The sequence below is a fragment of the Lissotriton vulgaris genome, chromosome 10, assembly GCF_964263255.1.
Source record: "Lissotriton vulgaris chromosome 10, aLisVul1.2, whole genome shotgun sequence".
In the NCBI taxonomy this organism is placed as follows: domain Eukaryota; kingdom Metazoa; phylum Chordata; class Amphibia; order Caudata; family Salamandridae; genus Lissotriton; species Lissotriton vulgaris.
In genome coordinates this window covers 416,452,146-416,596,324 of record NC_141698.1, presented here as the reverse complement: position 1 = coordinate 416,596,324, position 144,179 = coordinate 416,452,146, and the positions used below count along the sequence as shown (strand labels likewise).

The following is a 144,179-nucleotide window of genomic DNA, read 5'->3' as shown; positions in this document are numbered from 1 at the left end:
AAATTAATGAGCGTAAGATCTGCAAATTCCGTTGGGACACATTGGACTACAAACTAGGGGAAGTCTACACTTGGGCGGATGTGTACGCCCAACGCCGACGTAATAAACCATATAGTCAGAACACTGACACCTCTTCTTCAGACAGTTCAAATCGTCCACCAAGGAGAACAACAACGGAAGCAACCACCTCTTCAGAATCACGAGGCCCAAAACCAGCACAAGCCTCAACCGACACAAGTTCTACCACCGCTGAGCCTTTTTTAGAAGTAGGCCCAGATGCAACCGACGACCCAGGCGGGGAAAGAGAGCAGGAAAAAGAAGCAGAAGGCATCCAACAATCCACGAAGCCCAAACCGAAAGGGAGGAGGAATCGCTAGTCATTAATATTTTAGACACGCAACTTACTGACCACGAAGTAAGGCTACTTCAAAAGGGGATGTCTTTCATCCCAATAAGCAGAACCAACTTATTGGAGCTGGAAGTGAGTACTTTTAAGCTCACCCGCAAATTACGATTGAGACACTTTTTTGAGAAAGTATTGGAAACTCCCATTGAGACTAAACCTGACCTGTTACTAGGCTTAAGACCATCGAGCACCTACATGCCTCCGTGCAGCCACAAGAGCATAGACACTTTTGAGACGCTGGTAAAGCAAGATATCTCTAAAATCAACTTCACCAAGAAACGCAAACAAAACTTGACCATTAAAGACAAGGATACTCTAAGGAAAATCGTGAATAACAGCTTGATTAAATGTTTGAAAGCAAACAAGGGAGGCGCCTTGGTAATCTTAAACACAGACTTATATGATCAAAGAGTCATGGAACATATCTTGGATCCGGACACCTACATGCCACTAAGTGGGAATCCCACCAGTCAATTCAAAGCTGAACTAACTTTGTTGATCACAAAAGCTTTTGATGATGAAATTATTGATGACAGAACTAAAAGATTCCTGTTAGTGGAACACCCAAGAAGTCCAACCATCACCATGTTGCCTAAGATTCATAAAAATCTAAGGAATCCACCCTTCCACCCGATTGTCTCCACGAGAGGGTCAATACATGAACCGATTGGCAAGTTCATCGATCGGCATCTTCAACCAGTTGTTACCAACCTCAAAAGTCACATTAAGGACACCACTGAATTTCTCACTAAACTCTCTCAAATTTCCATCAATGAAAATGAACAGATCTTACTATGCACAGCTGATGTGAAGAGCCTCTATACCTCCATCCCGCATGGCGATGGGATCGAGGCAGTGGAGAAAGCTTTATTAAATAGTGATATTGCGGACTCACTTCAAACCTTCATTCTGGAATTAATGATTTTCACCCTCTATCACAGCTATTTCGCACACGATCAGAAATGGTACTTACAAATGTCCGGCATGGCTATGGGCAATTGCGCAGCACCGACCTACGCGAACATCTATATGGGTGAATTTGAGTCTAATTACATCTACTCTGACAGAAATTGGACAGACAACCTCAAACTCTATGCTCGATACATAGATGATCTTTTTTTCGTCTGGAAAGACTCACGAGAAAATTTGGAAACCGCTCTGAAAGATTTGAATTCCAAAGACAACCGGATTGAACTTACCTGGAATATAAGTAATCAGGAGATCACTTTCCTTGATGTTCTCATAAGACTGACCAACAAATGTCTACAGACAGACCTTTTCCGAAAAACCACAGATCGCAACAACACCTTGCACTACACCAGCTTTCACCAGAATTCCCTAAAAAGACATCTTCCTTTCAGTCAGATGCTGAGGATTAAACGCATAGTATCTGATCCTGATACCAGTGTTCTCCAAATGGAAATAATGGCCAAAAGGTTCTTGAACAGAGGATACCCCAAAGAGACCATTGATGAGGCCATTAAAAGAGTATCTACCATTCCTCGTTCGGAAGCCCTCAAGGGCACCATCAAGAAAGACAGCAAAAGAACAGTACTTGTCAGCAGGTACTCTACATCCAGCAGAACATACAGGAGTATCATTATGAAACATTGGCGTATCTTATCCTCGGAACCAGACTTTGGTGATCTATTCAAAGAAGCACCTATCTTTGCATACACCCAAGCGGAGAACATAAAAGAAGTTTTATCGAGAACAACCACGGAACAACGAACATACACGGGCACCCGGTCGTGTCACCATTACAACAATTGCAATAACATAATAAAAGGGAACACCATTAACCACCCCATGAGGGGTTTTGAAATCAAACTGAAAGTTGATGCGACGTGCGACTCGTCCAACCTAATTTATCTGTTGAAATGTCCGTGTGGCATGATATATATTGGCAAAACAACCAGGAAGATTAAAATCCGTGTGAATGAACACAAATCAAACATTAGAACTAAGAACGTAAAATCCAATGTTGCCATTCACTTCACTGAAGCTAACCACAACATAGCGCAGCTGAAATTCCTGGTCTTTGAGATTGTACCAACAATGGAAGGAAGAGACATGAATAAGACACTTCTACAGAGAGAAACCTCTTGGATTTACAGACTTCAGGCCATGAAGCCACATGGCCTCAATGATCGTTTAGAATTGAGCTGTTATTTGTAGTACCCTTCGGGTACATGTTATGCACAGTGCTACCTGTAATTGTCTGTTATGCTTGAGTGCATGATATTCCCCACTAACCATCACCACCACAGCACTTTTCATCCAGCCACTTTTGTTTTACTCCACTTTAAGATGGCCAACCCCATCGCGGTCAGTCCTTTTTCTATCTTTTTGTAAATCTACTAGGGGTTTCAGAACTCATTGAGAGCTTTGCTTGACCCTAGCGGAGTTCGCGGACTCCGCATGCACAGCTGACCGCATCGTGAACATCCCGTACACTTGAGCCGCTAGCCGCCTGATAAAGTAAGTTCCTAACCCCTTATCGGACCACTTTGAGAATGCGCCCCGCACGCATCTCGGTTATCTTTTTTAACTTCATGTTATGTTGCTTTCAGGCTCCCTGGCCACGGGAATGAAACCTGAAACGTAAGTCTCGTGTTTACGAGCAGCATGCAAACTTCTAGTTTTTATCGTTTTTTGTGCACGTTGTTTTAGGCACTTTAATCACATACCGAGCACCATCTATTGCTAGGTAACGATTCAACTACGACGATCCACGCCGATAACATCACCAGCCACGACCATATTTTATCAAATCAATCAATGCACCCTGTTGTTTTAAGTAAGCGTGTTTGAAACACATCACCCGGGCATACAATTAAACTTCCAGAAACGCTTGTGGTTACCGATCACTATGAATTTAAGATGATAAGTCACCATATTCCTTTTCCGTTACCCTCTACAGTACCATTTGGAATGCATGCATAATAAGTGCCATTACTGTGTGTAACTATCTTATGACGCGCCTTGATAAGCACGTAATTTTGCATTTTTTACAGCGCTCCTTGACAAAGGGCCTCCCTGGCCCGAAATGCATCGGAGCATTTGCGGTTAACCTTTGGTTCCACCTTGAAAGATGACCTATGAAAATTTTGGATACTATGAACTTTGAGTTACAAGTTAAAAGAATATAAACCAAACTTTGAATCTTTGAATTAAAAGAGACATTTATTGTTTACATCAATTGGAGTCTGTTGTATGTTACAACGAACCACTACAGAGTGCCCAAACGCAGGGATGCGTCTACACTTGGGGTAACGCACTCAACCCTTTAACTATCCAGCTTTCCCCAATATTGCAAAATTACATACTGTACACTCCATGAAAGAGTATGAAGCATGTACTAGGGAGTTTAGACAGGATCATGGGGGACAGTTGTTAAATGGATTGCAGAAACTGTTCAGATAAGTGTAGGCAGCAACGCTAGCTACGTGGGTGCATTGGCTTATAGCTGAAGCAGGTATTGATGTTTCTAAGTTTAGCACACATTCGACTAGGGGAGTTATGGATTCCAAATCTTTTACATTGGGTTCCCATTTGGAAGACATTATGAGGTCTGCTGATTGGTCAACAGAGCCTACTTTCAAAGCTTTCTATTACAAACCTATTGTAATTGTAGCTTCATGGGTAGTAAAATTCTAGTTTACACAACAAGAATTTTCAATTTTATCAAGGACATGGAGGCGAGCATTAACCCACTTGGATTTACTTATGATAAAAAGAATGTACTGATATGCAATGTTATCATGTTAATATATATACAAATGTTGTTGATTTACCCACCCTGTTATGGCAAATGGGGATCATGAACTGGTCATGGTGGGGCAGAGTTTATGCCTTTCAATTTCTGTTCTTCAGGATCAGAAGCGAGGGTAGTGCAAAAATGAACGCAGTGGTCACTGATTGAAGAAAGGAGTCTGAAGGTTCCTGTCCAGCTCTTCTGTGGGTTCGCTATGTTACACAGGATCGGTTTGTGCATCTTTCTGGGCCTGGATGAAGCATGACATGTACATAGTTTGGGGCATGTTGGTTCTTGGATCAAACTCATGACAGTTATGTTATTTCGATGGTTCAGACTGTTTGTGTTGGTTCTATGGAGCAAAGAAAGAGGAATCAAAATGGTGGTTTCAGTACTTAAGAGGCTAGCTTCACAGTGACTAGAGCAGGTGATGGTTGTCATGTACATGATGTCCATGGAATATGTCCTTTTAGGTTTACTGTGATTTATTGGCTGCCGTATGTTTGTGCAGTAAAGATAGAGAAGCCTGGGGGCGTGGCTTAGCAAGCTATCATGGCGGGCGTGTGCTGAGTGAGCTCCGTCCAGCCTGATTTACATCCTGCATTTATCCTGACTCTCCTGACCACTGGCCGATCCTTAAGGCGACTACGCAGCACCAGTAAACCCCCAGAGACGCCCGATGTGATTTTGGGCCGCCCAAGATAACCGGTGGCCATAAGATCGAACCTGGCGTGGGGTGCGGCCTAGCTGCTGGCGGAGGAGCCCGGGTGCTGCGTCCGAAGAACCGAGAGGCGAGCGGAGATCTGGGCCCTGCCAGCAGGTGCTGTGAGCGTTTGGGGTGCCCTGGAGATTTCGCCCACCACCTCGTGGCCCTGCAGCGTGACCAGCGACGAGCCTGGAGGAAGAGACACGAAGGCCGGACCGGACCACGCTGGAGAGGAGCGACGCGGAGAGGAGGGAGCTGCGGCCCGCGGTTGTGTCCCCTGGCCATCGGAACGCTCTCCGGTAGTGGGTGTATCAATGGAAGGGGAGGCTAGCGACGTGAGCGATAGGACTGCTGGCAGAGGTGCCTCCCCCCTGCCTAGGACTGCAGCCGGAGATCGGCGGCACATCCGGGCCGCGTGGGAAGGGGTGGAGTGCTCCGACGGCGGCTTCTCTCCTCTTCCCTCGCATCGGCGGCTGACCAGACCTTGGCCCCACCTGCTGTGAGCTGCCCAGGATACATCGGGGTCGCTGGGGACGGTGACGGCGGCTGGGTGATAGCCAGACTTAGAAGGGGAGGCACGGCAGCAGGAGAGGTGAGGAGAGCAGTTGAAAGGCTGGAGCAGTGGCCCGTGGTTGAGTCTCCTGGTCCTCAGGATGCTCCCCGGTGGTACGCGCTTCGGCGGAGGGGGCGGCCAGAGGCACTTGAATAGCTCATCACAGCGCTTCCCCCCATATCCAGGGCTGCAGTGGGGGATTGGCGGCACACCAGGCCGCGTGGGGAGGGGTAGAGGGACCCATCATCTGTTCCCTTCCGAAGACAAGGCCGCGAAGGCCCACCTGAGAAACCTCAAGGTCCTGTACGCCCTCCTGTTTCCGGCTCGTCTGCGGGTGGTCTACTGTTCCCGCACCCACTTCTTTGACACTCCAGAGGAGGTCTTCAAATGGACAGGTAAGACGGTGCGGGGGAGGGGCCACACACCGCCCGGGAAGGAGTTGGATTCCTCATTGAGTAAGGTGGCCCGAAGGGGTCACTGGGATCAGCAGCAGAGGAGCAATAGACATTCAAGATCCCGGTGGTGATACTTGTCCAGCAGGGCCTCTACATGGGGGCGCCCTACCCCTGGGCGACAGACACTGAAACCCGAACATTTGATGTCCATGTGGTGCTGCAGAGTTTTTGGTCTGGTGCATACACTGATGATTACTTTTCGGGGGAGTCTTAACGTGGGCTGGTTCTCTGCCAGACGCGTGCTGGTTGGGGACATGCCCGGAGGACATGGGTGGTAAGTTGGGGATCCATTGGTTGGGGAGGTCCTCGTCCCCCCATTAGGGATTGATGGCTAGCCCTGCCGCGACAGATACTTCAGTGTTTTTGAGGTATAGGGTGGGGGTTTGTTGTTGGGGGGAGGGGGTTACATAAGGTTGCCAGTCGCACTTTCGTCATGGGTTCACTATACTACATGCAGGCACCTTCACGTCCTATCGTCCACTATACAGGAAGACTCACTCCCTTATGGCTAGCGTGCCCAATAGAGGTCAGGCAACCCTGGGTACCCTCCGCATTATAAGCTGGAATGTGCGCGGGCCCTGGACAAAATCAAACGTGGGGCTATACTCCATCAGGCAAAGAGGGCTAGAGTCGATGTCCTTATGTTGCAGGAAACTCACCTTATGGGTACGAAGGCCCTATGCTTGCAGCGTTATGGGTTCCAGCAGGTCTTTCATGCCGGGTTTACAAGGGGCTCAAGGGGGTAGCGATCCTGGTGCGCCGCAGGGTCCCTTACATGCATGCACAACAGTGGATCGACACGCAGGGGGCGCTACCTATTTATTCATGGCAAGATTGGGGAAGACCCCCTGGTATTGGGCTGTGTATATGCCCCTCCCCCCTACAGTGGACGCTTGTGGAGAGGTTGCTTACCCTTTGGGCTGCTATACCTGATGTGTTATCCATGGTGGACGGGGACTGGAATGATGTTATGGATCTTGCTAGGGATAGGTGTGGAGCTGGGGGTGGACCGAGGAGTGGCCTTCCCACGAAACTGCACTCGTTGGTGACAGGTCTCGACCGGGTCGATGTATGGCGGCGCATCCACAGCAATAGTCAGGAGTTTACATACCTCTCGGCGGTGCATAAGTCCTTCTCCAGTCTTGATTACCTCTTTGTTCCCCGGGCAGTGGTTGGTAGGGTGGCGTCGGCTGAGATTCTGCCCCGTGGCCTCTCGGATCATTCCCCGGTGTCCCTATAGCTCTATATGGGCAGGGGGCACCAACCATTTCGGTGGGGCCTCTCAGTGTGGCACTTACAGAACGACGATTATGGGACGCACATGAGCGAAGCTATCGCTCAGTACCTCACCTCGAATGAGGGGTCCGTCTCCACAGCCAATATTCTATGGGAGGCACTGAAGCCTACCCTGCGGGGAGTAGATATTTCCTGGTATGCGGCGGAACTCAGGAAGCGCAGGGAAGAATTGACTCGGGCAGAGGCGGACATAGAGGCACTTGATTGCCAGAGTCGGGAGATGGGGGGAGGGGGTCAGTTTGTGAGGCAGCTGCTCCTTGCCCAACAGTCCCGCGCTGATCTCCTGATGGACGAGGCCCACCAAGATTGGCTGGCTACGCGCAGCAGGGTATGACAATGGTGGGACAAGTTCGGCAAGATGCTGCATCGACTTTGGCAGGGCACCTTTCACTCCCAGGCCCTTCCGGGTATACTGGACAGGATGGGAACACCGATTACAGACCCAATTGATATAGAAGAGAGTTTCGCTAGCTACTATGCAGATCTTTATGCCCCCCAAGAATGTTTATCGGCGACCACCATAGATAAGTGGAGAAGTGTGGCTCAGTGGTTAGAGGCGGCAGACCCAGAAGCTGAGATCGGCCGTGGACCAGGGTTCGATTCCCCGCCTCGGCGGGTCTCGGGCTCAAAAAAAATTCCACGGAGTCGACAATTCTCGCTCTGGTGCCTACTCGACTCACGGGGTCACACTCTGCGACTCTGGGCAATAGCTTGCTTAATCTCCACTACGGCCCCTCGCGGCGGGATGCCTGGCTTGCACCTTGTGGATACCCGGCCGGGGTATCTAACAGGGGAATACCAGGACGGGTTCCCTAAGCAAGCGCCTTGAGGCCCCTGGGTTAAAGTGCGCTATATAAATCGAAACACACACATAAGTTCATAGTCGATCTGCTGCCCAAAACTGTGTCAGATGAGGTGCGCAATCAGATGGAGCTACCCTTGACGGACGAGGGGTTGGGCACAGCCTTAGGTGAGCTCAATTCCGAAAAGGCGCCTGGACCCAATGGGTTCCAAAGCGAGTTTTTTCGACGCTATAATTTACAGCTGGCCCCGTATTACGGACCGGTAGTAGAGGAGGCCCGGGAAAAGGGCCTCCTCCCCTGGACTGGAGGAATGCGGAGGTGGTGGTGTTCCACAAGCCCGGCTGGCCCCCGGAACATGCCTCATATCGCCCCATCTCTCTCTTAAACGTAGAGGCCAAGATTTTGGCCAAAGCATTGGCCAACCGCCTCTTGCCTCATATCTCAATGCTTATACACCCTGATCAGGCTGGGTTCATGTAGCGGTAGCAGCTACTCGGCAGATGTGGGAACCTCCTCTTGGCTGATATGGACAGGGCGTTTGACTCCCTGAGCTGGGTGTATTCATTTGCATTGCTGCGCAGGCTTAATTTTGGCCCCTGCTTCCTTTCTTATCTAATGCTTCTCTACACAGATCTGACAGCGTTGGTACAGGTGGCAGGAGTGATCTCCTCTACCTTCTCTATTAGACGGGGCACACGGCAGGGATGCCCCCTGTCCCCATATTTATTCGCCCTGGCAATGGAACCCTTGGGGGCTTGGGTGCGTAACGACGCTCAGATCCGGGGCTTCAAGTGGGCTCCGGACCTGTCCGACAGGATCGCACTGTTTGCGGACGATGTCCTCCTTTTCCTTACGGCAATGGACAGGTCAGGCCACGACTCCTGCGGATCATGCAGATATTTGGGGAGACGTCGGGCCTATACATGAATCCCCCGCAAGTCCACACTGTGGGTACTGGGGGATCGGACGAGAGCGGGCACTGGGCATTCGCTGTCCAGGTGAAGGTGGGGGGGCCTGAAATACCTGGGGGTGTTCCTTTCGGATGCACCGGTAACCTCCTGGGAGCAGAATCTTGTCCCAGTATGGAAGCGAGTCAGTGCAGATCTAATGTCCTGGTTGTGCATGCCTCTGACATTGTATGGCAGACCAGCAATATTTAAGATGGTGGGGCTTCCTAGGCTGCTGTACCAGCTTCAGAACCACCTGTACCCGATCCCACCCCAATGGTTCCGGCTGGTGAATTCTGTGCTTGGGCAGTTTCTGTGGGAGAGGGGGGGGAAAGGTGCGTGTGGCTCTCCGAACATGCTTTCTATCCACCTATTGTGGAGGACTTGCATCCTCTGACATTCTCTCGTACTACCAGGCCTCGCATCTCCTGGTCCTTAATGAGTGGTGGTACGATGACAGGGGAGACACAGCATATGCTCTGGAGCGAAGACTCATGGGGCCCCATACGTTACATACAATTCTTTACTCTGCGCCGCTGTGGGGAACAATGCCATCGGCCACGCGGGTGGTATTCCCGATTTGGAGGCAGGCATTACGACGCATGGTTTGGTGGAATACCCTGACTCGGGAGACCCCACTTAGGAAAAATTGGACGCCTGCACCAGTTGACGGCCATGCAGGGCTTCCGGGGATGGGATGATATTGGTATTTCAACTCTGGGGTACGTTATGACGGGCACAACACTCAAGTCTTTCCAGGATCTGCAGAGGGATTTCCTAATGCCACGGTCACAATTCTATCGATACCTTCAATTTCGCCATGCCCTGTCCACCGGTCTGGAATCTCTCCTTGACTTCAGTCCGCTGGAAGCGAAAGTCTTCATGGGGGATCTGGAAACAAAAAAAATCTCCCGGGTCTATCAATCCCTAGTTACTCATTGCTCCCCCACACTCCAGAAGCTGCGGGGAGACTGGGAGGAGGATCTAGGCACACTGGAGGAGGAGGATTGGAGGGAGGCCTTGGCAGCCCCGCGGGGGCAGCCATAGCGATGCGTCTCCACCTCATCCAGTTTAAATACCTGCACAGGGTCTATTACACCTGGGCTCGACTGTGGCGGGCGGGTTAGATTGCCTCCCCGGGGTGTCTACAATGTGGTCGGGTGGAGGGCACGTTCATACATACTATCTAGCTGTGCCTTTCCCTAGATCGTTTTTGGAGAGGAGTATTTTCCTGCCTCTCGGAGGTCTTGGGGTGGGAGCTCCCACGAACGCCGCGGCTGGCCCTGCTTCATGTCATGGAGGGAATAGGGGGTAATGTCTACAAACGACATCTCATGCAGTTGGGTCTTACATTGGCTAAACGAGACATTGCCAAGGCATGGAAGGCGCCGCGGGCCCCCTTAGTGGCCACACGGAAGAATGGGTTGGACTTTTGCATGGGGCTGGAACAGCCTATTTTTATAGCCTGGGGATGCTCATGCAAGCATTACAAAATATGGAAACTATGGGCGGATTACCGGGCTCTGTGGCTAGAGTCACCAGCTGTGGTGGAGAATCACCCATTGGAGTGATTTCTGGTACATGTGGGGTCTATGGAGATTTGGGATGGGGTGGGGATCCGGGGAGGTGTGTGCTATCATGTTAGGATTAATTTGCTCTGTATTAAGGTTGTGGACAAGACCATGCGGACTTTGTGCGACTTTAGGGGGAGGGGCGAGGCAGGGTGGTAGTTGGGGGGAGGTTCTGTATTATTTTTTATGCTTTTGTTATACATTTTGATGTCACTCACAAAAGTCGATTGCTATTGTGGTTATATATGACATGATTCTGCAGATGTCTCTGGTGTGCAGAGCCCTGCATTCTATGTGCTAATTGACAAATGAAATATGTTTTCAAAACAAAAAAAAGATAGAGAAGCCTAATCCTCAACTTTGTGCCCTCAACAGTATTGACAATTCTTGTTGGATAAGCTAGAAAAATTGATATTGATTCCTTGTATGTATGCTGTTTTACAATTTTATTTCAAAAGGAAAAAATGACAGATTTCACCAATGTTGCCATTTATTTAGGTCTTGGCTAGACCGCACATGCGCTGTCTCGAAGAGACAAGTTGTATTCAATCTGTAGTCTTCAGCCCACCCATGGGCTTATCATTTACTTGCTCCATCATCTCTCTCATATTCTATCTCCCCATTTGTCCATGACATTCATGAGTCATGCCTTTTATGTTTAGTGCCTTTGATATTGCAAATAGCTGACAAATATGTTTCTATCTCTTCGTCCACTCTATACATGCCTCTATTTACCTTCTAGACTGTAGCCACTCTGTCACTGCCTCATGTCATGCTAGTTCCGCTTCTATGTCTGTGGTGTACGCTGTGTCTGTCTCTAACTGACCTGGTTGCCATATTCTTGTGTTTAGGCCTCCCAGGGAGCATGGGCCAAGTACTAGTATGCATCCATTGCTTCCGTTTTAGGACTTGTTTTAAGGACTACACACCCTACATGTGACCTCAGTGATGAGCTTCCTCTGCTCTAGAAACCATTACCCTCGCTTCTTTATATATGGCTCTATTTCAGGTAGTTAGTAACTGAGGATGGAGTATATATTTAGTTTTTGCCATTTTTGTTTCTGCCATTTTGTTTAGCATCCCCTGGCCCTTCCCCCACCTCGCTCCCGCCTCCCGGCTGACCCTCCCACGCTCCGCCCCCTCCACTATCCATTAATGCCAGATGTCCCAACGCGCAGCGTCCACGCGCTACGGCCGCGCCAAAGGTAAGCCCGTCCACGCCTGGACCGCGCCCAGCGCCAGACCCCCTGGTCCTCGTAATGCCCACCCCTCCCGCATTACTTACGATGCCACCACCCTCCTAGCCCTTAACCCCGGCCGTTCCCCCAACTGCGTCCAAGCCACTCCAGGACACATCCATGGACCCTTCTCTTGCAACTCCTGCAAGTTTAACGGCACCAAGAACAACTCCTCATCTACGATCACACAACAGATATCCGACCCCAACCACCTACAATGCATCCTGCTCAACACCCGCTCGGTCCACAGGCACGCCATCGACCTCTGGAATCTACTAGACACCATCTCTCCGGACGTCGCCTTCCTAACAGAAACATGGATGAACGCCACATCAGCCCCAGACATCACCATTGCCATCCCGGAAGGCTATAAGATCATTCGCAAGGACCGTACCGGCCAAACAGGAGGAGGCATCGCTATCGTCCATAAGAAATCCATCCGCATCTCAACCAGCTCAGACGTCAATCTCGCCAACACTGAACACCTTCACTTCCAGATCCACATCGACCCCAAGACCACACTCAGAGGCACCCTCCTCTACAGGCCACCAGGACCCCGCGCACAATTTAGTGAAGACATCACGGACTGCATCACTCCACACGCGCTCCCCTCCGAGGATTACATCCTTTTGGGAGACCTCAACTTTCACCTTGAAAAGAACAACGACCGCAACACCACCACCCTTTTGGACAACCTCGCCAAGCTCAGACTTAAACAACTTGTCACTACCCCCACCCACATCGCAGGTCACACACTCGACCCTATCTTCACCTCCAGCAAACATGTCTCCTTCAGCCACACCACAGCTCTCCTTTGGACTGACCACAGCTGCGTTCACTTTACCTACAACAAGTCCACATCCAACAACCATCCCCAACCCACTCTGCGAAGAAACTGGAACAAAATCACCATCGACCAGATCTCCTCATCGCTTCTTCAAAACCCCCCCGCCCACTCCTCAAACCCCGACCAAGCAGCCACTAACCTCACCCAATGGTTATCCAACAGCGCCGACATCCTAGCACCACTGAAAAAACGACAAATCAAACTAGGCAGCAAGAAGGCCTCCTGGTTCAACAATGATCTTAAGAAATCCAAGAAACTCTGTCGCTCCCTTGAGAAGGCCTGGAAAAAAGACCCAAACACCAGCACCAAGGACGCCTTCAAAAACGCCACCCGCATACACCACCAACTGATCCGGAATGCCAAGAAAGCCGCTTTCAAGGACCGACTAGATAGCAACGCCCACAACAGCAAGGAATTATTCAACATCATCAAGGAATTTACCAACCCCTCAGCCAACTCCAACGACATCACCCCCTCTCAAGCCCTCTGCGACTCCCTAGCCTCATTCTTCCACAACAAAATTGCAGACATCCACAACAGCTTCGACATCCGACCCGAAGACCAACCCACCCAACCCTCTGCAGGACCCCCACCCCCCTTGAACATCCTCAATGACTGGAACCCAATCTCCACTGAGGACACCATCCGTCTGATGAACTCTATCCACTCAGGATCCCCCACAGACCCATGCCCTCACCACATCTTTAACAAAGCAGACTCCATTATAGCACCGCACCTCCGAGACGTTATCAACTGCTCCCTCAACTCCGCAACCTTCCCGGAAAGTTGGAAACATGCCGAACTCAGCGCCCTTCTGAAGAAACCCACAGCTGACCCCACCGAACTCAAAAACGACCGCCCTATCTCGCTCCTTCCATTCCCGGCCAAAGTCATCGAGAAAGCGGTCAACAACCAGCTCGCCGCCTTCCTCGAAACCAACAAATCCCTCGACTCCTCACAGTCCGGCTTCCGAGCCAAACACAGCACTGAAACCGCCCTCATCGCAGCAACAGACGACATTCGAACTCTACTGGACAATGGAGACACAGTCGCCCTCATCCTCCTCGACCTCTCCGCAGCCTTCGACACAGTCTGTCATAGCACCCTTTTACAGCGCCTCAGAAACGTCGGAATCCAAGGAAAAGCACTGGAATGGATCACCTCGTTCCTCACCGGAAGAACCCAGAGAGTCCACCTTCCACCATTCAAGTCAGAGGCCACTGAAGTCATCTGCGGCGTACCACAAGGATCTTCACTCAGCCCCACCCTCTTCAACGTATACATGAGCCCCCTCGCGACCATCGCACGCCAACACAACCTCAACATCATCTCCTACGCCGATGACACTCAACTGATTCTATCACTCACCAGAGACCCTAACACTGCCAAAACCAACCTGCATGAAGGAATGAAAGAAGTAGCCGAATGGATGAAGCACAGCCGTCAAACTGAACTCAGACAAAACAGAAGTCCTCATCCTAGGCACCTCCCCCTCCGCCTGGGATGACTCTTGGTGGCCAGAGGCCCTTGGAAAAGCACCCATCCCGACGGACCACGCACGGAACCTGGGCGTCATCCTGGATTCCTCACTCTCGATGAACAGACAAGTCAACGCCGTTTCTTCATCTTGCTTCAACATTCTTCGCATGCTCAAAAAAACATTTCGCTGGATCCCCACCGAAACTAGAAAAACGGTCACCCACGCACTGGTCACGAGCCGCCTGGACTACGGAAACACCCTATACGCCGGTACCACCGCAAAACTCCAGAAAAAACTCCAACGCATCCAGAACGCTTCAGCCAGGCTCATATTAGACATCCCGCGTAAAGAACACATCTCTGGTCACCTGAAAAACCTCCACTGGCTCCCCGTCAATAAGAGGATTACTTTCCGCCTCCTAACCCACGCACACAAAGCACTTTACGAACTTGGACCCGAATGCCTCAACACACGACTGTCCTTCTACACCCCCTCCCGCCAGCTACGATCCTCCAACCAAGCCCTTGCCACTGTACCTCGCATCAACAAAACCACCATGGGAGGTAGATCCTTCTCCTACCTGGCAGCTAAAACCTGGAACTCACTTCCCACTCACCTTCGCCTTACTCAGAACCACCTAGCATTCAGAAAGCAACTTAAAACGTGGATATTCGACAAGTAATTCCGCACCCTTCTTCAAGCGCCTTGAGACCCTCTGGGTATGTAGCGCGCTATATAAATCTCTTGACTTGACTTGACAATGTATGAAAGAGCGATTGTGACACACAATGTATAAAAACTACCCTACCAATTCGAAAATTGAAGAGTTCACCATCAAAACTGATAATAAATTGAGACTCTCAATATGTAAAACAAGCTATGGCATTCAGCCTATTACTTGTGCCTAACCCATTCACGGACCATGCTGTGGAATGGCTATCTTGGAAAAGTTGGATTTAAATGTAATAGGCATCTACACATTAAAGAAGCAAATTGTTTGTAGTGCAATGTGTCTACTTTTAAGCAAAGTTCAACTTTCAGTAAATAATAACATGAATGCACTAACCAAAGCAGAGTCAGATTTCAAGTACGCTCTTTCAGTCTGATTTATGGCCAAGGTGCTATCACATCTAGAATTTCATCTTCCTCTAAGGATTACAAAACTGCACTTTTTGTTGATGAGATTTAAACATGTTGTCACACCGTTTGCAGAAGGCACATTTATAAAATAGGAATGTGCATACCTTTGATATGGCCAATAGCTAACAAATAAGTTTCTATGTTTTCAGTCCTCGCTATACTTTTCTCTACTTATGTTCTAGCCTACCACACCAACCGCTCTGTCACTGCCTCGTGTCATGCTAGCCCCTCTTCTATGTCCGTGATCTACGCTGTGTCTGTATATAACTCACCTGGTTGAGGAAGGAGGTACAAGAGCTCAATTGTAATGTCAAAAACGCGCGCCCCCATCTCTCAGGGTTGACATAACTGCCAATACCAGCTAGGAGACCCTTCTTCTGCCGACAACCCATATGTCAATGTACCAGCCCCAGTGCCATACACAAATGCATTAACATTGACAATGCCTTTAGCACTAGGATTGCAGCAACCTATTGGCTTTATCAATGCTTATTTTACTAGCCTTGCTCTAGAAATACTGGCAGGGACAGTGCATTCCCATCCAGGTGCACACTAAGTGAGATGTAACAGCATTGCAACATTTCAAGTGCCTCCCCTTGCTGACCTTCTTTCGAAACAAGTGCATGTTTTAATTAGAAAAACTGTGTGAACACTATGTGTAACTGGCACTAGCTGGGCAAATCCAGAACTTCTGGCCACCAGAACTCTCACATTTCGTCCTTACATGAAAAGCTTATTGTAGTGTTGTGTAACTTTGTAATGACGGAACCCTTGTGGCTCCTGATCGACACAGAGTAATACGGTTCACCTACCCGCTCCGCTGCATCAGGAAGGATGCAGCGGAGTGGGTAGGTGAACCGTATTTCTCTGAGCGGGAGCAGCAACACTACGTTGAGTGTCCACATTCTCCGCTGCAGTCTGATGAGGCAGCACATGAATCTATAAGAGGTTGGCTGCTTTTCTCCGGGGCAAATTCCTAGAGAGAGAAGAAGTGGTATGTAGCACCACAGCCCACACTGCAGGTAGTTTTTGTTTAGTCACTTGTTCCTGAGGAATCGCCAACTGATCTATTAGAGACAGTTCTAGGCGAGAAACATGTTGACCGCTAAGGGGTAGAGCACAATTTTTGTCAGAATTAAACAAAATAGTCGCCCTCCTTTTTCTTTTACTTTTTAATCAGGTTGAGACCTCTCCAGAATAAAAATAATTATAGAGGATTCCCTTACCTGTTTTAACCCACACACCGCATCTACATCTTACTAGCCCCCTCACACCCATGACACCTATAGGGCAAGGAACAAAAGATCTCCGATAAAGAGCCCCTTTATGGGTGCCCGTCGAAAATTTGCAGCGCCGGCTCGACGAGGAGCAGTTCCATATGATGAAGCATGACACCTAGCTTGCTGGGTGTGTGAGGATCCTAGTTCTGAAAAGAGGTATTCCCCCACCTCCCCACCACTGTGAGTACTCACCAGGGTGGTCAACATACCACCCAGGAACACTGTACCTTCCTTGTCTTCTAGTTTTACCCAGGGCTAGTACGGTGGACCTTTATCAAGTCTATTTGTCCCCCTTTTTTCTTGACTAAGAAAAATAACAGTCTAATGGAAGTCGACCTGACAAAGCACCAAAGTTGTTCAAACGTTGTCCGAAAATCACACTAAAAGAAAATTAATGTTCAATACCTTTCATTATTGATAGTGGAGCATCAATAAATATTATGCCTGAGGAGAAATATAATGAACTGTCTCCATTACCCCAACTTACGCCATCAAAAACTATAGTCAATTTGTGGACTGCATCAATGCTAAAAAGTCAAGGTTCATTTGTAGCAACTATGAAACATAAGAAAACAAATGTATAAGCACCCATTCATATACTTCAAAGTACGGCATCAAGCACCTGTTTACTTAGCTTCAGCATAGCCGCTGATCTGGGACTGATATTGGTAAACTATAACACGATTCTCATCACAAAATAGTAATTGAATTCCCTTAATTGTTTCATGAATTGGGAAAAATCAAGCCTACGAAAGTCCAATTACACATTAATGAGGATGTCTGTCCTATTTCTCTAAGACACAGAAGAATTGTCTTTCACTTACCGGAGGCTGTTGAAAAAAAACTGGAATCCTTACTCAAACACAATATCATTGAGCGTTCCACTGGTCCAACTTCATGTGTTTCACCCATGGTAGTAGTCCCCAAAAAGGAGAGTGAAGGGGATGTACACATTTGCATGGATATACATCAAGTGAACAAGACATTTAAAAGAGAACATCCAAATCTGCACATTGTCGACATGATAACACAATTGAATGGTGCAAAGGTATTCTTTCGTCTTGATCTGAATAAAGGATATCATCAGTTGGAACATCAAAAAGAACTTCAAGTACATTACAACCTTTTCTACACATTGGTCTGTTCCGTACAAAAGACTACGTCTTGGTGTGTTATTGTGTTATTAGCTGCAGGGCTATTTCAAGATGTCATTCAATGTATCATACAGCCTGTCCAGAATACTTTCAATTAGTGATGACATTGGTATTTGGAGCTACACAGGAGCACGAAAAAGCTCACATGCTAGTGTGAACCTTTGGCTCCTGTCAATACGGTGCACAATCTGGGGGTTCTGCTGGATAATAATGTCCAAATGGAGTTGCAGGCAAACAAAACTGCCAGCATGTGTTTCTCCTTGATGCGCATGCTTCGCCAGATACTCCCACTGCTACCAAAGGACTCGCGTTCCCTTGTAGTGAGAAGCACAGTGCTAAGCAGGCTGGGCTACTGCAACTCTCTGTACTTAGGAGCACCTCAATACATCTTCCAGGGGTTGTAGAGAGTCCAGTCGGCAGCAGCAAAGCTGGTGCTAAATAGGCAACGTAGGTCCTTCACTACTGTGGCCTTAGGGGACCTACATTGGCTGCCTATCAGGGAAAGAATCCAGTTTAAATCGCTCTGTATGGTGCACAGAGCTGTACACGATCAGGGGCCTGCTCCATTGCAGGAAATATTTACCTGGTACCTCCCTAAGAGCCAGCTTCGCTCCTCCAGTGCCAATCTGGTGACGATTCCTAGATTTATGCGTTCTAGGAGGAGAGGGGGGGGGCCTTCAGTGTGGCTGCTGCACATTTATGGAACGAACTACCACAGAGTGTCAGACAAATTGACTCTCTGACTGAGTTTAGAAGGAGCCTGAAAACGTGGCTCTTTCCACATGATTGACTCCTCTTTTCCTGATGCTTTGGCCCGTTAGCATGTCAGCTATTTTATGTTTAATCTAAGCACCAGGATACCCGTAGGGTGACAGTTCGCGCTATATAAGCAACCTTACAATTACAATGTAGAGACTGGGTCTGAAAGGACAAGGGATGACCCCCTGACTGCTGCTGTTTCTACATCACCAATGCTGGTTGTAGACACTTCTACTGCCTGTCCCCAGTTTCCGAAGACACAGTCTGGATGCAGGATTAAAGCACACGGAAGACTCACTGAAGAGCTATGATTATATATATATATATATATATATATATATATATATATTTGTAAAACAAAATGTTATTTAACAGAGGGGGAGATCTTATGAGTTTGTGATAGCGGAACGCTTGTGGCTCCTGATGGACTCCATAGAACTGTGACATAAGCATTACAGCTTAGTGAAGTGAATACAGGTTCAGAATGTTGAGCTCGCAGTTACACGCAGAAGAATAAAGACGTGTTAGACCAAGCTCCATATGTGACGTAGTCATTGGTGAGTACCCATTCTGGGGAGGACGCTACACTTATCTAGTCCAGGTTTTCTGTTTCCAATCAGGGACTCGCAGTCCTGATTTAATAATGGGATAAAATTGGACTACAAATCTCAGAATGCAATGCAAAAATCTGTAATAGGTGCAGTGCTCAAGTCCTAAAAAAAGAAGTGGGGTACTCACCACGTTAGGCAGAATGGGTGTGACATCACCGCTTGTGACATCACAGGAAGTGAAATCACTGCATGTGACATCAAGGTGCATGACATCGCATGTGGCATCACAGGATGTGTCATCACAACCCATGACCTTACAGGAAGTGACATCAGATCTTAAGATCTCACATATTTTTTGCAGGTCTATCATAAGTTCGTTTGAGCACTTTACCATATTTAACAAATTATATTTTGCACTGGGGTTCTGCCACAATAGGGACGCAGCCCCAACGCAAAATCTGATCCGCAACTTGTAATTTTTTTTTTTAAACCATGCCACAATGAAATGGGCAACAAGTTGAAACGTGGAAGTAAATCTGTTCTGCTTAATTGGTCGCAATATCTGTATTTTAAAATACCTTATGGAGTCAAGGCACCTGCTGCAGAGATCTTTGTGCGGCAGCTAAATCTCAGGGAATAATAATAATGGTAAGATAACTCTGGAGGATAAAGTATTTGCTGGAGATATCTGTGTTTTCATTAGTCCTAGTTTTGAATCAAAGTAGCATAGAGTTAAAATGCCTTATGCAAATGTCTTCTGCAAATCACATTATGTAACACGCAAATGACAGATTTTTCGATTGAGATTTCGAGACCTCTTGTATATACTTTAGTATATACTTCTCTGTGGCTTACTGCTTTTTATTGATGTGTTTCAGTGTTGTTAAAAAATCATTGCCTGCTAGTGGTCTAGCTTTCCTATTTATCCCTCCTTTTCAATCCACTGAGCAATGCCTCCGTACTTGTACCCTTCCACTTGTCTCATTGTAGCATCTGTTTAGGGACTACTTGTCCCTTTCTTTAAGAGCATGTGGACAAATAAATGTTTCTCTGCTTGTGTTACTGTTTGCCTGTGCTCCAACTTCTGTTTAGGTAAACAGGGCTGTAATTCTTGTTATCTCCTCAAATTTGCTGTGCATTAAAAGACTGAGATGAAATGCCACGCACGAGGTAATTTTCTTTCTCCCACTTTAAAGTGAGAGGATTTTCCTGTCCCCCAAACCCCTACCACTTTGCTGCTTGCGTTTGTTTCCTGTAGGTATTTGTCCAACTCCTCTGAATGGCCAATGCCTTCCCCTTCAACAATCCTTGTGCTCTACTGCAACTTTAACACTGCCCCTTTTCATTTCCTTGTCACCCGTAGCCTGAAAAGACCAACTGTAGTGCTCCGAGCGGAGCGGCCCTGCTGCTTAGTGAGCGCTTTACATGAGCACCACTTACATTAAAAACGTTAATATTAATTTCTTTAGGCATGGGATATTAAAGTTATTTGCACAGAATAGCGCAATGTTAAGCCACCCCCACAGTCATACTGATTAGAACCATTTTATATCTATCTTACGCTGACTCCCTCACTCAGACAGTAGATTTTTGTTGTCGCTTTTTCTTTCTTTTTTTAAAATAAATGATGTATATTTTTTTTAAAAGATTTCTTTTTACAGAGAAACATTACTTACATTAACCTACTACTTTGCATATGTACATCCCCAACTGATCTGCAAGGTTACAAAATTCAAGCAATACAGTGAATTCACCTCACCGTTTCCAACCTGTAAAAAAGTTTAAAGTAGCAATGTGTGGCAAATAAGAAACATTTAATACAATTAAACAAACAGACTTACAGTAATTTTTCCAAGATAATTTTCAGGAAATTAAAGCTGTTCACGAAGTTTAAAAGTATTCTAAGACTGAGCTGACAAAAGGGTCGAATTTACATTTAACTTCAAGATAGCAATTGGTAACACTACAATGTATCCTGAGAGCAACATGGGCACTAAGAATATCCCCTTATATGTTCAACATCAACGCAGTCCAGGAAAGTGTGCTTCTCAGTCAAAATAGTTATGCTTGGCTTTCATTCTGCAGCTGGTAACTCTAAATGTGAAATAAGGTCCAAATCAAAGAAATGGTTCTTCATTGATGCTTCATGTCTTGATGTAAAATCAGGACCCCTTTGTTGTTTCTGAAGGCTGAATCTCTCCTGCTTCAAGTTGTTCTTTATATTTCAAGTAGGCTCTTCTTTTTTCAAAATGCTTAACCCACTGATGCGGACAAATGGTCTCAAAGTAATTTTGTAACGTTTTACACTTGGAGTAATCATTCCTGGTTTCATCTAAGCATTGCCAGTATGTGTCCCGTGCTCCCCAACACGCTTTCCTCTCCTCTGCTGTAGGTGCAGCCATGCTTGTATAAACTGCAGAGCCAGAAGAAGCTTGCTGTCGTTTTTTTTTCTTACACACTTGTTTTCCAGTCACTTAATTATGGTAATTTGAGTAGCCTGTGGTCACGATCTGCAAAATGTTACACCACAGCGACATCTTGTGCTGAAATGAAGAAAGCACACCATGTAGCTACATTACATGCAATTGAACAGTCTGACAAAACAAACTCGGCATACACCGTACAGGGGCTTTAAAGTTACAACAAAAACTACAACAGGGGCAATAAGTAACTTGTAATGCACTTAACTAGTGAGAAAAAGGCAAAGAAAAGAAGCTTTGCCTGAGAAATTAAAATCCAACACTAAATCAGACTTTATCGTACACACCCTTTCCTCATGGCTGTTATTGTCATGTGACAAATCTGCTCAAACCATATCTCCTGAGAGGCCATGTATGCACTCGCCATAACCATGAGGAAAGCAAGCAACTACACAAAACATTGTTAGCTCAAAAATTGGGATCTGTGCAGAAATGTGAAGGCTTAATAAAAATTATAACAAGCATTTGCAATGCAATAGGTCTCGCATTAGGAAAGTTTGAGCTATTGGTCTTGTAAATGATATTTTATATTTATGTGTTGGTTTTGATAATAGCGAAATTAATAGCTTCGTCATTTACAATGCCGATACTTTTAACTTTTGCAAATGTGACACTTATAGCATTTGTAATGCAACATGTTTTGTATTTACGTGACTTAGATGTATTGATATTACAAATAACAATGGATTTTAATTTTTTTAAATAATTAATACTTAAATAAAAGTTATTGTAATTTATAATGGAAATAGCTTAAACTTTTGTAAATACCTTTTGTGAAGATTATGTTCAGGTTATTTTATTGTGACGAAAATCCAATAACAGAAGTGAAATATTAACATCTTTTTGTGACATTTGTAATAAAGCTTGAAACATTGAGAGAATATATTTGAACCAGTTGTTGTTGAATGGTTGCACAGATTGATGCTGTGGTGGCGCGGAGAGAGGTTGTTATGGCGACGAGTGATGCTGTGGTAGCGCATAGTGATGTTGTGGTGCCCCTGAGTGATGCTGTGGTGGTGCGATAGATAGAGTGAGGGCAATAGATAGATGTGTGTGTGTGTGTGTGTGAGTGGTTGTATGCCTGAGTGGTTGTATGCCTGAGTGGTTCTATGTCTGAGTGGTTCTATGTCTGAGTGGTTCTATGTCTGAGTGGTTCTATGTCTGAGTGGTTCTATGTCTGAGTGGTTCTATGTCTGAGTGGTTCTATGTCTGAGTGGTTCTATGTCTGAGTGGTTCTATGTGTGTATGGTTGTGTGTGTGTATGGTTGTGTGGGGTTGTGTGTGCCCCAGCACGCTTCCTTACAAATTAAGCAGTAGAAAAAACACTGCAATTAATATAGTGTACATTTTTAGCTTATATGCTCTTTGTTCTGCTAATTTAAAAAATACACAGTGTAGAGGTGCTGCCTCATAAAAGCACCGGCCCTTTATTTTTTGCAAGTTATGTACTAGGACAGCGGCTGTAGCCGAGTGTTTGTAGGTACACATAAATTGAGTTGGCATTGTAGCTCCACTAAAGGCGATATTTTTGATTGTGAGTATTTAACTAAGTACTGCTATTCCCTCAAAGTAAGAAGCACAAAAAAACTTTTTATTTAAGAAACAAAACTGTAGAGTTACTTGCATGTTTGTAGTAAAATACATATAAAATGTAAAGCAGCTGCCTATTTACAACACCAGCACTTACTTTCTTAAAAGGAATCCTGAAGCTACGTGTTTGCAACTAAACTCAAATTGTTTGGGGGAAAAAGGCCGACCGAAAGTCTACTGGAGTGTGACTTTATGTGTAAATCCCTACACTTGAGAAAGGAAACCAGGCAGGCTAATTAAGGCCGAAGTAGCTGAGTGAGAAAGATTGTAATCTTTCGCCTTCAGCATCTGTGGCATGCAAATCAAGGACTGCAGGACGCTGAGATCGTTAAAGTAACAAAGGGCACCACTAAAGTTAGGGAAAAAAACAAAGTTCGCTCGGAGATTCACTAAATAAAAAAATAATGTACTGTATAAAGACGCAGCATAATCCGAAACACAACATGTTTGGCCTTCAAACACTATCCACTCCCCATTTGTATTAACGTTCGTGATCTTTGGATTAAGCCGATTACACAGAACACACGCTGTGTAAAGTCGCCGCCTTATACGAGCCCCGGCACCTCTTTTAATGTTGCCTTTCGACTATAGTCCCAGTTGCAGTGCTTTTTTAAGCAAAGTAAATATCTTTGTTTAATATTATAGATTTATAAATATCAAGTGTGGGGTAAAAAATGTCTACAAAAATGATTGGGTAAAGCTGTTGCAAGATCAGAGCACGGGCACTTTCCTGTCACAAATTAAGCAGGGATAGCGCAATACTAAATATAAACTAAATCAAAACACAAAATATTTAGCCTTAAAACACCATACCCTCCCCATTTGTCTCAACGTCCGTGAGGTTTGCATTAAGCAGGGTAAATAGAACAAACGCTGTGTAAAGTTGCCGCCTCATAACAGCCACGGCACCTCTTTTAATGACTATAGTCCCAGTTGCAGTGCTTTCTAAAGCAAAGTAAAACTCTGCTTAACCCCTTCGATGCTGATGACGAGCTCAGCTCGTCATCAGCCACGGTGGTCGTGTGCTGATGACGAGCTGAGCTCGTCATGTAACGCGGCTTTTGGAAAAAAGCTGCGTAGCGCAAAAATAACCCCCGCACGCATGTGGTTAATGTTATAGTTTTATAAATAAAAAAAGTGTGGTTTAAAACACGACTATATACATTTTTTACACAGGCTAAACTACAAAAAATTTGGTGTAAAGCTGCAGTAAGGTTAAAAGTCCCAGCACTTTCCAGTCACAAATTAAGCAGGATTAGTGCAATGTTAAATATAAACTGTTGCATTGTGGTGCTCAGCAGCAGCACGTAATAATAAAAATAAAACTACAAATGAAGATGCATTTAATTTATTTTTAACCTATCGGAAGTAGTTACGTAAACAGTGAAAAAGCAGCTACAAACAAACCGATTTTGTAGCGCTTAAATGCAATGTAACAAAAAAAATGTGGGTATAGCTGTGGCAAGATCATAGCCTCAGAATTTTCCCGTAACAAATTAAGCATGGATAGCACAATACTAAAAATAAACTGGTTGACTGTGGCGCTCAGCAGCAGCACGTAATAATAACAAGACCGAGAGGTGGAGTTTAGTGAAGGAGACAGCTCGAGCAAACTTTCCCGGGGAGCGGCAGCGGCTGACTGGCGGATGTGCCACATAAAGGGTAAAGAGGCAATGCTCCATGAAAGAGACAACACAAAGTTGACAAGCTGGGACAAGAATAAGAAGTACGCAAACAAGAGTAACAAAAGCCAACCAAAGGTAAGCAACGGGCGGCTCCAAGTCCCTGTATTTTCTTGTAAACCACAGCATGTCTCACAATAGACAGGACATGCGCTAGCTAATAAACTCGACCTAAAGCACAGTAAGGCGGAATGCAAATTATGTTTATGCCTTAACACCAACATATGGCGGTTTTACAAGTGCTTGTGTTAAAAACAGACTGATAGTATCTCTTGTATAAAGGCTTTTAATTACCACTGGTACATACTCCTATTGACTGTAAGACATAGCCCGCCCACATGTAGATCGTAACCTAGCCCTTCTCGGTATATATTTTGTTTGGGTGATGCGCCTACAGTGAAGTGAAACAGATTGTGGTTGAAAAGGCGTTCCTTTAAGGAAAGGCTGTAACTCTACACCAAGGAGAAACAGATCTTCACCTTTTACATCGTCATTAAGGTTTTAAAAAGAAATATTAATAGCTTACGTAGCCGGTCAAATGTAAAATGCCACAAAACAGAAAAAAGGAAGTAGCAAGTACTATATGACAGATTAAATAGTGAATATTTTTATATAGGAAGCATCTGGTGAGTCAGGGGGCGGGTGAGCGGGAGGCATTCCTTTGTAGTCTGATAGGGGGAGCAGGAGAGGGGGCGGGGGAGCAGGGGATCGAGCGAGTGTGAGGGAACGAGCATATGGGGTGTGAGTGAAAAGTGAGGCCGAGCAGCGGGGGAGCCGCTTGGGAGCGTTCCATTGAAGTCTGGTGCGAGGCTGATGGGTTTGACGTGCACACGCGTCTCACACGAGTGCATCACATGAACTGGACGTAATCCGCAGTTGGTAGAGATTTTGATTTGCCTACTATATACTCGCCTGCGGGATATAATAGGCAAGACCTGAAAATGATGTATGGGGATACTACTGTTGCCAGAGAATATGGTGAATTTGTCTTTAATGGCATCATGTGTTACATAATTAGCTCTTCCTTGAAGCATATTTAAAGCACTTTGAGCCTCACAAGGGGCAGAAGAGCGCTATATGAGGAAACTTCAATACAGTTAATCAGTAAACGCTGTAACATAATTTGGTCCTCCATTATTCCATTGGCCCAGATTATTTATTCGACAATGATTGCATGTTTTATTTTATCGCACAACAGCCAGGATAACATAAAAAATGTCACAGATTTCTGCAGCGCGTGCTGGGCCCACTGAGTCATATTCATGTCAGTGAACTCCATTGCGGACCTCCTCCTGTTCTATGCGTTTTGAAACTACCTGCCATCATCAATTGCGTGGTGTAAATACTTTACTAGAAATATCAACAATGCAATTGATGCTGATGATAATAATAGTTATTATTCCCATCAGTGTTATTATTCTTCTTAATGTAATTAGGTTCAGCACATGACAATGCAAAAGAGTGAGTATTTTTTATGACCAAAAGTAGGTCTCTTTTGGGTCCATGTAACTTTGCATAACTTGTAGTATCGTCATCCACCCGAACTATGCGATTCTGCGCCTTTGGTGTTTTCCGCATGGATATGGATTGGCCTTTTCCCAGTGAGTTTGTAACACGAAAAAATAACAATGCATCATGCAATCGCAAAATGTGCATACCACAAAAAATGCCTTTCTTGCCACATAATTTGACCCTCCCTTGTCACATAATTCCAATGGCCCTGTACATGAATGTAAGTTTAAGTTTAAGTTTAAGTTTAAAGTATTTCTAAAGCGCGACATACACCAAGCGGTTTATTGGCGCTAAGATAGCAAACTACCAGAGGGGGAAGAGTCAACCACTAGGACATAAACTGAAAAGGGTGGGTTTTAAGGCAAAAAGGCCTGGGCAAACAGGAAAGTTTTCAGGGATTTACGGAAAAGGGAGTACTGGGTAAGGGATCTGAGGTGGAAGGGAAGGGAATTCCAAAACACAGGGGCCAGAGTAGCAAATTTAGAGCCACCCTGTTTTTTTTTCTGAATCGTGGGGCTACTAGTAGATGTTGAGCTGAGGACCGGAGGTCTCTGCAGGGAACGTAAGTTTTGATGGCTGAAGATATGAAAAGGGGGGCCAGACCAGACCTGGCCTGAAAGGCCATGCAGCCTAGTTTGAATAAGGCGCGTTCCCGAATAGGAAGCCAGTGAAGGGTCTTCAACAGAGGAGAGGTATGGTGGAATCTGGAGAGACCGAATGCAAGACGGGCCGCCTGGTTCTGAACCAGTTGGAGCTTACGCAAGCTGTATTGTGGGATGCCGTTGAACAGGGCATTCCCGTAGTCCAGGCGGGATAGGACCAGTGCGGACATAATCAGTTTGAGTGCAGGGAAGGAAAAGAAACGAGAGATAGTGCGGATAGTACGGAGAGTAAGAAAGCAAGAAGATACCACGGAGCCTATCTGGGAGTGCATGGTGAGTTTATCGTTGAGCTTGATACCTAAGGTCTTAACTGAGGAAACAGGAGTGGGGGGAGAGCCGAAAGAGGGGGGCCAAAATAACGAGTTCCAGGGACCGGAGCAACCACCCGTAAGCACCAATTCCGTCTTATCGGGGTTGAGCTTCAGGTGGTTGAAGTTCATCCAGTCCCTGATGAAAGACAGAATAGATTGGAAGTTAGATATAGAGTCAGGGGAAGAGGAGAGATTAAAGATGAGCTGGAGGTCATCGGCATAATTATATACCGTGACCTCCAGCCGCTGAAGAGCAAAGATGAGAGGAGAGATGTACAGATTGAATAATAGGGGAGACAGAGAAGAACCCTGAGGCACCCCGCACTGGACCTTACAGGGGGTAGCTGAAAACTCCCCAAGACAAACCGCCTGGGCCCGTTCCCTCAGGAAGGATGAAAGCCAAATGAGGGCCGTTCCTCCGATACCCGCTGCCCTGACACGGGAGAGTAGGATGGAGTGATCCACCGTGTCAAAAGCGGCGGATAAATCAAGGAGGACCAGCGCCTGAGGTTGACCGTTGTCCATGCCCTCCCTGAGGGTATCCAGCACAGACACCACTACTGACTCTGTCGAGTGCCTTGGCCGGAACCCCGCCTGGGAGGGGGCCAGCACCCCATTCTCCTCGACAAAGGAGCTGAGCACAAGGTGACATGTAAGGCAGAAATATTTTTCTGTACAAATTGTTTGATGCCTTGGCATGTCTAATTCTCTAACCTCTGGTATCATGTTGTAATCCAGGTCCAATGCTAATATTTCTCAAATATTTATTCAAATGTTTTGTGTAATGTTTCGGGTTTCAGTTTCACTCCCGAGTAAAGTGATAGAAAGATGTTTTTCGATACATAATTCATCCTGTGAAAGTAGCAATGATTGTGTTCGGACGTCAGAATGCTGATCACATTTTTCTTTCTACTGAAATGTATTGGACATAACATCTAAGGTGGTCACAACAGAAAAATAGCTGTTTTGGATAAAAAATAAGTGTAAAATCAGTGCCCTTCAACTGAGGGTCTGTATAAAGTTATAGGTGTGTACATAGTTTTCATTGGAAATAAATTATTTTGAGCTGAGCCATTATTCCACAAGTAGATTAGGGTCACCATCACAAGATGAGGTAAGTAAGCAAGCAACACGATGCCTCAAAATTATTTTTTCTCAAGTCAGCAGCTCTGGCGACATCCTCTCCCATTTCTCAAGATATATTATTTCACCATCTAATATGTTTCTAAGTGCCCTGACACTGATTCTCCAGGTTGTTAAAAACTCTAGTGATACAGTCCACACAGAATGTTATAGTGATTCCGACTTGCATTGAGGCACTGGCCATTCTATCTGTGCCTTAAAAAAGCGTTAAAATGTGTTCATAAATGTTTCCTGAGGCAAGCATGCATTTCTAAAAGTGTGCAGCAATTGTATAGGTCTTCAATCCCTGGCAGCACAGCACCTGCTATAATGTGCCGCATGTCTAAACACTGATAAGGTCCATAAGGCAAGACCTATTGACTATGCCAATGCTTGTTATTTTCTGTAAGTGGGTTACTACTGTTAAGACAGGGATCCTTTTGTTACTTGCAGTTCATAAATTGTATTTGATTTATTTTGAAAGTTTTCTATAGCGCGAGCATGACCACAGTGTATCAGAGCGCTTTACAGTTAATAGATCAAGAGGGATACAAGAAGTTAAAAGAGAAAAAACAGAGCGAACAATCAGTCATGTAGAGCCAGGCATTCTCGGGAGCCCTGGCAGCTGAGCCAAAAATATGCGACTGTGACCTCAATATCCAACGGAACAGCCTATCTGAGGCAGAAATTTCTTCATCAAGAACACTTCGACTTCCTTTTTGATGAGGACAATGGAAAGATTCACCCTGACTTCGGGGGTAGGGAGCTCCAAATCCTCGGTGCAATACCGGAGAAGGCTCGATTGCAGTTTTTTCTTTTTTTGAATTTTTGTGGTTTGAGTAATAGGGTGCTTGTGCTTCTGGAGGTTTTCGAAGCACAGGAGAGCTCCAGTTTTGGAGCGAGGTATAGTGGGGTATTTAAATGAATGGCTTTGTGTGCCATGCATGCAATCTTTAGCTGTATCCGAGCTTCATATGGAAGCCGTTCAGGGATCTTTCTAATATAGCAGAGTGAGGTATGAAGAACATGAGGCTCCTCCATCCTCACGGTCTTATGTACCACATCCTTTAGGCTGATGTACACACATATGATTTATTGTCAATGCATATCTAGACGGGTGATATATAGTGCTGAACACTCTGCACAGGGATGAGTAGTGGCACTACTCATCCCAACCCGGGGTGTTAGCGCGCTTTCCACACGTACACCAATAATTTAAATACCACTATTTTGTTTTACAGCACTAGTGTAGTTCTAAAGCACAATAAAAGAAATCAAACTAAATAGTGGTATTCAAATTAAATTATTAAAGTAAAATAGTACGTGATAATATTTAAGCCTGTGTTTCCCCTCAATTGTATCTAGGTGTGAAGCTCCTGATAGCTCCAGCCAGGATGCTCCAACAACAAGCATTAGAAATGCAATAGGTCTCGCAGCATTAGAGTTAGTGCTTTTAGAATTGTTTATGGGTTTTTTTGTAAATCTTTAGCATGAGGTTGAGGGTGAGTTAGGGTGAGTGAGGGTGAGGGGTTGAGGGTGAGTGAGGGTGAGGCTGAGGGGTTGAGGGTGAGGGTGAATGAGGGTGAATGAGGGTGAGTGAGGGGTTGAGGGTGAGGGGTTGAGGGTGAGTGAGGGTGAGGGGTTGAGGGTGGGTGAGGGGTTGAGGGTGAGTGAGGGGTTGAGGGTGAGTGAGGGTGAGTGAGGGTGAGTGAGGGTGAGGGTGAGTGAGGGTGGGTGAGTGTGAGTGAGGGTGGGTGAGTGTGAGTGTGGGTGAGTGTGGGTGAGGGTGAGGGATTGAGGGATTGAGGGTGAGGGGTTGAGGGTGAGTGTGGGTGAGTGTGGGTGAGGGTGAGGGGTTGAGGGTGAGTGGGGGTGAGTGAGGGTGAGGGGTTGAGGGTGAGTGAGGGTGAGGGGTTGAGGGTGAGTGAGGATGAGGGGTTGAGGGTGGGTGAGGGTGAGTGAGGGTGAGTGTGAGTGAGGGTGAGTGAGGGTGAGTGTGAGTGAGGGTGAGTGTGAGTGAGGGTGAGTGAGGGTGAGGGTGAGTGAGGGTGAGGGTGAGTGAAGGTGGGTGAGGGTGAGGGGTTGAGGGTGATTGAGGGTGAGGCGTTGAGGGTGAGTGAGGGTGAGGGGTTGAGGGTGAGTGAAGGTGAAGGTGAGGGTGAGTGAGGGTGAGGGGTTGAGGGTGAGTGAGGGTGAGTGAGGGTGAGGGGTTGAGGGTGAGTGAGGATGAGTGAGAGTGAGGGTGAGTGAGGGGTTGAGGGTGAGTGAGAGTGAGGGTGAGGGTGAGTGAGAGTGAGAGTGAGTGAGGGTGAGGGTGAGGTGTTGAGGGTGAGGTGTTGAGGGTGAGGTGTTGAGGGTGAGGTGTTGAGGGTGAGGTGTTGAGGGTGAGGTGTTGAGGGTGAGTGAGAGTGAGAGTGAGGGTGAGGGTGAGGGTGAGTGAGGGTGAGGCGTTGAGGGTGAGGTGTTGAGGGTGAGGTGTTGAGGGTGAGGTGTTGAGGGTGAGGTGTTGAGGGTGAGGTGTTGAGGGTGAGGTGTTGAGGGTGAGGTGTTGAGGGTGAGGTGTTGAGGGTGAGTGAGAGTGAGGGTGAGTGAGAGTGAGGGTGAGTGAGAGTGAGGGTGAGTGAGGGTGAGGCGTTGAGGGTGAGGCGTTGAGGGTGAGGCGTTGAGGGTGAGGCGTTGAGGGTGAGGCGTTGAGGGTGAGGCGTTGAGGGTGAGGCGTTGAGGGTGAGGCGTTGAGGGTGAGGCGTTGAGGGTGAGGCGTTGAGGGTGAGGCGTTGAGGGTGAGGCGTTGAGGGTGAGGCGTTGAGGGTGAGGCGTTGAGGGTGAGGCGTTGAGGGTGAGGCGTTGAGGGTGAGGCGTTGAGGGTGAGGCGTTGAGGGTGAGGCGTTGAGGGTGAGGCGTTGAGGGTGAGGCGTTGAGGGTGAGGCGTTGAGGGTGAGGCGTTGAGGGTGAGGCGTTGAGGGTGAGGTGTTGAGGGTGAGTGAGAGTGAGGGTGAGGGTGTGTGAGAGTGAGAGTGAGGGTGAGGGTGAGGGTGAGGGTGAGTGAGGGTGAGGCGTTGAGGGTGGGCAGAGAGAGCGAGGGGGCGGAGCGGGGGTGTGCTATATGGTTGTGGTGCCTTCATTCTCGCTAAAACACTCCTGTGGTAGCTGATGGGCTTCAGCATTTTTTGACAACCAACTTTTTTTTTTAAGATTCAGGGTGAGGTGTTGAGGGTGAGTGAGAGTGAGGGTGAGGGTGTGTGAGAGTGAGAGTGAGGGTGAGGGTGAGGGTGAGGGTGAGTGAGGGTGAGGCGTTGAGGGTGGGCAGAGAGAGCGAGGGGGCGGAGCGGGGGTGTGCTATATGGTTGTGGTGCCTTCATTCTCGCTAAAACACTCCTGTGGTAGCTGATGGGCTTCAGCATTTTTTGACAACCAACTTTTTTTTTTAAGATTCTAAGACTAGAGCTTGCAGTCAAATAACATGCTTGACTGGCCAATATTGTGAGCATCTGATAAATATATTGTAGATTAATAGTATCATACTTTCTTTTTAAAAAAAGTGTGATAATGAAGTATGATAAATTAAGGCTACTTAAAGCTGCAGAGCTTATCTTTCAAGTAATTGGGGAACCATGCAGTGGTCAGACGTACTGCAATTCAGGTATTCCCCACCCTCGAGTTAAATAAAAAAAATTCTGCAAACAGCACATTTTATTTTAGAAGTTGTATTGGTTATATAATTTACTGTACAATCAGACACATTTTAATTGTTTCATAAGGCATAGAATCCGTATATATTAGGATTTGACACCGTACCCAAAGCATTATTTATATGTACTAGTAAGATTGCGAAAAGTGACATCACTTCTTTGATTCTTAATATTCAGGTGCACGTCAATTACCTCAAGTTATGAGACTAGAAAAATGGCCTGTGTCTGATCCGAAATTAGAACTGTTATCCGAGGCTTGGTTGGAAGAGGCCTTAAGGATAAGTTAAGGTCCAAGTGCAAGTTGTTCCTCTGGGAGTCACCCTCTAATATATAATATGTGCACATGAAGAGACCTAAAACACACGATCTGTGATTTATAATTGGAAAACAGCACCAGCAACTCTCAGAGGCCTTTTTATGAGCAAGAAAGAAGATGGTTTATTTTTTTTATGAGTTCTACTGGGTTTGTAAAAAATTGAATACAATTCTGGGAAGACGAAGTTTTAGGGTGGTTGCCAGTTTGGCAGAATACTGCAAGCATTGTTAGAGTGGCTGTCCAGCATATTTCCATCCTAATGGCCTGGAGCAGACTCTGCAGTCAGGCATTACGTTTCTTCTAGCTCCATGCTGGTCTAGCCCCGGATAACTCTTTTTAATCTGTTCATAAGTCAGGGTGCAGGGTAAATGTTTAACCGAAGTTTGGAAGCAACAGATTTCAGGACACAGGCTACCTTTCACTAACAACACCCAAGAAAAACCTTTTCCGTTAGGCAAAGCCTCATCTGCTGCACTTTTAAGAGGACGGAAGGGAAGGCACGCTTTCCTGAAAATCATGTTTTACTTACTTGACCGTCGGGTTGAATTGTGTGGGAAAGCTCGAATTTCTTACGTGCAGAAAATGAAGAGTTTAACACGCCGACAAAAAAAAAAATACGAATTCCAGGACCTACCTATTGTAGAAATATTCACAGAATTGTGTGTGTGGTACATTTACAATTAACTACCGAACTGCGACTCCCTTGCACAAATTAGTTAACGATTGCAACACAGCTGCCAAGTGGCCCTGTGCCACAGAAGCGAGACCGGTTTTCAGGCAACAGTGTTACCATGCTCGGGACTTGTAGCCGCATGTTCGAGGGGGACAGCCTGAACAAGTCACGGAATGAAGGCACTGAAAACTCTCAAAAGCAGCAGAGGCCTTGTCCTCCTCGTGGGCGGTGTCTGAGGGGTGCTTGGGGGCCCCACTTACCTCTACGTGCCTTAGGTGTTGCTGAATGTGCTGGAGCCGAGAGGCATACATTGAGACGCAGCAGCAGCAGCCGTCTCTCCCCGGACAGGACTGTGCTTGCACGTTAACGATTAGCAAAGCTTCGGCAGTGAGGAGGCTGTTGAACCCTAGGCAGCAGGTTCAATGCTACAAGCGCTGGCAAAGTTCCTTGCCGAAAACGTGCAGGTCAACAGTTTCTGTTTGCCCCTTCACAATGGGGTTCAACTGCTGGTGGGGGGGAGGGGGGCTTTGAGGACAACTGCCACCTGACCCTAAGTCCTCAAAGTGACATTCAAGTAATCCTGGGTTTTTAGCCAGAACATTTTGATTCCGGGGCTTGTAGTTCATATTTACTATTATCTGTATCGGCCTACAACTCAAAGCATGTAAATGGCAATTGGCAAAACAATATAGAGCCTTTCATAGACAGCAGCAGTGGGTTGTTCCCACGTCATTTGGCAGATACCATATGTGTGGAGTTTAAAGATGGATTTAGAGGAGAAAATCAGGTTAAAAGGAAAGGAAAGGAAATTATGTGACATATAGTGAAGAGAGTGAGGCGGGGGAAAGGAGGAAACACGGGGAATCGAGAGGGAAAGAAGAGATGGCGAGGCAGAGGGAAGGGGAGAGAATGAGGTGAAGTAAGAGGGATAGGGAGAGACAAAAGGAAGACAGACTGCAACAAACAAGACGGAGGGCATTGCTGTGGGGAGGGGGGGGAGGAGAAGTGCGACACGGCCGCAGCAGGGGGCGGAGCGGGGAGAGAAATGTAATTGACACGGCCGGCCGGTCGTGAAACTGAAAGCATGGCCGGCCGGCCGTGAAAGCCTTTGACGCGGCAGGGGGAAATGCGAGACGGCGGGAAGGGGGCGGAGCGGGTAAACAAAGACGGACATGCACGCGCCCGTGACTTTTAAGGTCAATGCGCATGCGCATAAGGTTAATGCGCATGCGCATTGACCTTAAAAGTCACGGGCACTGCAAGGAATCGCCACGATTCCTTGCAGTGCAGATAAAGAGTGGATAACTCGCAATACTCTCGCCTTGCTCGATGCGCATGCGCATCGACAGGCGAGACCTAAAAATAGGCCAAATGGCACAGCTGAAATCTTATGACCTGCATCTTGCTGCTCGAACTGTCCTGGTGTCAGAAAATGACACCAGGACGAGCTCAGCATATCAGGAGAAGTAAGACAGAAAAGTGGCCCTCTGCTGAAAGCGGCCAGTTTTGCGGCAGGGTTGACGGCGTCTACCCTGTGAAAATAGTGGGTAGACGACGTCTATACTCGACTCGAGCACAGATTATTTATTTAATGCGATTTTATATAGCGCGAACATTACCCGAAGGTGTCAGAGCGCTTTACATAAGAACCAGTTACTTGAGATTACATGCGTTGCATAAAAGATACAAACAGAAACAAAATTGTAAACGTACAAGTTATAAAGTCACACAAGGAAGAGATACAAACAGAAAAAAATTGAAAGTCATTCAAGGAAGGGATACGAGTGGATATACTCGAAGAGTCACATAGGAATGGTATGGACCTCAGAATCATGAGACCTTTGCTGGTCTCTCTACTTCTCTGCAGTCAGTACCCTCGCACAGCCTCATTCGGCTCTGGGTTACGAGCAATATCTCCGATACAGCTTAATACATACCAGTGTGATCCGCCATTTCCTTAAAAACTTCGAATAAACCGGAACCGACACAGATTTAACTTCCAGGTCACTATGACGTCGCTTTCAACTTCGGTGAGTAAACTAGATGAGCTCCTGACGGTTGTCATGGAAATATCAACGTCCAGCTCGCTGTGGCGAACTGCACCAGTTTGGGGGAGAAAGGGGAAAGCATCCAACCGAAGAGCATCTAGCGGACGTCCGCTGCGTCCCCACACTGACACTTCTAATCAGCGAAAGGCTGGCGGTGTTACTTCCTTCATGGAAATGAAAAGGGGACTGTGTATTCTGTTTGGTCTTAAAGAATCCAACCTTATAATCGTTTTCGGCTTTGTATATGTCCCCGAGCTGGCGCCTGGCGCTTTAATTACCCGCGGAAGTCGATGCATTCACAGGCGTATAAGGAAGGGCACGTGACGTTTTCACATCGTCAGATACGTAGATCGTCCGCCCGACCTTGTCTGTACGTCACCAGCTACATAATGCTACCTAAAATGTTCTAACGTGCCAAGGTCACTTGATCAGGCTGAATCTATCAGTTTGGCTCCTGAGAAATGTTACGTATAATAATCTTATTGATCCGTGCATTAGTGAACAGCAAATGCAGGCCGAAGCTATGCATGTCAGTCCTTTCGACTTTCGTCACACACTCCATTTTTCAGCAGAAAAATACATTGTTTTGATTGTCCCTTTAAAATGTTTTGAGTGCACTGTAAGTTAAAGAGACGATTAACTTCTCCCGATTTTTTTTCTAAAGCTCCATTCCAGGCATTCTCAAATGTTGGCATATACAGAACCCCCATCTTATTGCCTGTATGGAATTTCAATCGCATTTTCAGCAGCCCTCTGTTACATGCGTAAACATGAGCTCCTGCTTGCCAATACATAAAACAAAATAGAAACTTTGTTACTTGAAAAGGAAATCTTCAACTTTTAAGAAGATACAGTAAAGAACATTTAAGAAGATACACTAAAGTTATACGTAAAATGTTACCAATAATGGGAGGGAGTGAATACACGCGTCTACTCTCAAATTCGGACCACATTGCACACAATAGGGGCATTCTAGCATAAAGTTTAAATGTCACACGTATGAAGACCATAGCTGCCAAGGTTTCAGATTGCTCACATGTGACATATTCATAATTTCAGTGTAATTATGAGTGACATTCAACGACTATGAGTGACACTTTCTCGCAAGCAAAATCAAGAATAAAGACGAGGGAAGCATATTAAATAACATCCTTCTTTCTCCTTGTGTGTTTTTCTCTCTCTTACTCTGGGTCAAAGTCATGATGAAGAAAAATAAGTGCTGGCCTCCAAAAATTAGTGTTGGTATGCCCAATCTGCAACCACCAGCTCAAATTAAGCATTGGCTGGGGGTGTTGGAGGAGATATAATGCTGACAGAGTATGTGCTGGAACTGATGGCTAAGTTGTATTGCTTCGCACTCCAATTCTTAAGTAATATGTCAGCTGACATTAACCTATAGTAGAAAGGAAAGTAAGTACCACCGAGAAATGTGTCGCCTACCTGAGGGGAGGCCTTAGCATCACATCTTTAGCTCCTGAGTTTAAAGAGAGGATTAGCGAAGGAGGTCTGAGATTTATTACCACTACACTTGGCAACTACAACAGACACTCACTATCTCACTTCGCCAAACACTTGTCTTGACACACATAATTACTCTAACAAACACATCTGTACACCACCAACTAAATAACATCACACACACAGTCAAAGCATGGAGAAAGCTTGCACTGCTGAATCTGAGTGTGGTGAGCTGAACGCATTCCACCATTTATGTGTGTACTGTGCTGCAGCTGGTGCCGTTATTGAGATCTGTAAACTCTCCATAGAACACAACTCCAGGGTCTCTTCACCAGACTTTGAACTGCCATGATAGTGCCATGCGTGACCAAAACAGCATCTGTTGACTTCCATTTAAATACTGAAAACTCGCACATGACGCTCAGAAACTTTCAAAAACAAAGCGCTGCTTTAACATTACCTTTTTTTCCCTTCTGTATTTGAGCTATTTATTTCTTCTGTGCTCCTTTCATATATATCTATCATCCCTCCACTTCTCCCTTACGGTCCCCAATGCCCTTCTGTCACTTCCCTTCCTTACTTTCTTCCTCATTTTCAATATTTACACATTTTTTTACAATGATATGAAATTTTTTATTAGTGTCACAGTTATGCGCATTTGTTGAAAAACAGTCCTGTGCAACGAGTCCCACGGTTTGTGAATAGCTCTCTGCTGCATGATTTATGTGGCAAATATTTGAAAGGCTCTGCTCTTGCACAGACTCTTTGAGTCAGAGCCGGCCCCGGCTCGGCTCTGCTCTCCCTGTTTTTTTTGGTTGCCTCACTCACCGGGCAAGCTCCACTTGTGCCAAGGAGCCGCCTGAGTTTCACGCTGCCTCTCCACGCCAGCTGAAGTGGCTGTGGGGAGACTGATTAACATACTGAAATAAATCCAGCAGGTTGCCTCACCTCACGCACAAAAACCAAAGAGACCCGGCATCACACAGGCTAAGAGGCATAAAGCAGGGGGGTGCTGCCCACGGGCACTGCTGCCAACGAAGACCAGTTACAGAGTAGGCCACAACGCGTTGTCACTTAGTTTGGACCTGAAGTGCAGGGCACAAGAAACAAGCAGAGAACTGCCGCCTCCAAACCCAATAAACTCCGCTCGTGTCCTGTACACAAGAGCTGTCGAATCAGATGCGCGGCTGATAAACAGCAGCTGCTCTGTCTTCACTTTTATCAGCACCCAGCTTTGCCCGGAATGTACACTTACCTTACCTGAACCCTGTCCGTTTGGCGACCCGTTTGTTGTGACAGCCAAGTCACATCAGGCTGCACCACGGCCGGGATGAGAGAGTGAGACTCACTCGGTTGATGAATGCAGGCCGCCCCCATGTCGCTGCGCGGTGGGTGCCTGCCAACTCGGACTCTGAAAAGATAAATTCGTTTGCAATTCTTCACTAGGTGTGCAGCAGTCAGAGGTCAGACAGCTCACACTTTGTGCACTGCATGCTGCCATCAGCGCACTAGACTCCTGCTGCTTCTCCTAATGGAGCACAGCTTCTACTACCGTGGTAGCACTTCACAGTCAGAGTGCTGAGGCACCACACATATGCGTGACAATGCATTTTAGTGCAGTATGCAGATTACCACACTGAAGTGCGCTAGTGTCACGCCTGATGCGTGACACTTGGCAGGCATGGAAGACCTCACTCTCAAGTCGTTTTCGCTGTCTCCTTTTTACCCTCACATGAACTAATAACAAGCATTGGCATAGCCAATAGGTCTCGCCTTTGGAACCTTATAAGTGTTTAGTTATCCAGCACAATATCCTTGGTGCAGCAACAGGAAGTGTTATTTATTTATTTTTTAAGCTTGTATAGAGTGCAGCTAGGTGTCCCGGCGCTAAGTGTTGCATGGCTAAACACTTATAAGGTCAGTGAGCAGAGTCCAGGAAGTGGTAAGGAGACAGATTAGTGCTGTCTCTTCCCAAGACAAAAAGTTGTTTAAAAAACGATTTTCACTTTCTGTGTTTACTGTCTTTGCCTGTGGTTGTTCCAGTTAAAAATTGTAGTTTTAGACTGCCTGTAATTGCATATTTTATCACCTGTGTTGTGTTTTAAACTTGTGTTTTTCCCTGCCCATGATTGCCTCCATTTAGCGTGTTGAATTGTGGGATTTGCAGTCCAACCTCTGTAGTTTGTCCCTCTCATTCCTTGGTGACAATTCTGTTTTCCCTCCAAATTTCTCCTTTGCTCTGTGCTAAGACCTGTATGTTAAAACAGTGCACTCCCAGCCACCATTTTGTGTTCACAAGCCAGTGAAACCAGCCCCCTGCCTCCCCCCCAGCAACAGGGATTTTCTACATCAGAGGGTGCTTCTGTGAGCTGTTTAAACTGTTTTACTAGGGCCTGTGCACTTTGTTTTTTGGCCAGCAGGGAGAGTAAAGTTTTATTCAAACAGTATTGTTAGATTTCAAGTTAGTGAGGCCCTTACCTGCTGAAGTCCAAAGTGTGGATTGAGCCGGTCTGTCTCCTATGAGATTCTGAACAGGAGCAGCAGCTTCCAACTCCCTGGCCAGCAAACCTTGTATGAGGTCGCTGGGACCTTACATGGTCTGCTAGTGGTTGGTACATGTCTACACTGATTGGTGGTTGTATCTGGTGTTGCTATTGGATTAGGGTGAATGTCCTCATTGGTTGGGTATTTGAGGGTTCTGATTGGTTTCTGGGTATGTGATTCAATCATTGTAGGGTTGGGACTACGGTTAGGATTTCTATTGGAAGTAGGGACTAGGGCTTCCTATGTTATTGGTTGTTGGGAGTAGGGTGGGACTAGGGCTAGGGTTAGACCTTTAATTGGAAGTAGCGATTAGGGCTTCTGGTGTGATTGGTTGCTGGACTAGGTGTGGGACTTAGAGTAGGGTTAGGCTTTCTATTGGAAGTAGGGACTAGGGCTACCTGTGCCACTGGTTGCAGGGACTTATTTTGGGTCTACTGGTAGGGCTAGGGCCTTTATTGGACGTAGAGATCCGGGTTTTTGAACTGATTGGGTGCTTGGACTAGGGCTAAGATTGGCTGTAAGGTCCTGGTCTCCTATTTGTTCTAGATTTTAGGGCTAGTGTTGTAATTGGATAGTGTTAGGGTTCCCATTGCCTGAAGGGGTCACCTGATTACTAGGGCTATAAAAAAGGCCAGGGCTAGGGCGTCTCAGCCCGAGCGTCGAGGCTAAGGGCAGTTGCCTATCTGAGCCTGTTAAGGGCAGAGAGGACAAGGCAAGTTGCCTGTTTGAGCCTGTCAATGGCAGAGAGGACAAGGGCAGTTGCCTGTTTGAGCCTGTTGGAGACTGACCAGGGCCAGAAATGCTGCCCATTTTCCCATTTAGCAATACCCAGCCCACACCATCCACATCCACAAACTTAAGGTACTTATGGATCTATATATTTATCACTTTCTTCTAATTTAGCATTTCCAATGCACTACCCTATTTCCCAGCATATAAATCCATTAATATATCCTCTAGATCCACGTTCATGTATCCCAAACCCCATGCCACTACTATGAACCCCAAAATAACCCTTTCTTGACTCTCTCCTACTCTACCCCTCCTTGTATCATCTGACACCTCTTTCTACTATACCTATCCCCCAAAACAAACCTTTCTAAACTCTTCCCTCTGACTCCTCCCCTCCAAAACTCATTTTTACTCATCCAAAAGCCTCCCCCTACTGCTAAGACCTAAAAAAAATCCTTCACTCTTTTATCCCTCCACTATGCTTTTGAATCAAAATTAACAGACTAACATGTTCACTTCTCAAATTCCATATTCAACTATACTAATGCACCACTAATCTTTTATGGGTTCGGGAGTGGCATGCTTCAACACCCCACCTGGGGTAACAAGTGCTATATGAATGCAAACCTTTCTTCCCCTTTTATCCTTCCACTATCCTTCCCACTCCAAATAACTAATATCGGCCACTGAGATTACTTTCATATTTCACCATACTAATTCACCACTAATCCTTTATGGGCTTCCAGAGTAGCGTGCTTCAACACCCCATCAGGGGTAACAAGCGCTATATAAATACAAACCTTTTTTCCTCCTCTATCCTTCTGCTTTCATTCCAAATCCAAATGACTGACTAACCTATCCACCACTTAAAATGTACTTGCATGTTTCACTATACTAATTCAACACTAATCCTCTATGGGTCCCGGAGTAGCCTGCTACTCGCCGATAAAGCGCTTCAACGCCTTGTCAGGGGTAGTAAGCGCAATATAAATGCAATTACAATACAATACAATATAAAGGCGAGACCTATTGGCTATGCCAATGCTTGTTCTTACCTCCCTGCAAGACTAAATGCTGACGCACATGGAGAGATGTTTAGGGAGAGGAAGTGACCTGGCTATTATCAGTCATTGCCTTCCACCCTCAAAATAGAGAGAGAAAGTTTTTCCTCAACATATTTTTTCCTCCTCCTGCTTGGCTTCAACCTGTGCTCTTCAACTTTCCTGGTTGTCATTATAATCCTTCCTTGTTATAGCTTTCCAGGCTTCTTTGTTTCATGGACTTTCTTATCCAAGATGATTCTCATGTTGGGCGTTATCAAACATTGTGCCAGTTTCACCATTCATGATCCCTCCCAACTATTTGCCTGTTCCTAGTCACATAACAAAGAACCTGCTATTGTGTATACCTACAGGAAATTTCATCCTGAAACTACTGAACACTATCCACAATCATTGACTGATGAATTATCAAACATTGTCTGTCTAATTGTTATAATTCCTTAACTACCCACTTGCTGGGAGGGGAGGGAGAGGAGAGGAGAGGAGAGGGAGAGGTAGGGGTAGAGGAAGAGGAGAGGGAGAGGAGTGGAGAGTCCAGTCGTTAGGTAAATGTAAAATGTAAATTGATACTTGTATAGCGCACTACTCACCCGCAAGGGTCTCAAGGCGCTTGTACGAATACCGCTGTGGAACCCATCCTGGCTTTAACTGTGAGGCGTCCACTCCTGGCACCCCCAAGGTGGAGGCCAGGCCTCCTTAGCGTTGTGGGGGCCGTTGTGGAGATTAAGCAAGCTATTGCCCAGAGTTGCAGAGTGGGACTCCATGATTGGAATAGGCACCGAGGTTAGAATTATCAGGACCGTGGAATTTTGAGCCCAAGACCCACTGAGGCGGGGATTTGAACCCTGGTCCCGGGCTAGACATCTGCATCAGGGTCTGCCGCTCTAATCATTGAGCCATACTTCTAGGTGAGAACGAGATGAATGAGAAGGCAGTAAGCAAATGGGTCAAAATGGAGAAAGGAGTCAGAGATGGTACATAGGAGAAAATGAAATGAGCGAGAGTGACAACTGAAAGGAGGGAATATCTTTAGGGACAACCTAAGCCAGTGGGATGTAGTGAATGAGAAAGCAGGGAGATCCAAGCTTGGTAAAAAAGGGAAAGTGTAAGAGGAAGGAGAATTAGTGAATTGTTGAAGGTTTAGAGTGAAATTCAAATGCAGAAATAGTTACTCATGAGGTCAGAGGTAGGGCCAGTAGTTGTTAGACATCTCTGCTCTCCTTGAGTTACTGGGTCTCCTTGAGTCTCCCCGACTGACTGCAACCTCCTAAACCTCGCAGTCAAGATAGATCTCTCTAAATTTAATAAAGTCCACTCCAAATCATTCTGCGCTTGATACTAATGTTGATCGTGTAATGATCCTCATTGTTTGGAGCATTCTCCATTGACCCGCGTGCATGATGCTGAACACTATCAGTCAGTCTGGTGAAATCTTCAGGAATCTTGGGCTCTCAACCCTCTACGTTACCTCTTCCCCTTCTGCATACTCTGTGCTGCACTTGAGCTGTCAGTGCGGGACAGTCTTGCATCACTGTCTTGGGCTATCAGTCTGATGCTATCTCAAATGGGGATATCCAGGGTCACAGTATAGCCCTCAGTTTTAGGCTGTCAGTCTGGTCAGGCTCCCGTAATTTTGGGGTGTTGGTTTGGTGCAGTATGCCATGGTCTTGCGTGGAGCTTGCTACAGTCTTCCATAGTTTTGCGTTGTCTTTCTGAAACTGTCTCCCAATAGACAGTGACTGCACTTGGACTGCCACTCTGGTATAGGGTGAGGCCTCAAGCCTTTCACCTGCCAGTCTGATACAATTTCCTTACTCTGCCTGTGGACTGGGCCCTTCATTTGCGCTCTTATCTGGTAGAGTCCTGCATAGTCGTGGCCTATCAGTTTGTTACAGTCTTCCCTAGCCTTCGTCTGTCAGTCTGTTACTGTCTCCCATAGTCTTTGTCTGTCAGTCTGTTACAGTCTCCCCTAGAGCGTGCCTGTCAGTCTGTTAGTCTTCGTCTATCAGTCGGTTACTGTTTCCCATAGTCTTTGTCTGTCAGTCTGTTACAGTCTCCCCTAGAGCGTGCCTGTCAGTCTGTTACAGTCTTCCATAGTCTTCGTCTGTCAGTCTGTTACTGTCTCCCATAGTCTTTGTCTGTCAGTCTGTTACAGTCTCCCCTAGAGCTTGCCTGTCAGTCTGTTACAGTCTTCCATAGTCTTCGTCTGTCAGTCTGTTACTGTCTCCCATAGTCTTTATCTGTCAGTCTGCTACAGTCTCCCCTAGAGCTTGCCTGTCAGTCTGTTACAGTCTTCCATAGTCTTTGTCTGTCAGTCTGTTACAGTCTCCCCTAGAGCTTGCCTGTGAGTCTGTTACAGTCTCTCATAGTCTTCGTCTGTCAGTCTTTTACTGTCTCCCATAGTCTTTGTCTGTCAGTCTGTTACAGTCTCCCCTAGAGCTTGCCTGTTAGTCTGTTACAGTCTTCCATAGTCTTCGTCTGTCAGTCTGTTACTGTCTCCCATAGTCTTTGTCTGTCAGTCTGTTATAGTCTCCCCTAGAGCTTGCCTGTCAGTCTGTTACAGTCTTCCATAGTCTTCGTCTGTCAGTCTTTTACTTTCTCCCATAGTCTTTGTCTGTTAGTCTGTTAGTCTGTTACAGTCTCCCATAGAGCTTGCCTGTCAGTCTGTTACAGTCTTCCATAGTCTTCGCCTGTCAGTCTGTTACTGTCTCCCATAGTCTTCGCCTGGCAGTCTGTTACAGTCCCCCCTAGAGCTTGCCTGTCAGTCTGTTAGTCTTCGTCTGTCAGTCGGTTACTGTTTCCCATAGTCTTTGTCTGTCAGTCTGTTACAGTCTCCCCTAGAGCGTGCCTGTCAGTCTGTTACAGTCTTCCATAGTCTTCATCTATCAGTCTGTTACTGTCTCCCATAGTCTTTGTCTGTCAGTCTGTTATAGTCTCTCCTAGAGCTTGCCTGTCAGTCTGTTACAGTCTTCCATGGTCTTTGCCTGTCAGTCTGTTATAGTCTCCCTTAGAGCTTGCCTGTCAGTCTGTTACAGTCTTCCATAGTCTTCGTCTGTCATTCTTTTACTTTCTCCCATAGTCTTTGTCTGTCAGTCTGTTACAGTCTCCCCAAGAGCTTGCCTGTCAGTCTGTTACAGTCTTCCATAGTCTTCGTCTGTCAGTCTTTTACTTTCTCCCATAGTCTTTGTCTGTCTGTCTGTTACAGTCTCCCCAAGAGCTTCCCTGTCAGTCTGTTACAGTCTTCGTCTGTCAGTCGGTTACTGTCCCCCATAGTCTTTGTTTGTCAGTCTGTTACAGTCTCCACTATAGCTTGCCTGTCAGTCTGTTACAGTCTTCCATAGTCTTCATCTGTCAGTCTGTTATTGTCTCCCATAGTCTTTGTCTGTCAGTCTGTTACAGTCTCCCCTAGAGCTTGCCTGTCAGTCTGTTACACTCCTCCATAGTCTTTGTCTGTCAGTCTGTTACAGTCTCCCCCAGAGCTTGCCTGTCAGTCTGTTACAGTCTCTCATAGTCTTCGTCTGTCACTCTGTTACTGTCTCCCATAGTCTTTGTCTGTCAGTCTGCTACAGTCTCCCCTAGAGCTTGCCTGTTAGTCTGTTACAGTCTTCCATAGTCTTCGTCTGTCAGTCTGTTACTGTCCCCCATAGTCTTCGTCTGTCAGTCTGTTATAGTCTCCCCTAGAGCTTGCCTGTCAGTCTGTTACAGTCTTCCATAGTCTTCGTCTGTCAGTCTTTTACTTTCTTCCATAGTCTTTGTCTGTCAGTCTGTTATAGTCTCCCCTAGAGCTTGCCTGTCAGTCTGTTACAGTCTTCCATAGTCTTCGCCTGTCAGTCTCTTACTGTCTCCCATAGTCTTCGCCTGTCCGTCTGTTACAGTCTCCCCTAGAGCGTGCCTGTCAGTCTGTTACAGTCTTCCATAGTCTTCATCTATCAGTCTGTTACTGTCTCCCATAGTCTTTGTCTGTCAGTCTGTTATAGTCTCTCCTAGAGCTTGTCTGTCAGTCTGTTACAGTCTTCCATGGTCTTTGCCTGTCAGTCTGTTACAGTCTCCCCTAGAGCTTCCCTGTCAGTCTGTTACAGTCTTTGTCTGTCAGTCTGTTACTGTCTCCCATAGTCTTTGTCTGTCAGTCTGTTATAGTCTCCCCTAGAGCTTGCCTGTCAGTCTGTTACAGTCTTCCATAGTCTTCGTCTGTCATTCTTTTACTTTCTCCAATAGTCTTTGTCTGTCAGTCTGTTACAGTCTCCCCAAGAGCTTGCCTGTCAGTCTGTTACAGTCTTCCATAGTCTTCGTCTGTCAGTCTTTTACTTTCTCCCATAGTCTTTGTCTGTCAGTCTGTAACAGTCTCCCCAAGAGCTTCCCTGTCAGTCTGTTACAGTCTTCATCTGTCAGTCGGTTACTGTCTCCCATAGTCTTTGTTTGTCAGTCTGTTACAGTCTCCCCTAGAGCTTGCCTGTCAGTCTGTTACTGTCTCCCATAGTCTTTGTCTGTCAGTCTGTTACAGTCTCCCCTAGAGCTTGCCTGTCAGTCTGTTACAGTCTTCCATAGTCTTCATCTGTCAGTCTGTTATTGTCTCCCATAGTCTTTGTCTGTCAGTCTGTTACAGTCTGCACTAGAGCTTGCCTGTCAGTCTGTTACACTCCTCCATAGTCTTTGTCTGTCAGTCTGTTACAGTCTCCCCCAGAGCTTGCCTGTCAGTCTGTTACAGTCTCTCATAGTCTTCGTCTGTCAGTCTGTTACTGTCTCCCATAGTCTTTGTCTGTCAGTCTGTTACAGTCTCCCCTAGAGCTTGCCTGTTAGTCTGTTACAGTCTTCCATAGTCTTCGTCTGTCAGTCTGTTACTGTCCCCCATAGTCTTCGTCTGTCAGTCTGTTATAGTCTCCCCTAGAGCTTGCCTGTCAGTCTGTTACAGTCTTCCATAGTCTTCGTCTGTCAGTCTTTTACTTTCTCCCATAGTCTTTGTCTGTCAGTCTGTTATAGTCTCCCCTAGAGCTTGCCTGTCAGTCTGTTACAGTCTTCCATAGTCTTCGCCTGTCAGTCTCTTACTGTCTCCCATAGTCTTCGCCTGTCCGTCTGTTACAGTCTCCCCTAGAGCTTGCCTGTCAGTCTGTTAGTCTTCCATAGTCTTCGTCTGTCAGTCGGTTACTGTTTCCCATAGTCTTTGTCTGTCAGTCTGTTACAGTCTCCCCTAGAGCGTGCCTGTCAGTCTGTTACAGTCTTCCCTAGTCTTCGTCTATCAGTCTGTTACTGTCTCCCATAGTCTTTGTCTGTCAGTCTGTTATAGTCTCCCCTAGAGCTTGCCTGTCAGTCTGTTACAGTCTTCCATAGTCTTTGCCTGTCAGTCTGTTAAAGTCTCCCCTAGAGCTTCCCTGTCAGTCTGTTACAGTCTTCCATAGTCTTCGTCTGTCAGTCTGTTACTGTCTGCCATAGTCTTTGTCTGTCAGTCTGTTACAGTCTCCCCTAGAGCTTGCCTGTGAGTCTGTTACAGTATCTCATAGTCTTCGTCTGTCAGTCTTTTACTGTCTCCCATAGTCTTTGTCTGTCAGTCTGTTACAGTCTCCCCTAGAGCTTGCCTGTTAGTCTGTTACAGTCTTCCATAGTCTTCGTCTGTCAGTCTGTTACTGTCTCCCATAGTCTTTGTCTGTCAGTCTGTTATAGTCTCCCCTAGAGCTTGCCTGTCAGTCTGTTACAGTCTTCCATAGTCTTCGTCTGTCAGTCTTTTACTTTCTCCCATAGTCTTTGTCTGTCAGTCTGTTAGTCTGTTACAGTCTCCCCTAGAGCTTGCCTGTCAGTCTGTTACAGTCTTCCATAGTCTTCGCCTGTCAGTCTGTTACTGTCTCCCATAGTCTTCGCCTGGCAGTCTGTTACAGTCCCCCCTAGAGCTTGCCTGTCAGTCTGTTAGTCTTCGTCTGTCAGTCGGTTACTGTTTCCCATAGTCTTTGTCTGTCAGTCTGTTACAGTCTCCCCTAGAGCGTGCCTGTCAGTCTGTTACAGTCTTCCATAGTCTTCGTCTATCAGTCTGTTACTGTCCCCCATAGTCTTCGTCTGTCAGTCTGTTATAGTCTCCCCTAGAGCTTGCCTGTCAGTCTGTTACAGTCTTCCATAGTCTTCGCCTGTCAGTCTCTTACTGTCTCCCATAGTCTGCTCCTGTCCGTCTGTTACAGTCTCCCCTAGAGCGTGCCTGTCAGTCTGTTACAGTCTTCCATAGTCTTCATCTATCAGTCTGTTACTGTCTCCCATAGTCTTTGTCTGTCAGTCTGTTATAGTCTCTCCTAGAGCTTGCCTGTCAGTCTGTTACAGTCTTCCATGGTCTTTGCCTGTCAGTCTGTTACAGTCTCCCCTAGAGCTTCCCTGTCAGTCTGTTACAGTCTTTGTCTGTCAGTCTGTTACTGTCTCCCATAGTCTTTGTCTGTCAGTCTGTTATAGTCTCCCCTAGAGCTTGCCTGTCAGTCTGTTACAGTCTTCCATAGTCTTTGTCTGTCATTCTTTTACTTTCTCCCATAGTCTTTGTCTGTCAGTCTGTTACAGTCTCCCCAAGAGCTTGCCTGTCAGTCTGTTACAGTCTTCCATAGTCTTCGTCTGTCAGTCTTTTACTTTCTCCCATAGTCTTTGTCTGTCAGTCTGTTACAGTCTCCCCAAGAGCTTCCCTGTCAGTCTGTTACAGTCTTTGTCTGTCAGTCGGTTACTGTCTCCCATAGTCTTTGTTTGTCAGTCTGTTACAGTCTCCACTATAGCTTGCCTGTCAGTCTGTTACAGTCTTCCATAGTCTTCGTCTATCAGTCTGTTACTGTCTCCCTTAGTCTTTGTCTGTCAGCCTGTTATAGTCTCTCCTAGAGCTTGCCTGTCAGTCTGTTACAGTCTTCCATAGTCTTTGTATGTCAGTCTGTTACAGTCTCCCCTAGAGCTTGCCTGTCAGTCTGTTACTGTCTCCCATAGTCTTTGTCTGTCAGTCTGTTACAGTCTCCCCTAGAGCTTGCCTGTCAGTCTGTTACAGTCTTCCATAGTCTTCATCTGTCAGTCTGTTATTGTCTCCCATAGTCTTTGTCTGTCAGTCTGTTACAGTCTCCCCTAGAGCTTGCCTGTCAGTCTGTTACACTCCTCCATAGTCTTTGTCTGTCAGTCTGTTACAGTCTCCCCTAGAGCTTGCCTGTCAGTCTGTTACAGTCTCTCATAGTCTTCGTCTGTCAGTCTGTTACTGTCTCCCATAGTCTTTGTCTGTCAGTCTGTTACAGTCTCCCCTAGAGCTTGCCTGTTAGTCTGTTACAGTCTTCCATAGTCTTCGTCTGTCAGTCTGTTACTGTCCCCCATAGTCTTCGTCTGTCAGTCTGTTATAGTCTCCCCTAGAGCTTGCCTGTCAGTCTGTTACAGTCTTCCATAGTCTTCGTCTGTCAGTCTTTTACTTTCTCCCATAGTCTTTGTCTGTCAGTCTGTTATAGTCTCCCCTAGAGCTTGCCTGTCAGTCTGTTACAGTCTTCCATTGTCTTCGCCTGTCAGTCTCTTACTGTCTCCCATAGTCTTCGCCTGTCCGTCTGTTACAGTCTCCCCTAGAGCGTGCCTGTCAGTCTGTTACAGTCTTCCATAGTCTTCATCTATCAGTCTGTTACTGTCTCCCATAGTCTTTGTCTGTCAGTCTGTTATAGTCTCTCCTAGAGCTTGCCTGTCAGTCTGTTACAGTCTTCCATGGTCTTTGCCTGTCAGTCTGTTACAGTCTCCCCTAGAGCTTCCCTGTCAGTCTGTTACAGTCTTTGTCTGTCAGTCTGTTACTGTCTCCCATAGTCTTTGTCTGTCAGTCTGTTATAGTCTCCCCTAGAGCTTGCCTGTCAGTCTGTTACAGTCTTCCATAGTCTTCGTCTGTCATTCTTTTACTTTCTCCCATAGTCTTTGTCTGTCAGTCTGTTACAGTCTCCCCAAGAGCTTGCCTGTCAGTCTGTTACAGTCTTCCATAGTCTTCGTCTGTCAGTCTTTTACTTTCTCCCATAGTCTTTGTCTGTCAGTCTGTTACAGTCTCCCCAAGAGCTTCCCTGTCAGTCTGTTACAGTCTTCGTCTGTCAGTCGGTTACTGTCTCCCATAGTCTTTGTTTGTCAGTCTGTTACAGTCTCCACTATAGCTTGCCTGTCAGTCTGTTACAGTCTTCCATAGTCTTCGTCTATCAGTCTGTTACTGTCTCCCTTAGTCTTTGTCTGTCAGTCTGTTATAGTCTCTCCTAGAGCTTGCCTGTCAGTCTGTTACAGTCTTCCATAGTCTTTGTATGTCAGTCTGTTACAGTCTCCCCTAGAGCTTGCCTGTCAGTCTGTTACTGTCTCCCATAATCTTTGTCTGTCAGTCTGTTACAGTCTCCCCTAGAGCTTGCCTGTCAGTCTGTTACAGTCTTCCATAGTCTTCATCTGTCAGTCTGTTATTGTCTCCCATAGTCTTTGTCTGTCAGTCTGTTACAGTCTCTCCTAGAGCTTGCCTGTCAGTCTGTTACACTCCTCCATAGTCTTTGTCTGTCAGTCTGTTACAGTCTCCCCCAGAGCTTGCCTGTCAGTCTGTTACAGTCTCTCATAGTCTTCGTCTGTCAGTCTGTTACTGTCTCCCATAGTCTTTGTCTGTCAGTCTGTTACAGTCTCCCCTAGAGCTTGCCTGTTAGTCTGTTACAGTCTTCCATAGTCTTCGTCTGTCAGTCTGTTACTGTCCCCCATAGTCTTCGTCTGTCAGTCTGTTATAGTCTCCCCTAGAGCTTGCCTGTCAGTCTGTTACAGTCTTCCATAGTCTTCGTCTGTCAGTCTTTTACTTTCTCCCATAGTCTTTGTCTGTCAGTCTGTTATAGTCTCCCCTAGAGCTTGCCTGTCAGTCTGTTACAGTCTTCCATAGTCTTCGCCTGTCAGTCTCTTACTGTCTCCCATAGTCTTCGCCTGTCCGTCTGTTACAGTCTCTCCTAGAGCTTGCCTGTCAGTCTGTTAGTCTTCCATAGTCTTCGTCTGTCAGTCGGTTACTGTTTCCCATAGTCTTTGTCTGTCAGTCTGTTACAGTCTCCCCTAGAGCGTGCCTGTCAGTCTGTTACAGTCTTCCCTAGTCTTTGTCTATCAGTCTGTTACTGTCTCCCATAGTCTTTGTCTGTCAGTCTGTTATAGTCTCTCCTAGAGCTTGCCTGTCAGTCTGTTACAGTCTTCCATAGTCTTTGACTGTCAGTCTGTTAAAGTCTCCCCTAGAGATTCCCTGTCAGTCTGTTACAGTCTTCCATAGTCTTCGTCTGTCAGTCTGTTACTGTCTCCCATAGTCTTTGTCTGTCAGTCTGTTATAGTCTCCCCTAGAGCTTGCCTGTCAGTCTGTTACAGTCTTCCATAGTCTTCGTCTGTCAGTCGGTTACTGTCTCCCATAGTCTTTGTCTGTCAGTCTGTTACAGTCTCCCCTAGAGCGTGCCTGTCAATCTGTTACAGTCTTCCATAGTCTTCGTCTATCAGTTTGTTACTGTCTCCCATAGTCTTTGTCTGTCAGTCTGTTATAGTCTCTCCTAGAGCTTGCCTGTCAGTCTGTTACAGTCTTCCATAGTCTTTGCCTAGCAGTCTGTTACAGTCTGCCCTAGAACTTCCCTGTCAGTCTGTTACAGTTTCTCATAGTCTTCACCTGTCAGTCTGTTACAGTCTCCTACAGTCTTCACCTGGCATTCTGTTACAGTCTACCGTAGTCTTCACCTGTCAGTCTGTTACAGTCTCTGGAATACCGGGTTTTTTTGGACCCGGCGGTGCCATGGAACACACCTGAAAACTCCAAGTCCTTCCTGTTTCAGACTACAGAAACACAGAGTCTTCTAGGCGAAGTCAAAAGATCGTATTTATTGGCTGCAGCCAGTAACAGATATCCTAGAAGTACAACTGCATGTATGTTCTCAGGAGACTGCTCAAATTTACAAAGCCAGCCTTCTCTTTTTATACAAAATAATATGCTTCAGGCAAACATTCCTTATTTTACAGTTGACCCTACGCATATTTTCACTACAAAGAAAAAGCAGAGTCATGATGACAAGCCCACATTTCAGTTCGTCCAGTCCATGACAAATTACCCGGCAAGGTCCAGTATTTTCATCAGATATCGACGGACCACAATAAAATCGGGCACCTCCTCCTCGTAAAGCAAGTCATAAACCAAGAAACAGGGACAGGTGTGTGCAAGATTAGGCATGGTTTGTGTGCGATGAAAGGTTTTATGATATGTTGTGCCTTGATACGAATCTAGCTCGGCCGCTGGGAGAGGACCTGGCCGAACAGGTTTGGCTTCGGGCAGTGGAGTCAGCTTGCCCAGGTCACAGAGGAGTCAGCAAAGGTGTACGTGTCCTTCGGATCGAATTCGGCCTTAGTCTTTTGGCTATGTGAGGGCAATCACAAAATGGCTGCCGCTCACAAAATGGAACCCGAGGGTTCAAAGACGAAAACTTCGATTTAAGGGTGATTTCGTCACTCGAACGCGACGAAAATGCTTATGCATAGTGTTTAGACCATTACCGGTCTGCTAGTACCAACATCGTCATGATACGACGATGTTTATGACACGAGTCCAGAATTTCAGTACCACAGACACCCGGGTCCAGAAATTTCAGTACCACAGACCCTCCTTTTGCCCTTACATAGGCAATAACCTATACTCACGCTAATCTGAGTCCAGGTCTGTATTCATAAAGTCATTGAGATGTTGCTGTAGCATCATCCTATTACTTAGTTTGTCTCCAGATACAGGTTTCCTTACACATGATGTAGCACAGAGGCCACATATTGCAGGAGCACACTGTACACACAGACAGAGCAGGAAAAGAATGGCTAAGACCATCCCAATGACTATCAATATCTTCCAACCCCAGGCGGATATCAGTTCCCATAACCACCCCATCAGTGACCAGTCTCCTTTATCCACGTGAATAGATTCGGAGATTTTATGCAGTTTGGGGATGGCCTGGTATACTGTCGGAGCGTTATCTGGGATAAAAATGCAGCAACTTGATTGGATCACTTTACATACCCCACCTAAGTATGACGTCTAAGGCGACTCTGTTCTGAAGAGTCATAAGGCGGTCCGACTGGAGCTCCGCAGTCAAGTTACTAAGGGCACCGGCAGTTTCAACTATGGCAGATTCAACTACCCTCGTCAAATGGCGAATATTCCTGATGTTCACCATAGGCCCCCAAAACGGCAGAAAACCTTTTACGAAGTCTCCAAATTCTTGTCCCGCAGTGTCGTCTTTACTCACGACACCTCTAACTGTCCTTGTCCTATGGTAATCTGCCGCGGCCGTGTAGGTGGGAGGCACCAGGAACGAAATTAAGCATGTGCCCGAGAAGTCGGGGGTAGCCATGTATACGCTCTATCATGGCAGATGAAGTAGGTGCCCCTAGCTGCTATGAATGAAGGGGAGGTCTGAGACGAAAAGACATACGTTTCAGTACAGACACTCTTCCCTAACTGAGCTCCGGGATTCCTGCCATTACCTTGCAGACATAGGTGACCCTTATGGGGTACAATCCAAATCGGGGAGGGTCTCTTTGCTTGCTCGTTTTCATTCAGAGCAACTCTATATTCGGTTATGTTCCATCTAGTGTATGCTTGCAACTCATCTCCAGGAATGGTCCTATATGAATCAATGTCTCTACTCATATTCATGATTCCTACCACTAATGCCTTGTTGCTCGAGCTACTTCTCGTGGAACGTGGGGGATATGGTTCGATGGAAAATAGGAACATCGTCTGAAACGCCCACAAAGAACCATAGTAGCTGAATGGCAAGACAAAATATGGGATACCTTTATCCGTCGTATGTGGCATAAGGCCGCACACCCAACAATTAGTCGTGTTCATTACTAACTGGTGTTGGTGTTGGTGTAAAAGCTGGATGAATGAGTTATTTTGCAAATTCTGAGGGTGAAAAGAATGTGAGGAAACAGTAGGAGGAGGTATGGGCTGTGTAGTAGGTGCGAATGCCACTTGAAAAGTGAATAAAACATATCCTATAAAAAATGTCATCACACTTAGCAACATACAAATACATAATATCAGAAATCGTGTTCTTGTCATTATTGTACACATTCTGGCTTTAAAGTTCATTGGTTTGGCAGGTCTCTCCATCTCGGAAAACTCCATCCTCTATAATTGCTGCCCGCGGCTGTAGGGTGTTCTATGCTAAGGAATGCTTCTGTTAGTCCAGGGCAACTCCCTTAGACCAACCAGAACCGTCGGCCTAACATCTTCGGCTGCACCCCAAAGACTTTGGCAACCGCGACCCTAGCAGCAGAACCCGGATGGCGGTTTGAAAAACAAAAATAAGCAAGTTTATCAGATGAGAGCGCTGCACTTTCAAAAATAGTCAAAAAGCAATATTTTATTTGTCCATAGTCATAGTTCTCGGCCTCAAATCGTAACGTGTTCTTCCAGGTATTGTCTGGTTTTCGAACAACAGTTCAGGTTCTGTAATGTTCAATCGCATTGACGGTGGCGCAGATCCTTGCAGGATGTCGTCACTCTCGCGTACAGAATTTGTTCCTTTTACCTGTGCATCACTAAAGAGCAGGAAGCGAGGCAAACTTTCAGTCTCAGAATCAGCAATCCCCTCCTGGACCCACCGGTCGTGAGGCAGAGGTAAAGGGACCCTCTTGCAATGGACCCCGTGGATCCAGTATTTCTTTCCTTCCACTCGAACAGCTGATCTTGTGGAGAGAAATACTAGGTGGGGACCGGTCCAGCGGGGCTCATCATTCTTTGTCCGCTGAAAATTCTTTACGAGCACATAGGTTCCATGATCGATAGCTTCAGTAGCTTGAGGTAGAGTATCATGTACCTGTTGGTGTAAAACACGCAATTTAGCCGTCAAGTCGTACAAATAATCAAGTAGTACAGGGTGCTCTAACTCGCTGAATTTGGCTGGCCTTGGCACTCCCCATATGTTGGCCGGACGGCCGAACACTATTTCGTAGGGACTAAGTCCCACCCTCGAGTGTACAGTCATTCTTGTTGATAGGAGTGCCAAGGGCAGAGCGTCAGGCCAAGTAAGACCAGAACTCGCTTGAATTTTGGCCAGTTTTAGTCTTAGCGTACCGTTATAGCACTCTACTAATCCAGCTGATTGGGGGTGATTTGCAGCGTGGAATTTTTGATGAATGCCTAGCCCTTCACACACTTTCTTCATCACTCGACCCACAAATTTACTCCCATTATCACTCCAAACCATTCTCGGCATTCCGAATCTGGGGAAGAATTCTTTGATAAGGGCTTTAGCTGTTGATAAGGCACTATTGTCTTTCAGGGGATATGCTTCTATCCATCATGAAAAGGCACAAACAACAACAAGTACGTATTTCAGATTGTTGCACCTCTCCATGTGGATGAAATCTAGCTGCAAAACCTCGAACGGGTACGTAGGAGGAGCAAAATGACCAGCTGGAGTTGGGGTTCCCCTACCAGGATTGTATTTCAGACACACCATACAGTTCTTGACTATATTCTCTGCATACTTAGGGATTCTGGTGTTCTGCCATACTGGAGCCAGTAACTTGCAAATCCCTTTCACACTGATGTGTGCCATTCCATGCGCCATTGTAACCACTGCAGGCACATAAGCATTGGGTAGCAACCAACGCTGATGCTCCGACAATTCAACCCAACAACCATTCACATCCAATTTACCAGTGCTTTCTCTCCACACCTTCAGTTCTTTCTCTGTAGCTTCAGCTTGGATGGACTTCACACTCTCAATCGTATCTTCACACATACCAACGTCACCCACCCATCGTGCAGGGCCTGCAACATACATTCGACTCATTACATTCTTTGCTGTTTCTTTCGCAACTTCATCCGCAAACGCATTTCCACGACCAACATCATCTGTAATCTTTTTGTGTGCACTGCATTTAACAATCGCCACTTGCAACGGCAAGGTCAGTGACTCAAGAAGCTCATTCACCAACTGACCATGCTGGATCTTAGCTCCATGTGAAGTCAGGAACCCACGTTCACGCCACAAACGCCCAAAACTATGAGCCACACCAAAGGCATACATGCTGTCAGTATATATGGTCACTTTAATTCCTTTCGATAAAACACATGCTCTCGTAAGTGCAATCAATTCTGCTGCTTGCGCTGAGTTATGTGGGATGCGTGCAGTTTCGACAATCATATGCAAAGTCGTAACAGCGTATGCTGCAGTCGTGTCACCATTCGGAAGTTTGAAATATGAACCATCAACCCACAAAGTACCTTCACATTCAGTAAGAGGAGTGTCCCTAAGATCTATTCTCCCTTTCGTTTCTTCTTCTGTCTTAAAGAAACAGTTGTGCTGCTCCTCAGCGTTCTCTGTCTCAACTGGAATTGGCAACAACGTGGCTGGGTTTAATGCATTGCATCTTTTAATGTGGACATGACTTGCTAACAATGTCAGCTCATAACCTGACAATCGAGCACTAGTTAAATGCTGTGTCTTGGTTCTATTTAACAAAGTGTCCACCGCATGCGGGACCATTACAATCAACATGTTATTCATCACTAAACCAGCAGACTGTCGGATAGAAACGGCTGCTGCTGCTGTGGCTCTTAGACAACTCGGCAACGCCCTAGCTACCGGATCCAAAGTCGATGAGAAATACGCGCATGGACGTTGCTTGTCCCCAAAAGACTGTGTCAACACTGATAATGCACTACCTTCCTTCTCATGGACATATAGTGTAAAGGGCTTACCCAACACAGGAGCCGAACACAATGCATCACGCAATTCGGAAAAACTTTTCTGACAATCTTCAGACCATGGGATGGGATTCGGTGTATCTTTACAAGTCAATGCCACCAAAGGTTTGGCCAATAAGGAAAAATTCGGTATCCATTGTCTGCAATATGATGTAATGCCCAAGAAAGCACGCACTTCTCTCTGTGTGGTTGGCACGCTCAATTTTGCAATTGCCTGAATTCTTTCTGGGGTCAGTTTCATTCCCTCCTTGCTAAGAGGTGACCTAAGTAGGTCACTTCTTGTCGACAATATTGCAATTTTGAAAGAGAGACTTTGTGATGCAAATCAGACAAATGACGCAACAACGACAAGGTAGTCTCTTTGCAAATCTCCTCAGTGTCTGCGGCGACTAACAAATCATCGACATACTGAATAAGGGTAGCGCCGTCAGGTAAAACAATCGTATCAAGCTGTGTTTTTAAAGCCTGACTGTATATTGATGGACTTTCACAGTAGCCCTGAGGAGCGCGTTTGAAGCGGAAAATTCGGCCTCCTAAACTGAAGCCAAAAATATCTCTGCTCTCCTCGGCAATTGGGATTCTGAAGAAAGCGTTCTTCAAGTCAATCACTGAGAACCAAGCTGCTGAAGCTGGACTCATAGTCAATAGGGCAGTGATATCAGGGACAACTGGAAACTGTGGCACAACGATCTTATTCACCTCTCTAAGATCGATCACAAACCTATAAACAGGTGGCTGGGAAGGATCAGTACGCTTCAAAACAGGCAGAACGGGACTATTACAAACATTGCCTCTTGTCTCTTCAATCACATCCTTATCAATCAGGTCATAGATGATCGCTAACAATGCCTTTTCACCTTCGCTGGAAATTTTGTACTGGGGAATGCGCGGCATTCTAACATTGGCTTTCAATGTCACAACATATGGTGATATTTCCAAAAGACCCACGTCATTAGGACCAGTAGCCCAAAGAGTATCCGGAAGAGAAGACAATTCTGTCGGGAATTTATCCTTAGATAGATACATTGTGGAAACCACTCTCTTACCTAGTGTGAGTTGTACTCCCGAAGGAGAACAGTACAGAGTCGCATATAGTCTTTTCAACAGATCCAAGCCCAACAAATTTTCGCCACAACCTGTTGTAAGTATAAGTGGTGTTTCGAATTCACAAGGTCCAACAGAAAGAGACATAGGACTAGAAATCGGGTTCCTAACTGTGGCGCCAGAAAAACCTACTGAAACATTCATTTCGCCAGACAAAGGTGCGCCAGGGAGTTTTGAGTGCATAATAGAACTCTTTGTAGCACCAGTATCCAACAGAAAAGGCTCTGACACACCTGATGTAACCTCCTCAACATAAGGTCCACTCTGATCTACTGGAACTGAAACAACTCCCTCTCTTTGTCCATGGCTGTACTAGCAATCATTCCCTACCATATTGTTATTGTCAGGCTCCACGCTGCAGGATCCGGTTGTAGCACATAGAACTCCACCTCCCGACCTCACCAACACACTGTTGCTTAAAACACAGCGTGTTCGAGGGATAGGGCGAGGGAAAATAAACAGAACAAGGAGGGGACGGAAGGGGACTGCAGGGAAGGGATAGCTGAAAGACAAGAAAATGAATACACAGGTTAAAGAAATTCACAACTTAAACCTACACTCATTTCATTCTCACTAAACTGATCATAGGATTCACCTTTGTGAAGGAAGTGTAATCCACCTCTTCCCTGTTGTAACATGTATTGGATATCAGAACCTCTGGTCCCTAAAGAATACAAAAAAGCAGGTTATACTCTTGTAATGTATAGAACACCTATAGGTATTTCTTAGTTCTATCTGTAACGTACCCCGCCTTGTTTTAGTTCATATCCATTTGTCAAATGCGTAGCACACCACAATCCCAAGTGAATCCAAAAAGAACTAATACGTGAAAAGCATAAAGTCTCTCTGAAGATATACTATAAACGTTCCAATATAGACACGGCAAGACGTAGCCTCCTACTACTGTCTTCTGCTCTAAAGAATGGTAATCCACTGGATCCCAGTCGAAGCAAACTCCAAACACGGCAAGGTGTAGATCCCCACTACCTTCCGCTTTGGCACTTAACATACGAGACACTAGTGCCTTTCTTCGGAACGGTAGCGTGTAGATAAGCCTCTCCACTACGCTCCGCTCTCTCTCTGGCCAAGAACAAGAATACTGTACACCGCCGTGCCATTCAAAACATAAGAGACCTGTCTCTTTAAACTCCTTGAAGAGAAAATCAATAGAACACAGGCAGCGCGTTGAACCACGCACTCCCTGTAACTTACAGGGACTTGAAAAAATATCCAAGGTCCGCTCTCTCTCTCTGTAGCCGTTCCTCCACACGATACTCACAGCTTCAACCTGGTACGCTGGAAAAGGTCTCTGCTACAAGACGCCCAGGAACACGACCGCTACCCGGTAGGACCCGAGTCAGCAGTCCGAAAACAAAGGCGCGGCTCCTCCTCACGCCGTTAGCAAACAAAAGAACGACTAGCACTCCCCAAGGAAATAGCAGGGAGAACGCTTTGCATGAAACAAGAGGCTAGACTTCAATTTCACTGTTAGTTACAAAATCACGAACAGTGACGAACGGTCCCGCCCATCCTTAAATCGTACCACTCCCACCTCCAGGACTTCTGGGAGATGTAGTCATTTAATCTTTTAGGCAGGCGCCTTGGTAGTTCCTGACAGTTATCTTCTGGATAGTAGTCATCAGCATAGTACTGAGTCGTCCTACCAGAGGCGTTATTCTGTTGGTCAAAACTGTTCATTGAATTCTGTGGTGGAAACGAGCGTGCGTTTTGTGGGAACGCACTGCGTCCCCTACCTCTAGGCGTTTGTTGAACACCGCGGCCTCGCACACTGGAAGCACCATTCGTGCGTTGTAACAAAACCGGGCAACTATTCTTAAAATGGCCTTCCTCTTTACAATACGCACACTGATTGGGGCCATACGGTAAACGCTGTTGAGAAGACTCGTTTCTCTGCGAGTTTCTCGAATATTGCTGAGGCTGCTGATAATCGCGCTGATTATTAGTGCGGGGTGGATAAGCTTGCTGTAGAAGGACCTTAGTTTTCAATTCCTTAGTCTTTTCATCCGCTTTCTCTAACTCATCTTTGCGCCTATTTTCGTAGTATTGGGCTGTAGCTAAAATCTGTGCTGACGTTGAGACAGCCCAAGCACTCTTGGAATCCTTTAACTTAGCACACAACTCCGGAAGTAAATTATGCACAAATTTGTCGACAAACAATCTCTGGCCACCTTCGGTAGCCATATCCTGACCGCTATGATCTACGAAAGCCTCTTCAAACCGTGTGAAAAAGTCAGACACAGCCTCGTCCGTCTTCTGCTTACATGCAGACAACTTGTCCCAGTTGACACGTAATTTAGGCATTAGAGTCTTCATATAAGCTATTATTCTACCAGGGAGTTCCGCAATTAAGGGTTCGGGTTCAGCACCCCCAATTTGTCTGCTATCCACAGCAGCAATATTAACCCATGTATCGCCTAACTCCTGATCGTTATCGGTGTGGCGAATCTTTCCCCATAAAGGCTGTGGAACCACGTTCCCAAACAACATGTCTATATCGGCTAAATTCATAATGCATGAGCTTACAGTCTGTGATAACTCCTTATAATACCCTGCAGGATTTTTACGGGGGTCAGGCAATATCTGTTTGAGAGCCAAATCTTCAGATCTCTTCCAAGGAACATGCACCCATACACGCTAAAAATGCGGCGGAATGGCTGGATTAGCATTTGCGTCCCCTTCCCTCCAAACCGGGGGAACCTCTCTCATGGGATACTGTCGCGCCTTTTTCCTACCGGATGTGTCACACTCAAATAGTGCTCGAGAAGTGCCCCCTTTATTCCGATACGACAACAATGTCGCAACCGCTCTCTCAACATCGGTGCCTACGATCATGCCCTCTGAGAACTCGAACCGCACACGGCACAATTCAGGCATGTCGTGTTCCGGATCATTTCCCTCCAAATCTTCACAGAGAAATACACACATTTGCTCGAAAACATATCTTTGCTTCGATGCTTCCCATTGACAGAAGACTTCCACGATAGACTGTACATCATATCTCACAGTATCGACAACCCATTTATGTGCTAACCGATTCAGTAATTCTCTCTCTTGATAGTCGGGCAGTTGACTCCGCAACTGTCTTCGCTCTACGCTAGGGGTCGTATTAGGCGACCCAAAGAAAGGGGAGAAAAGACCAGTAACAGTGTTGGCCATTCTCTGTCGAACAGAAGGAGAAACTGACGGAAGGACAGAAACACCAGGAAAGACATGCTGAGGTAGAGCAGAGGTGGAGGCAGTAGCAGAGGTAGTATTAGGATAAACAGTCGGAACAGTAGGCGAAGTCGTAGGGAACACAAATGGAGTAGGTAGCAAAGGCGGCGGCCCTTGAGGGGGCTGCACCGGAGGAGTAGGAACCAGCTGAAGAGGAGCTGGTGATTGAGGTAGAACCTGTTGTTTAACAATGGGCGGTTGCACAACCAAAGGTTGCTGGGGTGCTGTAGCACTCTGCGCATAAGGAGGTGGTGAACTCAGTAAATGAGACATTAAAGGATCTTTATCAAATTTTTCCTTTGATTCTTGTCCTTTACGTGGCAAAACTGGGTAGCACTTATCTACCGCTAACTTCCTACTTCTAAGAATTTGTTCACTCTCTCGCTCTTCCTCATTATCCCGGAACGCAACGGCAGCTTGTACCATAGTCATACCTCTTTTTTTTTTCTTCGCTAATTTATTTTCTTTCTGTTTTGCTTCTTTGCGCCATAGGCGAAAAGAGTCAAACATCGCCGGCCGGGCTTTCTGCTTAAAAAGTTTTACCTCTAGATTATCTAAAATCTCTGTGTCAAAACTACCATATTGGGGCCATTTTAAAACACCATCGTTTCTGGTGTATCGGATCCATACTTCATTATATGTGATGGGGCCTACGCCGTGTTTCACATAGAGCTCATATGTTGGAGTTCCAAACGGAGGAACCGGACACGAGTCCTCCAATCGGGAATCCTTATTACAACCAAGACAAAACAAATTTCCAAGTCTGCTAAGACCAGGCATCTTCGCTCTCTAGTCTAGCTTCAAACTTCGAAGGATTATCGAATACGATAGTCTCGTGAATACACGAGTCCTTCGGTTTTGGCACTTGCAAGTTCCAAACAAAACGGTCCCGAAGGATACCCAAAAACTAAGAACCAAACTAAGGACTGGAGACGCTCCACTTATACTTAACTGAGGTATCGATGACGTCACCAGAAGACTCGTTTATCGTTTCGCTCTACCAATCATCAAGGGTCCAAAACAGGGCGATAGTCAGGGCAGCAGTCCTTCGTAGCCGTCGGGACGCGGGGAACCTCGCAGCAAAGACCTTCGGACCACGTCGACATACAGGGGTCGCTGAAGTGGTTGGCCGTCCTCCGGAATTTTCACACGAAGCTCCTCACGGACCTCTGGCTTGGACCGGTACTGCTGATACCGCCCTACGTTGGGCGCCAACTGGAGTACCGTTTTTTTTTTGACCCGGCGGTGCCAGGGAACACACCTGAAAACTCCAAGTCCTTCCTGTTTCAGACTACAGAAACACAGAGTCTTCTAGGCGAAGTCAAAAGATCGTACTTATTGGCTGCAGCCAGTAACAGATATCCTAGAAGTACAACGGCATGTATGTTCTCAGGAGACTGCTCAAATTTACAAAGCCAGCCTTCTCTTTTTATACAAAATAATATGCTTCAGGCAAACATTCCTTATTTTACAGTTGACCCTACGCATATTTTCACTACAAAGAAAAAGCAGAGTCATGATGACAAGCCCACATTTCAGTTTGTCCAGTCCATGACAAATTACCCGGCAAGGTCCAGTATTTTCATCAGATATCGACGGACCCCAATAAAATCACCTCCTCCTCGTAAAGCAAGTCATAAAGCAAGAAACAGGGACAGGTGTGTGCAAGATTAGGCATGGTTTGTGTGTGATGAAAGGTTTTATGATATGTTGTGCCTTGTTACGAATCTAGCTCGGCCGCTGGGAGAGGACCTGGCTGAACAGGTTTGGCTTCGGGCAGTGGAGTCAGCTTGCCCAGGTCACAGAGGAGTCAGCAAAGGTGTACGTGTCCTTCGGATCAAATTTGGCCTTAGTCTTTTGGCTATGTGAGGGCAATCACAAAATGGCTGCCGCTCACAAAATGGAACCCAAGGGTTCAAAGACGAAAACTTCGATTTAAGGGTGATTTCGTCACTCGAATGTGACGAAAATGCTTATGCATAGTGTTTAGACCATTACCGGTCTGCTAGTACCAACATCGTCATGATACGACAATGTTTCCTCAAGGCTCCTCGCTCAGCCCAACCCTCTTCAACGTCTACATGAGTCCCCTCGCAGCCATCGCACGACAGCACAACCTCAACATCATCTCCTACGCCGACGACACCCAGCTGATCCTCTCCCTCACCAACGACCCCGCCACCGCCAGAGCCAAACTACACGAAGGGATGAAGGAAGTAGCCGAATGGATGAAGAACAGCCGCCTGAAACTGAACTCGGACAAGACGGAAGTCCTCATCCTGGGATCCTCACCCTCTGCCTGGGACGACTCCTGGTGGCCACCCGCCCTAGACAGCGCACCCAAACCAACAGACCACACACGCAACCTGGGCTTCATCCTGGACTCCTCCCTCTCCATGACCAGACAAGTCAACGCCGTCTCCTCGTCGTGCTTCAACATCCTACGCATGATACGCAAGATCTTCCGGTGGATCCCCACCGAGACCAGGAAGACGGTCACCCAGGCCCTCGTCACCAGCCGACTGGATTACGGCAACTCCCTCTACGCCGGAATCACCGCCAAACTACAGAAGAGACTCCAGCGGATCCAGAACGCCTCAGCAAGACTCATCCTGGACATCCCCCGTCGCAGCCACATCTCCGGACACCTGCGAGACCTGCACTGGCTCCCGGTCAACAAGAGAATCACCTTCCGTCTCCTCACCCACGCACACAAAGCCCTGCACAACCAAGGACCAGGATACCTCAACAGCCGCCTCAACTTCTACGCTCCCAAACGCCAGCTCCGATCGACCGGCCACGCCCTCGCCGCAGTCCCCCGCATACGAAGAGCTACCACAGGGGGAAGGTCCTTCTCCTACCTCGCCGCCAAGACCTGGAACTCCCTCCCGACCCACCTCCACCTGACCCAGGACCACCTCGCCTTCAGGAAGCAGCTCAAGACCTGGCTGTTCGAGCAGTAGCGGATCCCCCTCCCCAAGCGCCTTGAGACCCTCCGGGTGAGTAGCGCGCTATAAAAATGCTCTGATTGATTGATTGATTGATTGATTGATTTATGACACGAGTCCAGAATTTCGGTACCACAGACACCCGGGTCCAGAAATTTCAGTACCACATCTCCCAAAGTCTTCACCTGGCAGTCTGTTACAGTCTCCCACAGTCTTCACCTGGCAGTCTGTTACAGTCTCCCATAGTCTTCGTCTGTCAGTCTGTAACATTCCTCTATGGACTTGTCCGTCAGTCTGATGCTGTCTTGCACGGCCTCCCTGTAGTGTCTTGGCTTGGGCCTTTTAGACTGCCAGAGTTCTGCTGCTGTAAGCAGCCTCACTCACACGGCAGCCAGCAGCCTCCCTCACACTTCAGCCCTCTTCAGCCTCGTGATAGCTGCGCTAAGTATATTATTATATGTTGTTCCCATCACCTGAACACATTCCTGAGCTCGGCTTGGGCTTGTTGAAGGAGAGATTTGAATCCCGTCTGGTTCCAGGGTCTACGCTGACAGCGGCGGGGGCTCACTGGCTGCTCCTAGGGCAGCTCTCGGGAATGCGCCCCCCATGTTTCCCGCTCTGGAGACTCAGGCAATAAATCAATGTCAGCTCAGCCCTCCCTGCATTATTTTGGCATCAGCCGCTTCTAAGAGCGATGGTTGTTTCTGTTCAATAAGGCGTTAATACTCCATAGAAAAGAAACTCATTGCAGTCACGGGCCGCATGACAGACATAGCTCGATTGGCCAGTCTCTGCACGCAGCACGTGTGATCTAGGCCATGTGTGCTTCCGTGCGGCGAGATCTAAATACATCTATGCATCTAACTACAAAGGAGCTTTTTTTAAAAGTAGTGCTTAATTTGCTCAGGTGGTTGCAACTGTTCTCATTTTTGGGGACTTGGGTGTTTTTTACAGCACCAGACTTAAACCCATGGCAATAAACAACAAGCATCGCAGCACCAACGCTTTACTTTTAATGTTATGAGTAAAGAGCGGGTGCCGCGATTATACCAAAAGTAAAGAAATAGAAAAAACATCTATTTCTTTACTTTTGCTATAAACGCAGCACCCGCGCTTTACTTTTAATGTTAAAAGTAAAGCGCAGGTGCCGCGATTATACCAAAAGTAAAGAAATAGAAAAAACCTCTATTTCTTTACTTTTGCTATAATCGCAGCACCCCGCTTTACTTTTATCATTAAAAGTAAAGCGCAGGTGCCGCGATTATAGCAAAGTTTTTAAAATTTTAGTTTATTAAGTTTGTTTATGCCAAAATAATGTTTTTGACTTCTTCACACAAATGCTTTTCTTTATGATGTTAAAGGCCCTTCAAGTGCACATGAATAATGATGCAATGATTCTCTGAGGAATATTGATCTTAACTATTTTTATTCACCAGTAATCCTGTTTTTATAATTTACCTTTTGATCTCTCTTTACACAACAACAAATCTTTAGAGTGCTAAGATAAACTATCAAAAGCGTGGGCAGGCACTGCTCTTTGGTGATAGAGATTCCGATTGTACTAAATTTGAATCAAATGGTCTTACTTTTTTTTTTTACTAAAAACTTACCTGAAAAATCCAGTTCTGATTAATCATGTTTGCCAAGGCATTTTTGATCAAGAATGGCTTTCACCTGGTTCAGAAAAACATCCTGGTGAAAGCCCTTCTTAAAGAAAAGTTAATTTCCTCAAGTTGGGGTGTAGTTTCTGCATTTTTAAGTGTAGGTTACCCACTATCCACTGCCCCCAGCCTTCACCCTTATGCATCTGACTGTTATATATAGCTTCCGTAACGTTCTCCGTCAAGAATTGCTGCTCTCGATGCAGCGGTGGCCACAGTTTGCGAGGACAGACTTGTACTTTACATTCCAGACACAGTTGACAGACAGTACTGGGCACTCCCGGGCTTGTTCAGTTCAATGATTTTTAATGTTTCATATTGTGCAATCAAAATACAACGGCCAAACACGGTTTGGCCTCCTGGCCTTTGTCAATGTCAGTAACCCTGTCTTAGAAAACACCTTTTGACACAATCATAATTGATTGGGTGGCAGCTCATTCAGAAAAATAGAAAATGGACTAAAACGACATTGTTTAGTACAGGGTATATGGTGATTGTGGCGGCCATCTTATCGTGTGAAATTATAATTGAAATACATTGGTTCATTCAAAAAGAAGCAAGTTGGATTGCAGAGACATTCTTAGGTGCCAGGATTCTGGCGACCAACTCATAATACATGATTATAGTAAAAAATACTGGAATCATTACATGATTAAATTATTACATCTCAACAATCAATGCCAAGTTGATGTTAATTGCGTAAAGTCGCATTCATGCAACCAAGGTCTATGAAATTTATGAGAGAAAACAGATGTGTTTCGCAGTTAATCCTTATTGTTCAAGCATTTCGTCCGAGGTTATCATGTTGTGTCCTGGAAATATCACGATCACGCCCTAAATGGGCCTACATTACTTGAATGATGCATTCATCTTCCATAGCCCCCAACAAATTCTCTGTGATAAAGCCATATTTCATTATGTTGTCAGATAGGGACACATTGGTGCATAGACACAAGTTTATGAATAGCTCTCGTAGAGATATGAAACAATAAAAATCATTGAATTTAACAAGCCCGGGAGTAACCCAGTACTGTCTATCGACTGTATGTTATATATATATATATATTCACTTAGAAAAACCATAGGTTTCAGGCCTTATATAGTTAGGAATTAGCATTTAAAAAACCATTGAAATTGCTCCTATATAGTTAGTTGTACTAACTATATTTCGCGGACCCGCAATCCACTGCTGATGATGTCACATATTACATCATTCATGACATGGTCAGTGACATCACTGATGACATCACTGATGACATCATCCAGTGACTGTGTGTTTCTGTAAAGTTTAAATATGATTTACATATTGAAGAATGAGTGGATGTATAAGTGTCTGGATGAAGGATTTAGTAGATACGTGACTGACTGTATGAGTGAGTGATTAAATGTGTCTTACTAAATGCATTGGTTAGTGACTAAACTGTCTGAATGTGTGTATCAGTATGTCTGTTGTTGTGTAAGCTGCTGCATGTGTTGATCAGTAGCTATATGAGTGGCTATATGGGTTATTGATTGGTTGCCCAAGTATTTGAATGGGAGACTGAGTGTGTGTGTGGGTGGCTGGGAGGTGTGCGACTCTGTGCATAGATGTGTTAGCAGTTGATTCACTGGTGTATGAGTTCAAGAGTGCATTTGGAAACAGCTATATGGGCGGTTGACTGTGTGCATGGGTGTGTTGGTGAGTGAATGGATATCTCAGTGCTACATGTGCAAGTAAGTACATGTGTAAAACACAGTGCATGTGAGAGTTGGCATATATAAATGACTATACATGAGAGCCAGTGAATGTGCGAGTGGCTGTATGGATAATTGTGTACTTGTATCAGTGATTGTATAAGAGAGTAAGTATGTGTTAGTATATGTTTGAATAAGTAAGGTGTTGTGTGTATAACTGTATAGTTGAGGAACTGGAAGTGTGATTGATTATTTGCATGACTGACTAGGTGTGTGAGTAACTCCATGGATGAGTGGCAGTGTGTGAGTGTCTGTATAGGTGTATGAGTGCATATGATAGTGTTGTATTGATGAGTGACTGTATGTATAAGTGATTCTATGGGTGAATGAGTGAATGTGTGTGTAGACCTAGGAATCAGTGAGTGCGAATGTAGTAATTGGTATTCGTGTGTCAATGGTTTCAAGTCTGTATTTAACACTGGGTGTATCAAAGGTTATATTAGAGTGTGAGGAGGTGCATCGTATTATCACATGAATGATATCATCAGTGATGTGATCAGTGATGTCAAATGAGATGTCATCAGTGATGTCATCAGTGATGTCATTTGAGATGACATCAGTGATGTCATCAGTGATGTCACTGACCATGTCATGAATGATGTAATATGTGACATCATCAGCAGTGGATTGCGGGTGCGCGAAATATAGTTAGTACAACTAACTAGATAGGAGCAATTTCAATGGTTTTTTAAATGCTAATTCCTAACTATATACGGCCTGAAACCTATGGTTTTTTAAGTGAATTTGCAAGGTTTTTAAAATGCTAATTCCTAACTATATAAGGCCTGAAACCTATAGTTTTTTAAGTGAATTTGCAAGGTTTTTTAAATGCTAGTTCCTAACTATATAAGGCTTGAAACCTATGTTTTTTTCAGTGAATTTGCAAGGTTTTTTAAATGCTAATTCCTAACTATATCAGGCGTGAAAACTATATTTTTTTTCAATAAATTTCAAAGGTTTTGTAAATGCTAATTCTATCAGCGGATAACGTTTATATATGTTATTATCCTTCTGGGACCACCTGAGCAGCCATCTTGTTTCTCAGGAGAAGGGAGGCACAAGAGAGCACAAAACAAGAGTGGAAAACGCGCAAAGGGGGCAGGGTTGAGACCCCCTGACCCCCTAGCCCTTCTCAGGGGGTCCCAGAAGGACCACCAAGTGCAAAAAAAAATTTTTTTTTTTAAATCGCAGGGTACGCGCACAGTACGCGTACCCTACGCGTAGCCCGCAATTTTTTTTTTTTGCCCTTGGGACCCCCTGAGAAGGGCTAGAGGGTTGGGGGGTCTCTACCCTGCCCCCTTTTCGTGTTTTCCACTCTTGTTTTGGGCTCTCTTGTACCTCAGTTCTCCTGAAAAACAAGATGGAGGCCAACACTTCCTGGTTTGGACAGTTTGGAATGTTGACAGTCGACTGCCAGCCACTCAGAAAGTCACTCGCGCACGTAAAGGTACGCGCACGTACGCGTACAGTGAGCGCATATAGATATATAATTTGATCAAATTCAATTTTCTCAACAACTACTGGAGGGATTGTCATCAAATATAGAAAAGGCACTACTGCATACCTGTCCCTACCATTTTGCCAAGTTTGGTGTAATTCCGTTCAGCCGTTCGGGCTGTAGCCGTGTCTAAAGGTCCCATAGAAAATGGCATTTGAAAAATTTCAAATTCCATTTTCTCAAGAACTACTGGAGGGATTTTCACCAAACATAGCAAAGGCATATCTGCATACCAGGCCCTACAATTTTGCCAAGTTTGGTGTAATTCCATTCAGCCGTTCGGGCTGTAGCCGTGTCTAAAGGTCCCTATGGAAATTAACATGGGGAAAACACGTTTTGGGACCCCCCTTTCGGCCCCCGCTTGACGAATCCCCCTGAAACTTTCAGGGAAGGAGCAGAGCGGAGCTGGCCAAAATTCTGGAAAATTACACACAGGTTCCTCAATCGGCACCAAAGTTATTCCCAATAGAATGTTGAGCGTATATAGATATATAATTTGCTCAAATTCATTTTCTCAACAACTACTGGAGGGATTTTCACCAAATATAGAAAAGACACTACTGCATACCTGTCCCTACCATTTTGCCAAGTTTGGTGTAATTCCATTCATCCATTCGGGCTGTAGCCGTGTCTAAAGGTCCCATAGAAAATGCCATTTGAAAAATTTCAAATTCAATGTTCTCAAGAACTACTGGAGGGATTTACACCAAACATACAAAAGGCACTGCTGCATACCAGTCCCTGCCATTTTGCCAAATCTGGTATAATTCCGTTCAGCCGTTCGAGCTGTAGCCTTGTCAGAATGTCCCTATGGAAATTAACATCGGGAAAACATGTTTTGGGACCCCCCTTTTTTCTCGGCCCCCGCTTGATGAATCCCCCCGAAACTTTCAGGGAAGGAGCGGAGCGCAGTGAGGCAAATTTAAGGAAAATTACAGGCAGATCCCTCAATCGGAGCCAAAGTTATTCCCAATAGAATGTTCGGAATTTCCTATGGTAACTAGGTCATAACTATATATACCTACTGGCGACCGCCAGTAGGTAATATATATATATATATATATATATATATATATATATATATATATATATATATATATATATATATATATATATATATATATATATATATATATATATATATATATATATATATATATATATATTATTATATTATTTTTAAGGGGAGTTCCCTAATTTTTATCCTGATTCTTTCTGCCTCCCTCCAGTACCGTTAAAGCTCCTTGCACTGCTCAACTTTCCTCTTCTCTTTCCCACAACGGTTTTCCCTCTAACAAACCCTCCCGCTCCATATAAGCCCCCATCCTCAGTTCCAATTCCTTTTCCAGTCTTACGTTTGTCTATCCCATCTTTTCTTTCTTCCCTATGTCTTCTTCCTCACTACCAGACCACAGTAGGCATAAAAGACTATCCTTTTTATTTTTTTAAAAATAACTATGATTACTCACAATTTTTATTTTATGAGGAATATATGGGATTATATGATTTTTTGAACTCTAATTTTGTTGAAAAGTCATTGTGGCATTTCTCCAAAATTAAGTTTCGCCTGCCTGATTTTGTCAGCTCTACTTTCTTAATGTTGACAATTTGTCATAATGCCAAAATTCCAATAATGTGTCCAAATATATTTATATATAAAAAAATACTGCAAAAGAGAAACAAATATCTGAGGAAAACATTAAATGATTATATGGGAAGCCTGTTGCCATGACATTAAATGTAATCATTAGTCTACCAATGTTGGTAGTATTTTTACAAAATATTAACTTTTTAAGAGCTTTATGAATTTATACTAATGTTGTTATATGTTTGTTAGGAGCAAATATATTGATTTTCTTTATTTATATAAATAATTAAAACTTGCCACAGCAGTTCTGAAGAATGAATTCAGTCTGCATGTCTCATGAATCCAAATTCTCTTAATGTAGGCCTAATTTCTTGGGACAGAATGAATTACACCCTTTGGCTGATTGAGTGATGTCATTCCTTCTTGCCAAAAGCTTCAGTATAACTACTAAAATGTGTCCCAGGTCATTAGTTTCAGAGTAAAGAAGAATAATCAGTATGACCTGTTTAGAGTTTAGTGAATGGGGTACTTCATCACAAACGTAGTGGATGTTCCATCTACCCGATATTCAAGGGCATTATATCTTATGTGGTATATCAATAAGAACTAGCTAGAGGTGCGAGACTCTGTTATGTACGCTTTTTTCTGGGAAACCATTGGGTTTGTTTAAAAAGCCCTCACCCACCAACCTAGTTGGTGGCATGCTTCATCATCGGGCCCACCACAGTGACACCTAGCGTGCCCCGGGTGTGCTTCAACGCCAGTGTTGCTGCGGAGCTGGTATAATTGCTGAGTGTGATGTGTAGTGAGTGAGAAAGTGAGATTAAAAGCTATACAGTGGGTCCCAGTACCCGAGGGTAAGATAGATACATTTTATTAACTGGGCCCCTGTTAGCGGATAAAAAGGCTGTCGGACGTGTTGGTGAATTTATGATTCCCTACGTCCAGTTCTGTTTACATGTTTCAGCCAGGCCTTAAAAACTGGTTTTCCTCAGGACCAATAAGTGAAAAAGTGCAATTAAATGATACTAAATTATAGTGTTGGTTGTTTAGAATGTGTCGCACTCCCTAAAGTGCGTCTATATGTAGAGGGGGATTACCTCTTGCTTTTAACAGGCTAGTATCTGTAAAAGCCTCCTTGGGTCACTCGGCAGAGAAAAAGACCGGCATTATATCTTATGGCCAATGTTCCTCCAATTTTTTTCCTCTGGGTGCGTTAGTGTAAGGTCTATGTGCGCTACAACCAAGGCTATGTGCGCCAGTAACCAGACCGCGCCTGTGGGTGCAGCGCCAAATATCACTCCAAACTTTTGCTTAAAAAGTGAAAAGACGGTGCATTTCCACACATACAGATCCACATGAACGGTGTTAAGGCAGGTTTGAAACCAGACCACATAGCAATTTGAAACCTTGGCAGCTATGTTGCTGCATTTCTTTTCTTAATAGAGCTGGGCTGCCGGGTGATTGTGTGCATTTGTTAAAGTTTTCATGTTACTTGCAGCTCATGACGTCCACTGCGAATAACATGAAAACTTTAACAAATGCTCTCTTTGAGCAGGAACAATAACATTATAATAACGTAGTTATTATAATTGTATTTTTAGCAGTTTCGGGGCTGGGTTAGGGTGGGGCCGCATCATGCGTTAGACTAACGCATTTTAATGCTGGTGTCCGCATCACTCCATTAACACCTTCCATGCTATGGCTTTTCCCCTCCTGTGCTGGAAAAGCTCGAAAGGCATTATTTCATGACGAGCTCACCTTGTCATAAGCACAGCTCCAGTGTGCTTCATGACGAGCTGAGCTCATCATGAGCATGGAAGGGGTTAAAATACATTAGTCATGTATTCTAGCGCCCCTCTGACAATACTGCAATTGAGGCGCACTGCCAATGAGGCAGCCCCATCTTGCTAAAATTGTCTAACATATATGAGCATGCAACTGCTCGCTTGAATTTAAAATGCTATTTGTCAGAGATAGAATATTCATGAACAGCACTGAGCCGGCAGGCAGAGTTTAACAGATCAATTATCCGTGCCCCATCCAGCCTTCCTGTAAGTCTACTCTGTTAACCACAACCCATACTGAAGTTTACCTCCCGTCTTGTGAGCAGACCTATGAATTAGCATACCCTTGTGGAACAGTGACTCTGTCACTGAGGTCACAGGCCCCTTGAGTAGGGTGGCTCTAGGGTGGTGCGATCGGACCAGGCGCTTACTTCGGGTGGGGTGTCACATTTGCAAGTCTATTATGTTTTTAAAAGCACTTGCTGCTTCCTTCCTGGCCTCCAACAATTTTAGGCAACAATAAAAATGTCATGATAACTCCGGTGATTAATGTTCTTCCTAGGGAGAGTTCTGTCAAGTAGAGGTTTTGACTCATGGAAAGGTAGTGCAGAAGGTTAATTTGCCTGCTGCAAAGAACATGTACCATCCAGATCACAAAATGCAGATAATGTAAATAGTTCAGTGGGTTTCTGCTTTTGTCAGTGAGATCCTTTTGTTACTTGCAGTTATAAGTCAAAATCCTAACAAAGAACAGTGAGTCATCTAAGAGCTGCTTTTTCCTCCCAGTCTGATTATCCTAATGTTGCAAAAAGATTCATTTGAACAGAAATCAATGCTGGTTATTAAAGAGAACCCCAATCATGGTATTACGTTCTAAATTCAGAGTTTGTATTTCTCCAGACCAATCACTATTAAACTATACTGTCTACTAGTATGGATGTCTTGGGACTCCCACACCTTGAAGTCCTTTGTCTCTTATGTAACATTTCCTATACAGAGATTTACACATATATGATTGTCTCTGAGTAATGAATATGATATAAAGTGCTCTGACACCCTATGCTGGTATCAGTGGTGCTGTAAATCCAGTTAAATGCATCTGAGCATGAGTGTTGATTTGGTGACTTGAGGGGCACTGTTAAAGGGTGGTAGTGAGTGAATCAGTGGCGGAGGGAGTCATTGGGAGGCACCTACAAACATTGTCTCACTGGGCTCCACCAGTGATAAAGCCGGCCCTGCCCTTGAGCCCAGGCCGCCTCACCCATTGGTCCCTCCATTGGCCTAGTTTCCGCAGCAGTAGCTGTAATTCACCAGGGGTTGGCAGTGCAGGATTTGCACGCACACCAAACTAAGTTCACAAACTTCACAGTCTCTCTCCTTCATGCACAAGCACTTTTAACGTGTGTTGCCTGCTTTGGGGGCACTGGAATTATGCAGCAATGGAGGACAAAATTATGCAGCAGTGTCAACTAAATTATACAGCAAAAAAAGGCTGCAGCGTAATGCATTATATTTTCTGATACTTTATTATTTTGACATGTTTACACATGCTAACAGCCTGCAAAGATTTTGCCTTATTAGTACCAGTGTAACATACAAATCCAGCAGTGAGAAAGGTGATCAGTCAACCTTTGCAGAGGGCCATCCACTTCGCAGAAACACAAGTCATATTTTTTTGTATCTTTTGATCCGTTTGAGCTACAAACAATTTATTAGTTAAAATCGTCAAATTATGCAGCAGATATTGCAGAACCAGAATTATATAGAAAACATTTGCAAATTAGGATATTTTGCCATTCATGCTTGAACTGCTCTTGTGGGAAAAGGCAGGAGAAGTGCTGATGACTTACACTCCATGGCTCAGAGACAAATGGTCTGTGCTTCCACTTTTAAACATAGTTGGGACATTCTCACTTTGTGAATGGATTTTAATGTCAATAACTCATATTAAACCTTAATTAAACTTGTATTCATTGGATAAATTAAATATCTTAAGCTGTAACTGTGTAGTGAAATGCGAAACAAATACTAAAAAATAGAATGATTTGCTCTTTCTTGCCACACCTCTGAATCTGTCCACTGACCCAATCCTCAGGTTATTCCCACCCTCTGATTCTCCGGCCACAGTTGTTCTACTTTTTCCCCTCAACTTCGACCACCACGTGTTATGTTATGTTATGTTAATATATATTTATTAAGCGCTCGTACGCCCGGGGGCTTCATGGCGCTATAGGAAAGGAACACAACACAACAATAAAAAGTGAAATACAACTCAGCAATAGGCCTGCATAAACAGCCAGGTTTTGAGAGAATGTCTGAAGCTAAAAAGGTCTCCACTCAATTTCAATTGTAGAGGAAGCGAATTCCAAAAGGTGGCAGCTAGATGGTCAAAGCAGCTGCCACCAAGACGCTTCCTTTTGAAAGATGGAACAATCAATAAAGATTTTTGAGCAGAGCGAAGATTTAGAGATGGATTGTATCTGGAAACAAGATCTTTTATAAACTTCGGGGCTGAGTTTTGTAAGGTTTTAAAAATAATACACCCGGTTTTAAATGCAATTCGCTGCGCAACAGGTAACCAGTGTAGTTGTTTCAAACCAGGTCTAATAGATTGCCACTTTGTAAGTCCAAGAATAAGCCTGGCGGCTTGATTCTGGGCCAACTGAAGTCGTTTTAGCTCGCCTGCTGGGAGTCCCAGGTAGAGACTATTAGAAAAATCCAGTCGGGATAGGACAAGGGCAATTATGACCTGGGTGAGAGCGGCCTGCGTAAGAAAATGAGCTATTTTCCTTATTATTTTGAGTTGAAAGAAGCTGGCCGACACTACGGTACCTACTTGTCTTTTCAAAGAAAGGTCCTCACTTATTGTTACTCCTAAGCTTTTGACCGAGGACGATCTCGTAGGTGGAGCCCCCATGCTAGAAGGCCAAAAGCATGGGCTCCAGCTTAGTTCACTTTGCCCAGGCAAGACCCATTCAGTCTTGCCTGGGTTAAGTTTCAGATGATTAAGACTCATCCATCCCTGAATGTGTGTCATGGTGTTATAAAATTCTACCACAGAGTCCTTGGTATTCAAAGGGAAGATGAGTTGTAGATCGGCTGCGAAGTTATAGGTGGTAACTTTAGCATTTCTTAGGGAGTACAGTAGTGGGCGAAGGTACAAATTAAAAAGCAAAGGTGACAAAGATGAGCCCTGGGGTACTCCACATGTGGTGGAAATAGTGGGAGCTGTAAAAGGGCCCAATCTTACTGATTGAGTGCGGCCTGTGATAAAGGAGCGAATCCAACTCAAAGCGGGCCCCCTAAGGCCAGCTTGTACGACACGGTTGACCAGAATGGAATAGTCAACCGTGTCGAATGCTGCCGAAAGGTCGAGTAGTACCAGAGCCTGGTGGATCCCTTTATCCGCGTTCCGCCTTAAAGTGTTTTGTACCGCCAATATTACAGCTTCCGTTGAATGACACGAACGGAAGCCTGCCTGATTGGGTTCAAGATATTCCGTTTGTTCTATGAAATTAGATACGTTTGCACAGACGTGGGCTTCCAGTAACTTAGAGGTATAAGGCAGCAGTGATATAGGCCTATAATTTAACGGATCAAGCGGATCTGCTCCAACTTTCTTGATCAGAGGGATAGCAAAGCCTTCTTAAGGCTATTGGGGACTTTTCCCTGTGAAAGTGATCCATTTAGCAGAGGAAGCACGCCCTCGGGAATGGCTGTCCCCACCTCTCTCAAGATGTGCGGAGGGCAGGTATCATCCGGTGAGCCAGTTTTAACCCTTGCAAAAAGGTTGGACAAAGTCTTTCCATCAATAGGGGAAAAGGTTTCTAAAGTATGAGGATTATAGTAAGCATCATCCAAAGGCGGAGGGGGCAAGGAATTTAAGATGCTCTGTTTTATGGTGCAAATTTTGTTAAAGAAAAAAGCATTCAAAGAGTTACAAAGATCCTGGGTAGGAGTAACCGATGGGGTGGTTCTGTCACTACTACTGAGATCATTCACAATATTGAACAGGTCTTTCGTCTTATTACGAGAGTTCAATATTTTTTCGGAAAAATAGTCAGTTTTTTGTTTTAGGACAAGTTTTTGGTAGTCTTTACGGGCCTTGCAATAATTGGCTTTATCTTGTGTCAAATAACCAATTCTCCACTTCCTCTCTTTTTGACGCACTTCCAATTTTAAAGACTTCAAATGTGGAGTAAACCACTTATGTGCGTCATTAGGGCGGGAGCGGGGAATGTTTATACAAGGAGCGTAGGAGACAGCTGCCTGACGTAACCAGTTAGAATAGGCTTCTTCAGTAGCATCGATGTCCTTGGCCATGGGGGGGATGGACAAAGCCAAGGTGTCCAAAAAAGCTGATGTATCAATGTTCTTCCATTTTCTGATTTTCCCACCTGTTTGGAAAAGCTGCTTTTTGCCCTTCTCAATGATAAGTGTAAAGTTTATTGAACAATGAACATTGACTTCCCTTTTATCTTCTAAAATTCTGCCTTCCGGTGGGTTTCTTATTTAATACTTTTTTAAATATTTCTTAATATTTTTAAATGTTTCATTTGTATATCGTGATTTTAAATGTTTTTTAAATATTGATAACTTGCTGAACTATGTATTAACTTGTGCTCTGATGAATTGCTATGTAATTATGCTCGTTCTTTTATGATTTTTAATAATCGAATAAAGATAATTGACTGACTGACTGTAAAGTGTATGATAAAATGGTCCGACCAGATACAAGGAGTTATAGAAGAAATAGAAAGGGGGATATTCTGGGACCATATTTGGTCACGGCTGTGCCCTTTTTCGTGGGTTGGCAAATGGATCTGTTGTATTAAGTTCAAATCTAAAAGTAAGTCCTTAAGTTCTGCTGCCTGAGCGTCCAAGTCAGTAGCATCAAACCAAAGGTTCAGATCACCCAGCAAAACAATTTTAGCGTGATTAATTACAAGAGAGGCTAATTGTTCTGCCAATAATGCAGCACAAGTGGACAAGGGTTGAGGGGGGCGATAAATTAGGACCATTAACAGTGTTCCACTGTCGGTGTCCATTTTAAAAACAATATTCTCTGAGCCTGTAGTAGAGAGAACTTAAGGGTATTATGAATAATGGCTGCAACTCCTCCACCTCTTTTGTCGGCGGATCTATAAGCATTTAAAATGTAATAGTCCGAGGGAACAGCCGCCAAAATACATTACTGTCTGCATTATCATTGCACCCTGTGCCTTCCAGTGCATAAAGTAGCAGTCACACATTCTGACCGTTCTTCTCGGTTTGCAGCTGCTTCCTGTTTTCCAACTTTAATTCAGTGAATTCTTAGAGTTTCTCGTTGCTCAATGGGATGTCATTTCTAATATTTATAAGTTTCCCTCATCTTTATTGCTTGGGAGAAAGTGTCACTCATAGTAGATGAAATGTCTCACAATTATACTGAAATTATGAAACTGTCACACTTAGCAATCTGAAACCTTGGCAGCATTGAATCACCCTGCAGCCCAGCTTTCTTAACAAAAGAAAATGCAGCAAATCTACAAACACCTGAAAGCACACCCTGTGTTTGTAGGCTTGCTGTAAGCATGGGCGGAAAATCCGATCTGCTCGCTGATTTTGCGGAACGGATTGGGTCAAAAGTTCAAGCTGACTTTTTGTAACTATTTTAGAATGGCGCCGGCAAGCTGCCAGAGCCTCTAAAATAGTTACAAAAAGCCAGCTTCAACAGGAAGCACTAATAGATAAAGTAAAGCAGGTGCTAGAGTTGAATCTCAAATTCAGTTACACAATCATTAATCACCCCAAACTTGGGGTGATTAATGACTGTGTAACTTAATTTGACCTTCAACTCAAGCACCTGCTATACTTGATCTATTAGTGCTTCCTGTTGAAGCTGACTTATGGCTGAGGGCAGAAGGGCACAAAGGGGACAGAGGGCATGAGTTTGGCAGAGGGCAAAAAGGCACAGAAACCAGTGGGGCAGAGGGCAAAAGGGCACAAACAACAGTGGGGCAGAGGGCAGAAAGGCACAAAAACAAGTGGTACAGAGGGCAGAAGGGCATAAAAAACGAGAGGGTGACAGTGATGAACCAGGCAAAAAAAAAAAACCACGAACACACAAAGCGCCCCGCAAATACGCAAAGTTCCCCGCGACCTGCAAAAATAAAAAATCCGCAAATTTGTGCGAATTTGCGAATTTTGCTGATTGCGAATTCGCAAATCCGCGGATCGCAAATTCGCAAAATTCGCCCATGCTTAGTTTGCTGCATTTCTTTTGTTAATAGAGCCAGCTGCGGAGTGATTGTGTGCCTTCGTTAAAGTTTTCATGTTAATCGCAGCGCCCGTTATGAGCTGCAATTAACATGAAATCTTTAAAAAAGGCACCCAATCACCCCGCAGCCCAGCTCTATTGAGAAATGCAGCAAACCTACAAACACGGCGTGTACTTTCAGGTGATTCTGAAAGCACACGCTGTGTTGGGTGCTCGATTTCTTTTGTTACTAAAGCATGGCTGCAAGGCAGATTGTGTGCTTTTGTTTAAAGTATTCATGTTAATCGCAGCTCATGACTGGCGCTGGAATTTAGATGAATACTTAAACAAAAGCACTCTATGTGCCCCGCAGCCGCACTCTAGAAAAGAAAAGAAATTAAGTGCTCCCTCCTTGAGCCCACAGGCTGCCTCCTCCTCTACAAGCAGGAAATGCCAGTTTTTTGCGCCGCTCGCCATTTAAAAGTGGTGGCGCAAATGCTCTCGGCGGTGTGTGTACGCGCCACACACACAGCACTGCGCTCTTGGGGGCACAGAGGTGTGCGCGTGCGCACCTCAAAGGGAACGGTGCTTATGGCACTGTAATAAGGTGGGCAGGATATCTATCACGTTTTGGCGCGGATCCAATATGGCATACTCTAAATCAGACCCTAAATTCCTGACAGCATTCACAATAAAAAATAATATATAATAAATATCCACCCTTTCTTTAAGTTGTTAAGCTGAAAATTGAATGTTTTTCCTGGTCAGCGAGCTGCTGCACATCAAACAGAAAAATTAAATACACCCGCCCTGTATAAATTCATAACACTGTTGTGCCACTTAAATCGCCACATGCCTCAGTGTAATGGACCATGTATAGCAGGTACTTTCTAACAACAGTACATGAATGAAAAAGCAACCAGTGGCAGAAGCGGTTGTGCTCTTTGCCCCTGTCTATTTAACAAAAGCTGACATCAAAATCTACTTCTTCTCAGATCTAAACATAAACTGAAGGTGCAAGAAGTTTGTGTTAGATCTGAGGGTCATATGAAATATGGAATAATTTTTCTTGACTATGATTACAGCCTTCGTTTAAAAAAATATATAGTTGTATTATATATGCATGTTTTAATTGACCGGTTGTGTAATTATTTATTTATGTATTGGGGTTTGTTTGACTGCACTGACAAAGTTCAGTTTGTAGAGGAACGAAACGCGTTGGCTGCTTTGTGAAGATAGTAACATGTTGGATCAGAAAATAACTATTTCTATCATGGAAGAATACGTCTAACTCTTCTGATAATTTTGAAATGGATAATAACTTGAATATTAGTCACTTGGTATTAGAGTTGAGTGCATAAAATAATACACCTCATTGGTGGAACTCTTAAGTTGGTTTTTCATTCTTTTATTTGTAATCACTAGTAGATAGTCGTTTGAGAGCATTTCTCTCTCTCGGATGAATGGCCAGAGAACTTCTGGGTAATTTGTGGTCAGCTTAGCTGTACTTCTTGATGCGCTAGGACACTCACAATGGCAGGTCAGGAGTATTGCGTCAGACTTGATCTCAGCTTAATGGAGATGAACATCACACAGCTCCAAATGGTTTAAGAAGGTACCAAGCATTATGGGCCTCAGGGTTAGCATCCCTAAAGCCATGGACTAGGCTGTTAAGCTGAGAGTTTGTATACTGATACTGTGAAGGAGGAAAAGGCATACATGAGGAAAGAAAAATCACAAACAAGGTAAGGAAGAGGGCAGAAAAAGCAAGGCTATTCTAATGCAGGGGGCTTAAATTTGGGGGATGGGCAGGGGTCTTCAAATTAGGGGGCGGGCCCCCCCTAGAGAGGCCTTAAGTGGTCCCAAAGGAGACGCGAGGCTCTAGCCAAAAGAAGTATGATAGCAGTGCTTTGTTTTACGCAAGGAAATTAATGAGCGACAATAAGCCGCTCTATAATTGGCCATCACTAACATCTTTTGTCATTTATATCCTGGCTGGGCGAAGGTGTCAAAATGGAAGGGACTCCAAATATTCTTCAAAACCCCCACCCCCATTTCTAATAATCGCACTGTGGATACCTTTACCCGTTAGTAAGACCTGCTTGACCAGATAGTATGTTTGGCAACCATGTATATTTGCTTGCATTTTTAAAACAGGAACAGAATTTAACTATGTCTTGTGTTTAAAGAAGTCGAGAAATATTTAAATATTGCCAATTTAACAGAAGAATTGTGAAAACTTCTGAAGGAGTCCCGGTAAACTAGATTTTTTTCTCCGGGGGGGGGGGGGGGGGGGTGGGGGTTGGGGGGCCTGCATTAAAAAGTTTGAAGACCGCTGGCCTAATGTGTACAATCAGGGAGGAAAGGACTCAATAATGGACAAAAACAGGGGGTAACCACTAGGGTTGTCCACAGGTAAGACTCAGAACTTACCACAGCAATGGGGAACACCAGCATCTCTGTGCTGACCAGTCTTATCAATAGTCACCCTTCGAACACCATTGAAAGTAGGCAGCAGAAGGGATTCTGTATCTGAAACCTGGGGCACAAACGAGGATAGTACTTATATGCATAAGACCAGGGACGGCTTTAGCGCTTATGGCTCCCGGTGCGACAATCACTTTTGGTGCCCCCACATACCACTACCACCTCCTCAGATTCTCTCCCTACCATCTGTAAAAGTGGCCCTCACCTCACCCATCATAAAATACTGCTAAACACAGCGCCGCCCCCCTCCGAGGTCACAACGCCCCCCTCCACAGGTCAATGCCAGTGCGGCCGCACCAGTTGCACTGCCCTAAAGCCGGCCCTGCATAAGATAAGCCCCTATGGGTGCAGCTGGATGCATAGTGGTAATTCCTATGAAAATAGCAATATCAAGCTGTCACAGGTGAGGCACCTAAAACTACATGTAACACAAGACAAAGAGTGAGGAAAGAACTGCCTCCTGGACTCCAACAGCCAACCCCTGTACGAAAGGAATACACTTACACACAGGTTAGGACCGACCCAATCAATAGCACATTTACCAGACACAAAGAGCCCAAGAGAAGTACTCAGTGCAAGCACTAGAAAGGAACCTAGGAACTCCGGCAAATGTTCAAGAGCAAGGCATGTCGGTAAAAAATGGAGAACAAATGGAACAAGACAAGCACAAGGATACAAGGAACTCTAGCAAGCAAGAGAGTGGACCTGCAGGGTAATCGCTCCTGCAAGAGAAACACAGAGAAAGGCAAATAAACAAGTGGCAAAATCTAGAAGACAGGGAAGAAAATATGAGAGCTAAGGAATAAGCAAAGGTAAATAACAGCAGAAGGAACAAACAAGGAACAATTAGAAAGGGAGGAGCCGAGGGCTGCACCAATGTGGACAAAAGGCAGGCAAGGGAGTAAGCAAAAAGCAATGCAAGGCTAGGAGTAATCTACAGCAGGGCGCACAGGGATAGGACACATGCTCTGGCAGAAGTAAGGCAGGAATTGGTCATGAAAACAAGCAAAAAGAGTTCTGGTTCACTAAGAATCAAACTTCATTATACGAACTAGGAGCTCCAGGCAATGGCTGATTGCAAGAAGTTCCAGACAGCAGCAATCTGTCACATGGGGATGCTGCACAAGACAGGCCAAAGGAGTGTGAAAGTCCCATCTCTCACAAAAGCACCAAAGAGCAGCTCCGTAAGAAGCATTGCACAGTGGATGCTGGAATTTGGTGAGTATTTGTCAGTGCATTATGGGAGATGTAGTCCATGAAAACACAAATAGGTTTTCCAATTTGTCCAAACCTGAAATGGAAAGCAGGCAGAAGTCGTACAAGGACGTTGGCAGGGTGATAGAGGTGATTTCCAGGATACAGTTGGTCCACCATGCACAGGGTCCCCAGGTGTGGAATGATAGAATCATAACACCAGGCCAGGGTCCAACGAGTCTAGTAACACAGATAGTTTTCAAGCTACTGAGTGAAAGCTCTTCTTTTTAGGGCCAATTAGTGACATTTGTGCAGGCACCTATCTTCATATTTGTCACTATGGCACATTCAAGTTCAAAGTCCAGGCGAGTCATGGTGGGACTGCATTTTTAGGCTTTTAGAAATTCTGAAGAGCAAGTTGTTGTGGCTGGACAAAGCAGGCATCTTTTGTGCACAGCTTAGACTGAAGGCTACTCTAGGGAGATTATATACTTCTTTCATCTAGACAACTCCCTAGGGAAAGAAGATGTGCTTGATATTGAGAACCGAGCTACTACATAGGTTTAGGTTGTAATCAGCTGGGTACAAAGTAAAAAATACCCTTGAAGTTTGAAACCCATCGCTCAGTGGCGAAGTGGCAACTTTTATTATAGACCTAACAGAATTGACAGTTTATGAAGTAGTTCAGGACTTTTCATCTTTGTGACCGCTATTAAATTTTTTTTTTTTTTTTAATCTAATTTTTCCCCAATTTCAAAGCCATTTTTAGATTGTGTGTGACCGGTTTTAACCTGTCTAGGTTTTTTCAACAAGGCTTTGTGAAGACATCTGTTAGCGGAATAGGCTGCGTCAAACTAACATGGGGATGGTCGTTTCTTGAGTTGTGTGGACTTCTGAAGTGCAATTTTGATGCAGTGACCGAGTTTACTCATCTTGACTTATTCGCTATTTGCAGTTGCCGACAGGCATGTCTTGAAGCGGCAAATGTTTGACTTTACCGTAATATTTAGAAATATGTAAGGATCGGGCAAGCAAATGAGATTGACACAAAATCGAAATCAATGGTAAGCAATGGGCCGAAACAAAGCCTAATGTGAGTATTGATATTGTCTACAATAGATATTAGACAACAGACAGCCAACAGCTATCTACAGGCGAGACCTAAAAAGAGTGTCACCTCTTAATTATATATGTTTAAAACATTTTACAAAAGCAGCAGTTTTGATCACTGGGATAGTGTTAGCAAAATTGTTGGAAGGGCCCAAGTCATATGAATAGCTTCATTGAGACTCATTAATGTCCACATCCATTTGGGATACAAAGGCCAATGCACCCAAAACTATAGGGGGTTCAGTCTAGGAATAACTGGAAACCATGACCACTACAGCCAGCGTCACAAGGGATCAGTGGAGGAATGACTGCATCTGTCCAGACCACTGAGTTCTGCACCAACCAACCATTGCCTATTCCTGCAGATGATAATGGGTCTCTTTCTTCTAATTACCTCTTTCTCCTTCTTCAGTGTTGTCTCCTAATTCTCCACCCCACTCTTTTTTAGCTTTCTCGTTCTACCTTTTTCCGGCCACCCCTCGCCTTTCACCCACTTCTTCACTCTCAACTATTTTACCCTCCGGACTTAAAGTATATGCTTATTCACGTCCCCTCTTAAACACTGCATCATATCTCTTTTCTCTGATATTATGCTCCTCTCTCTCTTCACTAATCCTCTCTCCTTGTTTCACCTCATTCCTTCCTCTCTCTTCCTGATTCCCTGTATTCTCCTTTGTCTTCACCATTATTTATCTTTTCTTTCCTTCCATCTTACTCATCGTTAGCAGAAAATGACCCTTGCATCTATTATCTGCTTTTGGAGTCAGCCTAATCTTAATACACTCTATCAAAGAGGACAGATGCTTTCTTGATCTCCTGACGGTTAATTTCCAGAACCCATATAGTTAACAGGCTTGTAGGTCTGCCTCAGTAGCTTAATGGATCACATCACATGAATTCCAGTGTATGTAAACCATCATATAAACGTTCATTTTGCTCGAGCCTAGTGCACTTTTTCTGGAGAACTCAGGTTGAAAATTTGAAGGCTTAAGAAATCCTTGTGAAGGTAACATTTAGGGTCAGTACGAGAAAGGAACATCGATTTGCCACAAAAAAACAAGCATTTGCAATGCAATAGGTCTTGCATTAGGAAAGTTTGAGGTATTGGTATTGTAAATGACACATTTTTTATTTATGTTTTGGTTTTGAAAATAATAGCTTTGTCATTTACAATGCCAATAGTTTTAACTTTCACAAACGTGACACCTATAGCATTTGTAATGCTATATGTGTTGTATTTACATGACTTAGATGTATTGATATTACAAATAACAATGGCTTTTATTTTTTTAAATAATTAATACGTAAATAAAAGTTATTGTAATTTATAATGGCAATAGCTTAAACTTTTGTAAATAACTTTTGGGAAGATTATGTTCAGTGTATTTTATTGTGATGAAAATCCAAGAACAGAAGTGAAATATTAACATCTTTTTGTGACATTTGTAATAAAGCTTGAAACATTGAGAGAACATATTAGAACCAGTTGTTGAATGGTTGCACAGAGTGATGCTGTGGCGTTCAGTGGTGCTGAGTAATGCTATGGCCTTCAGTGGTGGTGAGTGATGCTGTGGCCTTCAGTGGTGCTGAGTGATGCTGTGGCATTCAGTGGTGCTGTGGCGTTGAGTGGTGCTGAGGCGTTGAGTGGTGCTGAGTGATGCTGTGGCGTTGAGTGATGCTGTGGCGTTGAATGATGCTGTGGCGTTGAGGGAAGCTGTGCGCTGAGTGGTGCTGTGTCTTTGAGTGGTGTTGTGGCATTCAGTGGTGCTGTGGCGTTGAGGGGTGCTGAATGATTATGTGGCGCTGAGTGATGGTGTGGCATTGAGTAATGCTGTGGCGTTGAGTGGTGCTGTGGCGTTGAGTGGTGCTGTGGTGTTGAGTGGTGCAGTGGTGTTGAGTGGTTCTGTGGTGTTGAGTGGTGCTGTGGCGTTGAGTGGCGTTGAGGGATGCTGTGCGCTGAGTGGTGCTGTTGCATTTAGTGTTGCTGTGGCATTTAGTGGTGCTGTGGCATGCAGTGGTGCTGAGTAATTCTGTGGCGCTGAGTGATGCTGTTGCGTTGAGTGATGCTGTGGCGTTGAGTGATGCTGTGGCGTTGCGGGATGCTGTCGCGTTGCGGGATGCTGTGGCATTGAGGGATGCTGTGCACTGAGCGGTGCTGTGGCAATGAGTGTACTGTGGCGTTGAGGGGTTGTGTTGGAGGGTGGAGTTGGAGGGTGGAGTTGGGGGGTGGAGTTGGAGGGATATTTGGAGGGTGGAGTTGTATTTTGAGGGTGGATTTGGAGTCCATAGTTGTAGTTTGTGGGTGGATTTGGAGGGTGGATTTGGAGGCTGGAGTTGTAGTTGGAGGGTGGATTTGGATGTTGGAGTTGGAGGGTGGAGTTGGATGGTGTTTTTGGAGGGTGGATTTGTAGCTGGAGGAAGGAGTTGGAGTGTGGATTTTGAGTGTTGAGTTGGAGGGTGTAGTTGGATGGTGGAGTTAGAGGGTGTAGTCGGAGGGTGTATTTGGAGGGTGTAGTAGTGCTTGGATGGTGGATTTGGATGGTGGATTTTGAGGGTGGAGTTGGAGGGTAGAGTGGTGGGCGGCTAGAGTGGTGGTGCTAGAGTGTGGGCGCTAGAGTGTGGGCGCTAGAGTGGTGAATAGGGTGGTGGTGGATAGGGTGGTGGCGCATAGAGTGGTGGCGCATAGAGTGGTGGCGCATAGAGTGGTAGAGTGTTGATGGAGAGAGTGGTAGAGTGGTGGCGGTAAAAGGCTGTACTGTGTGCACTCTAACCAAAACGAATAGGTTAAGGAGGCTGTGTGGGGGGGCTACTGTTGTGCTAGTTATTTACAGACCTCTACCTGGTGAGGAGTGAGGACCCCCCTGTTTACTGTCTTCAGCTTTGGGATGGAGGAGAAGGGCAGACGTATGTGAAAGGAAGATGGGGAGATTGCATGAAGAGAGAGTTAGGTGGGGTAAGGGGGCATAGAGAGGGTTAGGGGGTGAAGAAATGGTGGGTGACAAGATGGTAGAACGGAAAAGGGAGAACACGGAATGAGCAGCAAGGTGAGACACGGATACAACCATTGTGGTGAGAAAGAAAACAAGTATGTTCTATGACAAGACTCACACTTTCAGGAAATCCCTGTTGTGCTAGGGAATAAAATGAATCAGGTGCCGCTAAGCATACATGAAAAGACAATTGTTTGAAACGTGGTTACCCCCAAAAACATAAACATGTGCATAAATTGCAGCATTCGAAGTACTTGATTACACTGAAGCGCAAGCTAAATGAGACTGACCTGCAGCATGTAGTGGGCTGGCTAAGGCGTGTTTGGTGACCGCTCAGGCCCCCACAGGGCTTGGTCGCCCCACTCACTGCTGCTGCTCCTGCCTGCCTTGCCGCCTCCTGCCTGCAGACTCCTTCGCTCGCTGCCCGACGCTCCTGGGACTTTCCCGCTGCCCGCTGCTTCTTGGATTTCCCGCCGCTGCCTCCCTGTGGCCCCGCCCCCCTGTGATTCCATTCACCGCCCCGCTCCCACCACCCAGCTGCTCCTCCCTCCCGGCTCCTTACTTATGACGTCCCCAGAGCGACCGCGCAGCGGACGCGCGCAGCGGGAGCACCGATTGAGCGCCGAAGGTGCGCCAAAGGTAAGCCCGTCTGCGCCCGTCCGCGCCTGGACCGCGCCCAGTGCCAGAACTCCTGGCCCCCGCAGAGGCCACCCCACCCGCCGGACCTACGACGGTGCCACCCTCAACGCACTCAACACCGGCCGAACCCCCGGGTGCTACCGAGCCACCCCGAGACGCACCCACGGACCCTTCACCTGCCAGTCCTGCAAGTTCTCCTACATCCGGAACTGCACCGCACGCACCAAGCCGACCCCCAGCAGCAACCACCTCAAGTGCATCCTGCTCAACACCCGCTCCGTCCACAGACACGCCGTGGAGCTCTGGAACCTCCTCGACTCGACATCCCCAGACGTCGCCTTCCTCACGGAAACATGGATGAACGCCTCCTCAGCGCCCGACATCGCCATCGCCATCCCGGACGGATACAAGATCACCCGGAGGGACCGCGTCAACCAGACAGGAGGAGGCATCGCCATCGTCCACAAGAACACCATCCGCATCACGACCAACTCCGACGACACCCTCACAGCCGCCGAACACCTGCACTTCCAGATCCACACCGACCCCAAGACCACCCTCAAAGGCACCCTCATCTACAGACCCCCGGGATCACGCACACAATTCAGCGAAGACATCGCCGACTTCATCAGCCCGCACGCCCTCCCCTCCGCTGACTACATCCTCCTCGGGGTCCTCAACTTCCACCTGGAGAACAACAACGACCGCAACACCACCACCCTGCTGGACAACCTCGCCATCCTCGGACTCAAGCAGCTGGTGACCACCCCCACCCACTACGCCGGCCACACGCTCGACCCCGTCTTCTCCTCCAGCAAGGACATCTCCTTCAGCCACGCCACCGGACTCCACTGGACGGACCACAGCTGCATCCACTTCAGCTTCAGAAGGACCATGATCCACCACCACCAGCAACAGGTTCCCCGCAGAAGCTGGAACAAGATCACAGCCGACCAGCTCGCCGCATCCCTGAACAAGAACCCTCCCGCCAGCTCAGCGAACCCCAACCATGCCGCCGACAACCTCACGAGGTGGATCAGCAACTGCGCAGACGACCTCGCACCACTGAGGACCCCTCCCAGCAGACCCGGCAGCAAGAAAGCCTCCTGGTTCACCGACAAACTCAAGAGCTCCAAGAAGAACTGCCAAGCCCTCGAGAAAGCCTGGCGCAGAGACCCGACTCCAGACAACATGACCACCCTCAAGCTCGCCACTCGAAAACACCACCAACTGATCCACACCACCAAGAAAACCGCATTCAAGGAATGACTGGACAACAACGCCCACAACAGCAAGGAACTCTTCAACATCGTTAAAGAGCTCTCCAACCCCAGCGCCGGAAACAACGACATCACCCCATCGCAAGACCTCTGCAACTCTCTCGCCTCGTTCTTCCACACAAGATCGCAGACATACACAACAGCTTCAGCACACAGCCGACACACCCTACAACCGCACCAGCGCCCCCCACCACCATCCTCCGCGCCTGGACCCCGATCAACACCGAAGACACCATCCGCACGATGAACTCCATCCACTCCGGATCTCCAACCGACCCCTGCCCTCACCACGTCTTCAACAAGGCCGACTCCGTCATCGCACCCCATCTACGGGACACCATCATCGCCTCCTTCGACACCGCAACCTTCCCGGAGAGCTGGAAGCACGCCGAACTCAGTGCCCTCCTGAAGAAACCAGCAGCAGACCCCACCTATCTCAAAAACTACCGCCCCATCTCTCTCCTCCCGTTTCCGGCCAAAGTCATCGAGAAGACCGTCAACAGACAGCTGACCGACTTCCTCGAGACGAACGGATCCCTCGACCACTCGCAGACCGGATTCCGAGCCAACCACAGCACCGAGACCGCCCTCATCGCAGCCACTGATGACATCCGAGCCCTGCTCGACAACGGGGATTCAGCGGCCCTCATCCTCCTGGACCTCTCCGCGGCGTTCGACACTGTCTGCCACCGCACCCTTGTACAGCGCCTCAGCAACGTCGGAATCCAAGAGAAGGCACTGGAATGGATCATCTCCTTCCTCGCCGGAAGGACACAGAGAGTCCGCCTCCCCCCGTTCAGATCAGCAGCCACTGAAGTCAGCTGCGTCGTACCACAAGGATCATCACTCAGCCCCACGCTGTTCAACATCTACATGAGCCCCCTCGCGGCCATCGCACACCAACACAACCTCAACATCCTCTCCTACGCAGACGACACCCAGCTGATCCTCTCCTTCACCAACGACCCTGCCACCGCCAGAACCAACCTACACGAAGGGATGAAAGATGTAGCCGAGTGGATGATGAACAGCCGCCTGAAACTGAACTCAGATAAGACGGAAGTCCTCATCCTGGGATCTTCGCCCTCCGACTGGGACGACTCCTGGTGGCCACCTGCCCTGGGCAGCGCACCCAAACCAACGGACCACGCACGCAACCTGGGCTTCATCCTGGACTCCTCCCTCTCGATGACCAGACAAGTCAACGCCGTCTCCTCGTCATGCTTCAACATCCTACGCATGCTACGGAAGATCTTCCGGTGGATCCCCACCGAAACCAGGAAGACGGTCACCCAGGCCCTCGTCACCAGCCGACTGGACTACGGCAACTCCCTCTACGCCGGTACCACCGCAAAACTCCAGAAAAGACTCCAGCGTATTCAGAACACCTCAGCACGGCTCATCCGGGACATCCCCCGACACAGCCACATCTCCGCACACCTAAGAAACCTGCACTGGCTCCCCGTCAACAAGAGAATCACGTTCCGACTCCTCACCCACGCACACAAAGCTCTCCACAACCAAGGCCCAAGATACCTCAACGACCGCCTGAACTTCTACACTCCCACCCGCCAGCTTCGATCGACCAGCCACCCCCTCGCCGCCGTCCCCCGCATCCGAAGAGCCACAACGGGAGGAAGATCCTTCTCCTACCTGGCCTCCAAGACGTGGAACTCCCTCCCCACCCACCTCCGCCTGACCCAAGACCACCTCGCCTTCAGGAAGCAACTCAAGACCTGGCTGTTCGAGCAGTAGAGGATCCCCCCAAGCGCCGTGAGACCCTCCGGGTGAGTAGCGCGCTATACAAATGCTTTGATTGATTGATTGATTGGTGAAAAGTGCTCGTAATGAAATAAAATAAATACATCGCATGAATGTGTTTTGCAATGAAAGTGTGTTCAGCCACTAAGAAACATCCAGCCGTGGGTGCGAGCAGCACTGCACTGCAGAGCTGCGGTCGGACTGAGCACCATGATTCTAGGCAAATCGGTTAATCTCCTGTGCCTATTGGCCTCAGCCCAGTTGTGTGTTTGTTTCAAGTGTCTGCTTTCCACCTCCTGTCAATTGCTGGCACAGAATGATTGGGGAGGGGGGGGGAATATTTGAAGGGGAAGAAATGAGGGGGGAGCGAAATGAAGCAGTAAGAGGAGCGAGAAAAATACGGGAATTTTAAAAGCAGCCATAGGAAAGCTGCGAATGAGTTTGCTGGCAACAATTTCAGATCAACATGAACAAACAGGGTGGGTGGGGAAACTAAACGCACAAAGTGCTTGAAGTAAATAAAATGAATCAGATGCCGCTAAGCATACATTAAAAGACCATTGTTTGAAACGTGGTTAGAGCCTGGTGGGAGGCGGGGGGGGAGACAGCGAGTGGGAGGGAGGGAAGGAGCATATGGGGATGGGGTGTGAGTGATGGGGAGAAGAAGCCTTTGATGTGGTGTGCGAGGCCAAGCGCGCGCTGGAGAAGCGTCACGTTTGAAAAGTTAACATGCATTAAGCCTTTGATGTGGTGTGCTAGGCCAAGCGCACACTGGAGAAGCGTCATGCTTGAAAAGTTAACATGAATTGTAGGAAATCCGGCTGGTTCAAGAAACTTTGGTTCAGATGTAATACGTTTCGAGTAATTAAAATTACTTGACCTAAAAAACAAATGCATTTTCTTGCATAGCACACGCTGGTAAGCAAACCAGGGTTGAGCGGCTGCGTGAGCTGGCCAGAGTCACACAATTCAACCAAGATGGGGAGCTGGGATGCAAAACGAGGTTTAGGTTTGAAAACCAGTAGACTACATCTTCACCCAAGAAATTAACCCCAGCGATTAACATTCAATTCATGCTTTGGGAGCCATTTTAAATTTACTGAACGATTTCTATAATTGTAAAATGTCAAATTGTCAGTATAGCCCAATAGGGATCTCTGTAGATGTATTAATATTAACGTTTTTAATATAGAGCTTGCAACCACAGTGTTTGCTGTTTCATAATATTGTAATATATTTCAGTCACAAATCTTCTAACACGTGTGCTTTTAAAAAAATAAGTGCTTCTCTGTATTAGGCGAACAATTAATGTATTTGATTTGTACAGCTTAGGTTGGGGTATTTCGCTTGCAAATAGTTATACAAGTACATATTTTTGTGGTGGATTTTATATTCTATCTACAACGTGTTTTCACATTACTCAGAAAAGTGGAATTCTGTAATGATAATCAGATGTATCACTTATCATTCAGATGAACTGGTGAGTAAATTGCAGTTTCTTAAAAAGTAAAAAGAGTGTCCGCTCATCATGTGCTAAGGACCTACCAAATGCCATAATTCCAAAGATTTGAGCTGCTCATTACTCAACAAATAATTTCCCTCTCCGTATTCTGTTTTGCTCCATAACATTTTCCTTCGGCACAAATAACAACTTGATCGGCCATTATTATTTGTTAGCCCTAATCAGTTCCGCTAAACTTATAGACATGAAATATTGCTGGGCCCTAGTGTCCACTAGGCGATATGAGTTCACATCGATATTGAGAAATTATATTAGATCAGACGATATATGACGATAGATCATTTAGTCATAAGATATATTTCTCACAGTGGCCCAAGCTGCACCCAGTCGCAAAACTGTGGAGTGTCTTAACAGCATTCCCTTCAATTCGCTCTGTCTAGGACAGACATGCAAGAGCAGTTGCACTTTCTTTATGCATGCATCTATACCAGGGTTTGCCGCTTGAGCTTCTATGCATAGAAAAAAACAGTATGATAGATATCCACCATCTAAAAGCAGTATTGCAGAATAATGCACCAAAAGCAGCACGTAACACACTCCTTCCACTCCAGTGACATGTTGACAGCATATGTTCTTGGTAGGGACATGGAAGACAGCTCCTGTCTTTGTCTTTTGAAACTAGCACCACCAGTCAACTACCAGTCAGTTGTGTTCCATTCTGGTGATGTCCTTGGATACAGAAGCTAAGAGCATCTCATTTTGTTGTCTCTTCTTCACAGGCATGAATCAGGATGACCTGGAAGATGTCCGAGCCCAGCTGCATGGAAAGCCGATCGGGGGTTGGGCCCTGTTGCAGATGGCGGGGGGCTGCGGGATTGCTTCCTATGCTGTGTGGGTGGTCTTGCTCATGCCAGGATTCAGGAGGGTGCCATTAAAATTGCAGGTAAACGTGTTCTTTACCAAATTGATAGTACGAACATATTGTGTCATGTGAATATGTGGCAATTATTCAGATTTTCTGCAGTAGGGTTGAGTAGAAAATCATGATATTAAAGACATAGAGGCTAGTTTATGTATATGCTCTTTATTGCCTCACACAGCAACCAAGATAGAATGAAAAATTTCCTAGCTAACGTACAGGAAAGTTTCAATTCTATTAAGGAGGCGGAGGCTAGGATTAGGCTGTTACTTTCTCGTTTATTCTACTCCAGCAGCCATTAAAAGATATCAACATTAGTAACAAAACCACATTTCCCATGAGCATCAGGGAAAATTGGAAACAGAAAATGTCCCGCTCGCTGACCAATCCCAGGTCTGGGTTCCTCATAACTTCTCCTCCTGGCGCTCTATCTTCCTCTTTCTTCCTGCGACACTGCCACAAGAGTTCATCCGTTATTCCTGCTTGCCCGCTTCTGCACCTACGGTACAAGTAGACCACGTAAGGCACCAGGAAGTGAACCATGCACCACATGGTCAATATCATAGAGAACATCAATCAACATAAGAATTTGTAACAATAAGCAATAAGTCAATTTGACATAAGAACGACCTTGCAAACATACTGGGTATGCTAAGCTGCACCAGAAGGATTTTACTTACCGACCCAACGTAGAACTTCCGGGAGGGTTAGAAGAAGATAGGGTGGGCTAATCCTCCCCTCCGCCTCCTTAATAGAATTGAAACTTTCCTGTACGTTAGCTAGGACATTTTTCATTCTATGTCAGGAGCGGAGGCTTCTGATTAGGCTAGTTCAAAGCTTGTCAACCACCAGGGAATCCAGCAAAGGGACTGGCTTAAAGTAAAATCTCTTGAAAGTGGAGTCGGAAGACCAGTCTGCTGCTTTCAGAATGTCTTCCAGACGAGCCCCCAGGGAAAAGGCCTTAGACGCCATTGCCCCCCTAACCGAATGGGCTCCAAACTGGGAAGTATCTATACCAGCTTCCTGCATAACCCAGCGTCCCAACGCGCAATAGTAGGGGAAGAAACTGCCCGTGTGGTTTAGTAAGAGCAATGAACAGTTGTCTGACACCCTGTGGGCGTATATCAACAGTAGCCACTTCGTAGGCCTTTAATGCCCTAACCACACATAACTTTGGAACATCTGGGAATGCAGGATACAAGATAGATTGAGAATCGCACTTAGTACGCCTAGAAAGGTGGAAGGTCACCCCGTCCGGGGACAGAATGCGACCCGTAAGGTCCAAGGCTCTCACATCCGAGACCCTGCGACACGAAATCAAACAAAGCAACATTGCTAATTTCCCTGAAATCTGTTTCCTAGACAAGTACTTATTGGACGGCCAACCCCGAAATAAGTTAAGAACTTTATTGACATCCCACAAAACTGAGTAGCGAGGTTGCGGAGGAACTGATAACCTTATCCCTCGCAGCAGTTGGCAGACCAGGGGATGTTCTCCTATTGGATGGTTGTCCAGCGGGACATGACCCGCCGAGATGGCCGATCGGAAGGTATTGATTGACCTGTATGCCAGGCCCTTCTTCTCTAGGGAAGCTAAGAAGTTAAGGACGTGGACAATGTCTGCCCCCATTGGATCAATCTGTAATCGCAGACACCAACTACTCCACCTAGACCATGCAGACCGGTATCTCTTGTTGGTACTATCTGCCCAGGATTAGGCTAACCATGCGGCAGCGTCTTCCGAAAGTCCCGGGACTTGCCAGTGTCTCCTGTAACCCGCCAGGCCATCAGGCACAAGCTGCCTGTGGACAGGAGGTGGTGAGGATCCCCCTGAGGATTCTTGAGGAGATCTGGAACGCTGGGAGAGGGATTGGAGAATCCCAAGAAAGTTCCATCAGAGCTGGAAACCAAACTTGCGACCTCCAGATCGGGGTGATCACCACCAGATCCGCCCGCTGTCTCCTCACTTGGGTGGACAGTCTCATGATCATCGCAAAGGGGGGAAACGCATAACCCCTCTCCTTGCTCCAATCTTGCAAGAACGCATCGGTCGCTGCTGCTTCCGGGTCCGGGCGCCAACTGAAGTAGCGGCTCAGTTGAGCGTCTAGTCGCGAAGCAAAAAGGTCCACTGAAAACGGACCCCACCTGTCCCTGATCGCCTCGAACACGTCTGGGCGAAGTTGCCAAAGGCTGGTGTCCCTCCAGTGACGAGACCACCAATCCGCCACTTGATTGGCGGAGCCTGGGAGGTGTTCCGCCGACAAGGATATTTCGTTGGACAGGCAGTACTCCCATAGAGAACGAGCCAGATCGGACAAAGCCCTGGACTTGGTTCCCCCTAGGTTTTTGATGTAGCGCACTGCCGCCACGTTGTCCATCTTCAAGAGGACACAACACTGAAGTCTGTCCTTCGTCCAGCACCTCACTGCAAAAGAGCCTGCCATCAACTCCAGACAGTTGATGTGAAGATCTTTTTCTGCGGATGACCATGCACCGCCTGTAGAAACAGCGCCGCAGCACGCTCCCCATCCCAGGCCGCTTGCATCGGATTCGATTACCAAATCCGGTTTCGAACTGAAAATGGCCCACCCGTTCAAGGCGTCCATGTGTTCGATCCACCATCGAAGCTCCGTCCTCGCCTCCTCCGTGAGAGGAACGACCTGAGAATAAGTTAGACCCTTGCGAAGGTGCAGGGCCTGGAGGCGTTGAAGGGCCCTGTAATGAAGGGGCCCCGGAAAAATCGCCTGAATGGATGATGATAGAAGGCCTGAGGTTACGTGACAATTGTAAGTGATGTTTCCGACTCGCACGAATATGGTCGAGTCTGGTATCTACGAACCGCAAATGACGTGGGTGTGTGCAGTTTCGCTGTGCTAACCTAAACCGTTCGTCTGTTTCGTGGGTTTATACATCTGTACCCACGGGTTCCATCTTGGATGTGGCATCCATTTTGTCTCTTGCCCTCAAGTAGCCAGCGAACGGACGCTGTCCGCTTCGCGACCCTGGGATTCCCAAGACTCTTGCGGAAGACACGTTTCCTTTGAAAGTGTCTTTATGATGAGAGGGATGATGTCGTAAGGCAGATGGCCCCGCTCGAGGCTCATCTTGCCGTGCCGGTCTGTTGTCTCAGCCGTGCATCTCATTAGGCACGTCTCTTTGATGCCTGTAGCTCGTGTTTCCCGATACCACCCCTTTTTTACACCCTTTCCGATCTCCCCACTGTTTCTGCCTTCCTCTGCACCTGTCCTTGTTTCTTCTTCGATCTGTTTACTGCCGATTGGAATGTACTAATGGTGGGAAGATGGGTTTTTACAGTTGGGAACCACAAATGTTTCTGTACTTATGTTCCGGACCTTGAATGCATCAAAGCGACCCCTCTCGGAGATAATTATGGGAACCAAGTTGTAAACCTTTGTGTACCATGTTAGCCTATGAGAGAAATGTGTATAAAAAGGAGCGATCCACAGTAGCAAATTGAAGCAGATCCCGAAAACATACCCGTTGTGTACTTCTCGTGAATTCTGTGTTCCCTGCAGTAAATAAACCTCGAATCTTTGACGCCGAAGGAAGTGTCCCGTGTCTCTGTCATTTGTACGCCGGAACAGGTTACCCACGAAGGTTTCAGGTGTTGTCCCCTGGCACCGCTGGGTCTTAAATAACCCAGTCCTTCAGTTGGCGCCCTACGTGGGGCTGCATCAGTGGTACCGGTCCAAGCCCGACGATCGTGAGGAACTTCGTGTGAAATCTCCGAGGGAAGGTGCACTCCGCTTCATCGATCCTGTTGTCGAAACAAGTGGCCCGACGACTTTTCCGCGAAGATTCCCACCTCCTGACGGCTGCGACGGACTGCTGCCCTGACTGTAGACCTGTTTTGGCGCCTGGCGTAGACCTTGGTACAGCGAGACGATCGACGGGCCTTCCTGGTGACGCCATTGATCTTTGAGTTAAGTATTTGTGGGTCGCTCCCAGAGTCCTTGGTTGTGGTTGCTTAGTTGTTGCATGGTTCCATTGCATTTGTGGTTCTTAGTACTTGGTTCTTTGTTGTGTTCTTTGACGTCTGCAGTCGCCAAAAACCGAGGGTTTTTGCTCTTTGCTGGGACTTGGTAAATCCCGTAACCCTTGAAGTTTGTGAAACTCGGCTAGTGTGCAAGATGCCTGGTCGTAGTACTTTGTTCAGTTGTTTCAGACGTTGTGGTACGGATTCCCGACTGGAGGACTCGTGTCCGATACCTCCGGTTGGAACTCCAACTTACGAACTTTACAGTAAGCATGGATTAGGTCCTATTACCTTTAATGAATATTGGATTCGTTACACTAAAAAGGATGGTGTTCTTAGTTGGCCACCTCATGGTAGTTTCGAGACCCCAATTTTAGATAACCTCGAGGCAAAATTGTTTAAGAAAAAGTCAAGGCCGGCCATGTTTGATGCCTTTCGGTTGTGGCGTAAAGAAGCCCGACAGAAAGAGATCAGACAGACTAAACGTAATCAGAGAGATGGTGTTACTACTATTGTAAAGAAAGCAGAGCAGTTTCAGCGTGATAAGGAGGATAAGGAAAAGGAAGTTTTTGACAGGCTTCAGCGTATGACTATAGATAAATGTTATCCCGCTCTGCCAACGGAGTCGGATAAGAAGGAGGAATTAGTTGAGGATCCTTTAATGTCTTATCTTATGAAGTCACCACCTCCGTACGCACAGGGTGCCGCAGCTCCTGTGGTTCCCCCTGCCCCTGCTCCTGTACCTGCTCCTCAACCTGTTCTTCCGACTGTTCCTGCTCCCTTGCCTATTGTCGTTCCTACTGCTCCTCCGCCTGTACTTCCACATACTCCTTCTCCCGCTACTGCTCCGGTTCTACTTACTCCTACTGTTTCTTCTGTTTCTACTCCTTCTCTCGTTTCTACTCTATCGTATACTTCTCCAACTACTCGACGTCGTACCCCTTCAATGGCTGCTAACTTTTTCAATTCTCTTGGACCTATTCTTGAGTCCGCTGATTCGGACGGTCCACAAAGACGTAGTCAGCTTCCTGGTAATAGGGAACGTGCCGCGTTGTACAATATGGCGATGTCATGGATGTTGCACCCTCATAGAAATCCTCCACGTTCGGTGTTGGATACGTTCAGTCAATTCAATATACCGACACAGAGGTATGTTTTTGAAGAAATGTGCAAAGTTTTGCGCGATCAAATATCGGCAGATGCATCGGAAGATGTATTAACTGCTTTGACTAACTTACAGCTTCAGTTTTCGAGCGGAATGGTGGTGGGCACTAATGTTCGACGTGCCATCGAGCAATTATTAGCTTTTTGTCCCTCTCCGATACCTCAAGCATTATTCGTTGAGGATGTTGAAAGACAGTTAGATCCGTCCGGTCTGGAGAAGCGTGGCTCAGTGGTTAGAGGCGGCAGACCCGGAAGCTGAGATCGGCCGTGGACCAGGGTTCGATTCCCCGCCTCGGCGGGTCTTGGGCTCAAAAATCCACGGAGTCGATAATTCTCGCTCCGGTGCCTACTCGACTCACGGGATCACACTCTGCGACTCTGGGCAATAGCTTGCTTAATCTCCACTACGGCCCCTCGCGGTGGGATGCCTGGCTTTCACCTTGTGGATACCCGGCCGGGGTTTCTCACAGAGGAATACCAGGACGGGTTCCCTAAGCAAGCGCCTTGAGACCCCTGGGTTAAAGTGTTGCGCTATATAAATCGAAACACATTTACATTTACATTTACCCCATGCGCGAAGTTCCACCAGTGTGGATGCCAGGTGATGCTAATGCTAACCCCGTTATTTTACCGTATTATTAGAGAGTATGGATACACCTTCCATGGAAACGGTCTGAAGTTTTGCAGGTGAAGCAATCTTTGCCTGACCCTCGCAAAAATCCTGCAGGGTATTAGAAGGAATTGTCGCAGCTCGTAGACGCTACGGTAATGAATCTTGCCGATATCGATATGCTGTTTGGCAATGTTGTACCGCAACCGGTATGGGCTAAGATTCGTCAGGAAAACCATGCAAACGAATTAGGTGGAGATTGGGCTGCTCTTATTGCGGCAGACGCACGACAAACTGGCGGGGCTAAGCCTGAACAGCTTATTGCTGCTCTCCCTCAGAGAATCATTGCTTTAATGAAAACACTTATGCCTGCTATGAGGGTGAACTGGGACAAGTTGTCAGCTTGCAGACAGAAGAAAGACGAGAGCGTCTCCGATTTCTTTACGAGATTTGAGGAGGCATTCATCGACCACAGTGGTCAGGATATGAGTACCGAGGGTGGTCAGCGGTTGTTTGTGGATAAATTTGTTTCAAACTTATTGCCCGACTTGAGCAATAAATTAAAAAATTCTGAGAGTGCGTGGGCTGTTTCTACGTCTGCTCAAATATTGGCTACGGCACAATATTATGAGAATAGGGAGAAAGAAGAGAATGATCGTGCCGATAAGAAGACGAAAGAACTTAAAACTAAGGTGTTGTTGCAGCAAGCGTACCCTCCACGCTCGAATCAGAATGATTCACAGCAACGTAATCGATCGCAGTCGCAATCTAATAGGTCGCAATCGCGAAATGACTCCTCTTCGGAAAGATCTTCATTAGGGTACAACCAGTGTGCCTATTGTAGACAGGAGGGTCACTTAAAATTCAATTGTCCTGTTCTAAATGAGCGTAATAGTGGTAACACATCTAGAGGAGGTCGTGGTGGTGCTCAGCAGACGTCACGTGGTAGGGGTCGAGGTGCTCCCAACGATCGTTCAGACAATTCATCAAATTCTAACAATTGTTTTGATCAACGTGGATCATCGCAAGGACGATCTGCGCAATACAACGTAGATGATTATTACGTCGATCAGAATGCTGACGACGGTAATTACTAGGACAGCCGTAGACAAGGAGAGGGAGTGGTATCAGTTCCGGTTGATCAGAGAGGGCCTTACGTCGCAGTTGCCACCTCGGGCGTCGTTGAGCCTTTTCTGTTGGACACTGGTGCAGCGAAAAGTTCCATCATGCATTCGAAACTCCCTGGCGCACCTTTGTCTGGCTTAACAAATGTTTCCGTTGGATTCTCTGGCGCCCCTGTTAGCAATCCGGTTTCGTGCCCATTGCCACTCACAATTGGGCCACGTGAGCTTGAAGCTCCGTTGATTTTGACCACTGGTTGTGGTGAAAATCTCTTGGGCCTGGATTTGCTAAAACGTCTGTATGCGACTTTGTATTGTTCTCCTGCAGGAGTAAAGCTTACTTTGGGTGAGAGAGTCATCTCTCCAATGTATTTGTCTCTCGATAAGCTTCCACCGGAATTGAGTTCTCTTTTCCTGCATCTTTGTGGGCAACAGGTCCCAATGACGCGGGCCTGCTCGACATCTCCCCTTATGTTGTTCACGTGAAATCTAATGTGCGATTGCCTCGTATTCCCCAGTATCGTATCTCCCTTGATGGTGAACGAGCATTGTTGGCGATTATCTATGATTTGATCGAGAAAGATGTCATTGAGGAGACTCGGGGAAACGTGTGCAACAGCCCTGTACTGCCTATTCTGAAACGTACCGATCCTTCTAAGCCACCTGTTTATCGTTTTGTTATCGATTTGCGGGAGGTCAATAAAATCGTGATTCCTCAGTTCCCTGTTGTGCCTGACATCACGGCGCTACTGACTCTGATTCCAGCTTCTGCATCTTGGTTTTCAGTAATCGATCTGAAGAATGCGTTCTTCAGTATTCCGATTGCTGAAGAAAGCAGGGACCTTTTCGGTTTCTCTCTTGGTGGCCGTAGCTTCCGCTTCAAACGTGCTCCTCAGGGCTACTGTGAGAGTCCATCTATTTACAGTCAAGCCTTGAAGGGTCAACTAGATGCGTTTGTGTTGCCGGCTGGTGCGGCTTTGATCCAATATGTCGACGACTTATTGGTGGCTGCAGATACTCAGGACATTTGCAAAATTGCCACTATATCATTGTTGCAGCATCTCTGTGACTTACATCACAAGGTGTCTCCTTCTAAACTTCAATATTGTTGTCAAGAAGTAACCTATCTAGGTCACTTATTGTCAAAGGAGGGAAGAAGGTTGACCCCAGAGAGAATTGCAGCCATTGCGCGCATATCTGTGCCAACAACCCAAAGAGATGTGCGTGCCTTTCTAGGCATCACGTCATATTGCAGACAGTGGATTCCGAATTTTTCATTGTTAGCGAAACCATTGGTGGCTCTCACGTGCAAGGATGTTTCAACTTCTTTACCATGGACGGAAGAATGTCAGAAAAGTTTTTCTGAACTGCGTGACGCATTGTGTTCGGCTCCTGTGTTAGGTACTCCTGACTATAGCAAGCCGTTTACACTATACGTTCACGAGAGGGAAGGTTGTGCGTTGAGTGTTTTAACGCAACCTTTTGGTGATAAGCAACGTCCATGTGCATATTTTTCCTCGACCTTGGACCCGGTAGCTAGAGCATTGCCGAGTTGCTTGAGAGCAACAGCGGCAGCCGCGGTCTCCATCCGACAATCAGCAGGATTGGTCATGGATAATATGCTTACGGTGATGGTTCCACATGCAGTTGACACTCTTTTGAATCGTACGAAAACTCAGCACTTGACGAGTGCGAGGTTGTCAGGGTACGAGCTGACGTTGTTGGCAAGCCATATTCAGATAAAACGATGTAATGTCCTGAACCCGGCGACTTTATTGCCAATTAGTACAGAGTCAGATGAAATAGCAGCCCATGATTGCTATTTAAGGACTGAGGAGGAAACAAAAGGTCGAGTGGACCTTAAAAACACTCCTTTGGAAGATCCCGATGGGACCTTGTATGTGGATGGATCGTGTTTTAAATTGCCGAATGGTGATGTGACGACTGCGTATGCTGTTGTAACTTTGAATACTGTCGTGGAAACTGCAAGATTGAATCAGAACTCTGCCCAGGCTGCAGAGCTGATCGCTCTAACTAGAGCGTGTGTGTTGGCGAAAGGGAAACGAGTGAATGTGTTTACCGACAGCCAATATGCCTTTGGCGTCGCTCATAGCTTTGGACGATTGTGGAGAGAGAGAGGTTTTATGACGTCGCATGGTACGAAAATTCAGCATGGACAGCTTGTGAATGATCTTTTGGATGCACTTACGTTACCTAAGCAAGTGGCGATTGTTAAATGTAGTGCGCACCGTAAGGTGACGGATGATGTTGGTCGTGGTAATGCGTTCGCGGATGAGATTGCTAAGGAGACTGCCCGGAACCTTAGCACCAGAATGTATGTGACGAGTTCGGTTAGGTGGCCTACAGAGACTAGTATGTGTAAGGACACTATTGAGAGCGTGAAAGCAATTCAGAATGAGGCCACTGAGACTGAAAAGACGAAGTGGAAAGAGAGTACGGGAAAGTTGGATGCGAATGGTTGCTGGGTCGATTTGTCGGAGCACAAGAGGTGGATGTTACCAGATGCATATGTGCTGGCTGTTGTGACAATGGCACACGGGTTAGCACATATTAGTGCGAAAGGTATTTGTAAGTTGTTGTCTCCTGTGTGGAAGAATGATGGTATTACGAAGTGTGCTGAGAGATTGGTGAAGAATTGCATGATATGTATGTTATACAATCCTGGAAAGGGGACCCCCACACCTCCTGGCCATTTTGCTCCCCCTTCATATCCCTTTGAAGTAATTCAGCTAGACTTCATCCATATGGAGAGATGCAATAATATGAAATATGTTTTAGTTGTGGTTTGCGCATTCTCCCGATGGATTGAAGCCTACCCTCTTAAAGACAATACTGCCCTGTCTACTGCGAAAATCCTGCTGAAGGAATACTTTCCTCGCTATGGAATGCCTCGAATTGTATGGTCTGATAACGGAAGTGAGTTTGTAGGGAGTGTGATGAAGAGTGTGTGTAAGGGCCTTGGAATTAATCAAAAATTCCATAGCGCCAATCATCCCCAGTCAGCAGGTTTGGTTGAAGGGTATAATGGCACCCTTAAACTCAAACTGGCTAAGATTCAGGCTACGACTGGTCTTTCGTGGCCTGGCGCTTTGCCCCTTGCCTTGTTGTCAACAAGGACGACAGTACACTCCCGAGTAGGGCTCAATCCCTATGAAATAGTGTTCGGCCGTCCTGCGAATGTTTGGGGGGTTCCTAGACCGGGTGTATTTTCTAATCTTGAGTACCCAATGTTGATTGATTATCTTCATGATCTGACTGCTAAACTGAGGTTAATTCACCAACAGGTTTACGAAGCACTGCCGACGCAGACGGAGGGTCCAGGCCACCAGCTCCAACCCGGGGACTGGGTGGTTACCCGCAACTTTGCCCGAAAAAAGAACTTGGAACCCCGTTTTACTGGACCCTACCAGGTCCTCCTTGCCACGAGAACTGCCGTCCGTTTGGAAGGGCGAAAAAATTGGGTGCATGCCACCCATACTAAGAAGGTTCCTATACCTTTACCTGCAGACTCGTGGGTGAGGAAGGGCATTGCTTCATCTGAAACAGAAGGACCACAGACTTTTGTACCCTTTAGCGACGCACAGCCTGTCGGAGAATCCTCAGTGCAGCAGAAAGACATTGTTGAACATTTACTATCACAAGACTCAAGATTAGAACAATCAACTGATCGGCAGAACTCTGTTCCTTCATCGGATTCTTTGTTTGACGAACAGACACGTCCTGGGAAAACTCGATACTTTTTGCGATCTAACACCAGAGACAAATACATTTCCGTTCTGTCCCTTGACAACTGCATTTTCCCATTTGCCACGATCAGTTCAAAACACCCGTATTATTGTGATTATTTTTGTAAAAATTGAGCTTCGTTCCATCTATATGCTTTTTACTTCCACAGCTAAGAGATTGTCTGTATATACATTGTGAATAAAGATACCTTGCATCCAGGTGTACCGTAGGGCCGCGCGTGTACTTCCTTCTGGTTAGTAGGTCTTGGCGCTAGGCTAAAGACCGTCGGTTCCTGGGAACTCCTAGGGATTGACTACTGCTACACAGAACGAAGTGCGTCAAGAAACGTTGCGGACGGTAGTAGGGGATGGCGTTTTCGAAGCTGATGGACTTGGAAGAAGCTCAGGCGCAAAGATTCAAACTGCAACAAATTATTCGTACCAAATGTTTTATGTTCCAAATGTTCTTATTGTTTTTGACTGTTTCCTTGCTATTGGCGGGTGGGGTGTATTACATGATGTCGTACTTCTTACCTTCTGCCATACCTACTCCTACTTCTGAACCTAAATCTACCTCCACTGCATCCCCTCATTCTTTTCATATCTTACCCGAACACGAACAGGCTAGACGTGTGGAATTCAGAAATAATTCCTTTATTCAGCTTCTTCATCAGCATCAGTTAGTGGTTAATACTACGAATTGTTGGGTGTGTGGGTTAATGCCACATACCACGGATAAGGGAATTCCATATCTGGTCCTACCTTATAGTTCCCAGGGTTCAGCTCGAGTATTTCAAACAATGTTTCGAAGTGCACTAGATTCTTACCCCAGTCGAGAGCCACGTTCTCCCTACTCTGGTCCTGGCTCGTATCATAAGCCTTTGTCTATAGCGATAGAAGATTTGGATAAAGATATCTATGAGCCATCGCTCATCCCAGAGGAAGAGGTACAAGCCTATAGGGTCCTGAGTAAGGTCGAGTATAGTGCGCTCACGAATGAAAAGCAGCTTAGAAGCTCGCCTCCGATATGGGTCGTACCCCACATTGGTAATCTCTGTCTAATGGGTCGTGGCCGAAGATCGAAAGCTCGTCTTGGAGAGAGTGCTTGCTCTGAGAATTATATCCTGCCGATGGTCTCGTCCCCTGTGTTTCTGGCTGCCAAGGGTACATACTTTTTCTGCCATGATCGTGCGTATACATGGTTGCCCTCCGACTTTGTGGGCTCATGTTTTATCGCAAATCTGTTGCCTCCGACGTTCACTGCAGAGGCAGACTATCACAAAACTAGAGTTGTGAGAGGCGTGATTAGCGAAGAGGACACCGCCGGTCAAAAGGCAGGAGACTTTTTCAAGGGTTTCCTCCCGTTTTGGGGACCTATGGTTAATAGTAGGAACCTGAGACAGTTGACTCGTGTGGTGGAATCGACAGCTAATATCACTGCCAGTGCCCTTGGTAATATCACCACAGAACTTCAGGCGGAAAGGCTCATGACGTTACAAAACCGTATGGTTTTAGACGTGGTCTTAGCAGATCGAGGTGGGGTATGTAAGGTGATCCATTCGAGCTGCTGCATTTTCATTCCAGATAACGCTCCGACTGTCTATCAAGCCATCTCAAGGTTGTATAAGATCTCTGAGTCCATACACGTGGACGTAGGGGATTGGACGCTGCTTGGGTGGTTTTGGGGCCTGATGTCGACGTGGGGTTGGAAGATTCTGATGATCATCGGAGTTGTTGTAGTGTTCCTGTTCACGTGTTGCCTTTGTGTGCAGTGTGGTCCTGCCTTATGTGGCCTCTGTGCTACAACGTGTATAAGACAGCCGCCTGTTACCAAAGGAGCTCGGTTGGACAGAGCTATGTTGCAGCAACATCTAGATGGTCTGATGAATATTGAATATGATTCTGACTAGTGCTTGCCTACATGAGGGCAAAAGGAGCGTCTGAGGTTCCGTGACAATTGTAAGTGATGTTTCCGACTCGCACGAATATGGTTGAGTCTGGTATCTACGAACTGCAAATGACGAGTTTAGTGGGTGTGCGCAGTTTCGCTGTGCTAACCTAAACCGTTCGTCTCTTTCGTGGGTTTATACATCTGTACCCACGGGTTCCATCTTAGATGTGGCATCCATTTTGTCTCTTGCCCTCAAGTAGCCAGCGAACGGACGCTGTCCGCTTCGCGACCCTGGGATTCCCAAGACTCTTGCGGAAGACACGTTTCCTTTGAAAGTGTCTTTATGATGAGAGGGATGATGTCGTAAGGCAGATGGCCCCGCTCGAGGCTCATCTTGCCGTGCCGGTCTGTTGTCTCAGCCGTGCATCTCATTAGGCACGTCTCTTTGATGCCTGTAGCTCGTGTTTCCCGATACCACCCCTTTTTTACACCCTTTCCGATCTCCCCACTGTTTCTGCCTTTCTCTGCACCTGTCCTTGTTTCTTCTTCGATCTGTTTACTGTCGATTGGAATGTACTAATGGTGGGAAGATGGGTTTTTACAGTTGGGAACCACGAATGTTTCTGTACTTATGTTCCGGACCTTGAATGCATCAAAGCGACCCCTCTCGGAGATAATTATGGGAACCAAGTTGTAAACCTTTGTGTACCATGTTAGCCTATGAGAGAAATGTGTATAAAAAGGAGCGATCCACAGTAGCAAATTGAAGCAGATCCCGAAAACATACCCGTTGTGTACTTCTCGTGAATTCTGTGTTCCCTGCAGTAAATAAACCTCGAATCTTTGACGCCGAAGGAAGTGTCCCGTGTCTCTGTCATTTGTACGCCGGAACAGGTTACCCACGAAGGTTTCAGGTGTTGTCCCCTGGCACCGCTGGGTCTTAAATAACCCAGTCCTTCAGGCCGACCACCCTGGCCAGGTGACGTAACTGGATCGTCGGACGTGCCAGAGTATGTCTCAGCTCGTGCCTGATCTTGGATAATTTCCAAGAAGGAAGGGACAAGGTGGCCTTCACTGAGTCTATCATAAAACCCAGGAACTGCATGCGTCGTGCCGGGGTAAGGTCCGATTTGACCTGGTTGATAATGAACCCCAAGGATTCCAAAAGAGTCACCGCTCTCTGAAGGTGAGACAGCAGTGTCCGGGGACATTGGTTCAGGAGGAGCATATCGTCCAGATATATTATGAGGCGGATGCCCTCCATGCGTAAGTGTTCCACCACCGGCTTCAGCACCTTGGTGAAGCACCACGGAGCGGACGATAGTCCGAAAGGAAGGGAGACAAACTCGTAAACCCGGTGACCCCACTGAAACTGCAGAAAGCGCCTGTGGGGGGCAAAGATGGGAATCGTGAGATAGGCATCTTTCAGATCCAATCGGACCATCCAGTCCCCCTCCTGAAGTAAGTCTCTCAGAAGATGGATATCCTCCATCTTGAAATGGCGGTAGACTAACCAGCCATTGAACTCCATGAGATTTATGACTGGGCGATAGCCGCCATCCTGTTTCTCTACAAGGAAAATGTTGCTGATGAAACCCCCCGGATGCCATTGTGACTCTACAACGGCCCCTTTCCGAAGTAGGTCCGCCACCTCCTTGTCTATGAGGGAAACTTGGTCTGGCGTAAAGCCGATGGGTTTGGGAAGGACGGGCTGCCTGGGGAGCCCCGAATACTCTATGTGAAACCCTCCGACGGTCTGTAAGACCCAAGCGTCTGAGGTAATTGAAGACCATGCCTGAAGAAAATATTTGAGTCTGCCCCCCACTCTCAGACCCGTCACACTCTGAAGTCTCACCTCTGGTATTACTGTAGCCGCCGTCACCTCTTCCTCGTCCACCACGGCGGCGGGGGAAACCTCTTGTCTGGTAAAAGTTGCCGAACTTGTCGGGATCTTGGTATTGGCCCCAATGGGAATCACCCTGCCTGTAGGAGCCTCTGGTGTAAGGTCTGCCAGACGAGCGGCCCCTTCCTCGGCTGGCTGCTCCAAAAACCCGAGGGATGAAGATCCATTTAACCGATGACTGTGCCTTGTCGAGGGAGTTAAACGTATTGACGAATTTACCCAATTCTTTGACGAACGGGTCTCCGAAAAGGTTCCCCTCCGCCATCGGACCTGCCTCAGAGGTAGCCAGTTCCCCCAGTTTCGGGTCTATTGTAATAAGGATAGATCGTCTCCTTTCTGTAGAGATGGCCACATTCGCGTTCCCCAAGAAGATAATTGCCCTTTGCGCCCAACCGGAAAGGGTCTCTGGAGAAATCAGTGATCCCGAGGCCTTGGAGTCCTCAGCCATGTCAAGGATTTTCGCCAGCGGTCTTGCCGTGTCCAAGAGTTTATCTTGGCAGGACCTCCAAGATCGATCAATGCCCTTTTTGGGGTCTTTAACGAATTTAGTGAGGAAGGTAGACATTTTGGGGTCAATTTCCGGGGTCACCGTAACCTTGCCCTCCAAAGAGGGGCGCGGACATTCGGCCCGAAGACAACTACGCACCTCCTGATCCAGGGGTTTACGCAGTCTGGCAGTCATGTTGGCGGCCACCTTAGGCGCGGGAACCCAGTGAGAAGAGCGCAGGTGGAGAAGCTCATCCGGGTTGAGCATGTCTGAACTGGGATTTGAGTTGGATGATTGGATGGGATGTGCAGAGGCCCACGAATTGTCTGGTTCCCCATCTCCGTCCGAGGTTTGGGGAGACTTGTCTGGATCAACAGTATCCGCATCGCCTTGACCTCCTCCCAGACTTATAGTCGGAACCTCTTTAGAGGTTGAAGGGGCGTCAGAGGTCTTAGCTTCCAGGAAAGCCTTCTTGAGGCGCGAAAATGCGTCAGAATCCACCCCCGCATCAGTAGAGCGCTTTCTCTTGGGCTCTGAGACATTCGGCGAAACCTGGCTCGGAAGCGTGGGGTCCTGTCGCCCCAAGGTGTCCGCCCCGTGTCCAAGGGGCTGGCACTGTGCCTGAAGCTGGTCGATTTTCTTCTCTAGGGGCTCTACAACCCGCATCACAGCCTTCCACAAGGAGGAATCCATGACCTGACAGAAGTGGTCGTCCACCGGTAAATAGATGACCTGTTGTTCCTCGTCCTCCTCTGCATAATATTCAGTATACTCCATGGCCTGCCAACAGCAAGGCTCCGAGCTACTCAGGGGTTAATGATGGGACAAAGCCCGAATAGAGAGGTCTTCCCACCACAGCGGGGTCAATACCAAATGAACCGGGACCCACCAGCCTCTGTTATGAGGCACGAAAATCTGCCTGGGCCGGTCCCAAATCTTACAAACACCTTACCCGCAACGCGGGTGTTCTGGCTCCAGGCAGGGGCTCTGTGTAGTATTCTATGTATTTCTTGTCTCTGATAAATTGTATTTCTACTTATGTTTATTAAGTTCTGTTACTATGGATTCTTGGAATCCTGTTGTGTTCTCTGAGTGCATTCCACAGGCGGAGCACTCTGGCCTGGACCATGACTTGATCAGTTGGTTGTACCTTTACTGCTTGCTCAAATAAACTACGTTTGATCTACAACCTTGCTTCCCGTGGATTTCTACATAATTTTACTGGTGACGATGCGTGCTCTACATCTATGATCTCCGTGGGACTTGTAAAGGTGTTTTCTTTAAAGAAGTGAGAGAGAGCCCCGTTTCCCTCGTCACAGTTCCTCAACTCCTGCTGTTGGACTCCGTGTCATTTTGAGGATCATCTTGAGTAACTCAGCAAAGTACAGCCTCCTTCTGCCTACTACTGCCTTCTACTGACATCGTCAAAACCTGGACATCGTCAAAACCGTAAGACTTTCATGTCCCTGTCCGTGTATTTGACTTTATGTCTTTCTGCCTAACGAAGGTAGCATCTTTCAGCTTTTCTTCGGATTTTGTTTTCGAGACTCTTTCAATACTTTAAAGTTATTTTTACTACATTTGGGGCCTCTCCATACTGTCTCGACCGTTGACTGTGTAATTTAAATAATACTACTTCGTGTAGTTCGGCCTCCTCGAGCCTTACCTTCTGTGTCCGAGTCTTCGAGCTCCGACGTTCCTGTTCTCAGAGGAGCGCGTAGTGCATCATCACGTTGCTGTGTGCGCATCATCACGTTGCTGTGTGCAGCCTTCCTACTGGATAGAAGTTTGGACAGTCTGGATTGGTCATTAGCAATTGTGCTTTGTGACGTCTTCACATGGCTTTTGTCCACGTTGCTTACGACGAATTCTCCGAGTTCATCGCTGATGCGCACAGCTCACGTTTTCGTTTCTTTTTCAAGTTGCAGCGCACTTGTTACGAAGTACTCATCACTGGTGCACACAGTTTCCACTTTGTCAATCTGCTCACCGCTGGTGCGCACAGCTTCCATTTTGCCATATATATTTCATCTTTTGCAACGTACTAGTTACAGCAAGTGTGAAACAGTGTTTATCTCTTGTGCGTGCAGCTTCAAGTTTCAAGTTCTTAACGGACTCATCACGTGTCATCTATAGTCATCGCTGATGCGCACAGCTTTTTCACTACTACTACTCACCGCTGATTTGCTTGACATTCTGTTTATTTACTTATAGTATTTTGTTTCTAACGTGCTCTTAAAGTTATGTCTACCCTTCAATCTGTTAATCCACCTCCAGCCTTTTTGGAAACTCCTGGTAAACCTCCAATTAGGTGGGAAATTTGGCATGATGCATTCGAAAATTATTTAGGAGCGATTGGAGCACCTAGATTTCGCCCTGAAAGAAAAAAGTGCCTACTTTTACATTCTCTGGGCTTTGAGGGCAGGTCTGTCTTTAAGCATCTCCCAGATTTACCTGTTATTGAAGGTGTTGTGTCTGATGATTATAGTGACACTGTGCAGAAACTAAAGATTCGTTTTGACAAACAGCCTAACTTAATGGTTCGTAGACACACTTTCTTTAAGAGAAAACAAGCTGATTCTGAAGATATTGATGCTTACATTTCTATCTTGAGGAGATTAGCATCTGAATGTAAATTTGAAAACTTTAATGAACAGCTTATCAGGGATCAATTTGTTTGTCATTGTAAGGATAAAAAAATTAGGCAAAAGTTGTTAGCCATGAGTGATCCTTCCCTAGATGACACTATTAAGTTAGCCAAGAGCGTAGAAACGTCCATGGTTTCTCTCAAGGAATTAGAAGACAAAGTAGTTGAACCTATAAACGCTTTAAGTTTGAATTCTTCTACTAGAGTCAACAAAAAGAAATCCATGTCTAACTTTACTAAAGGGAAGGTTTTGAATAAGTCTGAGTCTTTGTCTTATTCTCAAATGTGTATAAGGTGTGGTAATCTGCAACACCAAAAGGGCTCTCCTTGTCCTGCTTCCAGTGTTGTTTGCAACTACTGCAAAAAAGTGGGACATTTTGCAAAAGTTTGCTTAAAGTTGAAAAACAAGAAGAATTTCAATAAACCTGTTGTTGGTGTTGTTGATTCTGATTCTTCCTCAGAATCAGAAATAACTATTGCTGTCGTTACTGATTACTCTGAAGGGCCTGTCATTGAAGGTGATCCTGACTCTTGTGTCGATCCTATTGTTGATATTGCTGTTGGCGATAAGATTTTGAAACTTCTTGTCGACTCAGGTGCAAAGATCACTATGATAGATAAAGAACTTTTTGACAATACATGGAATGATGCACAACCTCTTCTTCCTCCAGACCGTGCTCGTGTGTCCTATGAAGGAAGGAAAATTAATCTCCTTGGTTTTTTTGAGGACATCTTATGTTTTCAGGGGAGGAAGATTAGAGGGAAAATCTATGTTGCGATTAAAGGTCTCAATATTTTGGGCTGGTTCCATCAGGATCTCTTCGGTATGACACTTAAGCCTGGTGCAAAGGAACAAGTTTTTATTGCTACCTGCTCTGACTATTTACAAATGCTAAAATGCAAGTTTCCTGCTGTTTTTAGTTCCAGTTTGGGTAAAATAAAAGGGTTCAAACACAAGATATTGTTAAAGAGGGGTCAACACCTGTTAAACATAAGCTTCGGGGTGTGCCCTTCAGCGCCAGAGATGATTTGAAGAAAGAACTTGAGATGTTGTGTGAGAATGGTGTGATAGAACCTGCAGAGTCTTCCCTTTGGCTTTCGCCTTTAGTCGTAGCTCGGAAGAGGGATGGTAAACTTAGGGTCTGTGTTGACCTTCGCTCTGTCAACAAGGTAATCTGGGTGGATTCTCATCCCCTTCCCGGATTAATGATCTTTTTGCAGCTACTAAAGGAGCAAAGTTTTTCACTAAACTAGATTTAGCCAGTGCTTACCACCAGGTCGAGCTGCATCCTGATTCCGTCACTTGACTGCTTTCATCTCTCCTTTGGGCACTTTTCAGTATCGACGTATGCCTTTTGGCCTAGCTTCGGCCGCGTCGGTCTTTCAGAGAGTTATGAGTAATATCTTGGAAGGTGTTAAGGGAGTGACAGTTTTTCAAGATGACGTTTTGATTTTTGGCAAGGATGTTTCTTCTCATGATTCGGTCCTTGATAATGTTCTGAGTTTGTTTCAAGATCATGGTGTAGTGTTGAAATTGGAGAAGTGTAAGTTTATGTGTACAGAAGTTGAGAATCTTGGTCACATTTTAACACAAGACGGAATAAAGCCTAGACCTGGACTTTTGGAGGCTATTTCTAAAGCTCCAACCCCGTCTGACAAGACTGGGGTTAAGTCTCTTCTAGGTATTTGTGAATACTACTCCAGGTTTATTCCTCATTACGCGACCATCGTACGTCCTATTAGTAACCTGTTGAAAAAGGGAGTGAAGTTTGTTTGGTGCGAGGAATGCATTAAGGCTTTTGATGAAGTGAAACTGTCTCTGACGTCTGATTCTGTCCTTAAACCCTTTGACCCTGCTTTGCCGTGCTGTTTGACTGTTGATGCGAGTCGTGTTGGTCTTGGTGCCACCTTAACACAAAGTGAGGATGGTGTTGAAAGAACTATCAGTTTTGCATCCATGGTTTTGAGATCTGCTGAGGTTCAATACTCTGTGATAGAGAAGGAGCTTTTGGCTTGTACATGGGGTATTGAGAAGTTTAGACCGTTCATTTGGGGAAGGTGTTTCTTACTTCAAACTGATCACAAACCTTTGGTTAACATTTTGGGTGGTGGTCTTACTAAATGTTGCACACCTAGGATTTTGAGGATGGTGACCAGGCTTTTGCAGTACCATTTTGATGTTGTGTATATTGCTGGTGGGAAAAACGTAAGGGCAGATTTTTTGTCCCGGTTCCCGCCTGCTGTGTGTGATGATGATGTTGACATTTCTTTTTCCAATCTCATTGAAGAGGACTGTGATGATTGTTTAGTTGCCTGTGTAGACATCCCTGAACTACAAGTTTGTTCTGAAGTGGAGTGGAGGAAGGCTTTTGAACAAGATAGTGTTCTTCAGGATGTTTGTAATTTTGTTAAGTTGGGTTGGCCGCGTGAGAAGGTCTTGTCTTCTTCTCTTCAACCCTTTTCTAAGGTTGGGCATGAGATCTCCATTGAAGATGGTATTTTACTTCGCAATGATAAGATCATTCCTCCTTTTGCATTTAGAAAAGATATCATTGTGAAGGCTCATGAGGGTCATCTGGGTTGTTCACTTACTAAACGTAGAAGTCGTGAAATGTTCTGGTGGCCCGCTATGGATTTGGATATCGATCTTTTTGTTGCGGACTGTTGTATCTGTAAATCTTCAGATAAGAGTCTCAAGACTTGGGTTCCTCCTCTTATGCCGGTTGAGTGCCCGGATCGTCCTTGGGCTAAACTGGGTATTGATATCATGGGACCTTATTCTGTGCTGAGTGGCTGTTCCAAGTTCATTCTAGTCTTGGTTGATTATGCCTCCAAGTGGCCAGAGTATAAGTTGATAAAAGATGCTGATACGAAAAGTGTCATTGAATTCTTGTGTGATATTTGGAGTAGGGAAGGTTTTCCTGAAGTGTTAGTTTCCGACAATGGGAAGCAATTTGTGAGTCATGAGTTTGTTGACTTTTTGTCAAATTCAGGTGTGAAGCATGTCAAGAGTTCTCTTTATCATCCTCAAGGGAATGGCCTTGTCGAGAGGATGAACAGAGTTATTGGCGACTGTGTGAAGTGGGCTAGGAGTAGTAATGTTGATGTCAGCAAAGCGTTAAAGAGCATGATTTGGTTTTATAGGACCAATCCTCACTCCTCCACTAAGGTCTCTCCTTTTGAGTTAATGAGAGGTCGAAAGCCTAACACTTCGTTTTGTCCTGGGTGGATGTCTAAGTGGATGAAGTCTAGTTCTGATGTCTCGAGTCTCATGTCCATTGTAAAGAGTAATGTCCTGCATGCCCAGTCCAAGCAAAAGGAAAATTTTGATGTAAGGAAGGGTACGAAAGAGAGCGTTTTGGAAGTTGGAGACTGTGTGAGGATTAGGAAGTCTGTCCATGTCAACAAGGGGGAAAGCAAGTTTGGGTCTCCTGTTAAAGTGGTTAAGATTGTGGGAAATGCTGTACAAGTTGAGGGAGGTTTCTGGTGGAATTTGAACAGAGTTGCTAAGGTTGTTAGTAACACTTCTGTTGTCACAAAAGCATCTTCAACCTCACCTGTCTCCGAAAAAGCTTCCACAAATTCCTTTCCCACCAAGGCTCCTGCCACCGACTTCGGTGTCAGGAAGAGGTCTCGCATTGTTAATAGACCTTTGAGGTTTAGAGAGTAATATTTCTTTTTCTGTTTGTTTCTCTCTTGTTTTTTTTGTTCTTTATTTTTTTTTGTTTTTTTATTTTGTTCTTTTGAGAAAAGGAGGTGATGTAGTATTCTATGTATTTCTTGTCTCTGATAAATTGTATTTCTACTTATGTTTATCTATTAAGTTCTGTTACTATGGATTCTTGGAATCCTGTTGTGTTCTCTGAGTGCATTCCACAGGCGGAGCACTCTGGCCTGGACCACGACTTGATCAGTTGGTTGTACCTTTACTGCTTGCTCAAATAAACTACGTTTGATCTACAACCTTGCTTCCCGTGGATTTCTACACTCTGTTATACACTTAAGGCCATAGCGCTGCACAAGTAGAACCCGCCGATCTTCCCCCGCGGCGCGCAAGACCGTTAAGCCGCTTCACCGACGTAAGGCACGAAGCGTACTCGACGACTCGCGCTTCACGGGGGGTCAATCTCCTCAGAGCGGCAGCACAGGCGCGCGGTCCCCTAGCGGCCGGAGGCCGCCCGCGCACAGAGCCGAATGAAAACACCACCGCGAAAGGAGCGGAGATCGCTCCCGCGGCACACACACGCAGTCGCCTCACACAAATGCCAAGGCGCGGCAGACTGCGTCGCCTAAGCATAAAAGCCTAGAAATACAATTCAGTCAGAAATACAAGAAAAACAAAAGCACTCATCTGTCTGCTGCTGGAGCAGCGAAGAAAGAGGAAGATAGAACGCTAGGAGGGGAAGTTATGAGGAACCCTGACCTGGGATTAGTCAGCGAGCGGGACATTTTCTGTTTCCAATTTTCCCTGATGCTCATGGAAAATGTGGTTTTGTTACTAATGTTGATATCTTTTAATGGCTGCTGGAGTAGAATAAACGAGAAAGTAACAGCCTAATCAGAAGCCTCCGCTCCTGACATAGAATGTATAAATACTCCGAGTATGAAGCCATCTTCCTTCTTTCTTGCTGCGATTGAACAAAGAACAGCAATAAAGACACAGCAACCATTCTTTGAATTATTCTCGATGACATCCTCCAAAAAAGACTCTAATGCCGTCCGCGTACCGAATCTGATTTTAAACTTGTTCTCAAATAAAAAAACAAAAAGGATAAGTGTGGGATACAACTCAGGAGGGTTAATATTAGCATCAGTGTCTTTAATAAAATCATGATTTTCTACCCACTTCACTATAGAAAATCTGGATTTTATGGCAAAGCACGGAGGCCAACATTACGTGTATCCAAAGCCTAGCTATAACATTCACCGCAGCATTCTCCACTTGTTTGAAATAAAATTTAAGTGCAGAATCAGTCGCCCAATACGCTGAAGCAAGAATACTTCCTAAACTTCCTCCCAGCAGAAAAGCTTTTTAGCTCATCGCGTCTCTTGCGGAAAGCAACCCAAATCTCGAAATGTCAGTTTCTGTCCTTTTCATAACCCCCTCAACCCATCTTGCTAAAGTAGGACAAGTAACTGGCCTATTGGAGTATCTGTAAGAAATCAACAATTGAGAGTTACATTGATTTCTCAGACCTCCAGTCCTTCTCTCATTCTCTCGCAAACACCTTACCACACACAAACTCTCCTTGGCCCCCTACTGGGATAAAAAAGTAGTTCTAGACAAAGTCTGAGTTCTCCTCTTTACAAAGAAACACAATATTTAAGGAAAATAAGTCCTAGAAGAAACTTCCAAAGCTCTAATGTCAGACACTCGCCCAACGAAAACAAAGGAACGTAGCCAATTTAATGGACAAATCTCACGAAGACAAAAATTCATTCTCACCTTAACCTGTCAACTCCTTCAAAAGACTATATCAACATGCCAAAGTGACATATACTTTGGACCCGGAGGAACCTTTAACCTCACACTCCTAATCAATCTCTTTACCATATCATTCTGCCCTAATGGCAATCCATCCTCTAAAATATGACCTGCAGAAATTACTGACCTGCTTAAATTCACCGTACTCTAAGAGCTGCCTCCTAAAACACTTTTATAAAGTAATTTACAACACAAACTAAAAATGCTGGAACACGATCCAAACGCCTCTCAGAGCACAAAAAACCTATCTCTACAACGTCAATTTATACGCCTTCATAGTTCCTGGTGCCCAGGATCCCTTGAGGTTTGTAGCCTCTGTGGATAAGCCTAACACCTTCCATACCCTCCTGAAATAATCCACCCAGTCAGCTGCAGTTTGCCCTGCAACACCAGCTCGTGATACGCCCCCATCGGATTCACCAACGACCCTGGATAACATGGAATAACCACTGGATTATCTACCAACAAGTTCATCACATCTGGAAACCACACCTGAGATGGCCAAAAAGGAGCCACCTAAAGAACTTCTGCCTGCTCTCTCCTCACTTTCACTGCCAACCTCTAAATGATGGATAATGGAGGAGACGCATAACTGTGTCTCAACCTCCAATTCTGTAGAAACACATCCACTGCCTTGGCTTCTGGATCCGGATGGCAACTGAAGAAGGACGGAATCTGTGCATTTAACCTGCTCGCAAACAGATCTACTTTGAATGGACCCCAACTCCTCTTTAAATTGTTGAAGACCGCTCTGTGCAACATCCAGTCGTTGAATTCCCCCAAAATCCTTGAATCCAATCTGCCACTGAATTGCTTCTTCCTGCAATATATTAAAGGTGTAACATGATATTCTAGCTCAGACAAAAATGCCAAAAGTCCCATGCCAACTCCACTAAAGTCTTTGACGGTGGACCTCTTTACATACCTGACCACTGACACATTGGCCATCTTTAACAAAACACAGCACTTTACATGGTCCCTGACAAAACTGTTCACTGCAAAATAACCTGTTAACATTTCCAGATAATTGATATGCATCCTCTTCTGCAAATACCATTTCCCTCATGTTGTCAAAAAACCACATCTCGTCCCCATCCTTGAAGACTGGCATCTGATTCTATTACTAACTCTGGAACCTCTCCAGATATGTCTCTTCCATTCCAAGCCTCCAAATTGGCCATCCATTAATCCAACTCCTTCCTTGCATCCAGGTCTCTAGAGCAATCTTATGCGAACATTTCATCCCTATTCAAAGATGATAAACCTTCAATCTCTATAAAACCCTGTAATTCTAATGGGGCTGGAAAGATGACATGAACTGATGCCCAAAAGCAAACCCAACAAGCTGGCCAGCTGTCGCAGAGATACTGATTCGCTGCTCCTCAGACTCCTTAATTCCCTGCGGATTTTTCTCAACTTTTCCATTGGCAACCTCAACACAAAAATCCTTGACTACAGACTATAGATCCTTCAAAACATGGACTGCAAACTCCATTTGCTCCTGTGCCAGCTTCTTTGTCTCCGCCATCATTAGAATATTGTCCAAATACACTATCAAGGAAATACCTCTTGATCTCAACCAAGCCATTACTGTCCTTATAACCTTTGTGAAACACCACAGAGCCAATGTCAGACCAAACGGGAGACATGTGAACCTCCACATCAACCTCTGCCATTAAAAACTCAGATAATTTCTGTTTTCCAGACATATAGGAACATATTGGAACTGTTAAATATACATCTTTCAAATTCAGGTGCTATAACTAGTCTCCCTTCCTTAGAAGATATTTCAGTAGATGAATGCCTTACATCTTGAAATGATTGATTGAACCCAGTCATACAAATTCTTTAGATTGATAACTGTTCTCAATCCCTTGTCCTTCTCCTCCACAAAAAATATATTGCTTATAAACCCTTTTGAGTCTCCCCGAGACCTCTCAATAGCGTCTTTCTGCAAAAGAGCTTTCACCTCCCGAGTGACCATATTCTCCCGTCCCTTTGAAAACTTAAGAGCTCTTGATCTCATTTTCTGCCTTGGCAATCCTACAAACTCTATATGATAACCCTGAACAGTCTCAAACACCCACTGATCTGTCATAATTTCCTTCTGGCATGACAAAAACTGCCACCCAGCTTTAGAAGGATACGTAAAGGGTATTTTGCCAAACATACCTTGTGACCCTCTTGCCCTTCTGTCACCTTTTGAAGTTCTTACTCTTCCTCTCTGATTCTATGGGAAGAACCATGGCATCTGGTATCCACTGGAGAGTGTAAAACCTTGTGCAAAAGAAGCCCACATGATTCCAAATCCACAGCCGGGAAATCAGCCTTTCGTTCTCCCGGCCCCTTCAAAACAATTCCTTATATTTTTTTTGCCTTCTAAACTGAATTAAATGTCCATACATACCTGGACATATCCTTCACAAACTCCTCACCAGAAGTTAAACTGTTGGCTTCAATGCCTGACTCCTTGCTTGCCAGCTCAGCCAACTTAAGATCCATTTTCAAGAGGATACTCTCCCTCATTTAAGAAGAAAGAGCTGCATTAGTTTTGCCCAATAAACAAATGTCCCTCTGCACCCATTGGTGCATGTCCTCATCATTAATTTTAGTCTTGTTCAATATGCTTCCTCTCATATATAAAAAAATATTTGTCAAACTTCCAAAAACCACCAACAATCTATCTTGATACCCTCGAAGGCACTTCCTCGAATCCTGACCAGACTTATTTAAAAAGGCCATCATCTTTGGATCCCAGTCAGGAGTATGAGCCACTTCGGACTCAACTTTGGTCTGGGATACCCCAATCTTAACCGGTTCCTAACTTCTTTAGGTATTTCCTGCCTAACCCAGAACACGACATACTGAGCAACATGATCTGTGGGGGTCCATTGTGGAGATAGTGAGTGCTAAATAAGGTGCAGATCAAACATATCCTCTCCAAAGGGATCTAATATACCCTTCTTCTCATCAAATGTTTTACTATTTCTTTTTTGTTCTTTTGCTTTCAGTTCTTCCTGATCTTCTTCCTCCAAATCAGAAGCACAACTAATCTGCACCTCACTACTACTGGACGACGTTTAAAGGCCCCTTAGTGGCCTTTATGGCCTTATCTTTAAACTCCAACTGAGTTTCCCTTTTTTTTTCTTCCACCAGGACCATCATGTGCTTCCGAATTAGGGTTTTTCTATCTGTTTCCTGTCAAATGTTTCCTTTTTGAGACACCTTGCGTCCCTCAGTAGACACTCTCATTCACCTTAGTCTTTTCAACCGACCAAAAATGCTCCTCCTCCTCAGTTCTGTCTGAACTACTCCCCAATGTAGGTAGTAATTTCTCCACACAATCATCAAATCTCTTACCCAACTGTGAAGCCAAAGTGGAGAAAATATCCGAACATGCCTGCACTTTATCATCTATACTCTGACATTCTCAGAGCCTTGCATTTACATGTCTCAAAATACCCAGGGTCAAAAACAGGCATCCTTAATTCAAACGTAAAGACCAACACTTCAAAGACTCCTCATATCGAAGTCTCCTCACCGTGATGTCTTGTGTTAAAAATTACTACACCCTAAGTCCCCAAAAAATGGCTGCCAACAATGTCATGATTCTTACCCTAACTTGCCCAAGCCAAAATTGCTGCTGGGTGCCTGAGCAATGCATTCCTACAGGAGCTTCCAAAGAGGAATGAAAACACGAGCAACTCATCACGCTCGGCTCACGCAAGTAAAAACTACGCTTGCCTTGCTGGCATTTACAACTCGCGAGCTGATAGCACAAGGCTCTTCTCAACTGCCCTGCGCCTGACTGACAAGCTTCTCAACTGAGGATCCACGCACCGGCAACCATGAGTCAAATACAAAATGTATTAACCTTCCTATAAATACAGCCGAGTTTAACAATGAATCGTGTTAACCTCCTAAATTAAAAACCTGTAAACACCTCAAGAAGAAACAAATTCAAACAGAACAATCCTATCAAACCCAAAAATATCATCTAAAGAAACGTGTCTGTACATCTTTAAATACCAAACCACTCCAAACCACATAATTACATTTCCTCTCAAAACTTATACTCAACCTTACACTTTCAAACATGTGTGAATAATCATTCTCATACAGAGAACTTATCTATGCATGAGCAGCAACAAAGAAGGAAGATGGCTTGATGTTCGTGAGCAGCCTCCGGGTAGCAATGCGCTTTACAAAACCCAATTTCATTTCATTTCATTCTGTTTTAATGTTCTATCTTGTTTGCTGCTGTGTGTGAGGCAATAATTAGGATATGCATAACATTAGCCTCTTTGACTTGCCATAAAATCAAATGAACTTTATACTGATTTGTAAGGGGAAAAGAAATGTGTTCTTGTAGAGAATGCTTTTCTCAACATCAGTGTTGAAATGTTTAGTGTCTGACATGGTCATTTACTATGATGGGTGCGTTTTACACATAATTCTCTTCCTTCATCTTGTTCCTTCCTTTTTCTCGAGGCTACATCAGGTCCCTCCCTTAATTCCTTCTTTGTATGCTGTCCAACACCTGAATGCTCATTTCCCCTCTCTTTCCCATAGATTTCAAAACTCAGAGCCTGGTTTTAATGATCCCATGCCCATTCTCTTCCATTATTGGCTTCATGACTTCTTGTGGTCTTCTATCGTCCAGGTCCAACCAAGCAGGTTCTCATAATGTGGCAATCTTCCACTTAAGACCCTGGTCCAAAATTCAATTTTCACTTCTTCAACAAAAAAAAGCCTTTTTCCAGTACAGTCTGCTAAACCTGTCAACCACCTGCTGCATAGTGCTATAAAGCACCCTAACAGTTTCCACTATATTGTAGCTTTGTTTGTCCATAACAAACTCCTTGTCTTTTCTTTAGGTTCTAAGTGTGTCAAATGTCTCAGCTTGACAAATCACACAGCAAGCCGTCTTCTATCGCGGAAAGTGCTTGAAACTAATAGCATCATTGAGTCTTATAAAATGTCAAACTCTGCGAGTGGCTCTTCATCACAAAGATTAAAATACTGTTTGCCTTGTACTGGCCAAGATCATATCTCTTACGTACAACTTTACAGCAACTTAGAATTCTCACGTAGCTCCAGACTTTTTGAGTGTCATAAAATGACATCAGTGATTGCCAATGACTGTCCATTCATGTTCAACTGCCACCTTGTATAGCTAATCAAAGTGTGTCTGTATCTTCGCACTGTCTTAAAAAGTGTTCTTTTATGCTAGTCTATCAGTGTCCCAAAATAAATCCCTCAATACAAGTTTTTGCATACAATGGCCCACAAAATGTCCTGGGACGTCATAGAGGGAAACTGCATAAAAAGGCTCCTATCACTTCCTAAATCTGCTATGATTCAAGCCATCAGAACAGAAATAGGCACAAAGTCCTGGGCGATATTAACCCAGATGGCAGTGATCAGATTTTGGAAGAGATTAGAAGACCCTGAAACAAAAAAAGTGGCATACTGGTGTCGCAAAGAAATCCAGAAAAGCGAGCTAAAATGGGCGAAGTCCAGTAGGGATAAAGTGAAGGGAATCTGTAACACTCTTGAGCTCGACTGGGACCTGAGCTCATTGCAAATCACCAGCACCAAAGGTGAATTGAAGCAAAGAGGGAAAGAAGTCTCGAAAATGCTTGATAGAGACTATTTAAGAAAGAAAAAATCAGTGGTACATATGTTAAATGCGTGGTCCCTTGATAATTGGTTCCCCTACCTCGACAGATTACCCAATCGCGGATATAGGCAAGAGATCCTCAGAATTAGAATCGGGATCAACCCATGGTTAATATGCAGAGACCTGAATGTAAAAATGTTAGATAAGGAAGGTCACTGCAAGTGTTACTTGAGGACAAAGGGAGACCCGCTGCATATCTTGTTAGACTGTTTTACACTCCTAGATCTTAGGAAACTTTTGTTGCGTCCTGTCTTCATAAAATATGATGTAAAAACAAGAGCACAGGCAGCCAGTCTCTTAACAGAAATCCCCTACATTGATATCGCAATTGCCCTCGGGAAATTTTTAAAGATGTCTCTGACTGCACTGAGAGATACAGAATAACATGTAGTACTGTATGAGTTCTTAGCAGATTGTAATTGTACGGAGTAATAAGAATAGGAATAGGTTTTATTAGACAAATTAAGTTTTAAGATAACTAACATTTTACTGATTTTTTGTATTTTTGATAATGGTGTGTACGAACCTCGTATATGGACAAAGTTTTAAAAATAATAAGTCATACTCCATTCTGTGCTATTCTAATTGCATTGTTTAAAGACTACGGTCATAATAAACATATATTTTGACTTGACTTGTATAGTTAGTCCAAAGTGAAGTAAGAGTCATAGTTGCAAAGCTAGGATGGTTATGTGGTCTAGTCATTAGTTTGCAGACTTCATAACCAGGAGACCGATGCCTGAATCTCCACCTTCATGCCCACTTGACCAAACTGTGGTGATTATTGTTTAATCTCACTTTGTTCTTTGGGGCGCGCCTAGTGGTGGCTCATTTCACATTGATACTATATAAGAAATGTCCATCAGCGTAAGGCCTAGCAAACCAAGTACAACATTTCAAAAAGCAAGATTAATAAGACCAAAAAGAAGTTGGGTTTATCAGGTTGAAATATCTTTGGTAATTCATTATTTCAAATAAAAGAGAGTTATCTTTGTATTCTAGAAGACAGGGATCCACTAAAATTCTGAAACCAAAGTTATATTTCGATACATCTTCAACTGAAGTATATTTCAAAAAGTAAATCTTTCCCCCCCCAAACAAAATTGCAAAGTCATCATGACAAGTCAATCATAAAAATGTATCCTAACAATTCCATTCAATGCCATTCACACTGGAGGCTAAAGTAGACTGAGTGTTAAAAAAAATAACAATACAGCAAAACACAGAAGGACTGTATTGCTTGAATACTACAAGGCTATCAGTTTGGAACTGGTAAACCAAGCAAAAACGTACGAACTACAAAACATCAACAAAGAGCTATCGCTTGAATATTTCGAAACTAGTAAACCAGTTACTTGTCTAACATTAAACAGCTTAAACGGGAGAACTAATCGTTTTCTGGTCACAATATATAGCTTGCAGTCATTTCCAACAAATGAGCTCTGCACATACCCATTCCTGGCTTGGTGAGGTTATTGCTCCTTTTTTGTACAAGTACCCAAATTTAAATCTGGCATATAGAGAACGTCTATAAGAAGGACTCATCATTTCAAAGTATGGCTCGTAGCCCCTAACAGATTAAATGGAAATATAACTTTGACTACTGGTAGACAGAAGGGTCTGGTCTGTTGTTACATTGGGAGCACTAACACCGAGGCCATCACCAAGCCAGCTTTAGGGTAATGTACAGTAAATACATTGTGGTGCCGGAGAAGTACCAAAGAGATGGCCAGCTCTTTAATAGTTAAGATAATTAACAAATTGTGCCTACTGGGTTCTGAATTCATGCCTGAAAGCTGAACCAAAATACATGAGATCAAGAAGACGTCTACGTTTTCAAACTGGCCTACAGTTAAGCAAGGTGGTCACTGTGAAGATCATGGCACTATTTTCAGCCTCACTGATTAGACAAAAAATACCCTTTTGAGAGTCCAAAACAGACGACCTCTTTATCAAGAGTTTCAACGCTCTGAAATAACCACGAGGAGAGGCATGGCGCCTTTTTTTGTTTTCAAACACATAGCAGGAAATTGACCAGGCCTTCAGTAATCTGTGTGGCTGCAGTTCCATTGGCTGGTACCAGTCAGGCTGACAGCCTTTACAGTGTACTTCAGTGATAGTGGTTTAGGCCTTACCACGTCAAATGACACAAGACTGTCGTAGGAAGTGTCGTATTAGTTTTAACATACTATGGTTAACAGTGGTGCATCACTAGACAAAAGGTTTCTGTGATACAGAGAGAATATGCATTCCTCAAAGACAGTCTCATGCAGAGAAAGGTCAGAAGATAGAAATGGCATTGAGCATTCTTCATATGCGATAGCAGGGTAAAAATTAGCATCTTCCTGGCTGTGACTGCCAGCCTCATCTCGGACTAGTATGTTAAAGAAACTAGTATGTTAAAAAGAATAAAGCTCAGTTGCAAATTGCAGCTGCTGGGCCCTGCCAAAGGTAAAAATAAATACATTATTTTAGAAATAAGATTGGAAGGGGTAGGGGAGCAGTTGTTTTTTTATTTTTTTATTTCTGTAATTTGTTATTGTAGAAAAATATATATTTACATGGAGCATGGTATATACATGGGTGGAGGAAGAGGGAGAAGAAAAGAAAAGAAAAAAGCCCGGGGGGTTCGGTTAGCTGCCAGCTTCCAGTCTCATTGGGTTAGTTGCCAGTCTTTCAAGTTCTGCTTGTCGTTGTCATCTGCCGCCCCTTCGTGTCGCTTAGTTGGCATCCTTGTCCCATGCCCCGTAGAATAGAGAGGATAGAGAAAGATCGAAGAGGAAAAGGAAAGGAGCGTTGCATGTTATGTTCCTTCTGTATGCACATAGACCGGCGAGGTGCACCACCTCGTTGATCGACTAGATACGCCGCCTATGGGGGTTTATGCGATGATAGGTAGGAGTCTAGGGAGCCCCACATGTTCGACTGCCTGTGAGTTTTCGGTGAGTGTTTCGCTGTAATGTTGTCAGCCCCCCTTAGGAAGGTAATCCAGTTAAGCCATGCCTGGGGCGCAGCTTTCGCTGTGTCTTTCCAGTTGCTTAGGACTGTTTTGACTGCAGCCGTCAGCAGTAGGTCGATGAGGTCACGGACTTCTATAGTTGTGACTGATGGGGATGTGAAACCCAGAACCAGGCTTGGGAAATCTATGTGTATGGCTGCTCCTGTGATATCATTAATTAGTGTTCCAATTCTTTCCCAGAAACCCCTAACCTTAGGACAGCTGAAGAGTAGGTATTCCAGGTCTCCCTTCCCCTTGTCGCAGTTCCAGCAGGAATTGCTCTCTCGGATCCCCATGGATGCTAGGCGGGCTGGTGTCCAGTATGCCTTATGTACTAGCCAATATTTGGTCTGGTTTAGAGTCGCCGTTACCTTTTTCCTAGAGGTGGATCTCCATAGCTCTGCTCTCTCGTCCTCACTTAGCACCTTACCTGCTAAAGCTCCCCAGAAATTTGTTACTTTGTCGTTGAGTTTAGTGGATTTGGGGCGTAGGGCTTTGTATAGGTGTGCCACTTGGTGTCCTAGTGTGTTGAGGTTAGCGGCGTGTTGTATGAGTGATGGTGTTAGACTGTTAAGGTTTGCCTTCCAGATTGCTACCTTGATTTTCAGAAAATTGTACAGTTCTATGTTCTGTAGTTTGTGCTCTTCCTTGAGGGTGTCGAAAGTTGCGTGTTTGCCTTGTTTCTGGAGGTCGTAGGCAGTGGAGATGCCATGTCTATACCATGAGTGCATGTTGAGAACCCTATCCCTGTACTTTATTGTGGGGTTGAGCCAGATGGACTCGAATTAACTTTTCCTGATGCTTGTTGGCAATAGTTTGTCAACACTTAGAAGCGCTGTTTATGTGTTCTTTAGGACGGGGTTGTCCTTGATTGCTGGGTGTCGGGTGGCAGTGAGAAGGGTGATGGGGTTCATACCTTTTAGTAGTCCTCGCTCAAGTGTCAGCCATGCGGGGGTGTATTCCTGTCTCGGGTCGAGCCAGTGGAGCCCCTGTCTGGCTATACACGCTACCTGGAATCTTTTGAAATTGGTTAAGTTAAGGCCTCCCAGGTCTTTTGAGAGTCTGAGCCTGTGTAGGCTTATTCTGGGTTTTTTCTCCCTCCACAGAAAATTGTTCAGCATTTTGTCCAGTCTCTTATGGAAGTCTTCTGTGTTTATTAGTGGAAGCATGCTCAGCATATAGTTAACCATTGGTGTGAGCATCATTTTAATCGCTTCCACTCTTCCACACAACGTTGTGAATTTGGGAGACCACCCTTCTACTCTATCCTTAATTTTCTGGAGGGTTGCTTGCTCGTTGTGTTCCAGTGTTGCTCTTAGGTCTCTCTCAAAGAGAAGGCCTAAATATTTTATGGGCTTCTGTTGCCATGTTAGGCCTGACGTTCCTAATACCGTTTTTGTTGTGTGGACGTTCAGCGGTTTGCATTCCGATTTGTCCCTGTTCAGTTTGTACCCCGACACCTGGGCATAATGTTCTATCGTATCCGTCAGTGCCTTGATGGAATTCTCTGGGTCTTCTGTGACTATTAGTACATCATCCGCGTATGCCGCTAACTTGAAGGTTTCTCCCCCTACAGGTATTCCCGCTATGTCTTTGTTGGTTCTGATCATGGTTAGTAGTGGTTCTATGGCTAGTAGGAATAGGGCTGGTGATAATGGGCATCCTTGTCTCGTCCCCCGTCCTAGGTTAAGTATATCTGATGTACCTCCGTTTACTACCACCCGTGCTTTAGGGTCTTTGTAGAGGGCCATTACCATCTTCCTATAGTTTGGTCCTAGCCCAAATTTCCCCATGCATTGGTCTAGGAATGGCCATGACACCCTGTCGAACGCTTTCTCCGCGTCTAAGGCTATCATGACTGCTGCGTTACTACTTTTGGAGGAGTAGTTGATTATGTGGCATAGTAGCCTCGTGTTGTCGTGGGATATACGGTTCTTAAGGTAGCCTACTTGGGAGCTGTGAATAAGCTTAGGTAGATATGCGTTGAGTCTATTTGCAAGTATTTTTGCGTAGATTTTACAATCTACGTTTATGAGTGAGATTGGTCTAAAATTCTACGCCAGGTTTGTGTCCTTCCCTTCCTTTGGTATTAACTGTTATATTTGCTTCCGCCATTGACTATGTCATGCGTCCGTTCGGGAAACACTCCGTGAAGACCTCTTTCATGGTTGGTTTGAGAATGTGCAAGTACTGCTTGTAAAATCCGGCCGTGAAACCATCTGGCCCTGGTGCCTTGTTATCTTTAAGGCTTGCCGTGGCTTTCCCTATCTCATCCTCCGTTATGGTTAGCTTGAGGATGTCACGTTCCTGTTCTGATAGTGTCGGTGTAGATATGCTACCTAATAGTTCTTTGCCTCCATCGTCCTTTAGCATTTCATCTTTCGTGTATAGTCCCTCGTAGAAGTCTCTGAAGACCTCCAGAATGTCTTTGTTTGCAGTCTGGGACTTGTTATGTCTGTCTTTAATGGCCCCTATCGTGTGCTGTTTCTGTTTTCCCCTAAGGTAGGATGCTAGGTTTTTCCCCGCTTTGTTTGCGGTGCACAGGTTAATAGATTTGTACTTATTAATCCAGGTCCCTGCCCTCTCGCTCAGTATTCTATTAAGTTCATACTTCCTTTTAGTCAGGCCCGTGAGGGTGTTCTTATCTTCTAGGTTTGCTATGTGGTTATTCTCCAGGTTTTTAATTTCTTCTTCTAGGTTTGCAATTTTTTTGTTTCTTTCTTTGTTCAGCCTGCCCTTGACTGTCATGACGGTCCCCCTGATGGTGGCTTTTAAGGCGTCCCATAGCAGTTCCCTGTCTGTCTCCGGGGTGTAGTTGATTGTCATGTACTCTTTTATTGCCACCTCTATCTGTGCTTTCGTTGAGGTGTTGGTGAGCAGATTGTCATCAAACCGCCATCTTCGAGTTGGCTTTTCGTTGTGCTTCCTCGATAGGGTTAGGCTTATGTGCGAGTGATCTGATATTGTCCTGGGTCCAATTTCCGTGTGGTCTATGAGGTGGGTGTGTGTTTCTGACATGAGGATGTAATCTATTCGGCTGTAGGAGTTGTGTGGGTTGGAGTAGAAGGTATATTCTCTGGCGTCTGGGTTACTTAGGCGCCATGGGTCCCTCAGGCTGAGTTTGGAGCACAGGTTCTTCAGGATGTTGCCTTTGTTTGGCGTTTGGCTCGGTCTGTGTGGGTGTTGGTCAATCGCTGGGTCAAGAACCTGGTTCATATCGCCAGCGACGACCAGAAGGTCGCCTAGTGGTAGGGTGTGTAGTTGTGCTCCAACCCCCTCCCAGAACGGTTTGTCGTCTGTGTTTGGGCCATATATGTTGGCCACGTGGATTGTTTCCCCCGCTCTTCTTAGGCTAGTCACAAGAGTTCTTCCCTGGGTGTCTGCCTGTGAGTCCACCAATGTTAGTTTGGAGTTTTTGCTGGTGATTGTTACCACCCCATTTTTCTTGTTCTGTGCTGGTGACCCTATAACCTCGCCTACCCAGGTGGCTCCTAGGCGCTTTATGTCCTCTGCTTCCAATCTTGTCTCTTGGAGTACATATATATCGCTCTTAAGCTTCCTGAGGTGTTCGAGCAATTTCCTCCTTTTCACCGGACTATTGAAACCCTTTACGTTTAGGGATACTATCTTGATGTCAGTCGCGAGGCTTGTCTGGTTGTTGTGTGTCGTTTGTGGTGCTTTGCATTTTGCGGTCCGTGTGGCCTTGCTCTGTGTGTATTGCTACGGCCCCCTCCTTCTGGTCCTTGGGTTGTGTGTGGGTACCTGTGCCTACGCCTGCGCTTGATGCTCCTAGATGTCGGTGTAGAGAGAGAGTAGAAGAAAAGAAAGAAAAAGAAAGTAAACCCATGTATGCGCTCCCCGCTCCCCCCAAACTCCCCTGTCCCCCCACCCTCCCCTCCCCTCCCTCCCTTACTTGCTGAGTGGGTGTGCGACAACAAAGTTCCTTTGCACCGCATCATCCCTGAGGTAGAGTTTGTGTTCTTTATTTGGTAGAGCCTTGAAAGTGAAAGAAGGCACAGTCGGTCTCTGTCGCTTCCACTGGGTCGATTGTTCCTGTTGGTTTGGCACTCTTTGTGCTGATGTTGGTTGAAAGCGCACGTGAGCTTGGCTTGGCTTTCCCAGTTCTGCAGTCCGCCAGCATGCTCGTTTTGTTTCAGATGGGGTAGATTTCCAGGCCTGTGCGGCTAGCCCTTTCTCATTTCCATATGACGTTTAGTAGCGTGAGGTAGGCATGTTGTCTTCTAGTTTGTAGTGCGCCCTACTCCGATTGGCCGTTCACCTCGGGTGAGGCACTTCTTTTCGCTGCGCCGGGGCTTTTTGTTTGCTCCATCTCCTCCACCGGTGGTCCTTGCAGGTAGCGTCTCAAATCTCCTGGGCTTTCGAACACCATTGTTTTCTATTTGTCCGTTACCTTGAACCGGGCCGGGCCAACAAAGCTGAAATTGGCGCCTCTTTTCTGCAGGGTTTCTCTGAGGGCTAGGAATCCTTTCCTGGTTTCGACCGTTGGCTTAGAGTAATCCTGGGTCAGCACGATCTTACAGCCTGCCCATGTCAGGTTCTGATTTTTTCTGGCGAAGGCAAAGATGGCGTCAGTTTGGCTCAGTCTCAGCGGGTTGCATATTATTGTTCTTGGTCATTTGCCTGTTGTTGGTTTCCCTGCCGGCACTCTGTAGGCCTTTTGCACCTCGAAACTCCTTTCGAAGGTGATGCCTGTGAGTTTGGGGATCATCTCCTCCAGCATGGCTGAACACGAGCCTGCTTTGTCTTCTGCCCCTTCTGGCACGCCCAGGATCCTTACGTTGCCTCTCCTTGGCCTGTCGTCCTGCTCAGCTAGCTGTTTTTGTATGGCTTTCATGGCCTTCTGCCATTCTGCTATGGCCTTGGTGTTCTCATTGGCTGCGTCCTCCACAGAGCTGATTCTACCTTCTGCTGCTTCCATTCTTATGTTGGTTTTGTGAAGGTCAGCTCTTATTGCCGCCAGCTCAAGTTGCATGTTCTCCACTTTAAGTTTCGTTTCTTTCGCCACCTCATTGCCTTCATTGATTCTTCTTAGGATGGTGTCTAGGGTGGCTGTTTCGCCTTTGGTTTTCAATGGGGATCCTTGATTGTCTATTTTGGGCTTCTTTTGGTCCCCTACCGTTTTCCCTTCGTAGCCAGCCATAGTTCCAATGCCTCTTCTTGACAGAATGTTGCCCAGACGTCCCCCCTTCTGGATCGCCGCTGGTGTGCTTGTTAGGGTTGCCTTTGATGTTGGTGAATAAGTCCCTTTGAGATCTGTATCTGCTGGGCTCTCTAATGTGCCTTGTTCTGGTCTTGGCTTTGGGGCCTGCCAGCGTGTGCTTTGTCTCTTTCACGGCTGTTGCGCCGCTCGCTCGCGAGGCTTGCGGAGCTTTGAGGCTTGGGGCTCGAGTTGGTGTGAGGCGTGTGTTGTTCTTGTTGTTCTTGTTGGGGACCTACTGCTTGCCGGTATCGGACCCTACGTAGGTGCCTTGGCGGTCTTATTCGCAGAGCTTCGCTCTGTTTGAGGGCTTGGGCTGAGCCAGGAAGCGCCTTGCCTCTAGCGTTTAGGGGTGTGTCGCTCTATGCCTCCGCCTCACCTCTGCTTCTTCCATCGCTGTCGGCCGCTTCTGCCTTCCCGGCTTGTGCTCTTTTGCACTTGTGCGACTTCCTTTGCCTTCTCTTGCGTCGGGGGGGGGTGACGGGGGCCGCGGTCGCGGCAGTTAGTGCACTTGTACTATCCCCCTTGCGTTCCGCCTTCCGTCTCTGCCGCTGTCCGAGCACTTGTGCGCTTCTGCGTGCTTGCGTTGCCTTCATGTCTTTGCGCTCCGCCTCTCAGTGCTCCCTTGCATCTGCCAGCCGCCGCCCTCGGGTAGTGTCGCGGTGGGCCCCGCTTTTCCCCCACAGCTGTCGCTTCTGCCTCGTAGCCTTGCAGCTTGGGTTTGATTGATTACAGCATTGGTTTCGGTAGCGGGCACGGTGTGTGCTGTTGGCGCGCCATACTGGGTGTGCACCACTTCCGGCGTACTTTGTTTACTCCCTGCTACACTTCCGGTGATGGCGGCACCCTTGTGTAGCAGAGCTTTCGTTTTCGCTCCCTCTTCTTTGTTATCGGTAAGTGGTGTACGCCGCCGCCTTACGCCTTATGCTTTACCGCTTGTCGGCTCCTTCTGCGGACCCCTTCACTCTTCTTGCTGTCGTGCCTTTCCTCATTCAGCCCTGCAGCCGCTCCGTTCCGCTTCGCACCTCTCCCCCGCTCACCTCCGGCTCTTTTGTTTCCGCACTCACTGTCGCTGTGTCTGGGAGCTCACCGGGGTGTTCGTGTGCGGCTCTCCTACTTCCGTGGATTCTCCTTCTGGTTGCGCTGGCTTTGCCTTCCCCTTACTGACTGGGCGCCATTTTGAGGGTCGCCCCTCGGCTGGGTCTCTGGAGCTACGAGGTCAGATACCTTCGTTTTGCCTCGATTCTGTTCGGCAGCGCTTCAACTCCCTTGTAGCCTTGCTCTTCCCCTGCATGAAACTGGTTCGCTGGGGCTGCACAAACTTGTTTGGCGGGTAGTTATGGCCTTGGTTTGCCTCAGGGGTGCGGAGTGAGTGGACTCAGACGACCGTCCACATATCCGTTCAAGCCACGCCCCCGGGAGCAGTTGGTTTTAAAACATTTTTTTAAGTGAGTTCTAAACTCAGTTAATCCTTTAAGAGTGAACGAAATGTATGTGATTTACAATAGGTGAAAACAGCATTGGATTTGCTTTTGTGTATTGTGTGTGTGTACAAGGATGTCGGGAAGGGGAGGGTACGAGAGGCCATACTTTTTCATTTTTCCCAAGGGCAGCAAACTTTCCAGGGCCGGCCCTGGTTGGACATGGTCTCAGAACTGCCTGAATAGTAGCATCAATCCCTTCCTTCAAGCACCTACAGCTTGTCAGCAGTGCACATTGTACATTCACACAAAGTTCAACTTTTTACATGGTTTTACAGAGCTGTGTGCTCATCTGTAGCATTTAATAAGTAATGTCACTGACTAACCTGCTACTAAACAGGGCCTCCGGCTCAATATGATTTGAACATGCGCTTGTAGGTAGCAGGGAAATGCTTCCTCCGCTGTGCACTGTCGATGCAGCCAAACAATTGTGTTGCACTGTGTCTGTTGACTGTGAGTGGATGAGCCTTGATATTGCCCAGGGCGAGCAGATCAGGCAGCAGCCCCTCTGACTCTCTGGCCATCAACGAACAGATGTAGTGCATGGGAGGGTAAATATAAAGTATGGAAGTAGTGGAAACTGTAATGTGTGCTTCATATGTATGGAAACACCAATAGAGTTGATTGCTTTGTACGCATACCAACATGGAAAGAGCACTGCTATGCCAACAAGGTCACAAGGAGCGCCTTCAACACATCAAAACAACTTGAAGCGTCTCTACTAAGCCAAAAATCAATACCATGGTGCCAGATGCTTTATGATATGCAAAATACAATGAATATAAAATAGAGTAAAATTCTTCCTCCGCCTTCCTCTGAACGTATGACACCAGTCTTCCAAGCACTGCAATGGCTACCTGTAGCTGTATGATCAGGTTCAAGGTATTGTGCACTCATCCCCCCCCCCCCCACAGGAAATGGGCCACTATATTTACACATTACATGTAAGCAATCCAAACAAAATAAGACAATCTGCTTAAGGCTAGCACCACAGATCATCATGCTATCTTACATTCAGTAGTGCACAGGAGTTTCACTTTTTTCAATTCTAGCGCCAGCTTCTAGAACTCATTGCCTGTCAGTATTCTAAACGTTCTGGAAAATGTAAAGTTCAAAAGAGAAACAGAGAACTGTTCTACGTTGTGTTTGTCCTTCCCCTGGAGCATATCTTCTGGCCCTTCCTCCAGATTTGGCTGACTTGAGTCCTTCCACTGCTCAACTTTATGGAACTATCTATTTCTTTTCTTTTTTTATCAGTAAGTGTGCATCTGTCCTCGCAAATTCACCCTTGCGCTCCATGTTTCTCTTTTGTATTCTTCTTCCCCATCCCCATTCCCACTTCATCGTATGCTTCTCTTATGCCACATGTTGAAGTCCCACATGTTGCTCTCTTCCTCGTACGCAGCTTTTTTCTTCCTCCCATCCCACCACTAGCTCACCCCACCAGATCCTCCTTTGCCACCCCCCCAACCGAGGTCCTATTTTTTCATTTTGCACAAAACCTTCTTTATTTACGTTTTACTTAAACCATTGAATAAGAAGCTAGTACATTAGACTGACAATAAAGCCAAGCAATTCTAAGCAATGCTTTAAGCTCACTGTAATCTCTTAGTAAGCCCACAATAGGTCTTTTACAACCAGATAGCAGCTCTCTAGTAGGCGTGACCTAAAAGTTAGCCACATAACTAATTTGAACTACCAGCATACCACAAATTATAAAAATGCATCTCTATATTACACACTTTTCATCCATCACACCACCAAGTGCTGCGTTCCATATTATGATAACTGCACCTCAGTGGTCATCATGCACAACATGGAAACATTTTCTACATAGGCCACGTAGGCACAAAGCACCACAACATACTTCCAACCACACATCCCCATGCTGAACTGTGTTATAGTGCATTTTTGTGTGTTATGTTTGGAGATCATAAAGCGCTATCACATGGATCTAGTTCCATACCTGAACCTGGTCAACAAATCTAAAGCATTCAGTAATATGTGAAGGCCATTAGGCTCCACAAAACGACAGAGAATCATTTTGTTTCAAACCTTGAAAATCAGATGATATAAAGTAATCTTTATTGTTTTATTATTTCAAATCTTACAAATATTACAAATTCATTAAAAAAATGCTGGAGTAATTTAAAAACAATTAATAAAAGCCGTTACACCATATAATTCATTTGATTTCATAAAAAATTACATTTTAAAAGTTTACTCTCCTAGTTTTCTTTTCGCTATTAGTAGGAACCTTACAAAGGTAGCGTTCAGGCTTATATCGTTCGAATGGAGACAGCGTGTCAAGGCCTGCCTGGATGTCCTTATTCCACATGCATTAAGCGGTAATTTGAGTAAGGATCTTCTCTCATTTTGGAGTTCAGGACAAATACATAAAAGGTGGACAATATTCTCCTCACCCTTTTTACAAAGTCTGCATAGTGTACAATCTTCAATGTTTTTCCACGGGGGAAGATGACAAAGTCCCGGCATAATTCCAAATCTCGCTTTAAGTAACACTTGTTTATTTTTTTCAGAACAGGGTGTTTCCAAGTATTGTTGTATTTCCTTTTTTTTGTAACCATTTATTATTGTCCAGGCATGTTTTCTTTTTGTCAGGTTATCTTTGTCGTTTACAAGAGATAAATGGTTTGCAGTTCTATAGATTATTTTTTTGAACGATGCATTGGTTATAGTATTTTCCCAGATTGAAGTAACCGCAAACTCATCTATTGCTTCCTTAAGATAGTTCCATGCAGTTGACTTTACGTTATTATTTCTTTCTTTCCATAGTAGCTGTGATATCTCATTGTCATGGTTATTTTTTATTCGATTCCAGGTTTTAATAAAGTGTCCTTGTCTCGCATAGTATTGGTTGGTTAATCCAAACTCCAGTCTAATTTGTGCAGTCGAGGCATTTGGTGGGAGATGAAATAGTGCCTTATATGTTTTAGCTAGGGCCTTATTTATTATTTCGGTATCCTTTCCCATTAATGCTTCACTGCCATACGTGATAGTTGGTATCAGATGATATAAAAATCATGTAAATCAGAGGACAATTCAGCATGCGGTCACCTTAAAAAAAGAAAAGTTAGCCCTTTCTCTTTGAGAGAATTCTAAAGTCTCCTGCTCTGCTCTATTCTAATTCTAAGTCTGAACTACTTAATTCAGCTCTACACTATATTAAAAGAAACACAAACTCTAACACTTACACCAGTTCTCATAAGACTGTCCAGTAAGGTTGAAACAAGATGGTACAATTACATACTCTAGGTTCTCAGGGTTTCTCACTATTACGTTTTCTATGCGTCCTTCAAACAAATCAATTGTCAACAGGATAAGGTAAATGGACTAGGCTGCACACTGCCACAATCCACTAATACATTCCTTGATACTCACAAATAAAATAAAATATTTCTTCACATGGCAAAGAAGGTAAAAGAACATCATGGTGCACACATTTTAACTCCAGCTCGCTTAGAAATAAAATGTTCTCATGTCATAAAACAGGATGTTGAACAACAGTAAACATTTTAAAATTCAGGCCTGCATTAGCCGTAGTAAATCTAAACATTTAAGCAATATTTCTGTTAACAAATAGCGTTGACTTGTCTATGCGTTATTGTTGTTTTAATGCACACATATAATAAATAAAAAAACATCTCCACATGCTACTCGTGTAGCTAAGAGCTTCAGTGTCCCATTTCGGGGGTAGTAAGCACAATACAAATCTTACAACACAATAATTATGTGCACATCCACATCAACAAGCATGTAAAGCAATAATGTAGTAATATTAATGCTTTGAAAACATAGCATTATGAAAATGAGCATCATGATGAAAGATTTACATACATGACATTGTGAAAGGAGGATGGCAGATGTGTTTTCTCTGTGCAATGTATGTAAAGTACTAGTGCAATATGCTTTACATACAGGGTATGTACCTTTGAACAGTAACGGTTGGCAGATACCTAGGCTATAAATGTAATGTCATGCAGTACCTATTAAGCCGCTTTTGCCATCCCTTCGACTTCATCCACAGTATCTTTATGTCTCTGTGCTCCAATAATCGCTAATGAAACCTTTAATTCATCCCTTCAACTTTTCATGTGAGCCTGAGTGAGGGTCTATGTTAAGATGTATTTTGAGTAAAGATAAATCTGTTATTGATTGTGTGACGGCCTTCTAGGGACTTTATCAGGATCTGCTAGGGGATATTTGATGGCCTCCTGGGGGAAATGAGAGACTGCTGGGGATATGTAAGTTTTCCCTGGTGATATGGAAGGTATCTGACCTTTCTATTCTCACTTCCAGGTGCCATACATGCCTGCAAGTACAGGGCAAGTCAAGAACGTAATGGCCCTGTTGCATGGCCGCACCGGCAAGATGGTGGATTTAGGCTCTGGCGATGGAAGAATTGTAAGAGAAGCACCCACTGTCCAAGGAGTTAACAACTGAAAGAGCATGTGTGTATCATTTACACCTGTCTAAATTAAAAACTATAAAATAATCACAACTGGAATTTTTAAATCAACCCCAAATCCATAAAATTGAGAATATGTTTATTTTTTACAATAGTGCAACCATGACTAATCAATGATGAAGGTGTATAATAGTTTGTTAATGCACATTGGGTCAAAAAAACATGCAGGCGGCCAACCTACTAACTGAAATGCCCACTATTGACATTGCAATTGCCCTAGGAAAATACATAAAGGTGGGAAAGCGCGTACTAAGAACCAGGAGTAATCTGTAGGACTGTATGAACCTTAAAGCAATGAAAAATATACTTGAAATAAAGGAAATGAAAGTGTTTTAATGCGATAATAAGTTTTATTTTAAGTGCAATTTTATTGGCGTTGGTAAACGTATAAGGGTGCGTAAGAGTTTCAATTGATATTGGAATATTTTGTACAATGTCTTTATTACCTTTTATGTGAATATTTTAAACTTGTGGTACTGCCTCTTGCACCTGTTTAAAGATTATGATCATAGTAAACATATCTTTGACTTGACATGTGTGTGTGTGAAATGCCATTGGGATGCACAAGTTGAGAATCTTCGACCAATCGTGGTCTCAGTTGTTAACCAAGCAAGTCATGATTGACTTGAGCCTTAGTGCCTATGCAAAAGACAACAATAGCAACATGTTGCCCGCTCATATGATTTTCGGCAGTCACAATGGTCATTTGGTAGTTTTCATATATTCTCAGTAACCACAGAAGAGCTGAGCTGCTCTTGTACAGAAAATAGGAAAAATAAACAACTAAAAATAGTGCTTGCTAACATTGTTTAAAAGGCACAAAATCCCAATAATTATGTTACACAGGCTCGATATATATCAGCAAATACACGAAGATTGAATTACCTAGTTGTTATAATGATTCAATGATGTATAAGATCCAATGGTGATGTATGGCGCACACCGGAGGGCATAACCCAGTAGTCTACAAAGTTTTGCTATTCCAGTTCTGATAGATCAGCCTACACGAGGAAGAGGGAGAGTGGGAGTGAAGGGACAGTGGGATCTGAGTTAGTAATGTCTGTTTGTCGCAAACAAGTTCAACAAATTACCAGCTTCAAAAAGCCTGTTAAGCAAGAATAGTCCCTCCTCTACCATTGTGGAAGACAACGAGAGGTGTTTGTGCACCTTTATCATACTATAGAAGCAATCTTCAGAAAAATTCACAGTTCGTTTTGGTTATTAGGCAGTGCTGTACTGACACTGCCAGATAGGCCAGCTTGAAGGTGCTATAGTGTTGGCTGATTTTTTTGGTATTGTCACGGACAGTGGGACCAAAAGAAATAAAAAAAAGTACATCCCTCACGCTGGATCGTTACAGCAGGCCCATTTGGCAGTTTCAAACTGCTCGACAGGTCAGTCAAACACTGTTACAGGGTCACTTTCACAAAGCAAGGCCTTCAGATCTTCAGTTCATGTTCTTGGTCTATTTTGTATTGAAATTTCATACTAATTTATGACTAAACAAGATGACGATTCAGATGGCACTGGGAGAAGATATGTTCTCAGCTGTCCTTGTCTATGTCCTTAAGCGCTTCAGTGCTTTCTGGCTATCATTTACTGAATAAGATTGTTGAATAAACCTTTTAGTCAAAGCAAAGGCTAAAATATGTAATCAGGTCTTTATTTTTAACTGTCTCCCCTTCTTCCAATCCAAGATCATTTGTGTCAGTTACAAATACTCCCTCAACCATTCAACATTAAATTCACACACTCACTTGGGCTTCCAACACAGTGACATGGTATTAATTAACCCTGGGCAAAGCACTACGCTACGCTCGCGTAGTTTGCGAAGTTTGCACTACTTCTCACTATGCGAATTGCACGTAGCACAGTGCAAAACACGCCTAGCGTAGTGCAGCATCATGTTTTGCTTGCTCGCGGTCCTCAGCGTCAAGTTGGCGACTGCGAGCAAGCAAAATGACATCCCGGCAAGACTTTTTCCTCGTTCGCTATCAGCAACATCAAGTTGCCGATTGCGAGCGTGGAAAATAAACCTCCCGGTGAGATTCTCAATGCGGGGAGGTCAGGTTTCTCATTGCGAGTGGTCCCATATGCTTACGACTGCTCGCGATGAGAAATTACCAGTCCGCGTTGAGAAAGCTGGTGCTCGAGTAAAAATCTACTCGAGCAGCAGTAAAAGACAGCTTGCACTGTGCAAGATGGTGTTATCAATGATTGCACAGTGCCGACAAGCATCCGTCACTGTGCAATCATCACGAGCAGCGTACTACGCAGTTCGCGTAGTGCTACGCGTAGTACGAAGTGCACTTCGCGTAGCTACGCGTAGCGCTACTTCGCGAACTTCGCCCAGGCTTAGTATTAATATTCCAAAAACAATTCCAGTTCTAGATAAAACATATGAGCTGCAACATATCGTCTGTCTTAAAACGTACTCAAAGGACCAAAAGAACTAAACCAAAAAGAACCTCAAAGTTAGGGGAACAAACGCGTTAGCTTTCTTTACTCCTGCATCAAACTTAATCAGACACCTTCCTATCATCAGCCACACATCTCATTGTAGCTCTCCAAAATATGAAGAATCCTCATTCATAAGTACAACAAGTTAAGACACAGCCTGATCATGGACACACTTAGGACCTTATTTAGAGTACAGCAGATGAGATACGCCATCAAAACTTGGTCAGTTGCTCTAATAATATGACCAACGAGACATCCACCACATTAGTAATGGAGCATCCTGTCCGCAGGCTCTAAAGAAGACCTCGGTGCTCACCATAGCTAATTGCATCAAAACTCACATTTAAAAAAACTGCAACCTTCTTTAATCTTCTCTTGGTTGTGCACATCTTTCTTAAAATTTAGCTACCCTTTCCACATTCCAGTTGTTCGCCAACTTCTACTTCAACAGTTTCCCCACACTTGTAAAACATTTACAAGTTCCAACCACATAGACAAACCTTTGCTTACACATGGTGGCCTGTAGGCATACAACCAGTTACCTTCCTGCATATCACTTTTCTAAGAAGTTCTCTTGTCTTCGGGGTTTTCTTTATAAACTTTCCAGGCGGGTTACCCTTTATTCTCATTGGTTTTAACACCACCTCTTCCTCTTCTCCGACAAAAATACACCAGGTTGCATAACCAGCCCGGGCACAAACTGGCTATCCACTGTCCCTTTTAACAATTTAAAATGCAATTGTGCTGTTATAAAGAAAGGTGTAGTGTGATATGCAACTGAAGCACAGTTGTTGTTTATTGAATTGAAGATTGTACTTCCAAGTGAAAACTATCTTTAATAAGCCGGTTTAACCTCACAACGAGACTGCTCGCCAGTGAGTGATACCAAAGCCTTCCATGCTTGATTCCAGTCCTCTGCAGGAAATCATTTATCTCATCAGTTGTATGGGAAAACCATTTGTCAGAGATTAGTTCAATGGGCCAACATTTTCTAGCAAAAACCTGTAGTAGAAATTGATGACAACAGTTGTGCTTGCTTCACAAAACCCAATTGCAACACACACCCAGTATCACTGTATTGTTTACCTAGCACATGCCTAAGTTATAAAGACTACTTTGGTTTACTGGATTAAGCAGCAGCTCCTGCACTTTAACACAGCTCCATTTTCTGGTGAATAATAGCATATTCAGGTTTACCAATACACAATTCTCCTGGTGAAAGCTGAAACTGAAAAATGTATTTTAACATTGAAAACGGTCCTACATCATCCACGACAGTCCCTCATTCTGGTAGTTATATAGAAAGGGCTGCCTCACAACAAGCACTCTATCATCCATTTCAGAGATGCCACAGTAAAGACAGTAGGCAGGGGCTTTTTGGTTGTTGTTCACATCAAACACACACGTCTACTAACTCTCTGTAGAACATTCATACATTTCCAATCTGTCTTTGCTCCTAGGTACTGGAGGCCTGTAGGCGGGGTTTCAAGCCAGCGGTTGGCTATGAATTGAACCCTTGGCTGATCCGTCTGTCCAGCTTTTATGCCTGGAGGGCAGGCTACAGCCGTGAGGTGTCTTACCTTCGCAAAGACCTGTGGAAAGTAAGTGCCTGTATCATATCCCTGCCATATTTGGCAGTTGTATCCTATTGTTCAATTTCTACTGACCAATGTTCTTTGTTTAAACTAAACCATCTGTAGTATTGAAGTTATAGAGACTTATCACACAGTGTACCACAGATGGATCTTAGTAACGTTTTTTAAAAAGTTTGAATAATATTTATATAGGAACTGAAATCAGAAATACTTTAGAGACACTGTAAACTGTAAAAAGCAAGAAAGAAACTATGGGAAAACTACGAGTAGTTCTAACATTTTTAAAGTGTTAAAAAATAAGCGCCATGCTATTCCTTGTCTGGTTTAATGACTAAATGTAGTTATCACTGTTCTCATTAATTATGCTTTTTTAGGGTCTTTATGCTTGTCAGTTTAAGTCTTTAACATAGGGGACAGCTTTTTTGCTTGGTAGTTTCTAAGTGAGCTTCAAGCACTTTCATCCGCTCATCTATTGACTATATTTTCTAAAATAATCTAACTTTAGGAGTTAAGCTCTTTTTTTGTACCTTGCTAGCTTGGTTTTACAACCCCTCATTTGTCAAATGAGTAGGAAAAATTCAATAGACTTTATTCCTGGAGAACTATTAATCATGACCTCTTTAGGGTGAAAGATGTCAGTTTTGCAGGTACCCTCTTAGTTGGAAATGAGGCAGCTAGATGTGGCTGGTCTGTCTGGGAGAACCCCTTTCAAGATGGATCCGTTCTGGGTTTTAAATATGTTACATCCATTTGGGTAAAGAGGCCCTAGTGAGGGTTAGAGCTCTAAGATCAGGGCACATAGATCCAGGTTGTTATAAATGCTGTAGTCCATCAGTTGAGGTGTGTTCTGAGGCAGTTTCTAAAGCTCCTACCTAGTCTTCATAGCATGCATTATTTTCTAAACTTGATTGGATGTTCTCTTGAGTGAGGATTTCCAATTTGGTAGGGCTGTGCGTCCAAGCTGCCTTGTGTAATTGTATTTCTTCTCTTAACACTCCACATTTTGATGGCTGCTTTTGTTGTGGTTCCCATATTAGGAATAGCTGTTACATTTTAGAAGTGTTACACACCTGAGATGCTCCTGATGACATTTCTAAACGTGTCACTAAGATACAGAGTATAAAGTTCCAAGATCGGCTCAATTCTGTGACTATGGACCTGCCCTTTTTTCACACATTGTATTATATTGTAATTGCATTTGTATAGTGCTTATTACCCCTGACGAGGCGTTGAATCGCTTTTTCGGCGAGTAGCACGCTACTCCGGGACCCATAGAGGATTAGTGTTGAATTATTATAGTGAAACATGCAAGTACATTGTACGTGGTGGATAGGTTAGTCAGTTATTTGGATTCAAATATATTCTACTGTGAAACAAAATGTATAGGCCATTAAATTCATTTGACAGGTATGCATCAGCCTCAGATGCAGTTGTTTTATTGGTATGTTGATTAGGTATACCTGAAGAATTATTCTGGTGTCTTTTTGTTGATGAATCTAACAATCTTTGTTTTTTTAACTTGTAATGGGAGTTTGGGGTACCAGCAACAGTATTTAATTAAGTGAAGATAATTTGGAGTGGCAATAGGATACGCGTACACATTTTGTAAATGCATTTCACTCAAGTAAATAGATGCCGTTGTAGGCTGTCCCACTTCACTGGTGTATCAACACTTGACTGTAATCAGGTCCTTGATTATACTTTTTTTCAGTGCACAGTAGTGTGGTCAAGTAGATTACTTTAAAAATGGTGTATGCACTGAAATTACCACTTTCCACATACCTGCAACTTCAGGTTAGCAAAGAATGCCTGCCAAAGGTTGACCAACTTGGGCACATCTTTGAATGTCACAAAATAAAAAACCACATTTGTCGGATCTCCCTAATTCTATTACTTGGTACGCTTGATTGTTCTACTCTGAGTGTGGTCCAGAAGGCATAAGTCAGATTATAGAGTGGCCCAGAAGCTTGAGACAAATAAGGGGCACTTGATATCAGCAATAGCACTTCCGAGCCCCTGCCTAAAAGCTGCAGGAGAACAGAGTACCGGAGAATGCATGAACTGAAATGGCATCTGTCACCTTTGGTACCATCAGTGGTGGCCCGCACGAATCGGGGGTGGCGGGATGGCGGTGCCTGCCGCTTTGTGCATGTAAATGCAATACATGCATTTTTAACCTTGCGGCGGGTGTTGTTTGAAGCAGGATGCAGAATACGGGATGTGACCGCCAGGGTGGTGGTCACATCCTAATTTGCATGAAGAGAACTCTACTTCGGGGTGGCAGATGGACGCAGGTCCGTCCGCCATCCTCCGCCACCCTGATGACCCCCTAGGTAAGCTGCAATTCTGGGCTTCTCTTTTTCTTTAGTAAATCTCTGTATGCGCTCACAATCATAAAATACTTGCTTGTTGTACATGATTTTTGGTTCGGTTATTAAGATTTTGGGTTCTAAAAAAGCCTCCTGCAAACAGATATTGTGATATCCAGCTTCAACATACTAGCCTCACGTGAGAGGTAGTCCTGTATGGTAGTCCTGTATAATATCTCTTGACAGGCCCGCCTCATTATTCTTACAGTTAGCCAACCCCAATAGTACTGGACTTCCTCTAATATGATCTTCTAAGTAAGGAATGCCCAGCTCTTCGTGGCAAATTAAGTGCAGCATTGATATGGGTGCTAAAAGAAGTTTCCTAAGGAACCTGTCTTCTTCAGTCTGGATAGCCACACAATGCGAGATACCCCACACCTCGACTCAGAAATACACTGTGGCTTATATATTTGCAAAAGAGGAATGAGTGAACCTCCCCTGTTTGGTTGCGGGCAACTATATAAGGAACCAAATGCCCCTGACACCTTTGTCCTGTGCTGCGCAATATTAATGACTAGGGCCCAGATGTACGACCATTTTTTGCGGTCGCAAAAAGGAAATCAAGCCGCTTGCTTCCGCAAAAAACTGTTTTTTAACTACTTCAAGTAGGTGGTAAACCACTCCCAGGGACCTGGTTGCCCTTAAAAAAATGAAACTGAAACTGAAAAGTTGTATTTTTCTTTTATAAATGCATCCCGTCTTCCAACGGGATGTAGTTAAATAAATAAACTGCTTTATTGAAAATGCAGTCACAGACATGATGGTCTGTTGACCCCAGCAGGCCACCATCCATTTGAGTGCTAGCCATTCCCAATGGAATCGCAAATTGTGCTTGCCTCATGAATATTGATGAGGCATGCAATTTGCGACCCTATTGATGAGTAGCAATTCTGCGCAATTTCGACTCTCTAAACTGAATGGTCGTACATCTGGCCCTAGGACCCCGTAGCTGTAAAAGCGACCCCCAAATAAGAAAGGAAGTGTTTATGCTGCTCAAAAAGTAGGTGCCAAAAGATAGGGTCAAGAGCAGTTTGCTCCTTCGACCACAAGCCATAATGTGAGACTTAGTGAAGTTTGTACGTAAATCCAAAGACGCCATTAAGACCACAAAGGCAAGCACCAGCAGACGCAGAGCCTTTGGTGTACATGCCATAAGCACTGTGTCGTCCGCATAGAGGAGTGTGGGTAGCAATAAACCTTTGATTTTGGGTACATCTGGGGTAATAATAATTAAAAAAGGATACAGATTATTAATGTATAAAATATAAAAAATGGGGGCCGTCAGACACCCCTGTTTTACTCCATGATTAATATCTATGTCTCCAGCTGTTATAAGTATTCTGGGGTCCTTCTGGACCTGTTGACATTTCTAAACAGCCAGGAATAAGGCAGAGAGCCTTGATGAAGTTTTACAATTTCAGGTATTAAATGTGCATTCCAAAAATAGTAATGCTAGGTATGTGAGGAATCATTAAGTTATTGTTCCATTTCCTCCTAAGGATGTACAAGCCCTTTTACCGACTGGGTACATATTCTCTTTACTTTGCAGGTCAAGCTGCACGACTGTCGCAACATTTCAGTTTTCTTGGCTCCCAGCGTGGTATGTTAGATTTACTTTCATTTCTACCAGAGATAATACAAAAAACTGTGATTGACCGCTCCGAATTGTAATAGCTGTATTTTGGAGATGTATAGATAATTCATCAACAAATCTATGTTACTTTCTGTCCCACAGCTGGAGTTACTGGAGTCCAAAATGCTGGCAGAGCTCCCAGACGGTGCACGTGTGGTCACAGGGCGCTACCCGCTCCCAACCTGGGCTCCAAGCAGCATCCTGGGACAGGGTGCAGACAGAGCCTGGGCCTATGATGTAAAGACGGTACGGCAAGCTGGGTTGGGCCAGCTTGCAGGGACAGCGGTCTAACACCCAGTACCTTTCCTGGAGAAGCAATAAGTCCAGGATTCTGAAAGAAATTATAGAAGTTGTGACCAAAGGCATTAGGTCTGTTTCTTTCAGTGCTGAGGCTGGGCTTTATCTGACTTTTATTTCATGTCTAGCAATATATTCTTTATTGCAGATGTCTGCCCATCTCTATGCAACAAACAACAAAGTGATGGGAGGAATGCTTGATTTAATCTTAGCCAGTGGCTGTTGCTCAGGATGTATCCTAGGCCATCGTTTTTTTTGCACAAAGTGCCACTTTAGACATAGATCCGTCATATGTTCATCATTCTTGGTCCTGCCGCAGTAGGAACATTATACCCCGAACTGCCAGGTCAGGTCCATCTGGGCAGGAACTCCATTAACCGGTCTCGACCTATTTAGGTCTCGTCAGTGAAAATAGCATCAGTTTCCTGGTATCATGAGCACAGGAGCAACATCTGGGTATACTCGTCACATTTATTGCATCTACTGAAATAAACAAGGCGATGGACGGAATGTTTGAATTAATCTCAGCCACTGATGACCACTTGGGGCCACATTCCAGGCCATTGCCTATCTGAATGTGCCTTAGAGGCAGTAGTTAGGCCACCCTGAAGTATTTGTCTCAGCACTCTACATGCCCCTCTGTTGTCCTCTACAACAAGAGTGGCTCATCTCACTTAAATTCTCTTTATGTCTGTGGTTTTAACTTTGCACTTACAATTGTAAAGGACAAGCCTCTTTTACATTTTTAGAATGGTGATTTTACAGTAGCCCAGTCTTGTCAAACATCCTCTCTGGTTATGTTTTTAAGATGTAGATATTTCAGTAGTTCAAATTGAGCTAAAGGGCTTCATTGCAGGTAGTAGAAGCCAATTCCCAAACTCTTAGATAGTTAATATGCTTGTAATGCACGCCCTCTTGAAATGGACACTGACAACACAAACACGAATTTAATCAAAGACTTATTTTTGAGTACTTCAACATGGTCCCGTGGGGTCTGTCTGGAATCTGACAGCTACAGTAGAAGCAACTGCAACTGTGGCTGTTCTGAGCCTTTTTGCCCTATTCCAATGCATTCTGGTACATCAGGGATGCACCATTAAAAAAGGTTGAAATCGAACTACCTCACAGTGCAATGGCTGAACAATCCCAAGGTGCCTTTGTCAATTAATGTCTGGTTGCCACATTTTGTCCCATTTTGCAAAGTAGTTACTTACCTCTAACGAGGATTGTCAATGACAGGATTTTCTCTGACATATAGAAAAAAATAGAATATATACATATATGTTTGGAACTGTCAGGACGTATTTTATAATACATATTTTCAAATTGAAAACCACTTTAGTAAGAAAATATACCAACGGGGGAAACATTTACTGTCTTTTTTTAAAATATAATCCTAAAAGCCAAATTAGGCCACTGTAGAGGTATGGTTCTTAAAGAAGATGAAAGCAGAAGTGATAGTCCTACATTTAAAATGCACAACCTATGGAAAACTTACCCTGCCACTGTACAAACTCAGGAAGATGCCATATGCCTAGCATACCCCTAGCGTAGACTGTGGGGTAGTTTGTTTTTCCTAAATGGAACAGTAGGGATACCACATCCCAATACTAACACTCATGTTAATCCTACTTGAGAAGCAGTGACCTCAAAGGTCTCAGTCGCTTCCATTCATTCATAGACTGTGGCAAGCCAGCTAGAAACGTTGTATTCTTTGGTCTGTTGTTAAAACATTCACAAATAATGACCC

General features: G+C 45.3%; 2 protein-coding genes across 2 annotated transcripts; one reads left to right on the top strand and one right to left on the bottom strand.

Moving 5' to 3' along the window:
• Positions 1-20,740: 20,740 nt before the first annotated feature.
• COA6 (cytochrome c oxidase assembly factor 6) lies at positions 20,741-21,480 on the bottom strand. Its single transcript, XM_086941251.1, has one exon. The coding sequence runs from the start codon at positions 21,343-21,345 to the stop codon at positions 21,106-21,108; it is 240 nt and encodes a 79-aa protein (XP_086797377.1). The 5' UTR covers positions 21,346-21,480; the 3' UTR covers positions 20,741-21,105.
• Positions 21,481-34,992: 13,512 nt separating this feature from the next.
• ANTKMT (adenine nucleotide translocase lysine methyltransferase) lies at positions 34,993-143,809 on the top strand. Its single transcript, XM_086941250.1, has 6 exons — positions 34,993-35,010; positions 91,016-91,179; positions 133,907-134,011; positions 137,996-138,136; positions 142,049-142,099; positions 142,235-143,809. Exons 2-6 carry the CDS (start codon positions 91,018-91,020, stop codon positions 142,421-142,423), a joined length of 648 nt encoding a protein of 215 aa, XP_086797376.1. The 5' UTR covers positions 34,993-35,010; positions 91,016-91,017; the 3' UTR covers positions 142,424-143,809.
• Positions 143,810-144,179: the final 370 nt, after the last annotated feature.

Coding starts and splice junctions, on each gene's coding strand:
- COA6 (XM_086941251.1), bottom strand. CDS start 21,345: ATGGCTGCACCTACAGCAGAGGAGAGGAAAGCGTGTTGGGGAGCACGG.
- ANTKMT (XM_086941250.1), top strand. CDS start 91,018: ATGAATCAGGATGACCTGGAAGATGTCCGAGCCCAGCTGCATGGAAAG. Junction 91,180..133,906: donor GGGTGCCATTAAAATTGCAG/GTAAACGTGTTC, acceptor TCTCACTTCCAG/GTGCCATACATGCCTGCAAG. Junction 138,137..142,048: donor TTCGCAAAGACCTGTGGAAA/GTAAGTGCCTGT, acceptor TTTACTTTGCAG/GTCAAGCTGCACGACTGTCG.